Consider the following 144,179-nt stretch of genomic DNA (forward strand, 5'->3'; position numbering starts at 1 on the left):
GAGACAAAAGAGCGGACAAACAATTTAAGACACCCACCCCACTTCCAAGTTACTTATTCCTTTGGTCCTACTGTTAACATCTATAGTTAAAATAATGTCATTCAATGCCATGGTTAAAACCTGCGGTACAAAAGGGGGTGGTGATGGATGGAGCATCTGAACCAATCAAACACTCACACCCAGTCAAAAGATCTGGGTATGACCCATCACCGTTCTTTAGCCCACTCTGCCACCCCAGTTCAGACATGGCTATATGCAAATCAGTCTGACCCTGTGCCTCATGGGAACAGTCCAGCCCGAACTGCCAAGCCATGCCTTCCCTGGACCGGAAACAAGCTTGCGAGGACCGGTTTCTGGTATTAAAGCCGTCTTCAGCCCGGCTTGCTTGAATCCAGTTGCAAAGTGAGCAAGGGACTCACGTCTGAGCATACCCTGCCACACTTATGGCGGCCAAAAGCGGTACAAAAGGGGGTGGTGATGGACGGAGCATCTGAACCAATCAAACACTCACACCCAGTCAAAAGATCTGGGTTTGACCCATCACCGTTCTTTAGCCCACTCTGCCACCCCAGTTCAGACATGGCTATATGCAAATCAGTCTGACCCTGTGCCTCATGGGAACAGTCCAGCCCGAACTGCCAAGCCATGTCTTTCCTGGACCGGAATCAAGCATCCTAGGACCGGTTTCTGGCTATCAGCCGTCTTCAGCCAGGATAGCTTGACTCCAGTGGCTTAGTGAGCAAGGGACCCACATCTGGGCATACCCTTTCCACATAGGGTGATCAGCAAAACACACAAGATGATGGACGGAATGTTGCACAATGGCAAAACATTCACCCCCAGTCACATGGTTAAAACCTGAGCATACCTTTAGCAAATTATCTGCAACGTCTGCATCAGTGTTGATATTGCTGAATGCATAATTCATGAAAGACCAAGGGCCAGATGTAGATAAATACTATTTACCCATTATTAAATACCGAATTTTACGGATTCGGTATTTAAGAATAGGTAAATAGTATGTAGGTAATCTTTCAGTAAATTTTACCGAATCTGTAACAAATCGGTATTCCCCATTCATTCCTATGGGCGTGGAGGCCCATAGGAATGAATGAGAATTACTGATTCGGTAAACACCGAATCGGTAATAGGGGGGTAGACCTACCAGGGTGGCAGGGTGTCACATTGACACCCTGTTGCACCCCTGTATAGTGCATGGGTGCACATGTGGCACACATACATGCCCTAAGGGCATGTATGTCTGCCACATGGCACTGTTAAAAAAGCACAAAATTGCTTTTTTAACGGTTTTTGTTATTTACCACCAACTTGTAGTTGGTGGTAAATAACGAATCCTTACAAGTGAAAAGCGCTCACTTGAGTGCTTCCTACATTAAGGATTTGGTAATTTACCGAATATGTATTTAAGAATTCGGTAATTTACCGATTCTTTAAATTACCGATTCGGTAAATTACCAAATCCTTAAATTAGGCCCCTACATCCCAAATGCCTAATACCGGTCGGTAACGGCCAAAATTCGTATTAGGCTTCCTACATCTGGCCCCAAGTGCATGAACTGCAGGATGTTTTGACGCCAATGCAAACAATGCTTTGTACCAGAAAGAAATCGATGGAAACTGTTTGCAATTGGTACTATGTATATATAATGTGCAGGGTTTCAAAGTGTTTATTAGGAATTCAAGTTGCCATTGCTGAATGCCACAGTTAAAGACCAAGACTGCCCATAGTGATTCCACTTGATGCCTCTTCCTCTGACCACCCTACCTCTAATACTTCTCTATCTCACTTGTAGGTTCTTCACCATTAAAGCTTTTATATTTACCTATCTTTATCTTCCTCCTTCCTCTCTTTTCTGCCCCTCAGTCTCTTGCTCTGGGTCAAAGTCTGATAATGAAAGTTGGTCCCACTCCTTCAAAAAAACCGAGGTTCTATGCCACCTACTCAAGCATACTTTTTGCTGCTGGGCAAGCCACACTATGTCCAAGTACTTCAACTATCAACTGAAAACAATGTTATGGGTGCTTAGAAACAGTCTGATGCACTATTTAAGTAGCTTGATATTTAGGAGATTATATATGGCATTGGTGTTAGGGCAGTTCCAATTCAATTAATGATTAATAAAAACAATTCCAAAAAGTCTGTAATTCCGCACACTATTACCATTAGAAAGTAACTTACCATTGTTTTGAGGCATGTTTCTCAAAGGAAAAACAAAAAAGCAAGAAAATTATTACATGGCCCTTAAGGACTAAAATAAAGGGCAAACAGTAGCAGACGTGGACACACATTCTTGTACTTCCTTTGGATTCTCAGTATACAAATTGTGCAAATGTCTAGCAATAATAGCTACTCACAACCGATAAAAACATATATATTAAAACACAGATTTCAAAACATACAAATCAAAACATGTGTATCCGGACATACACCTCCCAAAGTATGTAAAAAGATTAAAGTGCTCTCAATGTTTCTACAGCTTTCAGCAGAGTGGTGTTTCAAATTACTGTATTCTCCTGCCACTTTAATCTTTTAAATGTAAATCAGATCTCAGTTCCATTAAAACAGGCATGGTAGTGATATGATGGGTCTCAGGCCAACCAAGACCTGCATTTCCAGACCCTAGCCTCACTGGAGAGATGTTGAGGCCGCCAAAGGGCATAGAGTGTATCTGGTGCTGTCTTGACTGATACCTTGCAGATCACAAGCACGTTTCAAAGCCCCACTAATTAGATGTTGACCCCTCCACCCCACCCCCCCATGTGCCAACAATGAATAAAGTGCTGTTTAGACTGTGGTGTTCAGGGTCACAGGCACATACCTCACTGAAAGGAAGTTAAACACCCCAATGTGCATACAGAGAATGAAATACTGCCTAGGTTGCTTTGTTGGAGGTCACAGGCACATTTCATAACCTGTTTAATTAATGCCCTCAAGAGTGCACGAGGTAAATAAAGTGATATCTAGATAGCTACATTGCAAATCATAGGTCCATCTCAGAAGACTCACTAAGAAGATAATTCCCCCCCCCCCATTGTGCATGCAGTAAATAGATCACAATCTAGACTGCTGCACTGCAGATCACAAACAGGAGCCTCACTAATAAAGGATTGTGCCCTCACCGCGGTATGCATGCAGAGAATAAGGAGCTTTCTAGAATGCTACACTGCAGATCACAGGGACATTTCATGATGCATTCACTTAACGCAATGATGACCATTGCAATACAGACGGTCACTTAAGATAACAAGCATTTGCAGTGCAATATGTCTCGCATTACTGAAAGCTTGAGCTATTGCTTTTGCAAACAATAATGCAACGCCAATAGCTCAAACTCTAAGTAATACGAGACCTATTGAATTGCAAATTCTTGTTTTTCTCTTGAAGGTTCACTATTCATCGACTGCTCAGAATGTTAGGCCTACCAAATGTAACACAGCAATCCCCACCATATCACTGTTGTAAGTCTCACCAAGTTTGTGAAGGTATGCATGCGTGTGTCTCTGCTTTTACCTAGTGACATGTTACATAAAAATAAACAAACAAATACTTGAATACCTGTGTTTCAAGCAGCATACTCTGTACATTTGTGTACAAAAAGGTGTATGTATTTCTTTCTGCTCACAATACAGGGTACATGGGGATTTCAATAGTATATTTGAGGGGTTTTATAACACCTATATACATAAGACATGTCTGCCTGTACAACCGAATGACAGCAGAACTGAGAAGATTTGACCACCTATAGGAGAAGCTACCCGTTTCTTAAGCTACCATCTTCAGATGCATAACACATCTGAAAATACATGTACAAATAGACATATACCTCAGTCAAGAGAGGATGCAGACCTTTAAACTTGATTGCAAGCACTTCCCATTTGAGTACAGAAAGAAGCCAGAGAAGTATAGAAAGAAGCAAGAGAAGTGCAGAAAATAACAAGAGAGTTGCATAGAGTAACACATGTGCAGATAGAGGCAAGAGAGGAGCAGAAAGAGGCAAGAGAGGCGCAGAAAGAATCAAGAGGGGTACAGAAGAAGGCAACAGGGGTACAGAAGAAGGCAACAGGGGTACAGAAGGAGGCAAAAGGGGGCTGCAGAAGGAGGCAAGAGGGGGGTTCAGAAGGAGGCAAGAGGGGGAGCAGACGGAGGCAAGAGAGGGATGCAGAAGGAGGCAAGGGGATGCTGAAGGAGGCAAGAGAACTGCAGAAGGAGGAAAGAGAACTGTAGAAGGAGGCAAGAGAACTGCAGAAAAAAGGCAAGAGAACTGCAGAAACAGGCAAGAAAGTTGCAGAAACAGGCAAATGAGGTGCAGAAAGGTGGAACTGGGATGCAGACCGAGGCAATAGGTGCAGAAATCTGCAACAGAGTTGCAGAAATTTGCAACTGAGGCGCAGAAAGATCCAACAGGGGTGCAGAAAGAACCAACAGGGTGCAGAAATGTGCAGAAAGTTGCAAGAGGGGTGCAGACATTTGCAGGAGGTGTGCAGAAGGAGGCAAGTGAGGTGTGCAGAAGGATGCAAGAGTGGGGTGAAGAAGGAAGCAAGAGGGGGTGAAGAAGGAGGCAAGAGGGGGTGCAGAAGGAGGCAAGAGAACTGCAGGAGGCAAGATTGAAATTCAAGAAATTACCAAAAAGTATTTGTTTATATCTTGGCCTTTTCTGTTGCATTGTTATACGTAGTTATATCATTGGGATTTATTTATTTTTCTCTTAAATAATTCTCCACGAGGACCATTATTCGGCAGAAAAGTCAGATGCTAATGAGCTGTTTTTGTTGCTAACAATTTGATGTCACACCCGGGAAATTACAGAACATTTATTCCTCTCAATAGTTTATACATTCTACAGTCTGTTTTTCATCTCCTAAGAAACCGAGGACCAGATTCTTAAAGGCTTATCGTCGGGACTCTATTCCGACGCCAAACCTATTTGGGGATTAACAATCCAACGCTAATTAGTATTATATTTGGTTTGTATGGAAAAGTAAAGCAAAGCACCATAAAACACTGCTTTGCATTTCTTCGTGTCAAGGGGACGTTATATGGGTGGCACAAGGGCGTTCCAATGCAACCACCCCATATTTTTATATGCTAAACTCTATCTACTAACATTAGTAGACAGGGTTTAGCACCAAAAATTAACGCAGCTAGAAAGCAGGCGTTAAAAGGAGAAATGTTTTCATTTCTCCTTTTTTTCCTACTTTGCATATGTGCTGCACTGTGCAGCACACATACAAACAAAGTAGGAAAAGGTTCTTAACCTCTCTAGTCATAGTATTTTGTACAGGAAGGGTACCCTCCCTATACAAATCCTATGGTAGACTCACGCACGCACCCTAGCGCTATGGCGCTAAGGTGTGCGCCTGGTGCACAGCAGTTGAAATCCGCGCCGGCGGTAGGGAGAGGGGAGGAGAGTGACATATCTCTGTGAATGTGGTGCTCTCCTGCTCTCTCCCTGTCACGCAATGCAGCATAGTATTTTTGCCTGAAAGTTTAGGTCACATGCTTTTTTGCACTTTGATGTTACAAATACACTAGAAATATGAATAAGACCTACCTCTATCTCTAGCCCTACCTGTTAGTCTACTGTCCATGGTCAAGGTTTGTTTAATGAGTCACCATAGTTCTCTTACAGCAAACATGCTTGATGCCAAAATATCTACACCCACTTGCAGGCATCCTTGCTGACTGAACCAGTTTACAGCTAATAATATTTTAGGAAATTATTTTATTAAGTAGATTGATGTATTTCCTGTTCCAGGCCTGTCTCCACGTCTGCCTTGTTACAAATAGACCGTAAGACTTATTTGGGACAATAGGGTTGATCTATTCTACATTTTGGTCTGGCTGAATCCCTTCTAAGCATTCAAAATGCTGACTCATATCATTTTACCATTGGTGGCAGGTGTTACCGATTGATCGTTTGTTTGTTTTTTCTACAGAGGCGTGATTACATCTTCCAATCTAACTTCAAAGTGTACTCCAGTCGTCGAATATGTTCATCCTCGTATAGCCTGCATTAGGTTCAGTGGTTAAGAATTCAATACACAGATTCTGAACATCCTATTTACACTCTCAGCTAAGACAACCAGATTCAACCTTTCTTTTCCCTTAAAGCTACCCAGGTGAATTACTGGTCGTATGTTAAAATGTTGCGGTAAACATTTTGCCTCGTCCAAAGCTATGATTCTGTGTACCGCTTCAAACGTCCATTCTGTTCATTGAACCTGTTCAACTACATTGGTTAAGTTAAGATGGTAAGCTTCATTCTGGCACCCACCTTGTCTGTAACAAGCCGGATCTTTGTAATTTAGTAGATTGCATACTCTCATATACACTTAGAGAAAAAAAACGTTGTCAATGTGGTTGGTTCACATGTACATAAACAATTTGCGTTTGGAAATGTAGTAAACTGCAAATATCCACCAAAATCAAATACAAATAATGGATTCTATTCAAATAGAGGCAGACAACTAGCCGTTGAGCCAAGATGACACATGTAACTTGCCCTTTTGCCCCACTGGCAACTGAGGACTAACAGGATTCAGGTCGTTGTAATAACGGAGGCACCCGGCCCCTCCACACACGCAGTCACTCACCCCGATGGCGGGACCGCCCGGGGGGGGATAAATAAACGGGCACGAGACCGCTCGGGGTCTTCTGCCCAGAAATATAGTGAGAGTTTGTGTGTCCTCATTGTGTGTATGTAGGCCCTAATCAGTGGCATAGGCATTCCCCTTGCCCCAGTGGCCTACGTCACCACACTGGCGACGAGGCGGGTCTATCCCACTCCTCGCCCTGCGGACACTCGCCAGCCCCTGTGCCCCGCTTCCTGCGCTTGAGCCACCGCCGAGACCGCGTTGCGGGTGCCTACCCCACTGAGCGCACCTCCTGGAAGGGCTCGCGACTGTCCGGCGCCCACGGAGAACGATTGGCGGCCCAGCGCCATGAGCAACACCCAGGTGAGGCCTTCCCTGTGCGGAGGCGGCCGCGGTGTGCGCCTCTCTTCCTGGCGTTTCACCGCCTCCGCCTGCTGGCCCGGGTGCTCACATTTCCTGGCCGCGTGCTACTGCATGTGATGCGGCCGACGCGCGGGACCTCGCACTAGGGTCCACTTGCTGTTGAGGCTTGCACGGAGGGGCTGTGTCGGCCCTCGCGAGCTGGGGCCAGTGCGATCTGAGCCCCCTCCGCTCCTCGTGTCTCGCTGCCCTCGACTTGGGCCTGCATCCTGCCCCCACCTCTGCTCCTCTCCTCTCGCTGGCCGGGACGTGGGCTCTGCACACAGCCCCCCCTTCACATCAGCTGGTGGCCTCTACGCCCTCATCAGGCCCCAACTCAGTACCTGCACCAGCAGTTGGGCGTGGCCTGCTCCTAGGCCCGGAGTGACACAACACTGCGCCCCACGTGCCCCCGGTGGACAGCCATTTTGTGTGGAGGGGAGTGAAAGGTGTCGAGGCAGCCACAGGGCACACTTACCTGCCAGGAGGGGCAGCCCATCATTGTGTGCACACGCACAGGACCTCCACTGCGCCACGCCACCAGCCGCACCTCGTGGCAATGAGTATTCCGGCTGCGCCGTTCAGCAAGGCGCGCCGGCTCCGCAACAGGCCGCGCCCCAGGTCAATGCTCCCGCTCCGGTTGTCCAGCAGGCTCCTGTTCCTCCCGGCTACAGCACTGCTGCCCCGCTAACGCCGTTCAGCGAGCTTTCGGACCCGTCTACCGCCGCGGCACGATGGCGCTCCTGGATCGGTCGCCTGGAACACTACTTCATTGGCGTCAGAGAGACGGATGGGAAAGTAAAGAGGTCACTCCTCATGTGCTATGGTGGAGCTGAACTTTATTACCTGTTTGAGACGCTGCCGGACAGGGGCAACGATGATGACTACGTCGGGGCGGTTGCTGCTCTAAATCGCCACTTTGATCCTCAGATCAACCCGGACTACGTGATCCTCAGATCAACCCGGACTACGAGAGGTTCAAACTTCGACAGGCGCGGCAAGGGTACACAGAGACGGTCGACGCCTACTACGCCCGCCTAAGGAAACTCGCAACCTCATGTGAACTGCCAGATCAGAGACTGGAAATTCGTGCCCAGCTCATTCAAGGCTGCAGGTCTGTTCAGCTCAGGCGTCTAATTCTCCGACAACCCCACATTTCTCTTGACGACTTACTGGTTCTCGCAAGATCTCATGAACTGTCCAGCGCGCGGGATGACGAGATGGAGGCGGCCCTGAATCATCCTGTAGCGGCGGCACGGACACCTGCAATCAAGGAGGAGAGGGTAGACGTGATCCGCAGACGGCCTCAACAGTCGAGGGGAGGTGCAAGGACTCCGCAGACCCCCGTATGCGGCAACTGTGGCATGGACCATCCTGCAGGGGGGAGATGTTCTGCGAAGGGGAAAACGTGCTCACAGTGCGGCAAACGTAACCACTTTGCGAAAGTGTGCCGAAGCAGTGGTGGACGACGCAACAATCCTGGCTCACGTGGACTCACGCAGGGAGTGCGTCAGCTGATGCTAGAGGATCCAGGACCCTGCAGTGACACGGCACGATCAGCTTTCAATCTCGAAGACGACGACGATGATGGGTTCTTCGTGTTGTTCGTCGGCAGGGAAGGCTCCATAAGGCGACTACCACCAATGTGCGACATCACTGTTGCAGGTTCCCCGGTGCATGCCCTGATAGATACAGGGGCTTTGGTCAATGTAGTGGACAGTATTCAGTACGACGAATTATCGCCTCGCACCCCCTCTTCTGCCGTCCAGAGCGAAGATATACACGTACGACAGCGATGAACCACTCCCTCTACGGGGAGTCATGGAGGTGGAAATAGCCAGCAATGGAACGACCCTGAAAACAAGATTCCACGTCACGGAAGGAAAGAGAGGGACTCTCCTCAGCTGTCATACAGCGGAAGACTTGAAGCTGGTATTCTTCGCGAACCAGGTACACGAGCTACATGCGGAGGAAATGCAGAAGGACTTCCCCATGCTCTTTCAGGGTCTCGGCTGCCTCAAGGGAAAGACTTTCAAGCTGCACGTGAACCACATGGTCAGGCCGACAGCATTGAGACATAGGAGAGTGCTATTCCACCTGCGGCTGCAGGTAGAGGAAGAACTTCGAAAGCTGGAAGAATTGGGGGTCATCGAGAAGGTGTCGGGCCCGACACAGTGGGTTTCGCCCCTCGTGGTTGCCCCAAAACCGAAGCAGCCAGGAGCCATCCGACTGTGCGTCGACATGCGCCTACCAAATAAGGCCGTTAAGCGAGAGCGCCATTTTACACCTACGATGGATGACATAGTCGCAGATTTGAATGGGGCCCGGTGGTTCACCAAGTTAGATCTCAACGCGGGATACAACCAACTGGAGCTCCACCCAGACAGCCGCAACATCACCACGTTTTCTACACACCTTTGTTTGCGCCGATACAAGAGGCTAAGCTTCGGCGTCTCCTCAGCAGCAGAGTTTTTCAAACGCCATAAGGGAGACGCTCTCTGGGCTATCTGGTGTAATCAACTTGAGTGATGACATTTTGGTATTCTCTAAGACCCTCGAAGACCTCCACATCCATCTCAGGGCCACTCTGCAGCGCCTGGCAGATCATGGGCTCACCCTGCACCGAGCAAAGTGTTCCTTTTACCAAGAGTCCGTAGACTTCTTTGGCTACATTTTCTCCAGGGACGGGCTACGCGTTGACCCAAGAAAGGCAGAAGCCATCCGCTCAGCACCAAGGCCGATAACAGCTACGGAGGTCCGAAGCTTCTTGGGGATGGAAACATACTGTGGCCGGTTCATCCCCAACCTCGCGTCCCTCTCCGAGCCCCTTCGGGTCCTGACCAAGGCAGGACAAGCATGGATGTGGTCAGCATAAGAAGATGTGGCATTTCAAGCGGGCAAAAGTGCCCTCATCGACGACAGGGTGATGGCGTACTTCCGCCCGAACAGGCGCACGAAGGTCATCGTTGACGCAAACCCTGTTGGCCTCTGAGCTGTTCTCATGCAGGAGACGGAATCTAGAGATTGGGTACTCACTGCGTACGGCAGCAGGGCGCCGACCGCCACGGAAATGCGTTATGCCCAGATTGAACGCGAGGCATTGGCGATAAAATGGGCATGCCAACACTTCCACCATTACCTCTATTGCCATGAATTCCGGGTAATCACAGACCACAAGCCACTCGTCCCGCTGTTCGCTGGAACCGCTAGACTTGCCCCTCCCCGGATCGAAAGGTGGGCCGTACAATTGCAGACTTATTGCTTTCAAGTACACTTCCGACCTGGAGCAGACAATCCGGCTGATTTCCTGTTGCGCCACCTCAACACAGCCCTACCAGCTCCCATGCAAGACGAGGTCGAGGAGGTCGAAGAGTTCGTGCAAATGATCTCGCAGGAGGCCTGTTCTGTTGCCCTCACGCTGGAAAGGATAGGAAAAGCCACGGAGACGAATGTCTCATGAAAGTAAAGAACACGCTGACCAATCGGAACTAGAAGCACTTCCTCGACGGCGTCAGTTCTCTCACAGCAACGGAGCAACTTTTTTGGCAACAAGTCTGGAGAGCTCAGAGCAAACTCAGCGAAGGCCCTCGCGGGGTGATACTACGGGGTACCTCACTCGTGATCCCAACAAGTCTGCAGATGGAGGTAATTCAGATAGCACATCAAGGTCACCAAGGTGCGTCCAAGACCAAAGCCCGACTAAGAAGCAAAGTGTGGTTTCCAGGGATGGATGCCATGGTGGAAGAGGTGGTGCGTAACTGCTACTCATGCACCATCAAGAGCAGTGATCCGGTGCCACACCCCGTAATTACGAAGAACCCTGCCTCGAGCCGAGGTCCAACCTGAGCATCGACTTCGGTTCGTTCCCGGATGGTCAGAGTACCCTCGTACTCATCGACTCACATTCACGATTTCCCATAATGGAAGTAGTACCCTCGACGGCGTTCCCACATGTCAAGACAGTCCTAGATCGAACATTCACTAAGAAGGGTCTGCCGGAACAGATCCGGTCGGTCAACGGGCCACCCTTCCAGGGCAGAGACTTTCGAGCCTATCTGGCGTCCTGTGGCATCCGGCACCGGAAAATTACCCCACAGTGGCCCCAGGCAAATGGGGAAGTGAAGCGGTTCATGCGCACGCTCCGGATCGGGGTAGAAAAGGGAGATGATGCCGAAGAGTGCCTCTCACAATTCCTTAGGGCCTACCGCCAGGCACCACATTGCACTACCCGGTGTGCCCCAGCAAACCTGCTGTTCAGAAAAGTCCCCAGAGACTGTGTGCCGGCGGACCCGTCCTGGAGTCCCCCCGGAACTCGACCAGAACACCACCCAGAACAGGAGGAAACTGACAAACGACAGAGCAAGCCAAGCTCGAAGAGCTCGACCCATGACCATTGTAGTTGGAGACAAAGTGATACTAAAAGACCGACATCCAAACTGGAAATACCGCACTGCCTACGAGTCGGAGGTATGGGAGGTAGTCAACATTCAGGGAACCATGGTGTTGGCGGCACGAGGCACCCGGGTGGTCACTCGGAACACGTCCTGGTTCAAGAGAGTCCTCAGAGAGCAGGGGTCAGCAGATCAGCAGGCCGAAGATATCGAACACGGAGAAGGACCAGCCTCCGCAGAGACTTCCAAGTGCCAAGGAGAAGAAAGGCCGACACAACCCGGGACCGAACCAGAGACAACCGGCAACAGGGGAAGCGCCGCGGAGAGTCAAAATATCCCTGCAGCACATCCCCAAGATGCGGAAGCAAGCGAGATACCCCGGAGCCAGAGGTATGGTCTCCGGCCGAACCCGACCCCCAGTCAAAGACTAAGAGACTATGCATGGCGCATGAAGAAGATCTAATGCTCACCCAAGCAGAGACTATGTGTCTGAAAGATTGGAGGGATGTAATAACGGAGCCACCCGGCCCTTCCACACACGCAGTCACGCACACACACACCCCGAGGGCGGGACCGCCCGAGGGGATAAATAAACGGGCACGAGACCGCTCGGGGTCTTCGGCCCAGAAATATAGTGAGAGTCTGTGTGTCCTCATTGTGTGTATGTAGGCCCTAATCAGTGGCATAGCGGTACACAAGGGGGTGGTGATGGACTGAGCATCTGAACCAATCAAACACTCACACCCAGTCAACAGATCTGCGTTTGATCCATCACCGTTCTTTAGCCCACTCTGCCACCCCAGTTCAGACATGGCCATATGCAAATCAGTCTGACCCTGTGCCTCATGGGAACAGTCCAGCCCGAACTGCCAAGCCATGCCTTCTCTGGACCGGAAACAAGCTACCGAGGACCGGTTTCTGGCATTTCAGCCGTCTTCAGCCCGGCTTGTTTGAATCCAGTGGCAAAGTGAGCAAGGGACTCACGTCTGAGCATACCCTGCCAACTTATGGCGAACAAAGCGGTACAAAAGGGGGGTGGTGATGGACTGAGCATCTGAACCAATCAAACATTGACACCCAGTCAACAGATCTGGGTTGAATCCATCACCGTTCTTTAGCCCACTCTGCCATCCCAATTCAGATATGGCCATATGCAAATCAGTCTGACCCTGTGCCTCATGGGAACAGTCCAGTCTGAACTGCCAAGCCATGCCTTCCCTGGACCGGCAACAAGCTACCGAGGACCGGTTTCTGGCATTTTAGCGGTCTTCAGCCCGGCTTGCTTGAATCCAGTGGCAAAGTGAGCAAGGGACTCACGTCTGAGCATACCCTGCAACATTTCATCATCTTGTGTGGTTTGCTGATCACCCTATGTGGGAAGGGTATGCCCAGACGTGGGTCCCTTGCTCACTAAGCCACTGGAGTCAAGCTATCCTGGCTGAAGACGGCTGATAGCCAGAAACCGGTCCTAGGATGCTTGATTCCGGTCCAGGAAAGACATGGCTTGGTAGTTCGGGCTGGACGGTTCCCATGAGGCACAGGGTCAAGACTGATTTGCATATGGCCATGTCTGAACTGGGGTGGCTTGGTGAGAACAATAACGATGGATTAAACCCAGATCTGTGACTGGGGGTGAATGTTTTGCCATTGTGCAACATTCCGTCCATCATCTTGTGTGTTTTGCTGATCACCCTATGTGGGAAGGGTATGCCCAGACGTGGGTCCCTTGCTCACTAAGCCACTGGAGTCAAGCTATCCTGGCTGAAGACGGCTGATAGCCAGAAACCGGTCCTAGGATGCTTGATTCCGGTCCAGGAAAGACATGGCTTGGCAGTTCGGGCTGGACTGTTCCCATGAGGCACAGGGTCAAGACTAATTTGCATATGGCCATGTCTGAACTGAGGAGGCTTGGTGAGCACAATAACGATGGATTAAACCCAGATCTGTGACTGGGGGTGAATGTTTTGCCATTGTGCAACATTCCGTCCATCATCTTGTGTGTTTTGGTGATCACCCTATGTGGGAAGGGTATGCCCAGACGTGGGTCCCTTACTCACTAAGCCACTTGAGTCAAGCTATCCTGGCTGAAGACGGCTGATAGCCAGAAACCTGTCCTAGGATGCTTGATTCCGTTCCAGGAAAGACATGGCTTGGCAGTTCGGGCTGGACTGTTCCCATGAGGCACAGGGTCAAGACTGATTTGCATATGGCCATGTCTGAACTGGGGTGGCTTGGTGAGCACAATAACTATGGATTAAACCCAGATCTGTGACTGGGGGTGAATGTTTTGCCATTGTGCAACATTCCGTCCATCATCTTGTGTGTTTTGCTGATCACCCTATGTGGGAAGGGTATGCCCAGCCGTGGGTCCCTTGCTCACTAAGCCACTGGAGTCAAGCTATCCTGGCTGAAGACGGCTGATAGCCAGAAACCGGTCCTAGGATGCTTGATTCCGGTCCAGGAAAGACATGGCTTGGCAGTTCGGGCTGGACTGTTCTCATGAGGCACAGGGTCAAGACTGATTTGCATATGGCCATGTCTGAACTGGGGTGGCTTGGTGAGCACAATAACGATGGATTAAACCCAGATCTGTGTCTGGGGGGTGAATGTTTTGCCATTGTGCAACATTCCGTCCATCATCTTGTGTGTTTTGCTAATCAGTGGCATAGGCATTCCCTTTGCCCTGGTGGCCTCCGTCACCACAGTCGTAATGGCCTGGGTTGTAATGGACTGCTTTCTTCATTGGGTAGTCCCTGACGTTTGACATCCCCTAACAAAGGCTTTCAGACGTGATACAATTATTACTCAGCCACTCACTCACTCACCCCTCAAACAAGTACTCACAGGATTATAAAGTTAAAAATGTTGATGCAGAGATAAATCAGCTAGACAGCTTGGTAATGTTTTTATTGTGGAAGAGGTAGACATAAAGAAACAAAAAATACATAGAAACATTAAAAGAAAAGAACAAAGGAATTTACATTTTGCAAATTTCAGTTTCTTTGCTTGTTGAGGGAAGCATGATTACTCTTCACTCTCTGTTTTCTAGGAGAAAATAAAATCAAGTTTATTAAAAGAGTTATGTGAAAGTTACATATAAATTGTTGCAATCTGCTGAATATATGATTACATTACTAAGCCATCTGATACTAAGAAACCAATAATAATAATATTATTATTAATAATAATAATAATAATAATAATAATAATAATAATAATAATAATAATTATTATTATTATTATTATTATTATTATTGTACCAAGACACAAGTCAAAAACCTCAAGTAGGGATAAATTAAGAGGGTACAGACAGTATAGGTGTGCAGATTATTTTTTCATTGTAATGAATGCCACCCCACTTTATCCATTTTTCTGATACTTTATGATTTCACAGTTTTAACTTAAATGTTAGAAGATAGATATTATCAAGTTCTCAGTAACTAATGCATCAGAACCCTCACATGACTAGCAATGAAAACTGACATTGCGAGGACGTGGCTTCCAACATATTTTAAAACTTTATAAATAAAATAAATAAATAAATTATTTAAGGACGACTTTTTGGGTATGCCAGAGTGCTTGACTCCAAGGTGGCCAAACACTTGTTAGGCTCTTTGTACCGGATAAACTATTTATTTACCAGCAGCTGGAGACAACAATTTGGAATCCTCTGATGGAGCGTGAGTCAATTATAGCCCGAGAGCCTGACCACAGAAAAAAGTATGGCGCAAACTGTGATGCGGCCCAGAATATCAGCCTGGAATGGACCCATGGGAGCCGACTGAGAGTGAATATAACTGTTTCTTGCATGCTGTATCATAGAGGCAGGAACAAGTGGTCCCAGGGCAAGAGCTGACATGGGTGGGATTGGCTTAATTGCAGCTCTGGTGACAGCCTGGCCTTTCGGAGGGACTGAGCTCACTTGAGGGAGAGCGGCTGAGGCAGCACAGGGCCTGCTCGAGGCATAGACCACTGACCGGCCGGGGGAGCTGGGCCCTACTCTCCACCCTACTGGTAGACCTGAATATCTGCTGCAGTGCCACCCAACCACCACTGAAGGCTGGTGTCTCCCTAGGAGGGGAATTTCTTCCCCTGTATTCTTCACCTCTACACCTGGTCTGCCCTCCCCCCAGGTAGATGACATTTATGTGGGAGCTCCACTACAGGCATGTTTTGGGTGTGACTGACCTCATGGTTGTGCTGAGGGTGGGCTGGCCGTTAGGTGGAGCAGTGCCGCAGTGCCTGATAAAGTGGAGCTGAGGCCTTAGGGTCCCTGGGGAGTGCCAGTAGAGGGGGAAGGGTCCCGCTCTCCATCCTAGCAGTAGAGGTTAACTATCTGTTGCAGCGGCGCCCTGCTTTTGGGGACTGGTGGCTCGTCAGGCTTCTTCCCTTACTTATTTATCATTACACATGGACTGCCAGATTGAGCGGGAGTTACTTATTTTAACGCTCTGCTTCTGACCTTTGGGGACAGAGGGCCTCAAAACAAAATATACACTGCGACCAGTGAACTAATGAGAAAGGTCCACTTTGTAGCAGAGGTTGCAGTCACATATTAAAGTAGTGGCTACAATCTGTGGCCCCTGCCTGGAGTGCTACTGGTAGTACTATTATAATCACGGAAGAGGTGTGGCGCCAACGGAAAAGGTGTGGCACCGCGGCTAGGGTGACTGACTCCGGAATCTGGGGATCATGGTTCGATCCCTGGCACCGGTGGCAGATTAGTCCAGCACCATGTGACTCTGGGCAATAGCTTGCTTAATCTTCCCTACAGCCCCCAGCGCCTAGAGACCCTTACATGTGATTGTGCGCTTTGCAAATGTGGATTATTAATCCAACAACAATGGCTAAAGGGGACCCAAAGCAAGCTAAACTTTTCTTCAACTTGCAGCGTATCACAGGGCCCAGTCACCAGATAAGGGCATTGTGCAGAACTAAGCGGTGCACGACTCAAAGTAGCCAGACACCAAGAACCTCCTCCTAAGTATGTAAAAAAAAGTCTCATGTATATGGTGACAAAAAGCTAGATACTTATCCAATAGGGTTCACAAATTAACAACGACCCTGAATAAGCATGAAAATGTATTTCAACTGCAAAATTCACATTTCTATCCTAGAGGATGAAATGGCTGACCAAAAGTAGAAGCTCTTAGACATGGCCAAAATCCTTTCCATAATTAATTCCAAGAATGAAGATTTGGAAGGTAGGTCCATGCACAATACTTTGTGCGTGGTGTGTATCCTGAATTCACAAATTTCGATAATATCCTTCTTAAATCCTTATTTGGGACTGAGCATCCTTTCCCTCTGTTCACTGTAGAGAGGGATGTACGTCATGGCAACGCGGGCTTTTACACCGCGCTGCCATTACGAAGCATCCATTACAACGCAAGTTGTTACAACGACTTGCGCTGCAGGCGCTGGATTTTGAAATAGTATGATTTACTATTCCAACTCCAGCCTACGCAACAGTAGGGAAGGTGTTGCAATAGTAAATCTACTATTCCTTAGTCTCTAGCGCCATCCAGCGCTAGTCGTTGTAACGACTTGCGTTGTAATGGCAGCGTCGTAATGGCAGCGTGGTGTAAAGCCCGCGTTGTCATGGCTGTCTCCTGTAGAGAGAAGGCACCAATACCTTGAGCTCACCCTCCACCCTCCTAACGCACCACCCGCCCTGAATATTGCCAGGCTTCTCAATTTTAAAGATTGGGATACTGTGCTGCAGCAGTTACAGGCAGGGGAGACCGGCATTAATCTTTGAGGGAATCTCTGTATGAATATTCCCAAACTTTTCAATTACAGTGCAAACGGAGTGGCATGTGTTTTTGTCAATGAAATGCAAGCTGCGCCAAGCAGGCATACCATAGGTTATGTTATGCACAGTGTGCCTGAAGTTTATGCATCGGGATAAACCACCACGTGTTCCCCAGCCTGTAAAGTGCCTCACAATTTGTGTAGCATATTCCTCTCAACTCCAAGAAAGACTCAGCCAAAAACCATGTTACATCTTAGTAGAACCTAAATGATGTGGAATGATGTGACTATGAGAATCGTTTTGCTTGCAGTCTGATTTGAGCGAATTGTGGAAATATGTTTCTGATGGATCCTTCTACCTGCAGATTCCTCATTTCTAGAACAATCTCCAAGCATCAGATTGGATCCAATTTCAGCCGCTCCAGCAGCAACCGAATCCTTTGTTCGCCAATACAGGGGATTTACCTTGCAACCCTTCTCCTAGTCTTCTTCCACCCCTGCACCTCAAGGAAAGCAGGCCTAGTTTGTCCCTCCAACCTCACACGGAGCCTCTGGTGGGGTGACCCATTGTCTTACACCCTAAATGGGCATTATTTTGGACCAGATCCTTCAAATTATAGAAAAATGCTACATCCATCCCTTCCGTTAGATTCCGCCCTCCACCCCACCCCCTTTAACAACGCCAGATCATTTAGCTATTTTGCAGCAGTGGGAGCTCTCCTTCTGAAGGGTGTGGTGGAGTTAGTGCCAGACATGGAAATAGATTGCTACACATATTACTTACTGGTCACCAAGAAGGACAGTGGCCTGCAACCCATTCTTCATCTCGGGAGCCTGAATGTCTTCCTCAAAAAGGGTAAGTTCAAGATGCTGACCCGGGCTCAAGACTACTGACATAGAGCTTGGAGACTGGATGGTGTCACTGGACTTGCCGGGTGGGCTCTTCCACATCCCTATCCTGCTGTCCATAAGAAGAAGCACTTGCGATTTGCAGTGGGTTCTATGTGGTACTACACTTTGGGTTGACATCGGCACCTCGAGTCTTCACCAAATCTCAACGGTGGCCCTTCCGATGACTCTAGTCCATAGTGTTGGTACTGAACACCACCATTCTCTGCTCCTTCCCTCCTTCCCTCCTTTACAGAGGATCTCAGACATCAAGGATATGATTCCATCTTTTCAGTCAGGTGCAAGAGTTCCAGTTCTGAGAGTCCTGAGAATCATAGATCTGCTGGCTTCCTGCATTCTCCTAGTCAGGGACTCATGTTCGTTCGCACATGAGGGCCATGCAGTGGTGCCTCCACAGCCAGTGACTACTGTACGGGGAGACTTGTCATATTCCATTGTGATATTTCCCCATGCTGTGGCGGATGTGGTTCGGTGGGGGAACGAGGCGAACCTGACAAACGGGATGGTCTTTCCTTCCCTTCCAGACGTGGCTACGGTAGTGATGGATGCTTCCTTGCTGGGGTAGGGAGCTGATCCGGAAAATCTAGAGATATGGGGCCTCTGGTCTCTGGAGGAGCAGGTCCTTCATATCGACCTGCTAGAATTGCCAGCAATTCGTCTGGCACTGAAAGTCTTCTACCTCGCCATCGTAGGCCGGTCCGTCGAGATCTTGACAGACAACCCAACTGCGATGTGGTATGTGAACAAGCAAGAGGGAGTAGGGGCTCATCTCCTTTGTCTGGAGGCTTTGAGACTGTGGTGTTGGGCACACGACAAGGGATCTAGCTCACCGCCAAAGACCTAGCGTGGTCTCTGAAGGTTAGAACCAACAGCTTGAGCCACTGTCCTCTTTCTGATCATGAATGACATCTTCTACTGGAGGTAGTCCTGGATATCTCCGCCCAGTCGCTCCCCCGCCATATACAGTTTTCTCATCAATAATTTCCTGCATATGTTACAGTAATATTATCAATGATGTCATAGAAGATTTTATAAGTGATATAGTATATAGGGTAATTAGCAGGGCATGTCGAGGGACTGAGTTGTAGTTGCCTTAGGGCACAAGTTATAGTTAGTTGAGATAGCTCTAACTGCTGAATTTCTGTGGTTTGTGTATGTAAAATCGGAACCGGACTATAACGGCTCTGGAACCCTTGTTTACTTTGGTGAAGTTCTAAGGTTTATATCATTTTATTTCCAAACTATAACGTCCCTGTAACCTTTTTTTCCAGCAAATTTCTACCTTTTTTATTGCTATTTCCTAACTATAACACCCCTGTAACTTTTGATTTTTTAGTGAATTTCACAGTTTTTTTTATGTACATTTTGCTGCGATTTGACTCATAAGTTCAATTTACTAATATACATTTTCACAAGTTTATAAATATATTTTATTCACAAATCCATTCTTAGTATATATTTTAAAACTAACATTTTAAAAATGAAGGTATGGTAACTTATGTAGTCTTTCTAGAAATTCAATGCACCCAGTCTTTCTATTTTTTTAATTCAGTTTATGGATCCGCAGATCCGTTGCAAATCCTTGGACAAATAAGTGTCTGCCAGTTTTATTACACAAATTCAGTACTAAAACAATAACAAATTTAATACAAACATATGCTATTGCAATTTCTATAAGTGGATCACTGCCTGTGTGTGGGTGGCTGTGTGAGTAACTTTGTGGGTGTGTGAGTGGCTATGTGGGTGTGTGACTGGCTGCGTGGGTGTGTGAGTAGGTGTGTAAGTGGGTGTGTAGGTATGTGAGTGGTTTTATGGGTCTGTTAGTGGGTGTGTGAGTGCATAAGTGGTTGTGTGTGTATATATAAGTAAGTGTGTGAGTGGCTTTGTGGGTCCGTGATAGGGTGTGTGAGTGGTTTTGTGGGTTGGTAAGTTGTTGACTTAGTGGGTGTGTGAGTGGATATGTGGGTGTATGAGTGTTCTGTGGGTATGTAAGTGGATGTGTGAGTAGGTGTATGAGTCTGAGTGGGTCTATGTGTCTTTTTTTAAATTGGGGTCTGAATCCACAGATCCACCCAAATCCACCTGGTTCTGTGAGGATCTGAATGGATCCGCTGATCCTTGCAGGGTCAAAAAACATTTTCAGTACATTTATTGCCCATGGGAATCTTGTCCAATGCACAAAATGGCAGCCGCACTTTCCTCTCACGTTCCAGCCAGTCAATCACGGCATTGGTGGATTCGCATCTCTCGATATACATTAATATTTTTACTTTAATGACTCTGAAACGACTGAACAGATTGACACCAAGTTATAAAACACTTTTTCTGGACCAAGATTTAGCTTTCTGGAAAATTTGGTGTTAATCATGTTAATGGTACGGGCTGTAGTAGTGTCTAAAATTACTGTGGGAAATTGCATGATTAAAACGATTTTGGGACCCCCCTTTTTCTCGGCTCCCTCTAGGCAGATCACCCCGAAACTCTTTAGACAGCAGCTGAAGTGACTGGCAAACTAGTTTTGAACACTTCGTGAAGATGTTTTTAGCAAATCAAAACATGCTTTTCCTATGGAAACTAGGTCTTAACTAAAACTACCTACTTGCAGTGAATCCCATGCGTAAAGACTTTTCTGTAGAAATGGAAAAATACTCTGGGGCAGATTTATGATAACTGGCGCATCCCCAGGGATGCGGCAGTTATTTTGCGCCGCTGCTCCGCCACCCATGGTGCGCCGCATTTACAATGCGGCGCACCATGGGGCAAAAACGGCACAGATGCGTGACGCATCTGTGCCGTAAAGGTGGCGCATTGCTGGAGTTGCGTCGCAAGCGCGACGCAGCTCCAGCAAGGCTCAGGGGTGCCCCCTCTGACCAATGTTGCGTCAAGACCTACGCCTGCTTCAAACAGGCGCAGGGTTTTGACGCAGCATTGGCCTGAAAGTGACTGAGTGAAATCTTATAGATTTCACTCAGCCACTTTTGCGAGGCGCACCAGACCCGGAACGCCCACCCTGCGCCGGTACGCCCACAAGTGGCGCAGGGCTTTACAACGTGACGCATCTGGCTAGATGCGTCACGTTGTAAATGGGTCGTAGGGATGCGCCACGTTTACGCCGCAGTTGCGTGACGCAAACGTGGCGCATTCCCAACATAAATCTGCCCCTCTGTCCCTTTCTGTCTCAGTGTGGATGGCAATGTGCTAATTTCATGCTTAAAAGCTTTGATAGAAAATCAGACATTTGAGGTGAGCAAATTCCGAGTGTCACTGGTATTGTAGGATGCACAAGCAGGAGCTGCTCTCTACCTAAACTTGGGAACTACCCAGAATTCACTGCGTCTTTTTTGCATAATTTATGCAGCACTCTATGCTTGAAAGGGTATTGGTTTGACTTATACTGAGGGCTCCCTTGTGTCTGGACTAAGCTAAACCTCTCTGAAGAGCTATAATAATAGTGAAACACGACAGGGAATGCCTTTATTCAGTCCAGTTTGGCTTTGCTTGGATGATATTTAACTAATCCAAAGCTGTAATACTTTGCTTGGAGTGGTAAAAGGCTTTTGTCATTTTAGAGCTCGGCCTCTAGGGCACTGTGCTAATCCTATGCTTAAAGACTTTGCTGTAGAAATTGTAAAATACTTTGTCCCTTTCTATCTCGACATGGTTTTCAGTGGGCTAATCCCATGCTTAAAAGATTTGAGGTGAGCAAATTCAGTGTGTCGCTGATGTTCTATAGAGGAACTGAACTCCACCTAAACTTGAGAGCTATCCAGAGTTCTCTGCTTCTTTTTTGCACAATCCATGCGGCATACTATGCCTGAAAGGGTATTATCCCTTTCCTCCTCCCCCTCTTTTCCTCTGTTCTCTCTTGTAACTTTCCTTCTCTCTCCCCTTTCCCCTCCCCCCAATTCCCCCTTCCCACACACAGGCAGCTGGATGACTGTCTTTTGTACTGATATTATTGTATTCAAATACTGATGTTTAAATTAAATTAATATTATGTGAGAATTCAGACAGATCTGGATTCTCAAAAAAAGCTATGCAATGGGATTTTGAAGGTGATTTTATCTCAACCTATACCCCCATGTTTTAACATGATAGTCCTGCAAACATCTTATCCTTATTTTGGCTCTTCATAAACTGGACGTCAAAGTTTTCAATTACGCTGATGATCTTCAGCTTATTTTTTATATCTCATCATCTTCTTCTTCTATTCTTAACTTTCAATCTGTTATGACCTTTATTAGTGACTGGATGAGCACGAACCATCTCAAGCTCAATCCAGATAAGACCGAGCTGGTCCTTACTGGTGGTGCTCCTAGTCCCTGGTCTTCTATTTTCTGGCCCCTTTCTCTTGGCTCTCCTCCCTCCCCTTCTCACACTGTTAAAAGTTTAGGCATCAAAGTCAGCAGTGACCTCTCTATGCATCAGCAAGTTAGTGCGGTGGTGTCCTTATGTTTTCTTAACTTGCATATCATACGCACGATATCCCGTTTTTTTTCTACTGAGGCGCTTAAATCGATCTTGCTAGCTATGGTTATCTCGCGTCTTGATTACGCGAATGCTCTGTATGTCGGTATACCCGCCTACGAGCTTCGCCGTCTTCAACTCATTCAAAATCAAGCCGCACGGCTAGTCTTTAAGCTTCCTAAATCTCATCACATTGCTCCCCTTCTTAAATCCCTCCACCTGTTACCCCTCACTGAACGTTCTTTGTTTAAGCTTGGCTGTTTGATCTTTAAGGCATTAGCTGGATCCGCCCCATCATTTGTGTCTATCAAACTTAAGCCTTACATTCCCAATCGTGATCTTCGTTCCTCCACTAAAACCTATTGCAGGTCCCCCGCTTTAAAAGGAAGAAACATGGTGGTAGGTGTTTTTCCTATTTGGCCCCTGTTTTTTGGAACTCCTTACCACTTACTACAAGAACCACAGCTTATTATATGGAGTTCCGCAAACTGCTGAAAAGCTCGCTGTTTTCACAAGCCTTTGCTGAGTGAGTATTTCTTCCTTTACATCTGTCCCTAGCGCCAAGAAACCGCCTGGTCATCGTGCGCTCAATAAATTCCTTTCAACTTCAACTATTTCCTACTGAGAAAGTGGGAACCGTATATATATATCGGGCAAATAATTTTTCACCCCATCTCACCTCGAAGGCTTTGGAAAAAATATAGGGAATCTGATGTGCTTCATGGACTCAAGAACATTGCTTGACGTCACTTAGGTGTGGACTGAGTCCAACGCCCTCTACTGGCGGCATTGCGGCTTTGAAGTTTGCCGGATCCAGTCTGATGCCTGGGGGTTGTTCTACAGGTGAGGAATATGCAGGTAGATAGAGTATCTACCAGTAATATTGTTACTGCAGGTAAGTAACTTTTTCTTTTCAAATTATTGAGAGGTCCCCATGATGGCGTAGCCAGTGGGCTTATAAGTGATGTCTGTGATTGAGAAGCAATTGAACTTGACTAAGATGGCACACATCTTTAGCCCACCTCCACTTCCATTCTACTGGCTCTGGCTGTCTGTCCTTTGGACCAATAAGCGCAGCAGGCATCCCCTCACTGGCTGGCATTCTGGTCTCCGTCAGGAGTAATTCCAGTGTGGGTTGAAATGTTGTCTGATCAGTGGATGTTTTTTACTTGTTTGTTTTAGTACTGTTGGTATGAGGTAATTCACTGGCTTGTTGGAGTGGCTATTGTGGGAGATGGGAGGGAAGAGGGACACAAACCTGCACAAGACATACAGAGGATAATACCTTCCGATGAGATAATCTGCACATTGATAATCATCAGGCTGACATACCAGACTATAATGGGACATCCTACTGATAGCACTATTCATTTTTGCCATGGACTTTTCTGAGGAAAAAGCCCCTGAAAAACACTACATTTACTAGCAAATCTAGACTGCCATATTAGTGACATTGCTATCCTACAGGAGACATACCTTGATGCAACTGGGATGTCCGCTTTGCATTAAAATGGTTCTGCCACAGATCACTAGTGGATTATTCCTTGTATGCTAGAGGAGCTGCTCTACGGGTTAATCAGGGTGTTGCATTACAGGTCCTCGATGAGGCAAATGACATACAGGGCTGTTACAATATAATTCAATCCTTGATAGTTGGAATGCAAATGACATTACTCAATTCCTGGGGCCCCAATATGGGTGATACCAACTTTCTGCGGCAAATGTAGGCCAAATGCTTGGCAGTATCTCCTCAAATGATATTGTGGGGAGGGTATTTTAGTTTGATACTGGCCCGACAAATTGATTTCTCGAATGCTGACACACATAAGAATCAACACTCAGGAATTTAATGGGAGATGACGGTCTAGGAGATACATGGAGGCATAGATTCCCTGACACAAAATAAGGCACACATATCTCCAGGGCACATGGGTCCTAGGCATGCCTGGACTTTTGAGTTTTACAAAAGGGGCTGGTGATGGACGGAGCATCTGAACCAATCAAACACTCACACCCAGTCAACAGATCTGGGTTTAATCCACAAGGGATATTCTTAGCTGGTCCACTAGGGTTGACCACCTTCCACGTACATTGTCTGGTGATTTGCCCGATATCCTGGTAATAGAGATCCCACACCCACACATAGAGCATTTACATGGCATCTGTCCCCTGCAACCCTATTGGACGATGTCTTCAGGGAAGAGATTAAGACATGAATGGAAGCATTCTTTCAACTAAATAAACACTCTGTGCCATCAACAGGCACACTATGAGAAGCTTTTAAAGCTTATATGTGGGGAATTTGTGTGGGCAAGCATAATGGGGTTCGCAGGGCTCTAATGGAATGACTAAAAACAGTTAGGAGCACTTGAAAATAAATATTCGCCAACAGATGGCCTGAGCGCTTGCTGGTGCTGGCCACACTTATGAATTTAATAATACTGCTGATCAAGTGGTGAAACACTTATACAAACTTGCCACGGCGCATAGATACAGCGAAGCAGAGAGGCCAGGGCAGGACCCCTGGCCTTCCTTATTCTTCCTTTAAAGTCTCTACAAGACATTACATTATTAGTGGAAACAATGCTCAGACCATCCTGGCTGACTTTGTCAGATATTATACTGAACTATACACATTCTGAGTGCAAGCCCCCGATGTATTATGCTGCCTATATTGACTATATAGCATTAGCCTGGCTGGAGGGCCCTCATAGGAAGCTTTTAGAGACACCTGTCACTTCAGATGAGATTACCTCTGTGAGTTCCAGTCTCCCCACATACACGACTCCTAGGAATTACAGGTTCCCAGTTGAATTCTATAAGTCATGCTCAAGGTTACTGGTGCCTAAACTGTTGCAAGTGTATAATGTGGCACTAGATAATGATATCCTCACTCAGGAAGACCATCCGCATTACACTCCTATAAGCAGACAAACCACCGGCACAATATGAATCTTACCGCCCACTTTTCCTTATTAATATGGATGGCAAACGTTTTTTTAATGCTCTAATGGGATTTGAGGGCCTGTGGTATCTCTCATGTGTATACCTTCCTGACAAAAGCAGAATTTTAAAACTCCTTGCATTATCCTTCTTAGGTCACCAACTCCTTCAGTACTGAAGGCTTTCAGTGTGACATTTCATGTCAGAATAAAAGTTCTACTAATTCTGGTGTCATGCAATTAGGGTTTGCTCATTTTTAATGTTGGCAGAATTACATCTTAGGTGAAACTGATAGAATAACCTTTGAAATGAAGGCAGACTTGAGTTGAGAAGAGCTTGCCTTCAGCTTAAAATATCTTACCTTGCTCCCAGCATCACGAGTCTTGGTTCTGAGTTTATTTACTTGGGATTCTGCAATATCGGCCCTTTCCTCAGCTTCTTCAAGCTCGTGTTGCACCTTCCTGAATCTGGTCAAATGTGCGTTGGCTTGTTCTTCCTAATACCACAAAATCAACAATACCAATGTACTTGCATTTTGAAAGGAAGGGAAACAGCAGTTACACCGCATGTGCTACAATGCATGCCATCACCCCGCATGCCGTTGCAACGCAAAAGGTGTGTAGCAGTGGGTAGAAGGTGTTGGATTTAACTCCAACACCTTCCTTACTGTTGCACACACTAGAGTTGGAACATTTAAAAAATGTATTTAAAGTAGAAACAATGGTTATGAGCACATATTTAATCCTGCACACACTTCTGCCTTTGCTTTGGTGAAGAGATCATTTTTGTACACATGGATTAGTTCTGATACTCTGACAGGATTCTCTATACAAATGTTCTCCTTTTCTTGATAATATTTTTACTTATAAAGTTTTGTATAGCAAGAACGTGACCCTTACGGGTATCAGAGCACTTCCCAATCTTGGGTAAGAGGGATACAGTATTGGGAAGCAAAACATTTGTTACATAATGATGCAAGGTGCGTGCAAGGCTCCTGTAGGTATCAGCACTCTTCATATAAGGGTAGGGGGATACAGTAATGGGTGAGGAACATTCAAAACATATGTATGTACAACGCATGCTAACAATTTTCTTCCCAGGTATATAACCATGTCTTAAGTCAATCAAGACAACCAAATAGAGGGCAGTAATGAATTTCTAGGAGCCAAGGCATATTAAGGCAGGAACTTGAGTAATAGGATTCTTTTCACTTCCTTTTTGGAGGAAGCTGTGGAGGAGATTGTATGGATTTTCAGAGGAAGAGAGTTCCAAATCTTTGGGGCAATGCTTGCGAAGGCTCTGTTACTGGATCACTTTTTGTGGAAAATCTGTGGTTTAAGGAGCATTGTACTTGCACTTCTTGATACTCTGCAGTCCCCTGATAGTTCTAGTTTTTGAGCCGAATTAATGGGGATCTTGGAATGAAGGGCTTTGTGCGTCATGCAGGAAATTTGTAACTGTATTCTTGCCTCGTATGGTAACCAGTTTAGGGATTTTAGGGCTGGGTGTAGGAAGGTGGATATCTGACTATGGTTACCCCACAAATTTTTGCCCGGTGTTTTGCTGGTTTTTGACTTAGTTGGCCTGGGTTCCTGCTATTCAGGACCCCAGGCTCTCTGCTCTCTCTGTTAAAATGGACTCCATGTACCCTAGGTGCATTTACCAATTGGTACTGGGCCACCTTATCAGTCCCTGTACAGTATACCGTAGGTATCCAGGGCATAGGTGTACCCAGGGCCTACCAGGGGCTGAAGCATGTATTATGCCACCCCTGGCTGGCCATCTAAACAGACACAACTGGCTGCACCACAGCTGGGGCGAGGTGGTGTAATCACCCTTTGCTTTAGATATAGTTCCCTATATCTAAACCTAAAATGGACACATATATTCCTATCAGTCACTCCTATGGAAGGCCTTATCAATCCTGAAGGCAGAGTGCTTGGTATTATGTGAGATGGTGCTCTGGCATGAGCTGAGCCCGTTTGCAGCTTGCAGAACCAAGTCCTAATAGCTGTTCCATGATAACGCTATACCATATACTCTTAAGTGCATTATAATCCTCGCGGTTAAATGCTAACTCTGGTATAACATTATCAAAACATGTCGAGTAAGGTGTCATACGAATTGGAATACTACCCCCTCGCCAATTCTGGCGACGGGGGTAGCATTCCACCCTTCTAGAGGGACACGACATGTATGTAACTGTGAACCCCGGTTAAAGTTAACTCGAGCCTCAGCATCACAAAATGGATGCTGCCACCACAGACACAAGTCTGACCTCCTGCTGCTGGGAGTCCTTCCAGCAAAGGAAGGCTCAGACAAAGGGTTTCCTGCCTTGGGAGGTGCTAGCACCACCCCAGACAGGATTTTGTGTATTAGGTAGGCCAGGGCTGAAAGGAATGAGACATGCCTGGGGCACAAAAGGTGCCCTGTGCATACACCGGTTCCAACCAGTTGCTGGGTCACTCCAGCCCCAGCTCTGGCGGAAACCGGACAAAGGATAGGGGGTGTAACCACCCCCCTTCCTAGTCCCACTCAGGGGAGGGACCTAGTCGTAGTGCAGCCCCCTTTAGCTGAAAAAAGGTAGGAGCTGGTCCCATTCCCAGTTAGATTAATCTTGACAACTTCCACGAAGAAACTCTTGACCTTCGACCTCCTGAACATCAGAAGACTGAAGAATCTCCCCTATGGTCAGGGAGCTTCGCAGGCACCATCAAGCTCCTGTGCGGTTTACTGCAAGTCCTTCCTTCCTGGAACCCGACGACCCAGCTCAACGAGATCCGGACCTCCAGACCCCTCTGACCTCTATCCACATCCACAGCACAGCTGGGACCCGTGGGTGCGACGAGTAACGTGGAGACGGCCATCTTGAAGAAACCTGCACAGCGCTTCCAGCACGACCACCGAGGGATCCTCGAGTGAGTGCACCGGGGTCTGAGAAGCCCCCACACCGACACAGCTCCTGCATCAAAGATCAGCCCCCCAGCCTCCACGAGATCTGCGTGGGGCCCTTTTGCCTGGTTGCTGCTTTTCCTGTTGTCTGGTCACTTGCCAGCTGGCTCGTGACCTCTGAGACGACGACCCGAAGATTTCAACACTGCTGGTCTGGTCCCCCAGACTGGCCCTTGCTTCCTTGTGAAAGAGAAGCACCCCGGACCCTCCTGGTCCGCACCAGACGCCATCTTTGTTCCACCGCGTGGCTTGCACTGGCCAAGCCCTGTTGACCAGATCGACGATCCAACACCGCCATCAGCAGCAGACTACTTGGGACAGCTCGTGCCTCCAGCCTGGTCGTGAAGAACAGCTCCTGGTCCGGGCAGCTACAGAGAGAAGCGACCCTTCCTTCACCTGAACGCGGCGACAGCATCTGGTTCCCTCCTGGTTCCAGCACCGTCACTGGCTAGTGACCGAGACTCTGTCCCCTTCCCTTTCAGGACTTCTCCTTCCTAGTTCCATCCTTGGAACCACCGGACTCCTCCATCTGGCTGCCTGCCAGCAACTCTTTGTTTCAGGCATCACCGGGATCAACGCAGCGAACCCGACACCACTTCAGCCCTATGCACCCGCAGCCTGTGGGTTAGGTAACTAAAGCTTCTAGGTGCTGAAGTCAGTGTTCACTATCCTAGTGTCCAGGTCCACTGTTGTTTTCCCTCCATCCAGCCGGGTTCGTCCGGAATCCGTAACTTTGTAAACTGTAGTATCCATAGACGTTGGTACGCATCCCGCGTGAGAGTTTCCACTCTGCACGTGAGTCCCGTGGGCCTCCTACTCCTTACTTACCTAGTTCGTAGCGTAGTCCCAGCGATCCTCCAGCCTCTTGATCTCCTTACAGTACTTTCCTTCCTCGCATTCCATTGTTTCTAGTATATGGTTTGTCGTGCCCCTAAGGCAACCGTGTAAATATTGTGCTAACTCGTATTTCCTTCTTAGTATTGTCATGTGCTTAGCCCTCTGATCTCATAAAGAGTTCAGAGGTGTTGTTATTAATAAATATATTGTTTATTTTCATATCAACCTTTGTGGTGTCCTTTCATCTGGTATTCAAGGGGTTATATTGTGGTAAAACAGCTGGCTTCACATGCCAAAAGAGTTTAGCCTAAGACTGCTTTGTCCATGATACCATTAGGATAGCTGGTCTATAAGGTTGACTTACAACCAATCACCATAAGGGTTGTTTGGACTGATACAAGGTGATCACTAGAACTAGTGAGCATCATATATCAGGTCAACTTCTCACATTGGTGTGCAGCGGTTGGGATTTGAGCTTGCTGTTGTTTTTACCAAATATAATCTTGAGATATCATTTGAAAGATCACATAAGGTACCATAGGTACATATAACAAGCTTAGAAATACTCTTGAGTTCTACTGAAGCAGCTGTTGTAGTAGAAAGGGCCTAGCACACCCTGACTACAACTCTTAGCAAGGGATCAGTAGGAAAACCCATAGTGTAGGTAGGTGCATCACTTACACCTCACTAGAAAGCATGTCTACCCATGGAGAGTATTCAGAGACTCCCCTAGTGGTTAGTGACCCTCCACAGGTCCTTTCCAGATATGCAGCTCTCAGTTTCCAGGAGATGAGACAATTGAGTACCTCCAGGAAATTGAAACAGGGTTCTAACCCTACCACTCCTTTTCTGTTAGGTCTCTTAGAGACATATGATGCTAGAAAAGCTTCTCATACAGATGGGAGCATGCCAGCCTTAGAAGGTACCCTTGGTGATCCTGACCTCCCTGAAACTGAGGAAGTAGAGGAGGAGGAGGATGAAGAGGATCTTTCTGGGGATGAGGCAGACAAAGGTCCTGAGCTAGTCAGCAGACTTACTAGGGCCAACTTAGACCTACATAGGGGAGGATATGGGGGACCCCCAGTACTGACCCTAAGCAGGCCTAACTTTGGAGTTAGAAGAGATAGGTCTCATTCTAGGGACTCCAATAGATCTGTGCACTCTCATGCCTCTTCCCAGAGGAGAATGACTTCTCCCCAGAGGAGAATGACTTCCCCTCAGAGGAGAGAGCATGAAGCAAGGATGAAACAGGCTAATCTGAGGATCCAGAGGGAAGAACTTGCCCTTGCTAGAGAGCAACAGTTGAGTGGGGTAGTCCCCACTGGTGGCAGCATTATCCCTAAAGATAAAGACAGGAGTTTTGATACTAGACACCTGAGTAAAATAGTGCCCCCCTTTAAACAAGGGGATGACATCCACAAATGGATGACTGCTTTGGAGAGGGCCTGCACTGTCCAGTACATCCCCCAGAGTCAGTGGGCAGCTATATTGTGGCTCTCCTTTGAAGGTAAAGGTAGAGATAAGCTCCTCACTACTAGAGCTGAGGATGCTAACAATTACCAAGTCCTGAAGAATACACTGATTGATGGGTTTGGCTTAACCACTGAACAGTACAGATTGATGTTCAGGGATACCCAGAAAACTCAGGCTCAAGATTGGACTGACTTTGTTGATTGTGCCACTAAGGCTCTGGACGGCTGGTTACTGGGAAGTAAGGTTACTGATTACAAAGGATTGTATAATCTAATTATGAGAGAGCAAGTCTTAAATAATTGTCAGAACCAGTTATTACACCAGCACCTGGTAGACTCTGATCTGACCTCTCCACAATAATTGGGTAAGAGGGCAGACAAATGGGTCAGAACCAGGATTAGGCCTAAGAACCAAGGTGGTGACCAAAAGAAGGAATCATCCAAGCCTCAAGAGAAGGGTGGGAATAAATCTACAGATCAAACCACATCAGGGCCCCAAAAATCCTCTGAGGGGGGTGGGTCCCAGAATCCTTCCAATACCCAGAAGAAACCTTATTGCTATAACTGCAAACAGGTAGGCCATTGGAAAACTGACAGCAGTTGCCCAAGGGCCAACAACAATAAGGAAAACATACCCCCAAGTAACACTCCCAAGCCTCCTGTTACTACTAGTAGTAATCCCCCAAGTGGTGGGAGTGCCCCCAAAAATGTGGGTGGATTTACTTTGGGAGTTCCTGGGGACTCTGGCCTAACCAGGTCCCCTAACTCAGATACTCTTGTCTGTGAGAATGGCATGGGGTTTGCCAACTTCACTGATTGTCCCAACACTTTGGGCAAATACAGACAGGAGCCCCTCATCAATGGACTGAAAGTTGAGGCCTATAGAGACACAGGGGCTAGTATCACCATGGTGACTGAGAGTCTAGTCCCCTCAAGGCAACTTATACCTGGTGCCACATACCAGGTGACAAACATTGATGGAGTGCAGAAAAATCATCCCATGGCAGTGGTAAATCTCAGCTGGGGAGGTGTCACTGGCCCCAAGAGAGTGGCAGTGTCATCAAACTTGCCTGTAGATTGCCTACTGGGGAATGATTTAGAGATCTCAGCCTGGGCTGAGGTAGAACAAGAGACCCATTCTAAAATGGTAAATCTTCCTGAACAGGTTGGGAGGGCTGTGCCAGTCTCAGCCCCATCTCAAGTAGATTCCCTCCCTGAAAAGGTTAGCAGGGCTGTGATGGTAACAGCCCATACCCAAACTGAGTCCCCTCCTGAAAAGGTTGGTGGGGTTGTGATGGCCACAGCCCAAACTCAGACTGATAATAGTGTTGTGAAGCCTGAAACTATGGATCACTCCACTCAAACAGAGAGCATTGAGGAGGAAGAGAAATCTCCCTCCCACCAGACTTTAGGAAAGGATCAGCCTCCTCAGGGAACTGATCTTACCCCTTGTGAAGGAACTGCCCCAGAGGTAGTCAGGCCTAGCCTGGCAGAACCTCTGATGTCAGTGGACCCTTCCAAGGTGGGACCCAGTCTGGAGCAGGTAACCTGCCCCTCTCGACCCTGCCTTGGTCAGCCCAGAGCTGCAGAGGTCAGGGAGGCCAGTGGAGGACCCCAAAGGGCTCCCTGTCCAAAAGAACTCCCCAATCAGCAGATTAAGGGCACTGAAGCTAGTAGTCCTAGCCAAGTGAAAATAAAACAAACTCCTGAGGGATCCCCTTAAAATTAGTTAGGGACCTCCCACAGATGGACACTGTTGGGCACAGCCAAACCTGGGACCTAAGGGCCCCAAACCTGACCTGTCCCTCCAGTAAACCAAAGAGAGGGACCAGCCTCCAGCTTTAGGTAGCCAGAGGTTGACCCTGAGAGCATACAGCAACTCAGTCCTGGAAAGAAAGGCATACATGGTGGATAGTGATTGGAGGAAGTTGAGCCCAACATTAGTGGAGCCTCACTTCAGTACGCCATCTCAGCACCAGCCTTTTACTTTGCCAAAACACACCACAGGTAGAGATTCCCTATGGTGGAGACCCTCAGATACCCTTAGGGTGAGGGGTTGCTTAGTGGACCATGAGATAGAGGGTAACCATGCCAGTGCATGCACCTCCTCATATGGCCACTCAGGCAATATAGGCTTACCTGGTCAAGGATAGCCTTATCTCCTTTCGTTTGGGGGGGGGGTTATGTAGGAAGGTGGATATCTGACTATGGTTACCCCCAACTTTTTGCCCGGTGTTTTGCTGGTTTTTGACTTAGTTGGCCTGGGATCCTGCTATTCAGGACCCCAGGCTCTCTGCTCTCTCTGTTAAAATGGACTCCATGTACCCTAGGTGCATTTACCAATTGGTACTGGGCCACCTTATCAGTCCCTGTACAGTATACCTTAGGTATCCAGGGCATAGGTGTACCCAGGGCCTACCAGGGGCTGAAGCATGTATTATGCCACCCCTGGCTGGCCATCTAAACAGACACAACTGGCTGCACGACAGCTGGGGCAAGGTGGTGTAATCACCCTTTGCTTTAGATATAGTTCCCTATATCTAAACCTAAAATGGACGCATATATTCCTATCAGTCACTCCTATGGAAGGCCTTATCAATCCTGAAGGCAGAGTGCTTGGAATTATGTGAGATGGTGCTCTGGCATGAGCTGAGCCCGTTTGCAGCTTGCGGAACCAAGTCCTAATAGCTGTTCCATGATAACGCTATACCATATACTCTTAAGTGCATTAGAATCCTCGCGGTTAAATGCTAACTCTGGTATAACATTATCAAAACATGTCGAGTAAGGTGTCATACGAATTGGAATACTACCCCCTCGCCAATTCTGGCGACGGGGGTAGCATTCCACCCTTCTAGAGGGACACGACATGTATGTAACTGTGAACCCCGGTTAAAGTTAACTCGAGCCTCAGCATCACAAAATGGATGCTGCCACCACAGACACAAGTCTGACCTCCTGCTGCTGGGAGTCCTTCCAGCGAGGGAGGCTCAGACAAAGGGTTTCCTGCCTTGGGAGGTGCTAGCACCACCCCAGACAGGATTTTGTGTATTAGGTAGGCCAGGGCTGAAAGGAATGAGACATGCCTGGGGCACACAAGGTGCCCTGTGCATACACCGGTTCCAACCAGTTGCTGGGTCACTCCAGCCCCAGCTCTGGCGGGAAACCGGACAAAGTATAGGGGGTGTAACCACCCCCCTTCCTGGTCCCACCCAGGGGAGGGACCTAGTCGTAGTGCAGCCCCCTTTAGCTGAAAAAAGGTAGGAGCTGGTCCCATTCCCAGTTAGATTAATCTTGACAACTTCCACGAAGAAACTCTTGACCTTCGACCTCCTGAACATCAGAAGACTGAAGAATCTCCCCTATGGTCAGGGAGTGACCATCCTGCTTCGCAGGCACCATCAAGCTCCTGTGCGGTTTGCTGCAAGTCCTTCCTTCCTGGAACCCGACGACCCAGCTCAACGAGATCCGGACCTCCAGACCCCTCTGACCTCTATCCACATACAAAGCACAGCTGGGACTCGTGGGTGCGACGAGTAACGTGGAGACGGCCACCTTGAAGAAACCTGCACAGCGCTTCCAGCACGACCACCGAGGGATCCTCGAGTGAGTCCCCTGGGGTCTGAGAAGCCCCCACACCGACACAGCTCCTGCATCAAAGATCAGCCCCCCAGCCTCCACGAGATCTGCGTGGGGCCCTTTTGCCTGGTTGCTGCTTTTCCTGTTGTCTGGTCACTTGCCGGCTGGCTCGTGACCTCTGAGACGACGACCCGAAGATTTCAACACTGCTGGTCTGGTCCCCCAGACTGGCCCTTGCTTCCTTGTGAAAGAGAAGCACCCCGGACCCTCCTGGTCCGCACCAGACGCCATCTTTGTTCCACCGCGTGGCTTACACTGGCCAAGGCCTGTTGACCAGATCGACGATCCAACACCGCCATCAGCAGCAGACTGCGTGGGACAGCTCGTGCCTCCAGCCTGGTCGTGAAGAACAGCTCCTGGTCCGCGCAGCTACAGAGAGAAGCGACCCTTCCTTCACCTGAACGCGGCGACAGCATCTGGTTCCCTCCTGGTTCCAGCACCGTCACTGGCTAGTGACCGAGACTCTGTCCCCTTCCCTTTCAGGACTTCTCCTTCCTAGTTCCATCCTTGGAACCACCGGACTCCTCCATCTGGCTGCCTGCCAGCAACTCTTTGTTTCAGGCATCACCGGGATCAACGCAGCAAACCCGACACCACTTCAGCCCTATGCACCCGCAGCCTGTGGGTTAGGTAACTAAAGCTTCTAGGTGCTGAAGTCAGTGTTCACTATCCTAGTGTCCAGGTCCACTGTTGTTTTCCCTCCATCCAGCCGGGTTCGTCCGGAATCCGTAACTTTGTAAACTGTAGTATCCATAGACGTTGGTACGCATCCCGCGTGAGAGTTTCCACTCTGCACGTGAGTCCCGTGGGCCTCCTACTCCTTACTTACCTAGTTCGTAGTGTAGTCCCAGCGATCCTCCAGCCTCTTGATCTCCTTACAGTACTTTCCTTCCTCGCATTCCATTGTTTCTAGTCTATGGTTTGTCGTGCCCCTAAGGCACACGTGTAAATATTGTGCTAACTCGTATTTCCTTCTTAGTATTGTCATGTGCTTAGCCCTCTGATCTCATAAAGAGTTCAGAGGTGTTGTTATTAATAAATATATTGTTTATTTTCATAACAACCTGTGTGGTGTCCTTTCATCTATTATTCAAGGGGTTATATTGTGGTAAAACAGCTGGCTTCACATGCCAAAAGAGTTTAGCCTAAGACTGCTTTGTCCATGCTACCATTAGGATAGCTGGTCTATTAGGTTGACTTACAACCAATCACCATAAGGGTTGTTTGGACTGATACAAGGTGATCACTAGAACTAGTGAGCATCATATATCAGGCCAACTTCTCACACTGGAGATCTGTGTTCTTTTCTTTTTGTCCCAGTAATCAATCTAGCTGCGGCATTAAGGGAAGCCCTTAGTGGGGCCAGGCTCTGTTTGTGGAGACAACATAACATAGTGTGTAACTACCATTATCTAGTCTTGGCAAAACTAGAGCTTATACTGCCAATTTGAAGTATTTCTGTGGAAGGAATGGTTTGAGATTCCTTAGTTTACTCATCTGGTGTTTAGCACCCTTGTTTGCATTGCTGATGTTGTTCTTCATATTCAAGTGCATGTCTAGCGTGAAACCAAGGGAATTATCTGATTCAATAATGTGGGGGGAACAGTTGAAGGCTGTTAAGTGTTTCATCCAAAGGTCAATCTAGGGAGTGTGATTCGTGGAGCGATAGAAGAAATTCAGTTTTGTATGTGTTGAGCAAGAGGTAGTTGTCAGTGAGTCAGTTTTGAGTGTTCATCAAGATTGAGTTAAGTGAGATGATGTCTTTTGGGGAGGTGATTTTCAGATGAGGTTGATTGACATCCGCCTACATATGAAAAGTAATGTTCGCAGAGTTCAAGGCATTTGCTAACGGTTCCAAGAGTAAATTGAGGAGTATTGGTGATAGGGCGGACCCCTGTGGAACCCCCATAGTTACTGTACAGGGCTGAGAAAGAATTTGATTCATCGTGATTCTTTGGGATCTGTTTTGAAGGAAGGAAGTGAACCAATTCAATACTAACCCATATAAGCCTGTGTTCTAGAGTAAATGGTAGTTTGATATGGTTCACAGGGTCGAAGGCAGAAGATAAGTCAAGGAGGATCAAAAAGCAAGATTTAATATGGTTTAGGAACTATAAAATGTCACCCATGATGTGCGTGAGTGCAGATTCGGTGCTGTGCCCTCTCCGGAAACCAGTTTGATGATGATCCAGAAATTGGAATTTCTCGATGTGTGAGCACAGTTGAATTATCACACATTTTTCAAGACGTTTCGCCAGAGTGGGGATGTTGGAAATGGGACAGAAGTTCTTCAGATCGGAACTGTCTGCGTTCGATTTTTTTAGAATGGGGGATACCTCTGCTGCTTTTAGACAGTCAGGGATTGTGCCTTGCACTAGTGAAGCATTGACGATCTTGCACTATAAGGGGTGGAGGCTTTTATTTCCTTGAAGAAGGGAGGTGGAAGAGGGTCGCTGAAGTGGTTAGAAGTGTTGATTGCAAGAAGAGTGTTGTAAATGTCACTTTCGCTGAGGTGAGTAAAGGTGTGCCAAGATGCATTGTTCTTGAGGCTTAAACTCGGGGGATGAGTGGCTCGTGGTAGGTAAGCGGGCCAAGGTTTCATACATTGGGAGAAGAGCCTTCTTTAATTCAATATCTATATTGATGCAATTTGTTTTCTTGGAGAAGAAGGCGGTTAAATTGTCACACGTAGGAGAGCCGTCACCAAGGTCATGGTGGTTGGGTGCCTTGACCGATTGTTGTTTAAGGAGTTCATAAAGTTTCTTAGGGCAGTTTGTAGCTTGATTAAGTTGGGATCTGAAGAAGTCTACTTCTGCAGACTTTATTTTTTTGTTGTAAGAATTCCTGATATCTCTAAGAATTTTTAAATGTTCGCTGGATGGTATGGATCTCCATGATCTTTCAGCCGCCCTCAGTTTATGACGTTCCGAGTTTAGGTTGGAGTTGAACCAAGGTTTGGAAATTTTGTGAGAGGCATTTTTATGTTGTAAAGGGGCTATAGCATCTATGACACCAGAGATTGAGGAATTGTAAAAATCTGTGAGGATATGAACATCCGTCAAGTCTGCTTGGGTAGACAAGGCATTTTTACAACAGGTAGCTAGTTCTTTAGTGTTTATATTTTGGAGGTTCCTTTTCCATTGCTTCATTTTCATGGGCTGGACCCCCCCTTTACCGACACCTTCCTGTTGATGAAAAAGAGGATGCAATAGTGGTCAGACCAATCGCATGGGGTAATGGAGTCCAGTGTGATGGTGTTACCTTTGGCTATGATGAGGTCCAGAATTTCACCCTTGTTGTGAGTTGAGCTATCACAGAATGGTGTCAGTTCTTGATCCAAAAGGAAGGATTTGAGACAATTCACTATGTGATCATTTGGGTTAGATCAGTTTAGGTTAAAGCCTCCCAGGAAGATTTGGGACACTAGAGGATCATAATTAGAAGAGATGATTTACATTAAGTGTTCAATGAAGGAAAGATTGTCTCCCTGGGGGGGGGGGGGAGGGGGGGATGTAAAATGTATGTAATTTGCAGACTGGGCTCGTTTTGCACGATATGGTGATGCATAGATATTCGCAGGAAATCAGAGCGGGGGTTCTGACTGTGAGACCGAGAGTGTGCTTCTGTGTATACAGGCTATTCCTCCACCCTGTTTCAAGGATCTGTCCATACAAATTATGTCATACCTAGGTGGGACTAGAAGGTCAAGGGTAGGGGAGGAAGACAATTTAACCAGGTTTCTGTGAGGTTAATGATATCCAGTTCGTTAGTCAGGATGAGATCATAGAGAACGGTGGTGTGTTTACTAGATGATCTGCAGTTGAGAAGTACGCATTTCAGTTGGTCAATCAATTGAGGAGTAGGAGTAGGAGTCTGGAGGATGTTAACCTGCTTGCGGTTTTTGCTATTTATAGCTTTGGGATTGTAGCCAGGTTCTCTGTCAGGGTTAGCGTGGATAGTTTGGATTTGACCTGGTAGGGACTTGTGAGAGACTAAAGGGAGGTACTAAAATACGTGTAGATCAAGGATCTCACTGGTCGAGAGATACTCCTAAAGTCTTCTGGGGCAAGAGGAGGCATTTGGGAGGGGTGAAGCATGAAAGGTGTTGGGAAAAGTATGTGTGACAGGTGCAGAAATTGTGTCAATAAGGACACTAGGTTGGGTCCTTAGCGTGCTAAGTGTTTTGAGTAAGGGGAGATGTTCGATAGTAATGGCCTTCAGTTCTCAGAGTTCTTCTGTGAGAAGACACAAGTGACACGAGATTTTATCTAGACGAGCTGCCCAGTCTGATTTTTGGTAGTTTAATAAGGGTTGTGTGGGTAGTTCCGGCGGGGGTGGTTCCTTGTGTGATCGTTGTGGCAGGATTGAGGAGGTTAGAGGGGGTGCATGAAGCAGTGCAGTCTTGTTGAATCTCTGTTAAGGAGGGGAGAAGAGCCGTTGGTAAATGGCGGGTGATAGGGGTTGTGTGTGGCAGATGGGATGAGAGCGAGGAAAGGATGAGTGGGTTAGGCGTGATAAGATCCAAGGAAGGTAGTTGCCTGGACATTGACTGGGTTGAAGGCGCGTTAGGGTAGATCAAGCAGGGAGGTTCACCATAGGAGGAAGGGGTTGGGGAGGCAGGAGAAGAATCAATCCTCAACCAAGGATCCAATTTGCATCCATGTGGAGCCCGGGGAAGTGTGAGAAGCTGAAGGTCCAGTAGTTGCTAGATTCATAGGTGATGTGGACTGTGTAGGTTCTGATGATACTAAGTCAGGGGACTGGATGGAACAGAGGTTGCTTCGAGAGTGAGGGGGGTTATGATCAGATACGGTCAGCTGAGGCTTGAGGAGGGATGTGAGAGTGATACAGTTTGTAAGATTATGTTTTAAGTGGGAAGGAGAAGACTTGGAATTAACAGCCATCTTGAGAGTAGGGAAGATATCCAAGCTTGAATTAGGATAATCCCGTTATTGTAAAGGGAAATGGTGGTGTTCGCACTGTAGAGTGAAGAAGGTGAGCTGTAAGTTTAAGGCTGTATTGTGTTTTCCTAGTACCTTTTATACGAAGCATTGAGTAGAAGATGGTACTCCATCGTGCCCATTTTCTGGTGCAGAAGATCTGGTCGTTAGTTAATTTCCCCTCTTTTGCACAGAAGTAAAAGTCAGAGATAAGAGTTTCAAGTCGGGTTTTTGGTAACCTATGTTTGTGCTTTATGGTCCGATTTTTTGAGAGGTTGGGAGGGTAGTTGATCGTGAAGGCATGGCGACCGGCTGGGACAAGCCCTGTATCCATTCTATGATGAGCCAAGGTGAAGCCTTATGAGTGGTGGAGCAGATTTAGGAGCACTCAAGCGCATTGACAGTGGAAGGTTGAGAGAAGGAGATCCTTAAGTGTGACATATGGAAAATATTTGAAGTTCAAGGCTGAGATAAGGTCAGGGAATTCCTTTTGAATATCTGCGTAGAAATGGGACTGGTCAGTGAAAAAAGTCGTGTGGAGATATTAGGTAGACTGTGACAACTAAAATTGCGCCTAGATGAGAATCATTAATGGGAGGTGGGCGGAAGCCGAGCTCCCCTCGAGTATAGCTACAAGTTAGTGGCAATAGGATGGTGGAACTGCAGAGGATGAAAAGGTGCTCTCTTTTTCAATAACATAGGATTAGCTAATACCAGATAGGATTAACGTGATGAGTATTAAATTGCAAGAGCCCAACTACGCAAGAGGAGAGGTAAAAACTATTTTTTTTAAATGAAAAAAGCGTTAGTGTTCCTTCAAGCTTCTGGTTTGTCCTATTCATATCAGTGAAGATACTGTACCAAAAGGCCGTTCTCCTAAATATTTACGGAGTGGTAGGTCAGAAAAGTTAAATCCTGTAATTCTAACAGGTTGTTATTGGAAAACTGTGGCCCTCCTATGTCTTGCTCATGACTTGTCAGGTGGTTAGATTGTTACCATGCCAATGGTCATATAGAATAATGAAAGCTATGGTGAACTTCTGGCTATTACACCATTCTATAATAATGAAATGTGTGATTGGATATATCCGCATAAAAGAGGAATTAGAAAAATACTGCCATATCTTACCGTTTCCTCGGCCTGTCTCTTGTAGGCTTTAACTTTCAACTGCAGTTTGTCTGCCAAGTCCTGCAGTCTCAGGACATTCTTCTTATCTTCCTCAGACTATAATTACAAAATGAGTTTGATTCATTAGTAACAGCCGTTATTTTCATTATCTGAATTGGTGAAATGGGAAACTCTTTACATTTGTAAGTTATTTTATTTTTTCATAATAAAATACTCCTCTGTTATGTTATTCAGTAATATGTAAGGTGAAAAACAGTATTGGAGTTCTGTTTATTTATGAATAACATTTTTATTCATGATGGTCTTTAGACCTGACAGCCTTGGGGTGGTCTTACCCCTAGCTTTTTTCCTCCCTCCTCCTCTTTTCTAACCTCGTTGGCGCTGGTATTCGGACTCTGTGCACTTTACCACTGCTTACCAGTGCCAACGTGTTTGTGCTCTCTCTCCAGAGTATGGTTTCTGCTTTAGCCATATGGTACCTGTAGCCTGCCTCTGATCACTTGACTACTTGTAGTTGGCAGTTGGGCTTTGTGCATTCCTCCTAGACAGCCACACACAATGCAAGCTTAGGTGTGTCTCAATGGGCCATCTGTGACTGGATGAGCGGGAGGAGCTGGGCACAGCCTCACTTCCACCTAAATAGGCTGTGTACTATCCTCCTATCCACACACAAAGGGCTGCATATCCCCCTGGTAGTGAGTTTGGAGCCAGGGCAGGAGAGGAAGATGTCAGTGCACTTCAAAGGAATGTCTTTGAAGTCTCCCCCTCTTCAAAGGCACAACTGGGTATAAGTACTGGATCTCAGACGCCACCACTTCGGTACACTTCTGGACCTGTGGATACTCTGCCAGGAAGAAGGACTGCTGTGCTGATGAAGGACTGCCACTGTGCTGGAATGCACTGTGCTGGACTCCTGCTTTGCTGTACAGCTCTTCTGCCTGCTGCCCTCTTGACTGGGTGAGAAGGACCCTTGACCCTCAAAGCCCAGAATGACTCCAAAGGTTAGTTGGTTGGCCTCCTGATCAGGGACATAACAGGCTTCCAACCCCTGCTCCTGGACTCTGACGTCTATAAGTCTGCCCCGCCATGGGGTACCACTCCAGTCCTGGACCCTTGGATGTGGGCCTATGGTGCTTGCCAGTGGAACTGACAACATCTCCGTTGCGTGACACATACCCGAGCAGAACCAGCGCATATCCTCGGCTGAGCAGCGCACCCCAGAGCAAATCATTGCATCGCTGCTGCGTTGCTTGGACCTGACTCAAATGACTTGCATCACTGCTGCAATCCGCATCTTGGGACCGAACACTTTGCAACTAGAATTTAGGTGCAGCGGGTCTGACTGGGTCCCTGTAACCGACCCACCTTGCATCGCGGTCGGCCTGAGCTTGTGCTTTTGTCCTGGTTTCGCGTGACCAGATATTCCCCATAGCTCTTTGTGCTTTTTGGCGTTTTTTTCACTATAAACTTTAGAAATCAATATCTCCGGTTCTATTTATTAGATTTTTGTTGTTTTGGTCTCTTTTGATTTATTGAAGTCAGATCCTTTTTTCTAACATGTGTGGGACCTTTTTGTGTGGTGTTTTCACAGTTTTACTGTTTGAAGTGTTACACAAATACTTTACAGATTGCTTCTACGTTAAGCCTGACTGCTCTGTGCCAAGCTGCGAGAGGATGAGCAAAGGTTAATTTAGGCTTTGTCTACTCCTTACCCTGACTAGGTTTGAGGTTGTTGCTTGACCAGAGCTTATTCTCTTGTCAACCAGTAACCAAATTTCTAACAGTGGTTAATTATACATACCTGATATGTTAGTTCCTTAAATCTCCTCTCGTACTTGCGGACACCTTTAATTGCTTCTGCCCCGCGTTTCTGTTCAGCTTCCAGCTCGTTCTTGAGTTCATGGACCTGAAAGTGGAATTAATATGGCTGTATTATTCTCTCACTGACCCCTGCCTCCATACCCTAACAATGTGAGCTCTGCTGTGTAACTCACTCTGCTCTCCAGTTTCTGGAGATGCTTCTTGCCACCCTTCATTGCGAGCTGCTCGGCCTCATCAAGGCGATGTTGCAGGTCCTTCACAGTCTGCTCCAGGTTCTTCTTCATTCTCTCAAGATGGGCACTTGTGTCTTGCTCCTTCTTGAGCTCCTCCGCCATCAAAGCAGCCTACATTGAAGCATACTTTTGTGCTTAGTATTGAAGAGGACATGTTTTTCTTCCAAGCACAATAATCTTTTTTAGTAAAAACACTTTGTACTTCACTAACACCCAAAATATTGTGGCAGGATAATGTATTTATCAAATTACTGCAGGTAAAGTCAGGTTTTAAAAGGTGTCTTGAATTAATTTTAAGTATAATCTTTCAAAACATTGTATTGATTTTGAGTGCTATTCAAAAGATATCCCTCCAAGCATAATTTGAACTTGGAGATTACACATTTTGGTTTGTGAGAGGAGCTCTTTGTGCTCCTCTTACAAAGATTTTGAGGTGGTGAGTGGTAATAAAATAAATCCAGTATGAGCAAAGGCTCTGTAGGCCACTGAGAGGGCCCTGATCTGGGTACAATACATTTATTTCGACCATATAGTATGCCAGCAGCAATCTAAACCTGTTGATGCTGAGCTATGGACAATAATGAGAGATGGGTATAATTTGTCACAATTGGAATTACATTCGCACAAGTCCAATTTTGGGAGTAGCATCTTGAAACTCACAGTAGAACATCTGTGCTGGTAAGCAGGAGCAGAGTTGAACTTAAAAAATGTGGTAATTATCCACAGATAGAGAAAATCAAGTACAACCAATGGGGGTTGTTGGGCTTTCTATGTATTTTTTTAAACTGCAAATTAAATAGCTGTCATCAGTGTACATGAATCTCCACCAGATATGGTGAAGGGCTTCTAAAGGTTTAAAATCATAGTTAAAAATGCAAGATTTGTGAGCGTTTGGGGCATGCCATTTAACTTATGTAGGAGTATTTCGAAAGGTGTCTGTGCAGCTTCTTGATGGCAGATCTGGAGGCTTGAAGCAAGAATGGGCTTCAGTGGTTTCAAAAGTGGCAGTCAGCAGCACCACTATAACCAAATAAATACCACCTTCATTATTTGCCTCCTAAAGCCATTCATATGCTACCTATACAACCATTATTACATATTCATTCCTGGACCAAAACACTTCTCTAATGGGTCAAGGATATTACTGGATTCTGCTGAAGTTACCAGCGTGTTACAAAGATTTACCCAGAAGTGGCATCTGGGAAATGGACCTGAAGTTAGAAAGTTGGTTAAAAAGGCTTTTTTCAGCAATGGTGTTCATCCGATAAGTTTCCTTTCCAGATGGTCTCGATTGATAATTAGAAGACAGCAGATTCATAAAAGTTACTTTCAATAGAGGTTTAAAGTATGAGAAAAAGGGAAAGATAAGAGGTAGTCTCTGAGATTCTAAATGTCAGAAGACAGAGGGAAATCCTCTGCTTAAGTATTCCTGCAGAGGTGTGTACCTTGATGTAAAAGATTGGATGACTCCACAAACGTCATCAAAAAGTAGTGACATCACTCCTACAATAGGCAGGATATGAAAATTCTCCAGTTCGCATTTTTGGGCCATAAGTATGCATTTGTTGAAATAGGCTTTTTAAAATTTGGTTAATATACTTTTAGCGGTGAAATGGCACCCACACACGTTGATTCGGATGGATAGAGCATACACCAGCGAACACATTTTCAAGTAACATACCTTTAAATTTTCATTGGAAAGCTAGAACATTGCAAGATGGCGGCCGCTTGATCCCGAGTGAGCGTCTCCCCTGTCTGCTCCTGATGGAGTAAGGGTGATTCTGAGAAAACTTAACGGTATAGGAGTGAGAATATTTGCGAGAGGTGAAGAATCCGGAAGAGCTATCGGACCGTGCAGTTACCTGAGAGGCTCATGTTGATTTTACGGCGGAATTTCAGCGTCTCGGTTCGGGCGGCTCGGCTGGCGGTAACCTTCCTCCGGAGTCAAGCGCACCTGTGGAGGGTGTGGTCTCCGAAGAATCTGTGCCCGAAGCAGGAAGCTGCCGTGCTCGGCAAATCTGGTGCCCGTATGTCTCCGCCGCGTAAGAACGGGAAGGTCCCTGCCGGCGCTATGGAGGAACAACCGGCTGCCGCTCGGAAAGGAGTGCCGGCGCCAGTCTTGAATCCAAAAAAGGAAAAGACTGGTAAAGCTGTGAGAACCGGCCCCAAGTTTTTACCGGTGAGTCTCAAGAAAAGCGCGATTAAAGGGAGAGGTATGGAGAAGACACAACCCCCAGAAAACAGGAGTGAGGACAGCAAAAATAAAGTTTTGGGGGCACAGGCACTAACTGTGGCCGGCGTCGGACGGGGGAGAGTGGCAATAATCCCCGGGATGTTTTCCCGGGAAGGGGCCCGGAAGCAAAAATCAGCACCAGAATGCTAAAGTAATCACTGGGGAGGCAGAAAATTGCAATAACGATGAGCAGCGCGTGTCAGAAAAAGGGAAGGGGGGCAAGCCCATATAGATGAGCAAAGTGGCTCACTGCAAGAAACGAGTGATACGGTGACCCTGGGATCGGGGCTAGAGATAAAACAGGGCACTGATGCTAATACGGACTCTCTATCATTAATGTTTGATGTGGTTGTGCCTGGTGGAAATCAAGGAATTATTAATGTCACCGAGAGCTTAACACAGATCCTCGACAGTGACCAGAGTGAAACTTCTAAGTTCTCCACTCCCTCTGGAGGAAAATTACATTCAGGACTTGCTGCGGGGTCTTATGAGGCTCAGGAAGGAGACAGTTTCTTTTCGGTCCCTGAAGACTCCGAGACCACCGCAGATTCTACTGACTCTGCTGAAGGGGATGCAATGTCTGGAGATGAAACCGGTAGTCCCCCAAATACCGGAGATACACTGAGGAGGGTGACTCCCCGACGTACTAAAGCAAGAAAAATCATTCAACAGGGAGGCAGGGCACTAGACAGTGATGGGTCTGAGGCTGGTAACAATAATCTTCAATGGGCCCATCTACATGCTACCACTTCTCTAGCCGGGGCAGATGGTCTGAGTGTTCAAGAAGAATTGGGAGGGGTGGTGGATACATCTCCCCCTAACTCTGTGATCTATGCTATGTTGAAGTCCATCCAAAGTGAAGCACGGCAAGAACATAAGCGAGCCCAGCTGGCCACCATGAAGATACAAGGGGCTATTCGCAAGAATACAAAGGCTTGCGCAGAGGTTATTGCCAGAACAACTGTCCTGGAAGAGCAGATAGTCGGGCTTGAAGCTGGATTACAGTGTGCGGAACAGAAGACCACTGCCAACGACGATAAACTAACAGATATAATGTGGAAGTTGGAAGATTCTGAGAATCGCTTACGCAGAAACAATTTAAGACTGTTAGGTATTGAAGAAAATGCGGAAGGACAGGACATTAGAGGCTTTGTATTGAATTTATTTAAGTCCGCATTTCCGGAGCCGTCACATTGGTGTTGGGAAACAGAAATTCTAAGAGTACATCGATTCCCTTTCATGTTAAAAAAGAACTCCGGCGCTGAATCTAAACCAAGGGCTATATTAATTTTTTTCGGTAACTTTCTGTTAAGGCAAGCTATTTTTGAAAAAGCCCGCCCGGACGCTAAGAGAAGTTCAGAGGGGCACTCGTTTTTTGTACGCCCTGATTTTTGCCACGTAACAGTGGAACGGAGATGACGACTCCGTACTCTGATTAGCCCTTTTCAAAAGAAGGGTTGCGAGGTTTATTTAATGAACCCCGCAAGGCTAAAGGTTATTTTTAGAGGCAAAACACGGGTTTTTCTTTCAGAAATTCAAGCTGAGGCATACCTGAATGAATTGCCTGATGGTTAATTTCGAATTTAAGCATACTTTCTCAATGCTGCATGCTCTATCTGCTCTATTTGAGATATAGGAGTTGTATATCTGTTTCCTATGTTTTCACTCTTTACTTTCTTTATCATATCTCAGTGGAGGTTATATGTTTTCTCAAACTCATGGTTTGATTTGTTACAGACAGGGGATGACCATGGGCACTTGGGAGGCGGGAGGCATCACACAGGTCCATGGACCCCTATTGCCTTTGTTGGGGGGTGGGTGGTCCTGGAGGGAGGGTTGGAGAGGGGAGGGAGGGGGGGGCACAGAGGGAAGGAAGACAGGAATGTACGTTTCGAGGTAATTTGATCAGCACTTCATTCAAGACTAGTTGGTTTAAATGTAGAAGGAAATATCCAGTATCATGGCTATACGAGTAGCATCTATTAATATATGTGGCCTGAATGATGCTAATAAGCGCAGGCGTATTAGCGAAGATCTTAAGTTTTTGAGGGCGGATATAATCTGCCTTCAAGAAACTCATATTGAGGCCAGCCGATATAAATGCATGGAAGTTGAGGGATTTCAGCTAGACTCATGGACTAAACTAGAAGCCAAGACCAAAGGGGTCGCCATTTTGGAAAAACGCGGGAGGGTAAATATTTTTCGGACAGCTGCAGATCTATATGGCCGCTGGGTTATAGTTCATGGCAAATTTTTAAATAAGGAATTAACTTTATGTTCAATATATGGGCCTGTGTTGGACGGTCCAGCAATCTATCAAATGCTGAGTCTAGAGCTGTTAGGCTGGCCTTCGCCATTGATAATTTGTGGCGACCTTAATATCAATATAGAATGTGACCTGATGAATCAAACTAGAGCAACCTATGTAGTGCGAAAATCTAGGGTGTACAGGGCCTTACGACATATGATGGACCTGCATGGGCTAATAGATGCCTCGGCGTATTTCAGATCTAAGGACCCTGGATTCACTTATTATTCCGCCCCACATAAAAGGTGCTCTAGATTAGACTATTTCCTTATTTCCCCTGCACTTACTGCGAAATCTAACATCTTTCGATACCCTAGAGTGATGTCGGATCATAATCCGCTTGTATTGGAGATTAGTGTGCAATGTAGGATGGATAAACCAGATGTTTGGATTTTTAATCGGGGTCTGTTAAGGGATAGCACCTATGTTGAAGGTATGGCCATTTGGATTATAAGATTTTCGGAGGAAAACTTGGGCAGTACGGGGATACAAAATGTGTGGGATACATTAAAGGCCGGGATAAGGGGTGAGACAACCCGCTTTGGCTGGGAGAGTCAAAAAAAGGAAAAAGCTGCACTAGTCAAGCTATATACTAAATTAGAGAAGGCCGAGGCTAATCTGGCTAGTGCACTTGCTCAGGAGGCAGACAGCGACTCGGCTCAAACTCAGATTGTCCTAGCTAAAGCAGCGATTATAGAAATATCCCAGAGAAAGGCGGCTAGTAAATTTATGGCCTGGAGGACAAAGATGTTTGAAAAAAGAGCTGGACATTTACTTGCCTCTAGAACTAGGGATAGAGAATTGGTAATGCAGATAAAAAATATTTATAATCCCGATGTTGGTCTTGTGTCTGAGGAAGATGCTATTGCTGTTGCATTCCAGAAATTTTATCAAAAATTATATAAAGAAGATATTTATGAAAATGAGGCAATACAGGAGGAAATTCGAGAGTACTTGAGAGAAATCGAGGTCGAGGCTTTGTCCGCCCAGGAGAGAGATATGTTAGATTGTGACATAGGGATGGAGGAACTTTGGCTTGCTATTGACTCTCTCCCGTCCGGCAAGGCTGTGGGCCCCGATTTCCTACCAGGGGAATTTTACAAATGTTTTCGCTCTTAGTTGTCACCAATTATGATAGAAATGTTTCAGAAGATTCAGAAAGGAGACTCCCCCCCCCCTGAATCGTGGAGAAGTGCTTGAATCGTGACATTTCTAAAGAAAGGCAAGGAACCCTCGGATACAGGGTCATACCGACCCATCACACTTATAAACAGTGACATAAAGATTTATGCTAAGATATTAGCAAATAGGCTTTCTGGTGTGATTAGAAAGTAGGTTGCACCTCAACAGCATGGGTTTGTTCCCGGACGGGAAACAATAGATCATATCCGGCGTACAATAATCCTGTTTGATTTTACTAAGGTTTCAGGAGACCCTATGGCGTTAATCCTACTGGATGCAGAAAAAGCCTTTGAAAGGGTCTCCTGGCCTTTTTTATGTGCTACTATGAAACATTACGGGGTGGGGGATAAATTCATAGGGGCAATAAAGAGCATGTATAATCAACCTAAAGCCCAGATCTCCGTTATGGGAATACAATCAGGCATAATTAACATCATGAGGGGTACAAGGCAGGGTTGTCCCTGCTCACCTTTATTATTTGCTATCTACATAGATCCTTTCATTAGAACACTTTTTTTAATAACTTGGTTCGACCAATTTGTGCAAAGGGGGGGGGGGGATACCAAAATTCTCGGGTATGCGGACGATCTAGCTATATTAACCAATTCCCCTCAGGTGGAGATCCAGACCCTTGCCTCACAGTTTGGGCCAATTTCTGGATATTTATTAAACGAGGCCAAGACTCAAATAATGCATAATGATAAAATTGTGTTGGCAGATTCTAGGGTGTTGCATCATGCGAAATACCTGGGGGTAGAGATCTGTGTTAATCCGGATCAGATAATACCGATCAATCTAAATCCATTATTAGACAAAATTGAAGCCGACGCCCGTCGAATTGAATAATCTCCAATTAACACTAATGGGCCGATGTAATGTGGTTAAAATGATATTCCTGCTTAAAATATTATATTATTTAAGATCCATCCCTTTATTTTTTGAGCAAATCTGGTTTATTAAATTGGATCAAATTATTTCCCGGTTTTTATGGGCAGGGAAACAGCCCAGACGGGCCATGAAATATATGACATTGCCTAGGGATAGAGGGGGATGGTCTGTACCAAACTTCCAGATTTATTTATTTTTTTGGTAGAGTTTTATATAGCGCAAACTTGACCCGAACCGAATCAGGTATCAGAGCGCTTTACATAGCACAAGTTACGTTTTTACATGAAAACACACACTTTTATTTTTAGGCACGGGGAGATTAAGTGATTTGCCCAGAATCACAGGAGGTTTGGCGTCGTTACCGAGACTCGAACCCAGATCCCCAGGTCCGAGGTCGAGCGCCTTAGCCGTTAGGCCAACTCCTCTCCCCTATTTATTATTGGGCAATTACCTTCAGGCACATTGCGGAACTTTTAGATTTTCAAGATCTAGAATGTATGGATATCTCTATCTTCTAATTCTGGGAGAGGAGGCGCGAGGGCTATTATTTACACATATTGATTTTGCTTATTTTAAACGGGTTAGGTTTAAGGTTTTGCTGGGGGCCTTTAAAGTCTGGTCCAGGATCCGGAAATTGTGCAACATTGGACGGCTTCATATTTACTCTCCCTTGGTGCGGAACACTCTCCTCCTTGATATTTTTCATGATGCATATTTTAGTGAATGGGTTTCACAAGGAATTACGGTAATTGGAGATATAGTCTCGCCTGCTGGCCTGCTGACATTTGATAGTATCAAACAAAAGTTTGGAGTTAACAATAGGCATTTTTTAAAGTTTTTACAGATTAGAGATTTTTTTTCTAGAAAAACGACTAATTGGTCTCAAATTCCGCTTATCGAGGCTGTAAAAATGGGGCAACCAACTATTTCTAAAATATATAAGATATTAAATGAGACTCTGAAGGATGACCTTGCTAAACATTTCAGTCGCTGGCAGACTGGTTTAAATGCTGGACAGGGGGTCTGTGAGGATTCTTTAGGTTATAGTCAAACAGCATCTATTTCAGCAAACATTCAGGTCCAGTTCTATAAGACTTGGTTTAATCTTTATATTACTCCACATCGTATTCAACAATGGGGAGGTACAGTTGGGGTTGATTGTCCCAGGTGTGGAGAATATGATGTCGATAGCATTCATATGTTTGCATCTTGTTCTTGTTTGACACCCTGTCCAATGGCCATTGAGAAGAGAAAACCCACACCCTGATTATTGGAGGGGGGTCCCCACAAGGAATAGGTATGACTGTTTGGACATGGTCGATTGACCAATAACGACAACAAACACCAAAATTACAAACCTAGGCATCCCAGTAGAAACCTGTAATAATTAAGAGCAGTTTGCCACTGCCAATATACCACCAGCAGGGAATACATCTGATCCCCCATCACGGAATATATTTTGTACCTCCATAACCCCGCAGAATTCCATCCAAATACACAGGGAGTTAGAACTTAGTATAGAGGGCGCTGAGAGCCTAATCCCTCAGTTAGCGGTAACAGAACCTAGCCGATATAAATCAAACCTAAAAATAACCTCCTGGAACATCGCAGGGCTGAGCAATAAAGCAAGGGCCCAGCCGTTCCTATCTTTTATGGCAAAACAGGACATAATATGTTTACAAGAATGTTGGGATCAGGAGGAGACCCATATCGAGGGCTTTAGCACCCACTATATCCCGGCTATACAGGGTAACAGAGGTAGAGGGTCGGGGGGTTTGTGTATCTTTACCTCCAATCTGTGTAATACAAAATTGTCTACATATGTGCCGAGTGGATCCAAAGTAGAGGTGGCTAGATCTTTGCAAGGACTTATGGTCAAAGCAAAGGGGTGGTCCCTTTTCGTGGTGAATATATACATAAATGTGCCAAAAGTAGAGCCCAAAGCCTTAATAGCGGAGCTTAATACAATGCTCATGATGGGTGGCCAGGACGCAGACTGTATCCTAGTAGTAGGCGATTATAATTGCCACCTATGCCCCTATAGCGCCACAAAAAATTGTGGAATTTATAACTTAAGAGGAGACCCCACCACACATTTCGAACATTCCATTATTGGGAACATGCTTAACCAATTAATGCATGATTGGGACATGGGGTTCACTAATGAACTTTGTGAGCCTTATGTGGCCTTCCAGACAACATTCTTTGGTCGGGGGTCAGGCACCACAATCGACTATATCCTAGTGACCAACAGGAACCAAGGTTGCCTGGGGGGTTTCAATACGGAAGATCTGGCACTAAGCGATCATTTCCCGATTAGTACTACAATCTCTATCGAGAAAGATGAGAGTCCCGAGTCAGGCATACCGAGTATCCTGCATGGTCACTCAGTGTCACTGGCAAGAAAGAATGGATATGCCATAAAGTGGGAAAAAATCGATGCTACAATCTTTCTGAAGGATCTCGTGCAGAAAGAATTGAAGCAATTTATGACCTGCCTAGAATTTAATACCACCCCTCAGTTAATTATAGCGGCGTATGGTAGTATAACTGCCACTATAAATGACAAATTAACAAAAAAACTAAAGAGAGGGATAGTAAAGAGAGAACATGGCTGGTTTAATTCCGCCTGCTCTAAAGCCCACAAAGACCTTTTACAGGCATTAAAGACACTTCCCAAGGACAATAGCGCTATTAAGCAAGCCAGACGAACCTACAAACAGACGCTATGCGACCGACAGGATGAACTCAAAAATCAGGCCTGGGAAGCCCTAGTAAAGGCAAGTTCCACAAGGGATAACACCTCTTTCTGGAAAGAGATTAACGCCCCCTTTTTCTCCTCGGATAATAAGGCCGATTCGATGGAGATAGCCATAATGGAAGACGCCTGGGTTGATTATTTTACCTCCTTATATAAAAAAGATGTAATAAACATGACTCCAGAACATAACATCTATAATAGGAAGGAACCACAGTCGGCGACGCAAGATAGCTTCCCTCTAAATATAGCTTTTACCCCTCCAGAGGTCGAATTAGCAATCTTACAGAGCGCAAATCTAAAAGCTCCCGGCCCAGATGGAGTCCCTATTGATTTATTCAAAGGCAATGTAGAGCTGTGGGCTCCATTATTAGCAAATGTAATAAATGCGTATAGCAAAATGGGATTTCCTGACTCATGGCACGAAGCCATAATTATTCCAATATTTAAAAAGGGGAACAGACAGGACCCAAAATGCTACCGCCCTATTTCCCTCCTAGATACACTGATGAAAGTGGCAGGTAGAATACTGCTAACCAAACTGCAAACCTGGTCTAAAAACAAAGGGATTCTATCAAAATTACAGTATGGATTTAAAACTGGAGTAGGCACTGTAGAGCAGGGTTTAAATCTGAACTTAATAATAAACAAGTATACTAGTAAGAAGAAAGGGAACCTCTTCCTAACCTTCGTCGACTTATCCTCGGCTTTTGATTGCCTTGACCATGCCTTCCTGTGGAAAACCCTGGTTAAGTTGGGAATAGATATAAACATTCTACACTTCATACAGGAATTATATAGAGATGCGGGCGCTGCGGTCAGATATGGTAAAAATGGTGAGCGAACTAAAAAATTCCCCATAGCGAAGGGTGTTCGACAGGGCTGCATCCTTGCGCCATTCCTTTTTAATTTATACATCAACGAGATAGCAGACTTTTTAAATGATCTTAAAGTTGATTACCCTAAAATAAATGGCACCCCAGTATCTTTATTATTGTATGCTGACGACGCTGTGATTATGGCCCGCACACAGCTAGGCCTCCAGAAAGCTATAACAGGTTTTTCATCCTTCATGACCACGAGAGGCTTAAAAATAAATGAGGGAAAAACATTTACAATGTCATGTTCCTTGAGGAAAAACATACCAGACTGTAAAACCTTCGTAAACAGCACTAAGATAGCGATGACCAAAACCTTTTCCTATCTAGGAATTATATTTAACAACAAGGGTACATGGTCATCAGCAATAACCTCTAGGAACCTAGCCTTTGCCCGTACAATAGGTGCTCTTAAACAATTTGCCAAGAGACTGGGCAGGAAACCTGTGAACATATTATTGAAGATATATGCTGCTAAATGCGTGTCTACCGCCGTATACGGGGCGGGCATATGGGGCATAGCAGATAGTACACAAATCCAAACAGTGGAAAATGCTTTCTTTAGATATCTACTTTCAGTTCCTCCCTCCACGTCTATTACTGTGTGCCATAATGAATTGGACAGAGTCCATATTATAGACCTGATAAAGATAGCACCAGTAATGTTGTGGTTCAAGATTTGGACATGTGAGGATACAGGGTTCAATAGGGAAGTAATTAAGGACTGTATAAACTATTCTGCGTCTACTAAACAGCCATGGCTAGCTTATGTGAAAAAGTTCTTGTTTTCTATTGGTAAACCAGATCTTTATCTAAACCCCATATCATGCTCTCAAATATCAAAAAAATCTTTAAAACTGGCATGTCTAGACTTACTGGAGGAACGAAGATGGTACTTAGACGGGCACAAATCTACCATAGTAGCCCATCGTAACATCTTACATGGTCCAGGTATTCACGCTTACTTAGCGCCAATCTATTCGTGTTATCACAGAATGCTCCTGACTCGAATGAGGACGGGTTCATTCTATAGGCTTGTATCTTTTCCTGTCACGAATGATTGGTCTGCAATTATGGAAAAATGCCCGTGTGATGACCAATCCAGACAGTCAAATTTACACTGTTTATTCTTTTGCAAGTATTATCAGTGGGGGAGAAAAAGATACTTGTTACCATTGCTAAAGTCATGGGGTGTAAGAACCTGTAAAACTGCATTGTTTAGATTATATATGATGCAAGATGAAGTTACCATAGTGACAGCGATAAAATTTCTGACTTTTACTGTAAAGTGCAGGGGGTCCATGGGAAATGTATAGGACTTTGTGGATATACATAAAATTGAAAATTCGTATTATAATGTTCCTTACAACACCAGATAATATGTACACAGTAGACTGTATGAACTCCAAGAGTCCTTCAAATGAATTTTACAAAATTTTTATATATGCAACTTAATGAATTGTATCTGTTTCATCTTGATGATATGTATTTTTGTAAGAAATTTGAAAATGAGAAAAGTTATTTATTCTGCTTTCGTTTGTATTTGTATGTCATGCTTTTATGGTTTTTTGTCAAAATACCGAATAAAGCTATTTTGAAATTGAAATTGAAAATTGACACCCTGTTTAAATAAGATCGAACAATACCTTGCGCAAATGTTAGAGCCAAGGGTTCCCTTGACCCCACAGGCTATAATGTTAGGTGTAGTAGATCAGAATTTGTCTGAACCTGAACGTAAATTCTTTTTTATAACTATGGCAATTCTGCGGCTCTTAATAGCCACTATATGGTTGGACTCAATCCCCCCGAATCCACATGGATGGTTGGCCAAATTGGTCAATGTTAGCAAGTGGGAAATGTTGGTATATAGGAAAAGGTGTCCTAGGGCTCGGAGGGAGAGAGAACGCATCTGGGAACCTCTGAATAAATGGATGTCTGTTGAGAATTGAGGCTTTCTCCTCTATGCAATCTGGGTAGTGTTATCGCTAGATATATTTTTATGTCTTCATAGGATTTCTTTTCCTTTCTTTTCTATTGCTGTTATATATAACTTGGTATTCTTCTTTCCTTTTCTCTTTGGTCCTCCCTCTTATGGGTGGTGGGTGGGAAACATCACTTACAACGCAACTTTTACCACGCAATGCCTTTACATCGCAGCTTTTACAACGCAAACCATTACAACGCATTGCGCTGGGGGGCGCTCTAGGATAGGGAATAAGTTTAATTTACTATCCAACACCTTCCCTAGTGTCCACGGGGACTGGAGTTGGAATAGTAAATTAAACTATTCACTATCCAGCACCCCAAAGCGCTATGCGTTGTAATGGTATGCGTTGTAAAAACCGCGTTGTAAAAGCATGCGTGGTAAAAGCATGCGTTGTAATGTCGTACATCCGTGGTGGGTGGGGGTGAAAATGATTAAAAAAAAGGGGATGTTAGACATGGTTAAAATGTACACTAATTGGAATTTTGTAAATGTATCAAGTATCATGTCTTATGTCTAATAAATACTTTTTTTAAAAAAAAGGAAAGCTAGAACATCTACCAATGTTAAGGCCTTTCTGGAATTTAGAGACTACCAAAGCGAGGGGGACAGTCTCTTCATTCTTTCAGGATTGGGTGAGTTTAGTAGTTTTAAGCAGAAGTTCAGTGAAGAAGTGCAAAGTTGGATAAATATCCAAGTTTGAACAAGTGGGAGGAAGTACTTTCCAGAACACAAGGAAAAGGATTAACAACTGGATATAGGATATGCCTAGCTGAGTTTGTGGTGGGGGCGGGGGGAGGGGTGCAAAGAGTTAATTAAGATGACAAGCTCCTGTTCTGACTAAAACTTCTGAACTGCTGGAAGTGAGACTTTGTCCAACCAGTGATCAGGGACATCTTAAGGATTTTTGGGGCCCTGGACTGAATGCAATTTGAGAGGCCCTGTTTGGAACAGCTTTGAATTTAGGATCCAATTTCAGCTCTTTGATGTCCTCTTTGGCCAGATCATTGACAGTGTTTAGGCACACTCCTCCAAAATCTAACAGTTTTTACATCTGATATTGAAGGAGAGTAGCGTGTTTTCAAAATTACAATACAGAAGCAGTTAACTAATCGTATTGCAAATAATCTTTGTGACCTTCCCCCTCCCATTTCTCATTAGTGAAGTCCTGTTTTGATCTAAAAGAAACGTTTTTTATGTATGTTCATCGTGTGAAAAACATGAACTTTACTCTGCAAAGTATCTGTAATAGACTCCAATATATCACACACATAAAAAAATAATTTAAAGGAAAACGGTATATAAAACAATCTGTTTAACGAGTATTCAAGCTCATCAGAGCGCAAGACTCTTCAGAACAGAGCTGGCTCTATCAGGGGCCCCCTGAAAGGCTGGGGCCATGGGCCAGGGCCCACTTTGCCCATGCCTTAAACAGTCTCTGCTAGTGAGTTAAACCCCCCATAATAAAACTGTGAACTGCATGTGACATTCGCCTCTGTGGTATCTACAAAAAAGAGCCAGGGACCAGAAACTGTAGACTATGAATTGATCCATAGCAATAAACTCTTGAAGGAAATATTTCACAAACCACCACTGTGTTAAGAACTATGCACTTATGTAATGATGTTAAGGTTGGGAACGGTGGGAACTCTACCACATTTAGCATTCTCTACCAGGATGGCAGAGGTTTTCAACCAAGTGGCAATATTGTCCAGATGGATGAACCACTCTTCTGGAAACCTCTGTTGGAATATGTGTTGTCTCCCTTGTCGTTAGGTGGTATTTCTAACACTAAATGTGAGCACTGAAAATACACTCACACAGAGGTGCATCTATTGTCATTGCCCAGATATCAGTTTCTCCTTGACAGACTTGGGAGAGGCGGAGGGTTTCTGGTATGTTAAGTTCTACCACCCTTTCCATGGTGGTCTGTCACTGAGAAAACTCCAACAAATATTGGTGGAACAGCGACTCTAGACATTAGACTGACCTGTAACCATTTCTAGTACCGGTTTTGCTACACATTAGCAGAGAAGATGGCAAACCTGAGGAAATTTCCAAGGGCGGGACTGCCACAGTCTGCCTAATACTACATACAGTGGCCTTGTTGCCAGAGGCACAGACCTTGAATCTGCCACTTTCACATATATTTGCTGTGACCAGCCTCCTTTCAATCAAGCCCATAATCTGGTGTGAGTCAGGTCTCAGTTATAAAAAGAACAGCAAGTTTATTGTTATGACTAAAATGAAGTATATGAGTTTTGGTTTTTCATAGTGATCAATGAATCATGTCATCTGCACAGGGTTGTAAAATACCATAAATGTGCTGTGGTAATAAAATGGGATTGTATTATCACAATATTGCCAGAGTGTGTGGTTTACCTCACCAACATATAACACATATATTGTTTTTAGGATATTTTAAACCACTAATAAAACATACTTAAATCTTTAGTTATCAAGTTCTTTAAGAAGAAACTTACATCAGTGATGGCCTTCTTGGCTTTTTCCTCAGCATTCCTGGCTTCCTGGACGGCTTCCTCTACTTCACTCTGGAGCTGTGAGCTGTCGCTCTCAAGCTTTTTCTTGGTGTTGATGAGACTTGTGTTCTAAAAATAAATTCAGTCATTAATTCAGTGTTTATCTTATATGACATGCAACTCCTTATGTTGATATATCATGTAAACAATGTAAAAAACATAAGCTATACCTGGGAGTGGAGAAGTTGTAAACGTTCGCTTGCATCAAGAAGTTCATGTTCTGCAACTTTGCGAGATCGTTCCGTCTGTTCCAGAGCAGCCCTCATCTCTTCAATTTCTGCTTGCTGCAGGTTGTTTCTGCGTTCAATGACAGCCACTTGTTCCTTTAGGTCCTGTTGTCCTCTAACAGCATCATCAAGATGAAGTTGGGCATCCTTCCAGAAAATATATTACACTTTAAACGAATTTCATATATTCTTGAGCCAAAGATGGATATGACAAGTTATCATTGGAAGTACGTAGAACTCAAAGATAGCAATTAATATCTTAGCTATGTGAAAGAAGCACTGTGTGGCAATAGAAATAATGATACACTGAAGGAGATCCACAATGTAACTTCCATAGTGTGTGAAACACCTCATTAACCTCTGTCACATGAAAGAACCCACAACCTACAGAAAAATCTACATACAAATGTACACAATTTTTAATTTACTCAAATTGAGACATCACTGACCATGTGCAATTGAAAAATTATATAAATATGTTCAAATGACGTATTACAGTTGAGCTCTAACTTCACAATACCTTTTGCTAGTCTACCACCCAGAATATTATCAACCTCTACTGAAACCCTTCTTTCTAACACTTATTGTGAATGTTCTGTCTCCAAATCCACTTCCCTTAGCAGACAACGGAACAGTTATGGTCCTTTGTTGATTAAGGGACACTTGCATCAATGTAATCATTTGCAATTACCAAATAGAGAATTTTAAGGATTCGCTCTTTGGTAATCGCAAATGCCTATGCATGAACGATTCACAAATATTTCTGCGAATCCTTAACATGACCTAATAGCGAATCGCAAATTGCGATTCACTATTAGGGAATGCATTCCCATTCATTCCTATGGCCCATAGGGCCATAGGAATGAATGGGAATGCATTCGCGATTTGAGATTAACAAATTGGTAATCACACATTGCTAATGCAATTGCAAGGGTGCTAGGGGGAAAATGATTCCCTTATTACCATCAACTTGAAGTTGATTTAGGGAATCGCAAATGGCGATTCCCTAAATGTATTAGCAAGTTAGGTAATCGCAAAAATTGCGATTACCTATTTTGTGAATGCATTGTCTTTTACTGCATCGGAAAAGGCATTTTACCCGTCACACACGGGCCGATTCTTGAATCGGCCCGTTTGGGACTGGTAAACTACTTGATGCAGGTGGCCCTAACTGCTTTGCTGAAGATAAGGGCAGAAAACCATTAATCTATCAACAGGTGACTGTAAATGTTAAAGCAGGAAACTAGCCTTCTTTGCAAGTGACCTGCATGAAACCAACACAATTGGGGGCCGTGTGCTTGCTAAAATACTTCCTACAGAATGGATTTAAATATTTCTTCTATCTACATGCTGGCAAAATATAACTTGTATCAAAGAGAGCAATACATGTTGACTGAGTGTACTTATGCAGCGTCTAGGTGCAGGTCTTAGGGTCACTACTGGTATAAACACATGGTCCAATTTGCGCAACTATTTTCCATGAGTGTGACTTAACAGCAATTAAGGAGTAAGTCACACATTTCAGAAGTAAACAACACCTACTCACAAAAAGTTGAAAATCCAGCCCCCCTTCCAATAAACTATAATGTGAATACTACTGAAGACTAATCTGTAGTTGAAAGCCTGATTAGTAACATATGTATTTTGCTGAAAATGTGTATAGTACAATAATGAAAAACTAAAGATGCAGAAATACAATGTGAGATAGTTCACCTTGAGTTGCCCCTGTACATTCCTCAGCTGCTTCTGCGATTCAGCAGCTTGGCGGTTGGCGTGACTGAGCTGAATCTCTATTTCATTCAGATCTCCTTCCATTTTCTTCTTCAGCCTCAGAGCATCATTCCTGCTTCTGATCTCAGAGTCCAGTGTACCCTGCAGAGAATCTACAGCTCTCTGGTTGTTCCTCTTCAACTGTTCAATCTCCTCATCTTTCTCTGCCACCTTCCTATCGACCTCGCCCTTGATCTGGTTCAGCTCAAGCTGAATTCGCAGGATCTTGGCCTCTTCATGTTCCAATGATCCCTTTTCGAACATGAAAATAAAAATTAGTGAAGGAAAGAAAATTTTAATATTTGTATTAAGCAGTAAGTCATTAACGTAGTTTGGTTACTGCCAAAATGATAGCCCTCACTCACTTCAGCTTCTTCTAGGGCTGCCTGGAATTCACTCTTTTCTTGTTCAACTTGCTTCTTGGATTTTTCCAATTCATGGATGCACTTTCCGGTTTCCCCAATTTGTTCAGTAAGATCTGAGATCTCCTCTACAAGAGAAATAGATTTAACAAGCATAGAGTGCTGATGCTTTAGTGTGTGCATTGTGCTTCATTGCCAAGAACGTCTTTTATGCAACCTATAAATGACAGCATTGTATGTACAATATGAGAAATCATTACTGGTTGGAAAGGTTAATGGTTTCTGTCTTCATGCCTAAAAGACATAGAAACATTTATTGACATAATGGGCTTGATTAACAGCTCCTTATTTTCAGTACGACTTCATTGCAGAAACTGCAGGCGGCCCAGAATGCAGCCGCAAGACTACTGTGTAACATCCCGGTATGGGAATCAGTAAACAAGCATTTACAATGCAAAGGTCTCGGCTTTGTTAAAGTTAGAGCTATTGGCATTGCAAAAGGCATTTTTTTCATTTTTTATTTTTTTTTAAACAGAAATAAATGGTATTGTCATTTACAATGGCAATAGGTGAGCATTAGAGTGTAGTAGAGAGTATTAGCGGACACAGAGCCACACACACAGAGAGCCACTTACACACACAGACAGAGCCACACACACACAGACAGAGCCACACACACAGACAGAGCCACACACAGAGCCACACACACACACAGCTCTCTGCTCAGTAACTCCCTAGGGAACAGAGGCACGAAAAACCGGATCACAAGCAGGGAACAGAGGCACAAGCAGGGAACAGAGGCACGAAAACCGGATCACAATCAGGGAACAGAGGCACGAAAACCGGGAACAGAGGCACGAAAACCGGGAACAGGCACAAAAATCGGATCACAAGCAGGGAACAGAGGCACAAGCAGGTAACAGAGGCACGAGCAGGTAACAGAGGCACGAGCAGGTTACAGAGACACAAGCAGGTAACAGAGGCACAAGCAGGTAACAGGCACAAGCAGGGGACAGAGACACAAGCAGGGAACAGAGGCACAAAAACCGGATCACAAGCAGGGAATAGAGGCACAAGCAGGGACCAGAGGCACAAGCAGGGAACAGAGGCACGAACAGGGAACAGAGGCAGAAGCAGGGAACAGAGGCACAAGCAGGGAACAGAGGCACAAGCAGGTAACAGAGGCACAAGCAGGGAACAGAGGCACAAACAGGTAACAGAGGCACAAGCAGGTAACAGAGACACAAGCAGGGAACAGAGGCACAAGCAGGGAACAGAGGTACGAACAGGGAACAGAGGCACAAGCAGGGAACAGAGGCACGAACAGGGAACAGAGGCACGAACAGGGAACAACAAGCGCTACACCGCGATAAGGAAATGGCAGGCAGAGTCTGGGGGAGGGGGCGGGGTGCAGCGCTGCTGAGGCCTCACCGCACCAGAGGGCCATTTCCACCTCAATACAGATACAAAATTGTCGGGCCTGATTGAGTCGGGCCTGATTGAATCGGACCTTCCCAGGAGGCCGTGTTACCCCTTCAAAACAATTTAGTTTAGTTTAACGTACTTCCACCGCTGTTTGGTTGTCATATTTTAGAGCTCCAGCACACAACACTAATCAGGTCGGGTGTCTAGCTCCAATCTCTCTCAACCCAATATCTGACACCATCCATAAGAGCACATTTGACTAGGCATCTTGTCCTCCTTGCTGGTCACAGAACTCTACAATCCCCACATTTTTGCGCCACAACTTAACCAGCCTGAACGCAGCTCCCCGACACAGGCTTTTTCTACATCTAAAGACTGCTCTCTGATATCTCAAAAGCAGCACACGGTTCAGTACTGTAAGAGTCTGGTCTTTCCAGGGGAAAGTCTTTCCCGAAACTCTCAGAGAGCAAAGACAATGCTAAACATTTAATGTCCAAAGCCGGCCCAGTACGGCTGGGCATTCCCTTCTGGGGAAGCGAGGCAGATGGTTCCTTCCGGGAGAGCAACAAGGGCAAGTGGGCGGACTTTTCCGGAGTGAACTATGTGTTTTTTTGCCAGTCACAGCAATATTTATGGAACAATACAGCCACCAGGCTCCTCCCATTACAATCCCTAAACATTTCAATCACTATAAACCAGGGTACCGAACGTCGTTCTATACCTCCACTTAATTGAAGTCGGTTCGTGTCGTCTGTCTAGTGAAATCTATTAGAGCCGTGAAGGAAGCAAAGCTGACCAGAGATTTACTATCTTCTGATTGAAGGTACCAGGACGAAGGCGGTCTCTTATTATTACTGAAAGTTGAGACAAGCCTAATTTTCCCTAGCCATTCATGCTGAAATAGGACGACCATCATGGCATTATTTATAGATTTACATATATTTCCTATAGATAACTGTATGCCCCTTCGGTAGCTATGTGCACCTCGGTGCTTCCACTTGTACTGAAGCCCTCCCTCCCCCCGATATAATAGCATAGATATTAATGACTAGCTGGTGCATCAGACTGTGGGGGTCATGAGGGCGGGTGTTCTTTGTTTTGTTTATTTATGGGTTTCTACATAGCGGGTACTTTACCCAGAGGTGTCAGGGCGCTTTGTTTCCCTCACTATAGCATCGCACACCTTGGAGGTGCAAGTGTGACTGATAAAGGTGTCGAGAGACCCGCAGTGCCTGCCTGTCCCTTCACGGAAGTGCCGGGTGAGCGCCTGGGAGAGGTTTCAAGACCCTCATGGCGCTACCTCAATCCCAGGCACCCCCCACCACCCCGGAGCGGCCAGTCCACCCGCCACTTAAAGTGCAATAAACGTGGTCCGGAGGTGTCTCTGTGTCTCCGGCCTGGTGCGGGGTGACAAGCCCATGATTCATGGGTGGGGTCTGTGCGAGCTGCCAGGACTGCGGGGAATGCGGCCAGGGAGACTGGCGGGGGGGGTCTGTGCGAGCTGCCAGGACTGCGGGGAATGCGGCCAGGAAGACGAACTAGGCCGGGGGGGGGGGTCTGTGCGAGCTGCCAGGACTGCGGGGAATGCGGCCAGGGAGACAGACTAGGGCAGGGGGGGGTCTGTGCGAGCTGCCAGGACTGCGGGGAATGCAGCCAGGGAGACCGACTAATCTCCGGCAACGAGGGGGCCGGAGAGCAAGCACAACAACGAGAGGGCCGAAGAGCAAGCACAAAAAGAGGCAAGAAAAGCGAGCACTCACCGGAGGACTCTGCAGCTTCTCGACTTCTTCCGGCAGCGGTCGGACAGAAATGGCGTCAGAAAAGCGCAGAAATTTTCGCATTCGGGGCGTGGTTTTTGCTGTTGAGTGACGGATGACGTCACGGAGTTAAAAACTGCAAAAAACACCCCCCCGAATCCGAAAGAGACGGGGCTTGAACGGAGTGACACCCCTCTCCTCCAATGGCTAGCCTCTGTTTAGGAAGCAAGCCAATGGAGGAGAGGGGCGGGTTCAAGCCCCCGTACTAAGAAACATAAAATCTCGCAAGCGAGACTGCGCAAGCGCAGCCTTCACTAGCCGAGACCTAAAAAGCATCTAATTAAACTTCACTGGCTCCCGGTAGAAACCAGAATACAATTCAAAGCATTGGTCATTACACATAGAGCAGAGCATAATAAAGGCCCCAAAAAAGTAATGAGCCTAGTCTCCCCCTACATTCCAAAGAGGCAGTTGCAATCTAATACGGAAGAACGCCTAAAACAGACTAGGGTGAGGAGGGAGAAATGGGGAGGAAGATCTTTTTCCAACTTAGCTCCAAAACTTTGGAATTCTTTGCCATTGGAATACAGACGGATAGACAGAGAACTACAGTTCCGTCAGGAGATCAAGACCTGGTTGTTTATACAATATCTTTAAGGCATGGACTGTCCATACTTAGCACCTGACCGCTCAGCGCTGGGAAGCCCCAGGGCAACCATGCGCTTTACAAGTCCCTATAATGATAATAATAATAATAATAATTGCATTGTCTTATCTTTATAATCATCAGAATTAGAATAATTTAAACTGCCATTATACAGAATGGAGAATCTTACGTTGCAGGTTCTTGTTTTCACGTTTCAGGGTTTCAAGGTGATCCAGAGACTCTTCATAGGCATTCTTCATTTTAAACACCTCAGTACTCAAGGACCGGGTATCCTTTAGCGCTGCTTCTAATTCAGCCTGACCTTCCTCATACTTCTGTTTCCAGTCTGCTAGGACCTGGTAAAATAAGTTTTATAGTGTATATCACAAATCTGAATTGCAAGTGACCCTTAAGGCTTTCTCTGAAGGTTTGTGTCAGATGTTACCTTATCAAAGTTCCTCTGTTTCTTGTCGAGAGCTGCGGCAGCACCGTTGGCTCTCTCAACATCAACCATGAGGTCCTCCACTTCAGCCTGCAGTCTCTGCTTGGTCTTATCTAGAGAGGCGCACTTGGAGTTCACAGCCTCAACCTGCTCCTCTGCATCCTGTAGTCTCTGAGCAAGCTTCTTCCTGTAGTTTTGAAAGAAAACAAGAATATTGTAGATCATAAAAAACTGTCAATCACATTCTTTAACCTTCTTGCTGAAATGAACATACTTGGCCTCTTCCAGTTCCTCTGTGCGCTGAATGGCATCAGTTTCATACTTGGTCCTCCATTGGGCGACTTCCCCATTGGCTTTGGACAGAGCGCGCTGGAGCTCAGCCTTGGCTTCCTGTTCCTCCTCATATTGTTCACGGAGCAGATCACAGTCATGTCGAGCAGATTGCAAGGCATGTGCCAGGGCGTTCTTTGCCTTTAATCAGATAAAAATGGTAAACACACATTCACACATACCCCAGTTCAGTCAACACTGTCAAATAGCCTCCCAATTTGACCTAGTGGTCTTCCAGAAGGTAACATGAATGCTTTGAGGATGGTTCTTGCCTGCAAACCTGCCTTTGCAAACCACAGGGTTTGCACACACAAACCTCTTCAGTACATCCCCAGATCTAGCCTGCAAAGCCAGACTGGGGAAGTAATGTGTCCAGATTCTATTTCTTCTTAGTGGGTATATTATGCCGGTTCGATTTAGAAATCAAGTCATCTTGAGGTTCTTCAAGTTATCATCAACCCAAGTGCTACCCTTTATATTGTAATAGGGAGTCTGGATAAGTAAGATACTAAGCAAAGATATGTTCCCAAGACATCAGTTTTAAATGGCTGTCAGGGGCATTTGTCCCATTAGTACAGCACAAGCTGTAGTTTACGCTCCACTAGAGGAGGACCTCTCACATGATTAAAAGATCCCTTCCAGAGAGGCACTGATCTCTCTTATTCAGTGAAGCCACTAGAGTTGCAGCTCTACTGAAGCCACTGAACTTTGCCAAAAACAAAGTGCGTTGGGGTCATTATTTGATTTAACAGCCCTGTCATGCACGGCTGTCGTAGACAGGGAAGTCTAAAGATGATTGCCCCACCCTAAATTGGACAAGGTAACTGTCACTATGACCTGGCGGTCCGGAGTTAGATGTGCTGCCAAGTCAGAGGTTCATGCTAATCGAAACCGCTGTGGCTCTGCTGGTGTAAACCTGGAGCTTCTAAAACCTCTAAATGAGGTGGGGAAACTACATGTTTTGCAGTGCAGGAGATCTGCAGATTTACGGCGGGCCTCCTACACTTGTGATTGTGCAGAACATCTAATAGTGATCCACAGTGAGGTGTTTCAAGAAAATTCCTAGGGAACCCTTGTTTGTGTAGCAATGGTCCCTATTCTGTTTCCAGGTACCAGTATATCTGAAAGCTTACCCACACTGAACTGCAAATGAGCCTCAATACCACGCTTAGCTCTGTTTTGATCCTGGACTTAGGCATCGATTCTGTTCACATGTGTTTCTGTAATCTATGGCATCCTCTAAGACTTACTGGGTAACATTGCTCTCTTTCTGACAAGACCACAGACACCCAAATATGCAAAACTAATCCACAAGTAGTAGTTGTCTATCCCTAGCGTTCAATTTGGGCTGCCCTTCTGGCACATCTGAAGTAAAGGGATTTCACTATTCGAACATTAAATAAACTTCATAAACTGTTATTGTGAAAATGACCAATTACAATTGTGTGCTGCATATGTTTCCAGCTGTTTTGAATAACTCATCCTGGAAGCTTGGAAATTGATGAACCAACTCTAACCTGGAACTCAGGTTTGAGGATGAAGGGAGAGTGATGCACCATTTTTAAACATTAGCATCTTGTACGTATATCCCATCTCAGACCTATAGACAGCAGTTCAAGATCAAATCTTTGCTTTTACACTTCTGGAATGCTCAAAAGGGTGTAGGTTTAAGATGAATCTAAGAGTGTCTGCTGCTCTCTGTTTTTAGGTTTCCTATTAAGCACCCTGCCAGAATGTAAGATTTGTAAGGATGTGCTGTGCTGTTTTTGACAGTTATGCCCAATTGTGGCCAAGTGAATGTGTTTGTGATATGTAAGATGTTAACTATAGCAGGAATATTTCCATGAAACACATTTAATAATAAAGTCGGAAAGTAAGATACCTTTGTCTCTTCTTCCAGCTGCCTCTTCAGTTCTTCTGTCTGCTGAGTAAAGGCTTGCTTGCCTCTTGTGAGCTGAGAGACCAAAGATTCTTTTTCTTCCACTTGGCGTGAGAGTTCACCTTTTACCAAAAATAGTTAACCATGTAAGTAACTTTATAGTGCATTTGAATATTTGACTGAGTATAAACAGTAAATTAATGTATAGCCTTAGTAATAAAATGGCCTCCGGAATGTTGTGTTTAATATGTGTGAGAGACCTTTAGATAGGAAATCTGTAGTGTGACAGAAAATCAACTTTTGCCCAATTAGCATCAGTACTGTTACATATACCCTTACCCCATTATGTACTCTCATTCTTGAAATAGAACAACAATAGCTTGTAGGTCAGACTATTAAAAGCAAAAATATTGTCTAGCTTATAAAAATCATTTTTAAAAGTATTGCTCTGTTGAGTTACTATTATTACCGTCAGTGTGGTGCAATTTATGCAGATAATATGTAGAATTCACTATTTTTCTAAGACAATAGTTCTGCCTTTATATTTTGGTACCATGCCCATTAATATTTATGAAATACTCATATGTAAACCTGTAGTAGGTGCATGCTACTCATCTGTTGATTAATTAGGTAAGGAATTTACACTGTGCATTCTGTGGACCAAATCAACTCCTGTCATTGTGAGGTACTTGGGTGTGTCAACCTTGCATGTCTTGTGCATAGAATATTTATAACCTACTGGGACCTTTCAGGATTTTTGATTATTTTCAGTCTTAATTCCACAACTGCACCTATAGAGTGTACATGCACTTGTGGCCATTTTCTGATGGGAATAATGTTGATTGATAGTAGAGTGGCACATTTTGGTTTATATATGGAACCTGTTACAAAGGTCGGGCATGTGTCCCTTGTTGAATGCTAGTCAGACAATGCTTTACTTGACTGTGGTCCAGTGGCTAGTCTTTAGTGTCACTTGTGGTTAAAGACGGGGTTTTTACTCTAAACTGAGTGACTCTGCACAGCTCTGAATTGTTCCTAGTAAGTACAATCTTGGTGTAAATACGAACATGTGTGTGCTGTACTTGAACAAACTGGAATCTCCTACACAAGTTATAACTGAAATTCCTACCGTTTTCTGTCTGAAAGCGTGCCTTCTGTGTAGTGAGGTCATTATTAAGACGCTGATTCTCATCATTTTTGGCCTTAATCTCGCTGAGCTGATCCTCAAGTACACGGCTCACCTTCTCCAGGTTTGCCTTTAGAATAAGAGGATTTGAATTAGAAATCTTTAGAGAACAATTAGAAGATTGCTTGTCATTGGCTTACCTTGGATTTGGATACATTCTCCATGTTGCTTGCAAGGTCATCTATTTCCATTTTGTATTCACTCTTTTCTTTCTCCAGTTTTTGTTTGACCCGCTGCAGATTGTCGATCTGTTCCCCAAGTTCTGCAACACTGTCTGCATGCTTCTTACGAAGGGCAGAAGCAGTAGCTTCATGCTGAAGAGTGGACTCTTCCAGGTCTCGCCTTAGTTTCTGGAACTCTGCTTCGCGCTTCTTGTTCATCTCAATCTGGGCTGAAGTGGCTCCACCAGCTTCTTCCAGTCTTTCACTGATTTCTTCAAGTTCCCTGGAGAGATCAGCCCTTTGTTTCTCAACCTTGGCTCGAGCTGCACGCTCAGCTTCAATTTCCTCCTCCAGCTCTTCAATGCGTGCCTGATGAATGAAATATCACATTCTAAGAATGACATTCTAATGATAACAGTCCCCCCTGCTGTTATACTAACTACACTAACTAAGCTGATAATTGATACATTAAAGTCAGTACCTGGAATTCTTTGATTTTTTTCTGCAGCTGGGCTGCCAGAGATTGTTCATCTTCAATCTTGCTCTGAACTTGGCCTAATTCAAAGTCTTTCCTAAATTTCACAAACAAATGCATGTTACTAAATGTAAGGTTCTTGTCTGCATGTCATGCTGACCTGCTTCAGAGTTGCTAGTTTAGCCATATTAAAACTTTAATACGAATTACACAATAAAAAGTTACAATAGACAAATTCATACATAAATCAAATGTCCCTGATTTTCTTTATAAATAACAAATTCTATTAAAAAATAATTTTATGCGAGAAAAGGTTGAATACAGAGAAGAGAAAAAACAGAAATTGTTGTCAATATCAACCTTCACAATATTACTATCCTTTGACAGTGATGTCTATCTTTGTATTAAGAATTTTGCAGTAAAGGAATTTACCACAAATGTTATTAGAAAGCTATGAAAATCATGTAGTTCATTCTTGTTCTAATCCCCATTCTTACAAATTTCCTGCATTTGAATTCAAACATTGAAACTATATAGCTTTATATCCCCCTAACATGTACTTACTTCTTCAGTTTTTCATCACGTACTTACTTCTTCAGTTTTTCATCGCTTTGCTGTTTATCATTCTCAAGATCCATCACAGTTTCCTGGGACAGCTTCAGGTCACCTTCAAGCTTCCTCTTGGCCCTCTCAAGGTCCATGCGAAGTTTCTTCTCTTGTTCCAAAGATCCTTCAAGCTGAGTATTTAAATTCATATCTTAAATGCCATGATGATCAATAGGGTTCAGTTTTTCATGAACATTATTACAGTCATTTTTGACAAAGTGTTGGCATACTGCTATATTGGCCAAAAGTACATTGTTTACTATTTTGGCAGACGTGCTTTTGAAAAATGTAGTTGTTTTCATCTTCATGGGTTCTCACAGAAAAAGTTTGTGTAATCCAATGTTTTGCGCTCTATTTTTAAATCTGCTTATTAATATCTGTGATATCGGGCATATCTGGAATGCAGTAATCCCATGTACACTGATTGAGCAGGCTTAATATTGTGTGAATGTGACAAGTTTAGCTCTTTTATGTGATGTCAGGATGCATAATAACTTGAGCCCTGTCAGAAATAGACTATTATTGGTTAAAATGTTTCACCCAGGAGATTATAAAGGCATTGCTAAATCACACAAAATGAGAGAAACTATTTGTTAGATTTGTGCAAGGTGGTAGAGGTTTTTTTTCTATTTGGGTGGATGTGTGCATGTGTGTAAGCATGAACACAGATGATTTAGCTCAATCGCTGTAAAAATATTGGATTTTTCTAAAATATCCATTGTTGAAGATTTTAGCATAGCATAGGCCAAAATTAGACTGCATCTTATTTAATGGTAAATTGAAATAATGGCTTCAGGTTTCCCTGGTGTCAGACTTTCCCTACCTGTCATGGATTCAATAATACTTTGCTCATATAGAGTAATTTCATACTGGAGCATGAAATTAGGTGGTAATAAGTTACCCAGAGGTATTGTACAACTGAAAGATATTTTTACCTAACTACAGAGAAAGGTGTTTATTTTCATTATATATCATTATTAATGTAAAGTCTGTTTAATAAATAAATTATTTATGAAGCTTGTAAAGGATTACATTTGATTCATTCTCAGGACCAATTAAATAATTGAATACTTCTCACAGCAGAACCTTCAAGTGTACAGAGCTGTATGGGTCCTGCTATATACTATACTAAAATATGATTGTTTCTTATCAGTTAGCACTAAGTCAGATGCTCTTTCGACCTCGAAAGAGGTGCCCACTTTGAGAGAAATCCTTCTTTTAGTGCCTTACAAGTTTTTAGAACCAATTCAACCATGTGTGAGCACGTGATCTTCTGTTCACCATATTTTAAGCAATATGTGCAGGTTTCACACACTATTTGATCCTCTCTGCCATCAAGGATTGACCCGCTTTCCAATACAAAGCTCACCAGCGCCTCTCATTGAGTAGGTGTGGAAAGATAACAGAATAGAAGTCTCCTAGACCCTTGTTTGCCTTAATTTCATGCTGCTCCTTTCATGGCCAGTGAGACTAGGAGTAGTAAGGACAGTAGCAGGAGTACCAAAGGACAACACGGAAAAACTAAAGCTGCTTCTTCTGGCTCCCTATATTTGGAATCTATATGTAGGAGTTTTAACTATATTTTATCCTAAAAATACAATGTCAGAAAAGGAGTTGTTTTGAGCTTAGCTAGTTCTCCCTGAAATAATATGTGGGCTGCTGCACAAATAGACTCTCTCAATGTTGCACAAGTGGTATAAAAGCATTTGTAGAATTATGTGTCTTTTATGTTACTTAAGGTAGTACATGTGACAATGTGACAGAATCCTATGGCAAATAGTGGTAAATAGTATTAAAGAACGTCTTTGTAAAGGACTGCATGCCATAAACTAATGTGAAACTTCAACCTAAGGTTTCCTTTCATGCTCTCTGAAACACTTCCCTTTTAAATGTATACTTACATCATCCACTTGCTGTTCCAGCTTGGTTTTGGCTTTGGTCAGAGTGCTGACTTTATCCTCCTCTGCCTGTAGGTCATCCAGGGTTTGCTGATGGGCCTCCTGGAAAGATTTCTTCTCTTTTGAAACTTTTGCAATGTTTTCATCAAGTACAGCCATTTCTTCTGTGAGATTCTTCACCTAAAACATTCAGATGAATCCAAATAATTTAGGATGCAGTTACTTTATATATTTTTGTTAATTTAAACAATAAGGGTACATTTACCTTATTTTCTGTGGCATGCTTTTCCTTCTCTACTTTGGCGAGAGTCAGCTCAAGGTCATCAATATCTTTCTTGAGCTCAGAGCATTCATCCTCCAGTTTCCTCTTCTTTGCTGTCAACTCTGCATTACTTTCCTCCTCATCTTCAAGTCTTTCTGTCAGCTCTTTCACTTTAGCTTCCATTTGGATCTTATTTTTAATGAGACCTTCGCATCTTTCTTCTGCATCTGCCATGTTTTCACTTTCCTAATAGAATATTGAATACAAAATGTGTTTAATATTTATATTTGTAAAAGTATAGTTAGTTGTCTTTGATTTATGAACTGTTACCTACCGCTTGAACCTGTAATGCAAGATCATTCTTCTCCTGAAGAAGAACAACCATTTTCTCCTCCAGTTCCCTCTTCCTTGCTTCAGATTTTACCAGCGCTTCCTTTGTCTTTTCAAACTCTTCTTTCATGTTTGCCATTTCCTTTTCTGTCTCAGCGCTCTGCAGAAGTGGCTTTATCTTAAAGTAAAGCTTCATCCATGGCCAGGTTTTGACATTCATGAATGACCTGATATTGTACTGGATGGTCATAATGGATTCTCTGTTCAGGGTAAAAACAAGAAATATATTATGAAAGGTTCAGTTTGAGTCATTATTATTATAGATTTTAGTGAATTGTGAATCTTAATAAATACCTTCTTTCCATCATCTTCCTAAATTCTACTCTCATGAGGAATCCCCTGCAGGCAGCCTGGGTTCGGGTGATAAGCTCTGCTAGCTTTTCATCTCTCATCTCTTCTAGGGTACCTAGGAGGCCGGCTTTGAAGAACACCTTCAATGAAGAAGTGGATGATGAACACTTACTGGCATTCTTAATGTTCCTTATTTTATTAATTAAATATATATATATATTATTTCCTACCTTTGTGTGGCCAAACTTGTACTGAGTATGGTCAACATCAATGGAACCTAACAGTTTCTCACTCGCCTTCTTGCTGTCAATGAAGGCCCCGTCAGGGATAGCACTGGCATTTAGCACTTTGTACCTTAAATAAATTATGATGAAACTTAGTTTTACGGTCAGTTCACAAATGAAAAATGTGTTGCTACATTGTTTTACTTAACATATTACTGAGATTAATGCTACTGTGGTATAATACAATTTTATGTAACTGATGTATAGGATAACGTTAATACATGATTTAAAATCTAAAGAATATAATGAAAGATAAGAAATTCACAAACAGTGAAACCTTGCTTTTTTGCAGCTTTAGTGTAAAATCATGTTTTATCTAAAGACAGGGTATATTGAACTATATTTCACACAGGTGTTACTTGCAATCTTTTTACCTCTGCTTAAAGTCGCCATAGAGGATCCTGCTTGGAAATCCCTTTCTACAAATTCTGATGCCTTCTAACACACCATTACATCTCAACTGATGGATCAGCAGATGATTGTCCATTACACCTACAGACAGAGAGTAGAGACCATATCAGTTCATGTAACACTCTCATGCAACACTGTGATACTCCAACACTGTATGAATGGGTAATCATCAAAATAACACTCTACCTGGAGTCCAGCTGCTGGTTGATACGGATCACCATCCACAAGAAGAGTTTCTCATAGACCGACTTAGAGAGTGCGCCAATGGAGTTATAGACCTGATGGAGGAAAAATTACCTATGTGACCTTGAAACAATGTACTCAATAAAATATTTGCTGATATTTTTCTTCATAAAAAGCAATCAGTATTCTTGATAAACACATGCAAAAAAAACATATTTACCTGATTAACCGTCTGCCCCTTGGTGACAAATTCATTGCCGACCTTGACTCTTGGGTAGCACAGTGCTTTGAGCAAATCCGCTGAATTCAAACCCATCAGGTAAGCAATTTTGTCAGCAACTAAAGGTAGAACAGATGAGTATTATATTTCTGCTCTGTATATTTCAAATTTTCTATGTCACTTTTGCTACTTTTATTTTATGTCGACCTTTTAAACTGTTTCACATAATAATTGATATGATTTTCAGCTACACATATTATCTCTCATTCCACTTAAATCTGTTCTTTTAATTTGGTTCTTCACTTCCGTTACATTCCTGCTTCCTTATAGTCAATAAGATTCTGTGACATTAATGTGTCCGTGGCCCTGTATGTGTAGTAGCTGCATCTGTGTTATTACACTGGTTAAGTGCATATTTTTTAATTAAATCATCTATAGGAGCTTTTCCGCACTTTTAATATGACATTTTCATTGGGTGGGTATGTTTAGTGAGTCAAGCAAACAAACTTTATTTGCATGTTAAACACACACATATAAGTAAATATATAGTTCAAAGTCAATTCATGAAAATTTAGAGAATGAAATTAATTAAAGATTAAAAATATAAAACTATAAATATTACCTCTAAAACAAATCTCTGCATTATTTAATAATTGGAGATGCTGACAGGTTGCTCTACATTGTACATTATTACTTTTTTTAAATATGAAATATAAAAACTTTTTATTGAAGACTACATAGTAATAAGAAAAAAATTAAATGTAGGAAGAATTCAGTGCATACCACATGACAAATTTGAGACGACAGAGAATGTTGATAGCCAAAAGGAAAACAAAGTAGATAATCAATCGTCTCTGACCGGAATATAATATAAACAGTAATGACCTATCCCATCTACCAAACACTGTTAAAAAGCCATTTCCATGTCCAGCTTCAGGGAAATTCATTATTTCAAAGCTGGTTTCATGATTTCAGTATTTTTCCTCCTGAGGTGATTACTCACTATATACCATGCTTTCACTGCCTTATAATCTTGTGCAAGTATTAAAGATGGATTGTCAAATAGATGGCAAAAGCCTATTCTACTTAAGGTTTCTGCTACATCAACCAACCAGAGAATATTATACGCTTTTTCTAGGCTTAGGCAGTTCTTTTGGATGACATGATTAAGGGTTTTCTCTGGATTACTCTATACTGAAACCACAAAGCCAAAGGTGCCAATTTAATGTGATCTTCCATGTTGCAGAGACCTAATTCCTCATGGTCAATATCTGAAGAGGATATCTAACTCCCTCTTGGTTCTCCTCTATTAATAAATGGGTACAGTTTGCAAATCTCCACACCCCAGTGTCATAGGCTACAGTTGGAACACACTGTCATTTATAGATCTCAAAATGTGGGATAAGGCCCATATGCTCAGAAAGGCGTGGTAGACTAAGGGCCGAATTACGAGTTTGGCGGTCCATCGGACTGCTGAACCGGTGGTGGCCGTCCCTGGACTCCCAGATTGGCGGTCCAACCGTCACATTACAACTACGGCTTTGAGACCACCACAGGACCGCTGCAACCATCTGGGAATCCTAATCCCGCTGGGTTGGTGTGGTGAGGAATCTATTGGGTCCTACAGGGCCCCCTATATTCTCTGTACACGTGGGGTGCATGCAGGGGTGAACATGTTGTGTCCTCATGTATTTTTGCACCCCCTGTTCTTGCAAGGACAGAAATGCACAACATTATGCATTTTCTATCTGTGCAGGAACGGGCTGTGGCGCTCCTATGGCGGAGCCTTTCTAAGGCTCGCCTATGAGCCATAGAAAGGCACCGCTGCAGGATCGCCTGCCAGGATTACAACTCGTAATCCGGTGGGCGGACTGACTAAAGGTTTGGAGTCTTGGAGCGGGGAGCTGGTGTGGCAGCCCACTCCAAGCCTGCCAAACTCGTAATCAGGCCCTTAATTACTTGCATATGTGTCTGATGGACTTTAGCTAGGTAATGGTGATGTGAGTAGCCCATGACTCTGATGAATCACAACAAATGGCTAAATATGAAAAATTATTAACAACATTTGAATGGCTGGAACCATGAATGATGGCTGAAATACTTTTTCGTTTGTGGCCAGACCTAAATGTGTGACTTCCCAAAATTCTTCAAGAGATCTAAACTGGACATGAATTCCACAAATGCGTCGACCAACGAATGTAAAGCATTAGGTGTTAATGCTATGAACACAGCCTCATCTGCATGCAGCAGAGGCAGTGGTGATATGTTATTGGCAATGGAGAAATCACACAAGGAATTTGCCAAGGACAGGGTAAGATTGTTAATATATCAAATAAATATCAATGAGGAGAGCACACAGCCCTAGTATCCCCCTCTACCTAATGAAAAAGGCTCTGTGAGCTTCCCTCAGGCCCCATATCTAAACGTTGCTATGAAGTTTGCATGGACCAAGTGCAAAAAATGAACCAATGTATGGTCAAAGCCCCATTTCAGTAAGATCTGACACAGTTTAGAGTGTTTAACTGATTCAAAGGCTGTCAACAAATCCATGAAAGCTCGGTACAGTGGACAGCTCTTGTCAATGGTATATTTGCCCAAAATAAGGTGGAGTTTAAGGCACTGCTCAACTGTATAAAGTCACTTCCTAAATCTGTATTGAGCGGGATGAAAAATCTTATTACTACGAGCCAAGGCACACACCCAATTGAAAATTGATTATCTTGACTGTGGTATCAATGAGTGATAGCAGGCCGTAGCACTTGGGATTTCCTGATTAGATTACCTTTTTCTAAATCTGGTATTATTATCGATAAAGAACAACAGCTTGGAGGGTTATTGCTAACCAGGTTATTGTAAGCGCTGGTCAATAAGGGAGCGCAAAATTCCACATTACACTTCTTTAAATCTTTCGGCAGTCGATCCGGTCCTGGAACCTTATGGACTGGTCTAAGTTTGATGCCTTCCTTAACCTCCTCTAATTTTAAGTACAACTTAAATGGATGAGATATCCTAAGTTCTGACAGGATAGCTCATGATCCACCCTCCATCGTACTATAAACATCTGAGAAATGTTTAGCCCACGCTTCAATGTTTATATGACAGCTAATTAGGATTTCTTGACAAAAGCCTAGCTTACACATCTTGGCAATAGTCTAAAATTCCTGTGAATCCCTTACTTCATCCACTGCTACCAATTGCTCTCCATTTTCTACATTAACCTCTTGCCTCCTATTAACCAATATTACCTTATAAAATCAATGCGCATGTGCCTCCTCAGCAGGAACCGTGGGAAATGCCATTAAGGCTCAATTGCCTATTTGCTCTCATGCATTTAGAATCATACCATTTTTGGGCGGGTGAGTATGTTAATATTGTGCAAACTAAGGGCACAGTAGACCAGATGTACTAATTGCTGGTCGTAAAAATCTAGTCACAATCTGCAACCAGTATTTTTGCAACCGGGAAATAATTTAATGATCGATCTATGTACTAATAGGCCCACTTGTTACAATCCAAATCAGAGTTGATCGGATGTTTTAGTAAGGTAGGCAATTTACTCCAATTGGTGGCCATCAAAGGTATGGTAGTCTAGTAGGGTGAGCAGACCATCATGTCCGTGATTGCATTTCAATGAGAGGCAGTTTTTTTTCAATGCAACCTGTTTTCATTAAAGGAAACAGCTGCATTTAAAAAGAAAATATTTCGCTTTTGAAAAGTTTGCTTGATAGTTTCCAGAGGTCCACAGGACCACTCCCTACTGCCCAACAAAATATATTTTTAATTCCTGTCAGCAAATGCATTACCACCCCAATTTGGAAGCCAACAATTCTTCGGTGTTACTACAGACACAAAACATTGGTACGTCACACAACGATTTGGTACTTGGAAGAAACACCTACAACAAGTGCCTTTCAAATACCAATTGAGTATGGGTTCGCAATCCCATTTTAAGAATCAGTAAAAGTTTACAGATTATTAAAATGGAATTAGTACATTTAAACAAGCACTGACAAAGGCAATAATTCTCGCCTTTAAAATGTGTGTGCCAAACTGTTGGCTTTGCCAACATTTGTCTATAAAGTATTGTTTAAAAACAGTAAAAGCAAAGAAACCTTTCAAAATTCTGAAAGAAAGGCAAGTAATTGTCTTATGATATCTCAAAACTGTACATTGAATTTAATGTTTTAATTTTTTTAAATGGCATGGCCTATGTTTCAAATACTTTTTGCTCAGGATACTTTTAACAGAATTTAAAAAGAGTAAGGAATTATGGGCCAGATAAACGACCGGGGCATTGAGCGACTCGCAAATTGCGCGCAATTGTGAGTCGCTAAATGCCATGTGCAATAGAGTTAAAGACACTGTTTGCGATTCCCAATGGGGTTACACGTTGCATGCCTCATCAATATTCATGAGGCACTCGCAATTTGCAACCCCATTAGGAATGGCTTGCCCTCCCATGTATGGTGGCCTGCTTGGCTCAGCAGACCTCCATGTCTGGGACTGCTTTTCAATAAAGCAGGATAATTGCGAGTCACATAGCCTATTTAGCGAGTCGCAAGTAAATTGTGACTCGCTAAATAGGGTTTGTTCATGGCCCTATTCGTTTTTAAGAATCAATCATTTTTATCGTGTGGTAGCAAGATCACAAATACACAGCTTAGCTGCCTACATCAGGGTGCCGGTAGAGCTAAAACTGAAGAGAATTACACGGGTCGCTAACCTGTTTGTGCATGCAAAAATGGGTCGTACATCTGGCCCCTTGAGAATGTAAAGGGAAACGCTTGTCAAGGCCGAATTTACTATGCACAAGATTCAGCCATTTTCTTGTCTGCAGTGGCACTGGGAGCAGAATTAGGGGCCTCCAGGAGATGTGTCCTGCTAAGTACACCTTCTGCTTCAGACACCTGCTGACTGGGGGCTGCAAAGAGCATGTCCTTCAGTGCTTTCATGCAATATGTAGGAGATAAAATAAAAGAAATCCTTAAAGTCTGCTATTCAGCTACACCCCAGGAAAAATATTCTTCTTTTTGTGCTTTTACCGACAATCTGGGAGGGGTGAGGAGAATCACTGTGCAAGAGGTTGTGAGGAATGAAGTAGCACAAGAGGGAGAGAGCTAGTAAATACATGCACTGTCATGGGGTGTTGAAATTTAAAGGGAAAAGGTAGCTCGTTATATGTGAGAAGTTGCAGGATACACGTCATCCAGTCCAAAGGATCACAAAGAGGCCATGCTCCACAGGGAGAAAATACGCAAGAAGAAGAAGAAAAACCATTGAGGAAGAAACAAGCAGATGAGAGTGACACTGAAGCTGATGAATGGTGGGAAATGGGCACGCTGTAGGCCCACTGTATGCTCACCCCCTGTCTGGTTCGACCTAAAAAGCATTTTTAACGTCGCAAACCCTGAATTGGGGTTTTTACAACAATAACAATTATTTGTACATCGGGCCCAGAACGCGTGAACGCGTAATGTTGTAGCAGGTTACCCTTTAAGCCTAGGGTAAAATTAGTGTATTTCTGCAGCTCACACTGATCTTAAGTTATGCAGTTGTTTCTCCTTACCCCTCTAATTATTACCTTTTTTCAGTAAGGCCAGTTTTACTTTGAATAATGAGATTAATCCTCTTAAAATTAATGCATTTTTAAAGTCTGATGCTAATATCTAAGATAAGGGTTATAGCATGCCCTACCTTCTGTGCCATCGGGCTCGGCCTGCTCCTCACGCTGTTTCTGCTTGAACTTCATGTTTCCATGGTGCATGACTGCTCCTGTCAGCTTGTAGATGGCGATCTTCTCATCTTGGTTGAACCCCAGGATATCAATGGCACTCTGTCATGAAACAAGGGGGATCCTTTTATGAATGGGAGAATCTACCTAATTGAATGACCATGTATGGTAACTTTTACACCCCTTTCTTGTAGCAGGTTTGTGTGAGTAGGCGTGGAAGCCCCAGTTCATTGTCACTTACATCTGTAGCCAGAAGTTCTTCTTCGTCATCGATGCTCTTCACGGCAATCTCACCCTGGCTGACGGTTGGGTAGTCATATGGGTTTGTGGTGATGAGCAGCATTTCTGTTGAAGAGAAAAAAATAGAATGCATTAAATAATGCAGTAAGACACTAGGCAAACGCCTAAATAACTACCTTTTCATGAATTCCATTTGTTTGCTGTACTTTTATCAAAAACTCTTGCAGGTATCAATGTGTGCTGCATTTCCATTATAAAAATGGAAAATATGTCAATAATGACAGCAATGCTAATTAATCCGTTTACATTTTGATCTTGTTAGTGAAAGCCACCAATGCAGAATTTAAATTTCTGTCCACATGTTTTATGTAATATCAATTCTGTAATATTTTGCCTCCTAGACAATTTGTTTAAATCATATTAATCATTCACTAAGTTTCAAATTTTTCTCTCTGTGACTTACATTAGCAAACAGGACTCAGTGAACCACAATGTTTTTTTGTTGACGCTACTAAAATATCATGTTTTAACACATACTTCTATTGAGTGCAGATAAAGGGAGATTTGAACCATTTTAGATACTAACCAACCAGCTCTGGCTTCTTATTGGTCATGATCTGGTAGAATATGTGGTAGCTCCTCTCTGCTGACAGCTGGAATGTGACTCTGGACTTTTCCAGCAGGTCTGTAATACAAACATAATTTATGATAAATTGCTCAATATATATCTTTTTCGTTTGGGATATGTGTGTGTGTGTGTGTATATATATATATGTATAGGTGTATATATATGTCTGTCTTACATGTTTCAATATCTGCGGAAGCCAGTTTTCCTGTGGTTCCAAAGTGAATTCTGATAAATTTACCCTAAAAGGAAATAGAGGGTAGAATGAATTCAGGTGTTTGTTAAGAGACAGCAAATGGTTCTTCAAAACCGTGAATTGGAAGTAATTGGAAGTCTTACAAAACGGGATGAGTTGTCATTCCTCACAGTCTTGGCGTTACCAAAGGCTTCCAGCAGAGGGTTAGCCTGGATGATTTGATCTTCGAGAGTTCCCTATTGGAGAACCAAGGTTTCATCATCAATTAAGTTGTCTGACATACATATAGTGCGTGGTGTTAAAATGAATTGAACAGAGAAACAAACCTGCATCTTGTTGCCTGTGCCGGCGGCTTCTTTTTTCTTGTCACCACCACCAACAGCAATTGTTGCAAAGTACTGGATGACACGCTTGGTGTTCACAGTCTTTCCTGCACCAGATTCTCCGCTGTAGAGAAATAGGAAATTCAGAACAATTCATTCAAGTGCCTCGGCCACATAAAGCTAGTGATGTAAATTAAGCACATCAATGTTCTACTAATGATGTATTACTTACGTGATCAGGACAGACTGATTTTCACGATCTGTTCAAGGAACGTCAGAAAAGATTGTGTTAAGAATTGCTATATTTGAGTAACAATGATAACTGTTAAATCAAGTAAACCATTACCTGTCAACATGAACTGATAGGCGTTATCAGAGATGGAGAAGATGTGAGGTGGGGCTTCCTGGCGCTTCTTGCCTCTGTAGGCAGCCACTACCTCGGGGTTGTACACTGGCAGCCACTTGTAGGGGTTCACAGTGGCACAGAAAAGTCCAGAGTACGTCTGAAATTAAAGAAAGGGATTTTAATTAAATGTAGAAATATCTGGCTGGCCAAAGCAAAACAATTTAAGGCATCCATCTATTTTCAACTTCGTCAGTGAATTGTACGTTTTTTTTATAATACACTTTACAAACACCGGCTCCCACTGTGCATGGTCTTTGATAGTGTACAGCGGGCTTGGCCACAGCCACCTCACCTGGCACGTGTGCCCTATCCCTCCTCTTACTTTGTTCTCTTCCTCTCTATCTCTCTTTGTCTCCCCGAGCCACCCGTTTTCTGTATTTTTTACCGCCTTAAAAATTATTAATTGAATCCAGTGCGCAATTTATTCCCAAAATGAAAATCAAATCCACTACTTGAAATTGCGACTTACTCTGTTCGCATTTTATTCTTGTGGTACTTGAGTTTTTCCACATCACTGGGTGCCCCTTAGCACTCCACTGGGGTGGAACACCTGGGGTCTGCCCATTACTGTGTATTCCCCCCCCCCCACAGCTCAAAAGTCCTGAATCAAACTTGACTTATGTATTCAAAATGGCAAAAAAATATCTCCAGAGACCTTCACCAGCTAATGTGAAAAAACCAAAATGTGATTGACAAGAGGCTCAAATCAAAAGAGCACAGAAATAAAAAAAAGTGTTAAACTTTCCAGCCAGCTCTGCACCATTTTTACAGGCTTATACCTCCAAAAATACGAAAGGGAATGATACTACACCAAAGGAAGCACTTTCTGAGTAGGGTTGTAGATTCAGGTTAAGTCTGATGTAAATCTCTTAAGCACTATTGACCGTACACACAAGCAGAACTTTTCCCCTGCAAGGATCTGCATGAAAATTGTCATGCAGGGACTCACCAGACTACGCATGCAATGGCCAAAAACGATGCATATATGTCTATGGGGTTAAAAGCTATCAGCATCTCAAAAAATGCCTTTTCAATGGAAAACTGTCCTGAACCATAACTACAAAGTGGTGACTGCCACGCTGTTATAACCACAGGTTTTAATCTACGCAAATCATTTTGGGTGCTTCTCTGCATTGTGGAAATAGGTTATCTTTTGTATTGTGATAGACCCTAAACGTGGCATCCATCACTGCCCAGATATGTGGATCTTTCCATTTTGGGCTGAGTTTGCTGGTTTGCTTTGGGAGCACAGGTTTAGTCTCTTGAATTGGTGGAGCAGAGTGGTGATGCACAAAAGGATGTCTGGCAGTGGCGGCTGATACAAGTAAAAAGTGGTGAGTGGGTGGAGGGAGCGCAGTTGGAGCACGGGAGGGGAGCACAGGGGTGGTGGTTAAACATAAATAAATAAAATACTTCCCTGATGCTGCCGGCCCCCTTGCATCTCTGCTCTCCTGCTCACAGTAGTCCCTGGGAAACATCACAGGCTCCCCATCCAATCCAGATGCTGCTCTCACGCTATACCTAGCATGAGAGGAGCAAGAGGATTTGGCCTGAGTGGGCTGGTTTGATGCTCGCTCAGGCACTGAGAGTCTGTGATGTTTCTCCACCCGGCTGCGGAATAGAGCTGGGTTGGAGAAACCTAAGTGCACATGTCTGTTTGGCCAGCCTAAGACGGCCGGCCAAACAGACAAGTGCACTTGGAGCAGTGCGCACCACTCCTCCCAGTCTCCCAGTGACAATCAGGATGGCCCAGCCCCGCACTTGAATCGGCATACCAAGCATAGCAAGGAAAACTTAAATGATAATAACATGCTTTGTTATCGTTTTATTATTCCTTAAGCTGAAAGCAGTGGGGTGTCGCTCCTCCACCATAACGGAGGAGCCACCGCAGTGTCTGGCCTTCTTAAGCTCCAACTAACCTGCTTGCCCTCTGAGTGCTTTCTTACCTCCTACCATGTTTGCCGCATTCTCCTAGGTTTGTTAAACTGTAGCTTTGCACAAGCTATTGTATAGTATCATTCAGTATATAGTACCCATATAATCAATATTTGTATGTGTGTTGGTTAGTGTAAAGTTGGGCACTGATTTATTCATTGGGAGTGGACTAGGGACAGCTTTGTCTGTTTCTGCAGTCTATTATACACTCACAGATAAACGCATCATAGCCTTAGTGATACTAACTATAGAAAGGGGCTTTTGGTATGTCATCTTCAGCCATTTGCCTATCAGAGTGTCATTCTCACTTTGCTTCAGTCAAAAAGACAGTATGTGTAGAGTTGAAGGCTGGTCCTGAACCCTTCATCTACTAGGCAATGGCAGTCACATTTTGTATGAGTGCAACGAATAGCCATTCTGTGTTTGGCTTGTGAGACAGTGTGAGTTAAGGTATAATGTTTGTTTATATTAGTCTGCACATAGGCAGGGGTAAGTATCAATAGGGGAAGTAGTACATTCTCTGAAGACATCTCGTCTCCCCCTCCCCAGCACAAACACACCCAGGCAAAGAATAGGGCATTTCACAACACCGCCACACCCCTGGCCCAGCCTTCCTGAAGGATGTGGGATAGTGTCGATAAATAAATATCACAAACTACAGGAGCAGAATTTCCAGCACCTACTGGGTTATCCAATGCATTGCAAGTCCTTCATTTATCTCTGTGATGTGTTGCACAAGTTGGAGACTTGTGAGTGCAACCGCTTTACTGATGGCGGCCCTGTTAAAGTCAGGCACCAATGAAGAGCTATTATTAGGCCAATCTCTTCCGCACAGCCAATGCCCAGGTCTGCTCTGACATTTCTAATGCTGCATTATTAAAACAGTACTTAAATAAATACTTGATAGTATACCTGCACCAGTGCTGTTAGGTATACATGTGTGTCTTTATGTATGTAATTATAAATGTATTGGTGTCTGTGTATGTCAAATTTGTTGTGATTTGAGGATACCTGCAAGTTTTTGCTATGCATCTGCACTTCGACTTGGGGTGTGTGTGTGTGTGTGTGTGTGCACGTGACTGTGTGTACTCATACCTGTGTGTGCCTGTGTATGCATGGATGCCTGCATATTGTAACTTTGTGTGTATGCACTAGACCTGTGCCAGGTCTGTTGAGTTTATCAATGCTTATTGTTGCTATCTGCGGCCCTATTTTCATTACCAGAACCATTGTTTTGCACAGGCTCCTGTTCTGGGCAGGCATCATGCGTACTGGGACTCGGTGGTTGGTGGTTGGGATTGGTCAGAGGTCCAATCTCTGTATTTAGCCTCTGCTTGGGGCAGGCATCATGCCTACTGGGTCTCTGTGGTTGGTGGTTGGTGGTTGGGATTGGTCAGAGGTCCACTCTCAGTATTTAGCCTCTGCTTGGGGCAAGCATCATACATACTGGGACTCAGTAGTTGGTGGTTGGGATTGGTCAGAGGTCCACTCTCTGTATTTAGCTTCTGCTTGGGGCAGGCATCATGCCTACTGGGATTCTGTGGTTAGTGGGTGGGATTGGTCAAAGGTCCACTCTCTGTATTTAGCCTCTGCTTGGGACAGGCATCATACCTTTGTGACTCAGTGGTTGGTGGTTGGGATTGGTCGCAGAGGTCCACTCTCTGTATTTATCTTCTGCTTGGGGAAGGCATCATACCTACTGGGACTCGGTGGTTGGTGGTTGGGATTGGTCAGAGAGGTCTACTCTGTATTTAGCCTCTGCTTGGGGTAGGCATCATACCTACTGTGACTCGGTGGTTGGGATTGGTCACAGAGGTCTACACTCTGTATTTAGCCTCTGCTTGGGGTAGGCATCATACCTACTGGGACTCGGTGGTTAGTGGTTGGGATTGGTCAGAGGTCCACTCTCTCTATTTAGCCTCTGCTTGGGGCAAGCATCATACATACTGGGACTCAGTGGTTGGGATTGGTCAGAGGTCCATTCTCTGTATTTAGCTTTTGCTTCTGGTACTAATGGTGGGTATTTTCCCTCCAGTGAAGTCCTGTACATAAATAAGAGTGTGATATTCTGTGCTTGGCTTCAAAGAATGTATGGGACATACTCTTTTACATAAAGCTTTGTTTGCGTATATGTCTTCTGTAAATACTAACAACATGCTCTGCAATTTGAAGCTATTTTGTGTGTTGCTACTGTTCAGTAAGCTAATTTATGTAAACTATATCCCCTCTGGTTAAACACAAGCTTAACCTGTGGCGAGCAAATGGCTGCTCCATTTAGTTTGTTTAGCTAAATGGTCTGATTTAAGAGGGGACCACCGGCACGCCTCTTGTTAAAGAGTGCGATAAGTATCAATGATGTACATTTCAGACACGGCCGCTGCTCATAGGTTTGCTTTTCGGGTGGAAAGCACAGGCTGCGCTCATTGGCTCTACATTTCAGACATGGTAGATGCTGATAGGTTTGCTTTTCGGGTGGTAAGGCACAGGCTGCGCTCATTGGCTGGACATTCTTTGGGGATGTTCTGGGATATGTCTATTGACCTTTCAAACTTCTCCATTCTTACTTACGTAGATCATCCAGGCTGCATACCGCTCGGCAAGGTTAAACAGCACAGAGGCTTCATTCAGATGGGTCATTATGACCATGTCTTCAATCTTGTCGTACTTGGGAGGATTCTGAGGGTAGACTTGGGTGTCTTTGACTGTTACAGTCTAGAAAGAAAGAAAGACAGGCAAAGATGAAGTTGGAGTTGAGCAGAGATGTCTGGCTGCATTCTGTGCTAGGCTTGTTTACGCCGTTGTTGGTATAAGATTATTTTTACCCTTCCATCATCGGTCTTCACGGTGACTTTGCCACCCTCGCGGGCTGTGATGGTTCCTTTGACGAAGAGCTCTTTATCGTCATCTACGAAGCAGGTGTTCTTGGCATCAAATGGCCTGTTTTGGGCTTCCAACCTTTCCTTTTCAGACTTACGCAAGTACTGCGCAGCCTCCCCAAACACCGCCATTTCTGAGTCCGACGACATGACTGCCGACAGTTACTAGGGTAAAAAAAACAAGTTGGTTATAAAGAATACATTTTACTTCTGCAAACATACCTCTGCATATCTTTAAATTTGGTGAATGGGATATAGGATTGGCCTTACAACCTTTGCTAATTATGTATATTGGATGGAGCTCGAAATATCAACAATATCCTATCCCAGATCAATTGGGCAGCTCAGTGCAAGGTGGTACTTCTGGGTTGGTGGTTGAGTCGGACTCTGCTCAGGTAAAGGTAAATGCTTGTTGTCATTTTCAGTCTGTTCAGAGGCCTGTGTGGTATGAGCTCATGGTTTCTGTCCACTTCACTGGGGGTAGGAGCAGTGCTTTAAATGGGCCGGGACTCACCGGTACTGAGTACCGGCACTTCTCAGATTTATCACTCTCAGTACCAGCACTTCTCTACTGCCGTAGAGTGTACCGGTACTCATGAAAAGTAAGGCTCATTGCCTATGCTGGTGAGCCGGAGTGGAACGTGTGTCTGGCAGCCAAGGCGACACTTCCCCAGCCCCCCATCTGAGCCCCTGCTGAGCTATTCAGCAGGGCTCATTTGAATAATGTCCGGGTGCTCCCAATCACGCTGTGCTTGACAGAGCAAGGTCTGTTCAGGCCCTGTGCTGTCAATCACAGTCACACTATCCTGCGCATTTGTGCAAACAAGTGTCAGATGACAGAGGTTTCCGAGGGAGTTGTAAAAAAGAGCATGATACATCGAGTCACAACTTTCATGGAGAACCTGCTGAGGCACTGAACGTTGTATTGATAGTGTAAATGTTATGGATGGATGAGTGAACAAGGGTGGATGTATTGATGGATGGATGAATGAATAGATGGATGGATGAGTGAGTGAAAGCATGGATGGCTGGATGAAAGAGGGTGGATTATTGAATAAAAGGGCGGATGATGGGTGGATAAGCGAAAGATTGGATGGATGAATGAAAGTGAGGGAGGATAGATGAAAGGGTGGATGATAGATGAGTGAAAGGAGGGATTGAGTGAAAGGGTGAATGGAATGAAAGGGTGGATGGAATAAAGGAGTGAAAGGGTTGATGGATAGATGAGTGAAAGGATGAATAAATAAGCGAAAGCATGGATAAAGAGATGGATGAGTGAAAGGATGAATGGATAGGTTTGGAGATGGATGAATGGATGGCTAGGTTTGAATATGAAGGGTGGACAGACGCAATGGTGAAAACCATCGTTCCCTCTAGGGCGCGCGCGCACCTCCACTCACGTGGAGAGCGCACACAGGACTTCGCGCGAGGGAGTCGCGCCGCCGGCCGCTTTAAAGAAGCGAGCGGCGTGAACATGAGGCACTTTTCCTTGCGGTGGCGGCGGAGCGGTCGTGGGGAGTGCTGGTAAGGAGGCAGGGGGCTGGTGGGGATTGTGGCTATGTGGGAGCGCCGGGCAGACTGTGGCCTTTTGTTTAAGTATTGCTGTTAATCAGAGCCCCTTCACAGGCTCCGATTAACAACAATACTTAAACAAAAGGCCACAGTCTGCCCCGCGCTTTACTAACAAAAGCGTAGTCAGTTTTCAAACACAGCGCGTACTTTAGCACACCCTGTGTTTGGAAACTGTCTCTAAGCTTTTGTTAGTAAAGCGCGAGGCAGACTGTGGCCTTTTGTTTAAGTATTGTTGTTAATTGGAGCCCTGAAGGGGCTCTGATTAACAGCAATACTTAAACAAAAGGCCACAGTGGGCAGTCAGAGGGGCGGGCCGCAGGGGGCACAGCGGCTGGGGAAACGAGCGGAACAGAAGGCAAAAGGGGCACAAAAACAAGGAAAATACGAGTGGCGCAGGAGGGCACAAAAAACTAGTGGAACACAGGGCAAAATGACACAAAGAACGAGCGGAACAGAGGACAGAAAGGAACAAAAAACGAATGGAAAGAAAGGAACAAAAACAAGTGGAACAGAGGGCAGAAGGGCACAAAAACGAGTGGAACAGAGGGCAGAAGGGCACAAAAAACGAGTGGAACAGAGGGCAGAAAGGAACAAAAAACGAGTGGAACAGAGGGCAGAAAGGCACAAAAAACGAGTGGAACAGAGGGCAGAAGGGCACAAAACACTAGGGGAAAACGAAATGGAACAGAGGGCAGAAAGGCACCAAATACGAGTGGAACAGAGGGCAGAAGGGCACAGAACGAGTAGAACAGAGGGCTAAAAGGCACAAAAAACGAGTGGAACAGAGGGCAGAAGGGCACAAAAAACGAGTGGCACAAAGGGCAAAAAGGAATAAAAAACGAGTGGAACAGAGGGCAGAAAGACACAAAAAACAAGTGGAACAAAGGGCACAAAAAACGAGGGGAAGACGAGTGGAACAGAGGGCTAAAAGGCACAAAAAACGAGTGGAACAGAGGGCAGAAGGGCACAAAAAACGAGTGGAACAGAGGGCAGAAGGGCACAAAAAACTAGTGGACAGAGGGCAGATGGGCACAAAAAATGAGGGGAAAACGAAGTGGAAAAGAGGGCAGAAAGGCACAAAAAACGAGTGGAACAGAGGGCAGAAGGGCACAAAAACTAGGTGAAAACGAAATGGAACAGAGGGCAGAAAGGCACCAAATACGAGTGGAACCGAGGGCAGATGTGGCTTTTTTTGCCACTGGATTCTAGCAAGCCGGGCTGAAGACGACTGGAATGCCAGAAACCGGTCCTCGGAAGCTTGTTTCCGGTCCAGGGAAGGCATGGCTTGGCAGTTCGGGCTGGACTGTTCCCATGAGGCACAGGGTCAGACTGATTTGCATACAGCCATGTCTGAACTGGGGTGGCAGAGTGAGCTAAAGAACGGTGATGGATCAAACCCAGATCTTTTGACTGGGTGTGAGTGTTTGATTGGTTCAGATGCTCCGTCCATCACCACCCCCTTTTGTACCACTTTGGCCGCCATAAGTGTGACAGGGTATGCTCAGACGTGAGTCCCTTGCTCACTTTGCCACTGGATTCAAGCAAGCCAGACTGAAGACGGCTGGAATGCCAGAAACCGGTCCTCGGAAGCTTGTTTCCGGTCCAGGGAAGGCATGGCTTGGCAGTTCGGGCTGGACTGTTCCCATGAGGCACAGGGTCAGACTGATTTGCATACAGCCATGTCTGAACTGGGGTGGCAGAGTGGGCTAAAGAACGGTGATGAATCAAACCCAGATCTTTTGACTGGGTGTGAGTGTTTGATTGGTTCAGATGCTCCGTCCATCACCACCCCCTTTTGTACCGCTTTGGCCGCCATAAGTGTGGCAGGGTATGCTCAGACGTGAGTCCCTTGCTCACTTTGCCACTGGATTCAAGCAAGCCGGGCTGATGACGGCTGGAATGCCAGAAACCGGTCCTCGGAAGCTTGTTTCCGGTCCAGGGAAGGCATGGCTTGGCAGTTCGGGCTGGACTGTTCCCATGAGGCACAGGGTCAGACTGATTTGCATACAGCCATGTCTGAACTGGGGTGGCAGAGTGGACTAAAGAACGGTGATGGATCAAACCCAGATCTTTTGACTGGGTGTGAGTGTTTGATTGGTTCAGATGCTCCGTCCATCACCACCCCCTTTTGTACCGCTTTGGCCGCCATAAGTGTGGCAGGGTATGCTCAGACGTGAGTCCCTTGCTCACTTTGCCACTGGATTCAAGCAAGCCAGGCTGAAGACGGCTGGAATGCCAGAAACCGGTCCTCGGAAGCTTGTTTCCGGTCCAGGGAAGGCATGGCTTGGCAGTTCAGGCTGGACTGTTCCCATGAGGCACAGGGTCAGACTGATTTGCATACAGCTATGTCTGAACTGGGGTGGCAGAGTGGGCTAAAGAACGGTGATGGATCAAACCCAGATCTTTTGACTGGGTATGAGTGTTTGATTGGTTCAGATGCTCCGTCCATCACCACCCCCTTTTGTACCGCTTTGGCCGCCATAAGTGTGGCAGGGTACGCTCAGACGTGAGTCCCTTGCTCACTTTGCCACTGGATTCAAGCAAGCCGGGCTGAAGACGGCTGGAATGCCAGAAACCGGTCCTCGGAAACTTGTTTCCGGTCCAGGGAAGGCATGGCTTGGCAGTTCGGGCTGGACTGTTCCCATGAGGCACAGGGTCAGACTGATTTGCATACAACCATGTCTGAACTGGGGTGGCAGAGTGGGCTAAAGAACGGTGATGGATCAAACCCAGATCTTTTGACTGGGTGTGAGTGTTTGATTGGTTCAGATGATCCGTCCATCACCACCCCCTTTTGTACCGCTTTGGCCGCCATAAGTGTGGCAGGGTATGCTCAGACGTGAGTCCCTTGCTCACTTTGCCACTGGATTCAAGCAAGCCGGGCTGAAGACGGCTGGAATGCCAGAAACCGGTCCTCGGAAGCTTGTTTCCGGTCCAGGGAAGGCATGGCTTGGCAGTTCGGGCTGGACTGTTCCCATGAGGCACAGGGTCAGACTGATTTGCATACAGCCATGTCTGAACTGGGGTGGCAGAGTGGGCTAAAGAATGGTGATGGATCAAACCCAGATCTTTTGACTGGGTGTGAGTGTTTGATTGGTTCAGATGCTCCGTCCATCACCACCCCCTTTTGTACCGCTTTGGCCGCCATAAGTGTGGCAGGGTATGCTCAGACGTGAGTCCCTTGCTCACTTTGCCACTGGATTCAAGCAAGCCGGGCTGAAGACGGCTGGAATGCCAGAAACTGGTCCTCGGAAGCTTGTTTCCGGTCCAAGGAAGGCATGGCTTGGCAGTTCGGGCTGGACTGTTCCCAAGAGGCACAGGGTCAGACTGATTTGCATACAGCCATGTCTGAACTGGGGTGGCAGAGTAGGCTAAAGAACGGTGATGGATCAAACCCAGATCTTTTGACTGGGTCTGAGTGTTTGATTGGTTCAGATGCTCCGTCCATCACCACCCCCTTTTGTACCGCTTTGGCCGCCATAAGTGTGGCAGGGTATGCTCAGACGTGAGTCCCTTGCTCACTTTCCCACTGGATTCAAGCAAGCCGGGCTGAAGATAGCTGGAATGCCAGAAACCGGTCTTCGGAAGCTTGTTTCCGGTCCAGGGAAGGCATGGCTTGGCAGTTCGGGCTGGACTGTTCCCATGAGGCACAGGGTCAGACTGATTTGCATACAGCCATGTCTGAACTGGGGTGGCAGAGTGGGCTAAAGAACGGTGATGGATCAAACCCAGATCTTTTGACTGGGTGTGAGTGTTTGATTGGTTCAGATGCTCCGTCCATCACCACCCCCTTTTGTTCCGCTTTGGCCGCCATAAGTGTGGCAGGGTATGCTCAGACGTGAGTCCCTTGCTCACTTTGCCACTGGATTCAAGCGAGCCGGGCTGAAGACGGCTGGAATGCCAGAAACCGGTCCTCGGAAGCTTGTTTCCGGTCCAGGGAAAGCATGGCTTGGCAGTTCGGGCTCGACTGTTCCCATGAGGCACAGGGTCAGACTGATTTGCATACAGCCATGTCTGAACTGGGGTGGCAGAGTGGGCTAAAGAACGGTGATGGATCAAACCCAGATCTTTTGACTGGGTGTGAGTGTTTGATTGGTTCAGATGCTCCGTCCATCACCACCCCCTTTTGTACCGCTTTGGCCGCCATAAGTGTGGCAGGGTATGCTCAGACGTGAGTCCCTTGCTCACTTTGCCACTGGATTCAAGCAAGCCGGGCTGAAGATAGCTGGAATGCCAGAAACCGGTCCTCGGAAACTTGTTTCCGGTCCAGGGAAGGCATGGCTTGGCAGTTCGGGCTGGACTGTTCCCATGAGGCACAGGGTCAGACTGATTTGCATACAACCATGTCTGAACTGGGGTGGCAGAGTGGGCTAAAGAACGGTGATGGATCAAACCCAGATCTTTTGACTGGGTGTGAGTGTTTGATTGGTTCAGATGATCCGTCCATCACCACCCCCTTTTGTACCGCTTTGGCCGCCATAAGTGTGGCAGGGTATGCTCAGACGTGAGTCCCTTGCTCACTTTGCCACTGGATTCAAGCAAGCCGGGCTGAAGACGGCTGGAATGCCAGAAACCGGTCCTCGGAAGCTTGTTTCCGGTCCAGGGAAGGCATGGCTTGGCAGTTCGGGCTGGACTGTTCCCATGAGGCACAGGGTCAGACTGATTTGCATACAGCCATGTCTGAACTGGGGTGGCAGAGTGGGCTAAAGAATGGTGATGGATCAAACCCAGATCTTTTGACTGGGTGTGAGTGTTTGATTGGTTCAGATGCTCCGTCCATCACCACCCCCTTTTGTACCGCTTTGGCCGCCATAAGTGTGGCAGGGTATGCTCAGACGTGAGTCCCTTGCTCACTTTGCCACTGGATTCAAGCAAGCCGGGCTGAAGACGGCTGGAATGCCAGAAACTGGTCCTCGGAAGCTTGTTTCCGGTCCAGGGAAGGCATGGCTTGGCAGTTCGGGCTGGACTGTTCCCAAGAGGCACAGGGTCAGACTGATTTGCATACAGCCATGTCTGAACTGGGGTGGCAGAGTAGGCTAAAGAACGGTGATGGATCAAACCCAGATCTTTTGACTGGGTCTGAGTGTTTGATTGGTTCAGATGCTCCGTCCATCACCACCCCCTTTTGTACCGCTTTGGCCGCCATAAGTGTGGCAGGGTATGCTCAGACGTGAGTCCCTTGCTCACTTTGCCACTGGATTCAAGCAAGCCGGGCTGAAGATAGCTGGAATGCCAGAAACCGGTCCTCGGAAGCTTGTTTCCGGTCCAGGGAAGGCATGGCTTGGCAGTTCGGGCTGGACTGTTCCCATGAGGCACAGGGTCAGACTGATTTGCATACAGCCATGTCTGAACTGGGGTGGCAGAGTGGGCTAAAGAACGGTGATGGATCAAACCCAGATCTTTTGACTGGGTGTGAGTGTTTGATTGGTTCAGATGCTCCGTCCATCACCACCCCCTTTTGTTCCGCTTTGGCCGCCATAAGTGTGGCAGGGTATGCTCAGACGTGAGTCCCTTGCTCACTTTGCCACTGGATTCAAGCAAGCCGGGCTGAAGACGGCTGGAATGCCAGAAACCGGTCCTCGGAAGCTTGTTTCCGGTCCAGGGAAAGCATGGCTTGGCAGTTCGGGCTCGACTGTTCCCATGAGGCACAGGGTCAGACTGATTTGCATACAGCCATGTCTGAACTGGGGTGGCAGAGTGGGCTAAAGAACGGTGATGGATCAAACCCAGATCTTTTGACTGGGTGTGAGTGTTTGATTGGTTCAGATGCTCCGTCCATCACCAACCCCTTTTGTACCACTTTGGCCGCCATAAGTGTGGCAGGGTATGCTCAGACGTGAGTCCCTTGCTCACTTTGCCACTGGATTCAAGCAAGCCAGGCTGAAGACGGCTGGAATGCCAGAAACCGGTCCTCGGAAGCTTGTTTCCGGTCCAGGGAAGGCATGGCTTGGCAGTTCGGGCTGGACTGTTCCCATGAGGCACAGGGTCAGACTGATTTGCATACAGCCATGTCTGAACTGGGGTGGCAGAGTGGGCTAAAGAACGGTGATGGATCAAACCCAGATCTTTTGACTGGGTGTGAGTGTTTGATTGGTTCAGATGCTCCGTCCATCACCACCCCCTTTTGTACCGCTTTGGCCGCCATAAGTGTGGCAGGGTATGCTCAGATGTGAGTCCCTTGCTCACTTTGCCACTGGATTCAAGCAAGCCAGGCTGAAGACGGCTGGAATGCCAGAAACCGGTCCTCGGAAGCTTGTTTCCGGTCCAGGGAAGGCATGGCTTGGCAGTTCGGGCTGGACTGTTCCCATGAGGCACAGGGTCAGACTGATTTGCATACAGCCATGTCTGAACTGGGGTGGCAGAGTGGGCTAAAGAACGGTGATGGATCAAACCCAGATCTTTTGACTGGGTGTGAGTGTTTGATTGGTTCAGATGCTCCGTCCATCACCACCCCCTTTTGTACCGCTTTGGCCGCCATAAGTGTGGCAGGGTATGCTCAGACGTGAGTCCCTTGCTCACTTTGACACTGGATTCAAGCAAGCCAGGCTGAAGACGGCTGGAATGCCAGAAACTGGTCCTCTGAAGCTTGTTTCCGGTCCAGGGAAGGCATGGCTTGGCAGTTCGGGCTGGACTGTTCCCATGAGGCACAGGGTCAGACTGATGTGCATACAGCCATGTCTGAACTGGGGTGGCAGAGTGGGCTAAAGAACGTGATGGATCAAACCCAGATCTTTTGACTGGGTGTGAGTGTTTGATTGGTTCAGATGCTCCGTACATCACCACCCCCTTTTGTACCACTTTGGCCGCCATAAGTCTGGCAGGATATGCTCAGACGTGAGTCCCTTGCTCACTTTGCCACTGGATGCAAGCAAGCTGGGCTGAAGACGGCTGGAATGCCAGAAACCGGTTCTCGGAAGCTTGTTTCCGGTCCAGGGAAGGCATGGCTTGGCAGTTCGGGCTGGACTGTTCCCATGAGGCACAGGGTCAGACTGATTTGCATACAGCCATGTCTGAACTGGGGTGGCAGAGTGGGCTAAAGAACGGTGATGGATCAAACCCAGATCTTTTGACTGGGTGTCAGTGTTTGATTGGTTCAGATGCTCCGTCCATCACCACCCCCTTTTGTACCGCTTTGGCCGCCATAAGTGTGGCAGGGTATGCTCAGACGTGAGTCCCTTGCTCACTTTGCCACTGGATTCAAGCAAGCCGGCTGAAGCCGGCTGGAATGCCAGAAACCGGTCCTCGGAAGCTTGTTTCCGGTCCAGGGAAGGCATGGCTTGGCAGTTCGGGCTGGACTGTTCCCATGAGGCACAGGGTCAGACTGATTTGCATACTGCCATGTCTGAACTGGGGTGGCAGAGTGGGCTAAAGAACGGTGATGGATCAAACCCAGATCTTTTGACTGGGTGTGAGTGTTTGATTGGTTCAGATGCTCCGTCCATCACCACCCCCTTTTGTACCGCTTTGGCCGCCATAAGTGTGGCAGGGTATGCTCAGACGTGAGTCCCTTGCTCACTTTGCCACTGGATTCAAGCAAGCCGGGCTGAAGACGGCTGGAATGCCAGAAACCGGTCCTCGGAAGCTTGTTTCCGGTCCAGGGAAGGCATGGCTTGGCAGTTCGGGCTGGACTGTTCCCATGAGGACAGGGTCAGACTGATTTGCATACAGCCATGTCTGATCTGGGGTGGCAGAGTGGGCTAAAGAACGGTGATGGATCAAACCCAGATCTTTTGACTGGGTGTGAGTGTTTGATTGGTTCAGATGCTCCGTCCATCACCACCCCCTTTTGTACCGCTTTGGCCGCCATAAGTGTGGCAGGGTATGCTCAGACGTGAGTCCCTTGCTCACTTTGCCACTGGATTCAAGCAAGCCGGGCTGAAGACGGCTGGAATGCCAGAAACCGGTCCTCGGAAGCTTGTTTCCGGTCCAGGGAAGGCATGGCTTGGCAGTTCGGGCTGGACTATTCACATGAGGCACAGGGTCAGACTGATTTGCATACAGCCATGTCTGAACTGGGGTGGCAGAGTGGGCTAAAGAACGGTGATGGATCAAACCCAGATCTTTTGACTGGGTGTGAGTGTTTGATTGGTTCAGATGCTCCGTCCATCACCACCCCCTTTTGTACCGCTTTGGCCGCCATAAGTGTGGCAGGGTATGCTCAGACGTGAGTCCCTTGCTCACTTTGACACTGGATTCAAGCAAGCCAGGCTGAAGACGGCTGGAATGCCAGAAACTGGTCCTCTGAAGCTTGTTTCCGGTCCAGGGAAGGCATGGCTTGGCAGTTCGGGCTGGACTGTTCCCATGAGGCACAGGGTCAGACTGATGTGCATACAGCCATGTCTGAACTGGGGTGGCAGAGTGGGCTAAAGAACGTGATGGATCAAACCCAGATCTTTTGACTGGGTGTGAGTGTTTGATTGGTTCAGATGCTCCGTACATCACCACCCCCTTTTGTACCACTTTGGCCGCCATAAGTCTGGCAGGATATGCTCAGACGTGAGTCCCTTGCTCACTTTGCCACTGGATGCAAGCAAGCTGGGCTGAAGACGGCTGGAATGCCAGAAACCGGTTCTCGGAAGCTTGTTTCCGGTCCAGGGAAGGCATGGCTTGGCAGTTCGGGCTGGACTGTTCCCATGAGGCACAGGGTCAGACTGATTTGCATACAGCCATGTCTGAACTGGGGTGGCAGAGTGGGCTAAAGAACGGTGATGGATCAAACCCAGATCTTTTGACTGGGTGTCAGTGTTTGATTGGTTCAGATGCTCCGTCCATCACCACCCCCTTTTGTACCGCTTTGGCCGCCATAAGTGTGGCAGGGTATGCTCAGACGTGAGTCCCTTGCTCACTTTGCCACTGGATTCAAGCAAGCCGGCTGAAGCCGGCTGGAATGCCAGAAACCGGTCCTCGGAAGCTTGTTTCCGGTCCAGGGAAGGCATGGCTTGGCAGTTCGGGCTGGACTGTTCCCATGAGGCACAGTGTCAGACTGATTTGCATACTGCCATGTCTGAACTGGGGTGGCAGAGTGGGCTAAAGAACGGTGATGGATCAAACCCAGATCTTTTGACTGGGTGTGAGTGTTTGATTGGTTCAGATGCTCCGTCCATCACCACCCCCTTTTGTACCGCTTTGGCCGCCATAAGTGTGGCAGGGTATGCTCAGACGTGAGTCCCTTGCTCACTTTGCCACTGGATTCAAGCAAGCCGGGCTGAAGACGGCTGGAATGCCAGAAACCGGTCCTCGGAAGCTTGTTTCCGGTCCAGGGAAGGCATGGCTTGGCAGTTCGGGCTGGACTGTTCCCATGAGGACAGGGTCAGACTGATTTGCATACAGCCATGTCTGATCTGGGGTGGCAGAGTGGGCTAAAGAACGGTGATGGATCAAACCCAGATCTTTTGACTGGGTGTGAGTGTTTGATTGGTTCAGATACTGCGTCCATCACCACCCTCTTTTGTACCGCTTCGCCGCCGTAAGTGTGGCAGGGTATGCTCAGACGTGAGTCCCTTGCTCACTTTGCCACTGGATTTAAGCAAGCCGGGCTGAAGACGGCTGGAATGCCAGAAACCGGTCCTCGGAAGCTTGTTTCCGGTCCAGGGAAGGCATGGCTTGGCAGTTCGGGCTGGACTGTTCCCATGAGGCACAGGGTCAGACTGATTTGCATACAGCTATGTCTGAACTGGGGTGGCATAGTGGGCTAAAGAACGGTGATGGATCAAACCCAGATCTTTTGACTGGGTGTGAGTGTTTGATTGGTTCAGATGCTCCGTTCATCACCACCCCCTTTTGTACCACAGAGGGCAGAAGGGCACAAAAAACGAGTGGAACAGAGGGCAGAAGGGCACAAAAAACGAGGGAAAAACGAGTGGAACAGAGGGCACAAAGGCACAAAGAACTAGTGGCACAGAGGGCAGACGAGCACAATAAACTAATGGCACAGAGGCAAAATACAGAATACGGGAAATATAGGGGCAGCTAAGAACAGAAGGCAGAACGAGCAGAGAGGCACGGGGGCAGCGAGGGGAACAGAAGGGAAAATGGGGCAGAGACACGGGCAGCGAGGGGTACAGAAGGAAAGACCGGGCAGAGAGAGCACGGGGACAGCGAGGGGAACAGAGGGATGAAAAAGGGGCACGGACCACGTACAGGCAGCGGGGAAGACAGACAACAGCAGTCACAGACACAACAATGAAAATACAAGCAATACAATAAATTTGAAAACTGCCCTTAAGACCCTTATTGTGGCGCTGTATGTGTGAAAATGCACCATCTTTACGTTTTGAGTGCCATTTGGTGCCGCAGACACGCGCGGTTTCGTTCCTGGCACACATAGTCATGGTTGCAATGCACAGAGACCCTCCACTGCCGCACACAGAGGAAAATAATTAGAGGGAACATTGGTGAAAACTGAATGATGAATAAAAGACAGAATAGACAACGGAATGTAACGGTTAAACAGTGGACATCAGCAGGTAAAGGGTAGGATGAATGGATAGATCTATGGAAGAGACAAGAGATATCTTCTGAGGAGGGTCATGATGATTTGCTTAATTTGCTTGGTGCCATAAGAACTTTGGTGCAACGTGAGGGTATTTTCAGTTTCTTCCTACTCATGTGCTGAAAAATATATGGTTTTGTGCCAAACAACAGCAATTAACAGTATGGCATTAAGAAGGTGCATCTATTGCAAAAAAAGTAAATGTTAACATATAGCATTTCTCTTTCATTTTGTGTAATGAGTTAACTCGCTTTGTTTATGTAAACACATTTCTCATGTGTTTTGGTGTGTGCTGCAACTAATATAGAAGTCATGAACAGCCGCGGTTGGTAGTGGGAGTACCTGCCGGGCGGTGAGGTGGGGAGGGGGAGGGGCAGGGTGGGGGGTAGTAATCTATGGATTACAGAGCTTTACAGGTAAGTGAACATAATAATAAATACAATTTATTTTGTTGCATGCACTGCATCCCCAAATGCGATGCAGTGCGCGGAACTAAATTTTTAAAATGTATTAATATGTTTACTTGCCTGTAAAGCTCCGTAATCCATAGATTACTACCCCCACCCTGCCCCTCCCCCTCCCCACGTCACCGCCCGGCAGGTACTCCCACTACCGACCACGGCTGGTCATGAAGTATCATCATGTCTTGCCTTAAGCCCCGCTCCCTCTCAACACCTCTAGTTCATTTTAATGAGTACCTGCACTTATTTTTGTCCCATTTAAAGCGCTGGGTAGGGGTCCAATTCACCAAAGCCACCCCACAATTCCCTCTGATTGGACCCCTGTGGTAGTCAGTGCAGAGAGGCCAGCATTGATGTAGCTGGAGACTGAATGGGCCTCTGCAGAGCAATCATCACCTTTGCTGTGCTGCAGCATGCGTGAAGCCTGCTGTGCTTGAAAGACCTGATGCGTTTCCAGCTCTCTCCGCCCTGCACCTTGCACCATACTGAAAGCTCACACTGTCCCAGAAAAGGTTCAGTCCTTACAGTGTGTTGACTCAGTGGCGGCTGGTGAACTTTGATAAAGGTTGGCCCTTATTGTAACTATCCAGCACACTAAGCAAACTAATCTTCCAAGGAAATCAGACTAAAATGTGCATCAGCTGCAAGAATCTTTAAATAAATGGACTACAAACTATAGATTGTAGAGGGAGTTTAATTAATTTGGATATACGCTCTCAAAGTAACTCCTGTAATTTTGCAAAACATAAATACCATTTTCGGTCTTGTTGGCCACCTATATGTAACTAATTTTTTTCTGTCACCCCGCTCCTACCAGGTGGATTATCATACATTCAATACATTGAAAGGGGCTGAATTAGAAAAAAACACAGATGTCAGAATCTCAGCTATAGAACGCAGACCCATCCCTCAGTTGAATGTTGCACATTAAACATTTGTTCACTTCATTCCTTAATTTATACATGCATTTTGTAAGGTAATGTACTGTGCCTGGTCGTTGACTCTTCAGTGGTGTCCTGCAACAAGGTGGTGTGTGCCATATATTTTATGGTAAGTGCCTCTAGGCAGAGAAGTGCTGCTGGCGACCCCGCAGACACCATGTGATCTTGTAGACTATACATAAAATGCACCTGTCTCCAATTTTCATCCCCTTTATTGATAACCTTCACAGTATCAAGTCAAATGCAGCTTTGCAGAATGTCACATTGAAGCTGGGTCTATGCCCCAGGAGGTGCCCGGTTACCCCATGGACTACAGAGGCTGATGCCCACCGTGCTGAGGAGTTCCATGAAGGGCTTGGCGGGTGTCCTTGGCAGCCCCTCCCAGAAGGCGTTCATCATCTGGGACCAGATGGTCCTAGAGGATCACGCGTCATTGACTGATAGATATCGCATTTTGATCTCCCAGGTGATGGAGCAGGGCCGCGCGGCGCGTGCTGTTGGTGGCAGTCACCCCCCCTGCCTGGTTCCAGGCTGGAGTACTGAGTGACTGGGGAATGATCTCCCACTACAGGCGAGTGTCAGTGCAGCCTCCGCCTGGATGGGGCTGATGCCCCAGTGCAGAGCTACAACAATTCTAAGGGAGTCCCCCAAGAGACGTTTTAAGGCATGGCCAAAGTGGGCCCAGGCCACAACCCCAGTCTTCCACGGGCCCCCCTGGAAGAGCTAGCGCCATTCTGCAGTGTCTTGCCCTGATGACCTTAAATCATTCTTAAACATATTGTTTTAAGTACGATGATCCTTTAATTTAGTTATAATGTGGGTGGTGTATGGGAGGCTATTACAGACATTTTGCAGAGAAATGTTTACGTATTTCCACCCCATGCAACAGCTGATTCTTTTCTTTTAGATCATAAGAGGACCTCACATGTGAGAAATTGGAGGGGGGTCACAGAGATTATTTGCAATAATATTAGTAAGCTGATTATGTATTATAAAATTGAAAAAACACATGCCACTACCCATGAATATTAGATGTTAAACTAAATTATAATTTGGACCAGTGTCCCACAGGGGGCATAAAAGAGCTGAAATGGGATCATAAATTCAATGCTGATCCGAGCAAGACCCCCCAAAATACTTTGGCCCAGGGCCCCCCAAATTGTTGAGATGTCCCTGCGTCCCCTCGATGTGTTTCACTGCTGGGGGTGGGGGGGGGAGGGGAGTCTGGAAGATGCAGAGAAGGCTCTCCCCCCGGGGCATCTGTTCTAAGGAAGAGTGTCTTTAAGCGCATTCTGTTAAATATGGGTCAGCGGCACCGCAAAGACTGACCCCCGCCCAAGAGTTACACCAATCTGCCTCACGATGTAGAGAATCCCAACTGAGGCCATTAAAGTCTCAAAGTTACGGCCCCATGAAAGTCGGCCAGGTTCCATAAATAAATAGTTAACGACCCACGAGCAGCTATTTAACTAGCAGTGGCATCTAAGCGCTGTAATAAAACCCTCTTAATAAGGCGAGAGTCGCCTTCAGCCCCCTGGAGGGATGACTGCCGATCCAGCCTCAGAGACCTAACTGGGAAGCAAATGACAATTTGTCTCACACTCAACAGGGGCCAGGAAGGGGTTAATCTCAGTCCAGGCTCCTGGAAGGTGCACTACAGTATCTTGTTAGAAGGGACTTTGTGCCCCTCCCTGGTTTGACCGTATTATTCCTACTTCATCTGAAGCTCTTGAGAAATGTGACATTCCAGTGGGAGGAAACAAGGAATAACCTTTACTTTCATACGGACGTTTTTTTTTCAATTAAAATAAACACGGATTTTCTGATTCGTGTCATACAGAGTTGTTGAATTTTTGAGATTCTGAAGGTGTTCCGGGTGGGTCTTAGAAGTTGGCCTCTTAATATGTGTTATTTGCGTTTCCTGGATGCGCATTTGGTACATGCATAGCAGTTTAGTGACATCATTACTCTAAAGTAATTGTAGAGTATATTCTTCCCGCTCCATTACTCTAAAGTATATTCTTCACTTTGCAGCTCTCCCACGAGTTCAAAAAGCGATGAAACGTATCCACTGATCTCACAACTAGTCGTGGGTGTCTTCTGTTTTGTCCAAGAGTGCACTATAAAGGTGATAGTGTGCTGCCCAGTTTTTCTCGACCAAACTTCTTTCCAACCCCCATTTTTTTTCTGCTATTAAAGTCTAAACGTCAGAGGTTTGGAAATAGTGGAGTTTTGTGGGAGTGACTACATCCCAGACCCATGGGAATGGCCTCTCGGCCAGAAGCGCAGGAAGCCTGGACTTGGAGTGCAAACTGCGTCCTAATCATTGTGGGTGCTTCTTTCAAATGACGGAAGGCGAGGCTACGAAGATCTTTTCTTGGTGGGAACATTGGCACGTTATCTGTCGCTCCTCACACCATGGATGGGAGGCCTCACCTGAGTCTGAAGGCTCTGTCGGTGGTACCCTGTTTATTTACGGTGAAGCGTCCGGGGGGGGGGGGGGGGCAGCATCCTGGGCCGGGAGTGCAGCATCCTGGGGAGAGGGGGGGGGGAGTGCACCCGCACACAGGCTCAGAGAGGCTTCTCTCCCTCCAGCCTCGCTCACTTCTACGCGCTTCTGTTGGATTAGGATTTATGCAGCTCAGCACGGAATACCCCGTGCAAAGGACTACAAGGGGTTGTGTAAACCTGTTGATTCATGCTTTAATGTCCCCCTCAGTGGACTCGAGTCTTACCTCCCAATGCCTTTAGCTTCAGAAACCAAAACCTTCACCGAGCCCCTGCAAAAAAAGCACAGCACATAAGTCATTCCGATCAAACATCACATCAGTTTGCTTTTTTGCAACTTAAGCTACGTGCACGCATTGACACTTTAAGTTACGAATGCTTCATTTTTGTCACAATGCTTAGTTTTGCTCGGACTCGGTGTGAGGGGGAAAGGGTGCCTGAGGGCATGAAGGGAGTTCTTGAGGGGTACCTTTGCTGCACACCCTCAAACGAGCTGTAAAACGACTTAAATGTGCGCCCAGAGCTGCTGCACTTACCGTAAAGTCTGAAGCTGCAGCAGTGGGACGCCATCCCTTCTTATATACAGGCCCATCTGCTGATTCAGCACGGGTGACCTTCTACTGGTGGAAATCAGAAACCGAATGCGACAAAATCAAATGTACACTTAATTCTATAAATAACGGCAGCAATTAAACATGATCGTGGATGCCAAGTGGCGGCGGTTATAATATAGATAGAACATTAGTGATGCCGGAGCTATGTGTGCACGTATGGAGCTCAGGAGCCTGCCTATGCCAGGAATCTGAGGCGTCTACAGCATCCCTCTAAATGCAGCTGATGGAGGAGGCGAGCCACCCAAGACCGCTGCTGTGCGCTCGAGAAAAACTATGGCTTAATTTGAAAACAAAAAAAAAGTAAATGCCAGTGTTCTAATCGGGTGGCCACTGCAGCTTGCACTACCCCTCGCCCCTGGCAGCGCTGCTAATGACATTACCTGCACACCTACTAACCAGCACTGCTACGAGTGCGACAATTCAGACTATTTCAGGCCCCAGAGCTTTAAAACGGCAGGTATTAGTGTTTTTAATTCATACTGAATAAATAAACAATTGTTGTTCTGCTCATCTCTGAATTATACAAACAGGGGCACCATGAGGCAGCTGTCATAAGTGCTTGTGTCTACAATTAAGTGTCTGTGCCAACAATTAAGCACCGGAAAGCGCTGGCGCAAATTAAGCACTCTATTGGGAAACAAATCCATCCAAGCAATATTAAATGAACCCTTTAATAAGGTTTTGATTTCTTCCCGCCGAAACCAGAAGCACAGCTTTCCTCTGTGACCGTCCTGATCTCATCAGAAGCGGTCGCTCCTCACGCTGCTCCCTGCTGCTCTACTTGCTGCTTGGTATCGTAACGCCAGACTGCCAGATTGATATTTGCTAGCTGCTTGGTATCGTAGCGCCAGACTGCCAGATTGAAATTTGCTAGCTCGCATTGCTCCCATAATTAGGAGTGCCTGATTGCTCATAATATTTGTATCATAGCGCTACACTGCGAAAGAGCGCTTTCACGATCATTGTATTGTACTGTGCTGCCTTTGCCTCATTAAATCACTTGTTCCTGATTGTGCCGGTGCCATTGCCAATTTGATCGCGTTCATTAAGGTTGTGCCACAATCCTCTTTCGCTTTTGGCTTGCTGCCATTTTGTTGTTTGTTGTCGTGCCTCCCTGCGCGGCTCTCCACCCCACTCCCGCCTCCCAGCTGCTCCTCCCTCGCCCCTCCCCCCTCCACTACCCACTTATGACAGATGCTTTTGCGTGCAGCGTTCACGCGCAGCGGTCACGCCCCATGCGCGCCGAAGGTGCGCCAAAGGTAAGCCCGTCTACGCCCATCCGCGCCTGGACCGCACCCAGCGCCAGACCCCCTGGCACCCGCAAAAACCATTCCGGCAGCATAACATACGACTCCGCAACCCTCTCAGCCCTTAACCCCGGCCGCCCACCAAAATGCTTCCAAGCAGCCCCAGGACACACCCATGGACCCTTCGCATGCCACTCCTGCAAATTCGATTGCACCAGGACCCACGCCAAAACCACAATCTCCAAACAGAGCTCCGACACTAACCACCTAAAGTGCATCCTGCGTAACACCCGCTCGGTACACAGACACGCCATTGAACTTTGGAACCTACTCGACACCACATCGCCGGACGTCGCCTTCCTCACAGACACCTGGATGAACGCCTCGTCAGCTCCCGACATCGCCATAGCCATCCCGGACGGCTACAAAATCATCCGAAAGGACCGCACCAACCAAACAGGAGGAGGAATCGCCATTGTCCATAAGAACACCATCCGCATCACGACCAGTTCCGACGATAACCTCACTACCGCCGAACACCTTCACTTCCAGATCCACACCGACCCCAAGGCCACACTCAGAGGCACCCTCATCTACAGACCACCAGGACCCCGCACACAATTCAGCGAAGACATCGCTGACTTCATCAGCCCGCATGCCCTCCCCTCCGAGAACTACATTCTACTGGGAGACCTTAACTTCCACCTGGAAAAGAACAACGACAGCAACACCACCACCCTCCTGGACAACCTAGCCAACCTCGGACTCGAACAACTCGTCAATACCCCCACCCACTATGCCAGACACACGCTCGACCCAATCTTCACCTCCAGCAAGCACATCTCCTTCGATCACACCACAGCTCTCCGTTGGACGGACCACAGCTGCGTTCACTTCAACTACAAAAAAACCACGACCCACAACCCCCCACAACCTATTCCCCGAAGAAACTGGAACAAAATTACCACCGACCAGCTCTTCACATCGCTTCACCAAAACCCTCCTGCCAAATTATTGGACCCAAACCAAGCTGCCACCAACCTCACACAATGGCTCACCCACAGCGCCGACGAACTAGCACCCTTGAAAAACCATCAAATCAAGCAAGGTAGCAAAAAAGCCCCCTGGTTCAACGATGACCGTAAGAAATCCAAGAAGTTCTTTCGTACCCTCGAGAAAGCCTGGAGAAAAAACCCAACCACGGACAACCTTGCCACCTTCAAGAACGCCACCCGCAAACACCACCAACTGATCCGATCCACCAAGAAATCAGCATTCAAAGATCGACTTGATAACAACGCCCAAAACAGCAAGGAACTATTCAACATCGTCAAAGAATTCACCAACCCCACCGCCGGCACCAACGACATCACTCCCTCCCAACACCTCTGCGACTCCCTTTCCTCATTCTTCCACAACAAAATCATCGACATACATAACAGCTTTGAAAACCAGTCCGAAGACCAGCCCACTCCACCCACCTCCGAACCAAAACCGCACTCTAACAACCTTAGCGCCTGGAACCCAATCACCACAGAAGACACCATCCGCCTGATGAACTCCATCCATTCAGGATCGCCAACCGACCCATGCCCCCACCACATTTTCAACAAAGAAGACTCCATTATCGCACCCCATCTCCGCGACGTCATCAACTGCTCCTTCAACTCCGCCACCTTCCCGGAAAGCTGGAAACATGCCGAACTCAGCGCCCTTCTGAAGAAACCCACAGCAGACCCCACTGAACTTAAGAACTACCGTCCCATCTCGCTCCTTCCATTTCCTGCCAAAGTCATCGAGAAAGCCGTCAATAATCAGCTTGCCGCCTTCCTTGAATCCAACAAATCTCTCGACCCCTCACAGTCCGGCTTCCGAGCCAAACACAGCACTGAACCCGCCCTCATCGCAGCAACAGACGACATTCGAACTCTACTGGACAACGGAGAAACAGCTGCCCTCATCCTACTTGACCTCTCCGCAGCCTTCGACACAGTCTCTCATAGCACCCTCATACAACGCCTCAACAACGTCGGAATACAAGGAAAAGCATTAGACTGGATCATCTCGTTCCTCGCCGGAAGTACACAAAGAGTCCACCTCCCCCCTTTCAAATCAGAGGCCACCGAAGTCATCTGCGGCGTACCACAAGGATCATCACTCAGTCCCACCCTCTTGTATACATGAGTCCCCTCGCATCCATCGCGCGCCAACACAACCTCAACATCATCTCCTATGCAGACGACACCCAGCTGATCCTCTCACTCACCAAAGACCCAAACACCGCCAAAACCAACTTACACGAAGGAATGAAAGAAGTAGCCGAGTGGATGAAGAACAGCCGTTTAAAACTAAACTCGGACAAAACGGAAGTCCTCATTCTAGGCTCATCCCCCTCTGCCTGGGACGACTCATGGTGGCCACCGGCCCTGGGAACCGCACCCATACCTACAGATCACGCACGTAACCTGGGCTTCATCCTGGACTCCTCCCTCTCGATGACCAGACAAGTCAACGCCGTCTCATCATCATGTTTCAACATCCTACGCATGCTCAAAAAAATCTTCCGCTGGATCCCCACCGAAACAAGAAAGACGGTCACCCACGCACTGGTCACAAGCCGCCTGGATTACGGAAATACTCTTTACGCCGGAACCACAGCCAAACTACAGAAAAAACTCCAACGCATCCAAAACGCCTCAGCCAGACTCATACTGGACATCCCCCGTCTAGCTCACATTTCCAATCACCTGAAAGACCTCCACTGGCTCCCCATCAACAAAAGAATAATGTTCCGTCTCCTCACCCACGCACACAAAGCCCTCTACGACTTAGGACCCGAATGCCTCAACACGCAACTGTCCTTCTATACCCTCACCCGCCACCTACGATCGTCCAACCAAGCCCTCGCCGATATTCCGCGCATCCATAAATCCACCATGGGGGGTAGATCCTTCTCCTACTTAGCGGCCAAAACCTGGAATTCTCTCCCTACCCACCTCCGCCTTACACAAAACCACCTCTCCTTCAGAAAGCAACTAAAAACTTGGATATTCGATAAGTAAAGCACCCCCCCTCCCTCAAGCGCCTTGAGACCCTCTGGGTGAGTAGTGCGCTATACAAATTTCTGAACTTGAACTTGAACTCTGTTTGAATCTTCGGTCTCGGTGAGTAGTGCGCTATACAAATTTCTGAACTTGAACTTGAACTCTGTTTGAATCTTCGGTCAGGGTGAATGTGGGGGAGCTGGAAAGTCTTTTTCTAGGACCCCTCGTATGTTCTCATCCCAGCTTTCCCTATCACTTCTCCTGGATTGTCCTACCAGCACTCTCATCAGTTCTTTTCCCCCTGATTGGGATAAAAATATGGGTTTAAAACACCTGCAGAGTTCCTTGTGTGTCTAGCAGTTTTCAGTGAACAGTAACAATGTCAAGATACCTTTGGTGATTGATGTTCCTAAGGGAGAGAGTTTGGGTGTTTTGTCTTGTGGCAGTTTTGGCTCACCATAAAGTAGTGCAAAGGGTTAATATGTCTGTTGCAAAGAACATGTACCATGCAGATCCCAAAACTTATTTATATGTGGGTAGCTCAGCGATCCAGTGCTTTTTCCATAGAGGTCCTATTTTTACTTTCAGTTCATAAATTGACTATCCTAATATAGCACACTAATCTATAAACTGCCATTAACCCTTTCGGTGCGTTGGACGGCCAGGGTGGTCGTGTGCGGAGGACGGCCGGGGGTCGTCCGAACCACGCCCACCCATTATTTCACCGCACCACGGCGGAATTGGGCCGCGGTCAACGGGTTTAAGAGCTGCTGATAGTATAGCTTAGAACTTTGGCCTTATTTATGAGGCCTTACGCCGGCGTTGCATCACTTTTTCGTGACACTGGTGGCATAATCAATGCGAGAAAAACTAAGACGTGTAAAGGGTCTAAGGGAATGTTTTAAGACCTGGCGTGGATATACTCCCCAGTTACAAGTTAGATACAAACCACAGGATCCACGGTCTATTCATAAAGACATACTAAATTTCTATGTGTTGAAGCCACATGAGACCTAAAGAACCCGTAACCTCTAACCTATACACCTCTTGTAGGCTAAAAAGAAATATCCTTTAAAAGAATGGATTCCCATCACTCCCCATTGATGACATGCTTCATCGTCTGGGTCTCCTCCTTGTAACACACTAGTGTCACTAAGTGCTACAACCCTTTCAAAAGGAAAGGGGAGCTCACAGATGTATGCTATTCAGATGGTAGCGATAAAACACACTGTGGTTGATCCTACAGATGTGAACAATCAATACGTGTAGGGGTGATGAGTGCAGTGAAAAATAATGAAAGACCGTGAGTTAAAATTGAACAGTGAGAGGAGAAACCTTTCATTAACATCTCTCAAAGCTAAAGCTTAAAAACAGTGCAAATGACAGTTTCAACAAATGACTGTCTGTGAATAGAAAATAGGGGTCAACAAGTTTCAGCAAAAAAGGATATATTCATCCTATGCCTTCTTCAAGACCACAAAAATGTTGCTACTGCAATAGTGAAAAACCAAATATAAATAAGAAAAGGTTGGAACAGAAACAACCTAGTCACCTGTGTTCAGGGATTAGCAAGTCCTCTGCAAGTGACGGAATACTGTTAGAATCTGTAAAAGAGTGAAAGAACGATCCAATTGTAAAGGTTGACACAACTTACAATGGGATTCATGAGCTCAAGACACTGAAACATTAGATAGTGACATATTTCATCATCATCTATGATAATTCATAATTGCATGTTTTTGATGCTTACCCGTGTTACACAAGGAAAATAGCTCACCTTACCTGGCCACGGCTCAGGAAAAAACAGGCACTACTCTATGAGAGAACATAGGAAAGAACACAAAATGTTCATGGTAACCTTATTCCCTCTTTACCCTCATTTATTTCATGTTTAAAACGACAACTGGACCCAGGACTAAAAACTAAAAATGCTGACTTATACACTGGTCTGTTGAATTCTACCATGATATATACTCGGGTTAAAGCTATTTCTATATGAGAGTATGCACGCATACTCTCCAGTGCTAAGTCTGTACTGCAACACACTTTTTATGAATAGGGGGTACCATTCCACTACTCTCTTTCTCTATATTAATAGTATGGTCATTGTACTAGCAGCCTCCGCATGTATACTCATATTCTCGGTTAGTTTTTAACACCTGTTAACACATGGGCTTACTGGCCTGATATGACATGCTTGATTACTGTGCCTCAAAGTATGGGCCTGTATGTTTATTGATAAACTGTGTGATTACTTAAAATCTTTACAGTGTAAAATACAATGAATTACAATAAAATGCAGTAAAATGCCCCCCCCCCCTTCTAGGCCAAAACCAAATAAAACCATTAGTGCAACTATATAGTTACAAGACTGACATATTCACTACTATTGTCCAATCAGGGTTCTTTTAAAAGAATGAGAATTATGAATTAGCGGAGAGGCAATATGAAGACCACACGGCCCAAGCCCTCTCTCGTGTATTACTTCAAACAATTACCACAGGCTACCGATCTGATCATGCTCATCCACGACAGAACAGAGCTCATACCCTATAAAACAGAGCTGTACATTCACCGGATGCGTTCCTATGTGTCCGGAAGACGAGTCATCTATTTTGGTGCCCGATTACAGAGCTGTGCTGAATACGCTGTTACAACGTTTCAGATCAAACTGATTAGGAGCTGGGAAATCCCGGGATACCACCCTCGAAACAAAAGACGCGGAAGTGGCTTTTCGTTAACCCCTTGGCTGCGGCGGTAATTCAGCCGCGGCGCTGGGGAGTAGGGGGGGCCGCGTGGCGCCGCCATGCTCATGGCGGAACCACTCCGTCACGAGCCACGTGCGCGCTGTGCTTGTGACGGTGTGGTTCCGTCACGTCCCCGCCCGCTCAATAGAATGATCAGCGCAGGCGCAGAATTGATGCCGCGCAGGCGCGGCGGCCGGGCCATGACGGAACCACTCCGTCATTAGCACAGCGCGTCCGTGGCTGGTGACGGAGTGGTTCCGTCACCAGCATGCAAAGGGTTAATAACTACGCTAATGCACGAGTCCAGTTCCCACGTACAAACTCAAATTTAAACGGAGAAACGCAGAAAACACGCCGTGTCTGCACACAAATGCTGCTTGCTCACCTGTCCGTCGGTACCTCTGGTGGTTCATTAAGCCATCTGGGGAGCTACCGAACGTAGGGAGACACCATCTTTAAAAGAACCGCAGTCTTAGTGCGTCACACGCAGTGTTTGGGCCCGCCCAAGTCATATGACTTGCCCAAAACTAGCGCGCTAGGAATCATGGGAATTGTAGTTCCTAAATTCGGGGTGATGAATGAAACGGGGAGAAAGACTCCTAAACTGCTCTTATTATTTCCACAATTTGTATTTGGCCATAAATATCAAGGACACCAGATGTTATTATGTCTAAATTTACAAAATTTTCTTGTTGTCAAATAGCAATGCGAAATACCTTCGTCTGGCTTAATTTATTCTGTATTTAGAAATACAAGTGCTCTGCCAATCTCTGGAGCTCAACAAACATCTGCTGAATAACCACAGTTAATTCAGGTGCGCAATCACTCATTTATACAGGGGATGTCTCTACATAGCCTCCATACCGGAACTGAGCCGTATGATCATATCTTTACAGCTGTAGTATATGTGGTTACAGCAGTCATTGCAGTTGCTATTTCTCTGCATACCATGTAGTTGAGACATGGTTAGATGATATATGCCTAATTGTGCAAAACCCTTACTTTTTATTAATAGTACCACGTCTATGCCTATAAATGTGACTCAATCAATCAATCAATCAATACATTTGTAGAGCGCGCAACTCACCCGTGAGGGTCTCAAGGCGCTGAGGAGAAGGGGGGGTGCTGCTACTGCTCGAATAGCCAGGTCTTGAGGTGTTTCCTGAAGGTGAGATGGTCCTGGGTCAGTTGTAAGTGTGCGGGGAGGGAGTTCCATGTCTTCGCTGCAAGGTAGGAGAACGATCTTTCTCCCGAGGTTGTTCTGCGAATCCGTGGGACGGTGGCGAGGGCGAGGCTGGAGGAGCGGAGTTGGCGCGTGGGGGTGTGGAAAGAAATGCGGTTGTTGACGTATTCGGGGCCCCTGTTGTGCAGCGCTTTGTGTGCGTGGGTGAGCAGCCTGAACGTGATCTCTTGCTGACTGGGAGCCAGTGCAGGTTTCTCAGGTGGGCGGATATGTCGCTGTGGCGGGGGATGTCGAGGATGAGTCGTGCGGAGGCGTTCTGTATGCGCTGAAGGCGTTTCTGAAATTTGGCTGTGGTTCCTGCGTATAGGGCGTTCCCGTAGTCCAGTCGGCTGGTGACGAGGGCCTGGGTGACCGTCTTTCTGGTTTCGGTGGGGATCCACCGGAAGATCTTTCTGAGCATGCGCAGGGTGTTGAAACACGAGGACGAGACTGCGTTGACCTGCTTGGTCACCGGGAGAGAGGAGTCGAGGATGAATCCCAGGTTGCCTGCGTGGTCAGTGGGTGTCGGTGCGGTGCCCAGCGACGTGGGCCTCCAGGAGTCGTCACACGCGGAAGGGGATTGTCCGAGGATGAGGACCTCGGTCTTGTCTGAGTTGAGCTTCAGGCGGCTGTGCCTCATCCATTCCGCAACCTCTTTCATTCCGTCCTGGGAGTTGGCTTTGGCGGTGAGAGTGTCTTTGGTGAGGGAGAGTATGAGTTGGGTGTCGTCGGCATAGATGATGTTGATGTTGTTTTTGTGGGCGATGGTGGCGAGGGGGCTCATGTAGATATTGAAGAGAGTTGGGCTGAGTGAGGAGCCCTGGGGTACGCCGCAGATGATCTTGGTGGCCTCGGAGCAGAAGGGAGGGAGGCGGACTCTCTGGGTTCTGTCGGAGAGGAACAATGTGATCCAGTCCAGAGCCTTTCCTTGGATCCCAGTGTTGTAGAGGCGGGTTATTAGGGTACGGTGGCAGACGGTGTCGTAGGCCGCCGAGAGGTCCAGGAGGATGAGAGCGGCCGTCTCTCCGTTGTCCATCAGGGTCCTAATGTCATCGGTGGCTGCGATGAGGGCGCTCTCGGTGCTGTGGTTGGCTCTAAATGTTGACTGGGATGGGTCGAGCAAGCTGTTTTCTTAGAGGAATGCAGTCAGCTGTTTATTGACGGTCTTCTCGATGACTTTAACCGGGAAGGGGAGAAGAGAGATGGGGCGGAAGTTCTTGAGGTCTTTGGGGTCCGCTGTTGTTTTTTTCAGAAGGGCGTTGATTTCTGCGTGTTTCCAGCTTCCCGGGAAGGTGGCTGATGTGATGGAGCTGTTAATGACGTACCGGAGGTGGGGTGCGATGATGGTGTCGACTTTGTTAAAGATATGATGAGAGCATAGTTCGGAGGGGGAGCCGGAGTGGATGGTGTTCATGATACGGGTGGTGTCTTCAGTGCTGACGGGGGTCCATGCGCTGAGGCGTGTGGTGGGGGTCGTTGGTTTGGTGGTTGGAGGCGGAGTCTGGGGTCCGAAGCTGTCGTGTATATCTGCGATCTTGCTGTGGAAGAATGTGGCGAGGGAGTTGCAGAGGTCTTGCGACGGTGTGATGTCGTTGTTGCTGGCTTTAGGGTTGGAGAGCTCTTTGACGATGCTGAAGAGTTCCTTGCTGTTGTGGGCGTTGTTGTCCAGACGCTCTATGAATGATGTCCTTTTGGTGGTGCGGATCATCTGGTGGTATTCGCGGGTGGCGTTCTTGAGGGCTGTCATGTATTCTGATGTCCGTTTGTGGCGCCAAGCTTTTTCGAGGGTTGGACATGATTTCTTTGCGATTTTGAGGGCGTCTGTGAACCAGGGTTTTTTTCTGTTGCTCGTCTTGCCTGGGGGTTTCTTCAGAGGAGCGAGGTCGTCGGCGCAGTTGGTGATCCACTGTGCGAGATTGTGTGCTGCGTCGTTGGCGTCGGGGGTGTTGAAAGGTGGGTTCTGGCTCAGTGATGTGGTCAGCTGACTGAGGGAAGTGTGCAATATTTATGCACAGTTTGATGACACAGGTTACCTGAAATGGACCATGTTCACTAAGGCTCTTTTCGGGTGTGACGCTAGACATTATTAGATACACACCTCTTACATATAGACACCCATGAAGACTGGTTTTATCAGGCATCTTCCTGGAAAACGGGTCCTCATCACTCGTATGGATGTATCTCATGGCTAAAAGAAATGTATAGCCCCTTTCTCTGATATGGTTATATCTCATGGCCCAAAAATATGTATAGCCCCTCTCCTCATATCAAGCAAAATAACGCATATGGCTGTAAAACCTCGGGTTCAGATTACAGTGCAATCCATGGTATTGCATCGTTCAACCCTAATTTGGCACTCTGTAATTTATAAACCCATTTTGTTCTCTAACAAATAGGAACCTGGAGATATATGTAATGTGTTCGGGAATGAATGGTTGTTCCAAAACAGTCCACCTAAAGTCATCAGGTCGGTGGTTTGCTTCAAGGAAATGTCTCGTCAGTCTTGTCGCTTGTTTCTTACATCTCACCATACTCTTGTGTTCCAAGATCCTCAACTTGATCCTGCGAGTGGTCATGCCCACATATTGTAAGTTACATGGACATGTGATGAGATAAATAAGTTTATCACTATTACAGTCGGTAACCTTATTTTGTACCCACTGTCTATTAGTCCCTATGTCCACAGATTTGGATTGTTGTGTTTGGGGACAGGCTGCACAGGACCCTCAGCGAAAGTGGCCCCGAACAGCAGGTAGGTCCCAGAGGGCCCGTACACCTCGTGGGGGTATGGTTTTGGGTCTGGTATGGATTAGTTGGTCCCAAATATTTGTGCTCCTTTTAAAAGAGAAGAGAGGGGGTGGGATTTGTTTGTTACCAATGTTTAGTATGCACCAATGTTTACGTACACTCTTTTGGATGTTGTTAGACATGGTGCTAAAAGTGTTGACAAAGGTAAGCATAGTAGTTTCGTTTCAAAAGCTTTTATTCGGGTTGTCATAACAATCCATGTAAGCACAGACAAGAATTAAAACAGCAAATTACGATAATAATTAATCACAATAGCACATAACAACTGGCGACGTGTTACACATATGTACAAATTAAGTCCCTTAAAAAGGATACTTACATTTCTTGTGCAAAAGGTATGTCCATAAAGTGCAAAAGTGCTACATATTATTCAGAGATATAAGGCCTTAATACACTGTAATAGAAATGTACCATCAATATATAAAATCAGGTTGCCAAATAAACAATTAAAACAAACAACTGTATACAGATATAAATATTAAAACCCTTCTAAGAAGGGAAGAATATGCCAGCATGGTAAATGTATAGTTTATGTGTTTCAACTATATACTGATTGCCAAGTTAAACAATAATAGATTTCCTGGCGTTAAAAACAGACATCTGGATTTTCTAGGCGCATAATTAATTTAATTGCAAATTTTGTGGATTGAGCGTTAAATTTTATAAAAATTGGTTAAAGATAAAAAAGCCTTAAGAAATCGTAAAATTTACAAAACAGTAAAAAATCGCAGCTGCTTTGTCGTGGGATTCGATCACAGGGGCAAACAGAGTTTGAGCCAGTTCGCATAACAGGAAATGCCACCAGATGATGTACAGTACCCAATGTAAGACGCGTTAAAACAAATCGATGTGAATTATGTGTAACCATAGACAAGTAAGACTGGAAGCCTTTATTTAAATCAAGCTCTTGATAAAAAACAACCATTGATAGCGTCCTAAACTGCCTTACTCTGTTCTCTCTCTTGTATAATAGAAATTTCTCCTTTAATTCCTTCTTGGAGATAGAGGTGGCAAAGTCTGGGTTTAACAGAATGTCGTTGTTAAATAAAATACGGTACCAATGGTGAATATATTTCAACCATGGTATATGGAGAAAGTAATCAAGTTTTAGACAATCTCTTATTATTTGTTGTGTTAACAACGTTTCTGGTTTTGCCCAAATGGATCGCCATAATGTTAGCATAGTCAATTCTGGTCTGGGTCCTGATAGGTCCAACAGGGCCACTCTATTGTTATTCATGTCCCGTTTGAGTGAGCGGTGCACACGTTTTTTGGGATATTTCCTAGCACACAGTTGGGATGACAGTGTAATTGCATGATTCACAAATCTCTCCTTGGTCGAACAGTTTCTCCGGACCCGAAGAAATTGTCCAAATGGTAAATTGTCACAAAGTGACTTTGGATGATGGCTGTCGTAGCACAGTAACGAGTTTCTGGCCATCGGCTTTCTGTTTAACTTTATCTCGACGCCTGATGTTGTAGCTACGATTAATAGATCCAAAAAGGCTAATTTGTTTTTATCCTATTCCACCATGAATTTAAGAAATTCATTCCTGCTGTTGAGCCATGTTTGGAATAGTCCGATAGACTCTGTATTGCCTCGCCAAATCACAAGGACATCGTCCATATAGCGCTTCCATAGACGTATTGAGGACCGGAAGGGGTTAGTCTGTGCCAACACATGTTCCTGCTCGAATCCATGAACATACCATTTAGCCAGAATGGGAGCGAAAACGCTTCCCATGCTGGTAACGGAGACTTGTAAATAAATAGTATCTTCAAACTTAAAAAAGTTCTCCTTCATTGCAAGTTGGGCGCAGGCCATGATAAACTGCACCGGGGTGATGGAGTCCAAATCTCTCTCAGTCAGTAATAATGCAATGGCACCAAGCGTCTCATCCTGAGAAATTGAAGTATAGAGAGACTCTACATTGAATGAAACTAAAACATCAGTTTCCATGTCGAAATTCACCTGTGGCAATAAGCGCGACACTTCCTTTGTGTGTTGCAAAAATGTGGGCATTTCATTGACCATCGGTCTCAGGAAATGATCCACAAAAGTAGACAGAGGTTCCAGAACTGAGCCCAGTCCAGAAATAATAGGTCGCCTAGTCAGTGGCCTTTGTGGTTTATGCACCTTGGGTAGTACATAAAAATAGGGCATAACTGGATGTTCAGTTTGTAAAAAGGCTGCCTCCTGGGTGGTTATCCAACCTTCATTCACTGCTTCTTCTACCATGTTTGAGATGGTGTTTTTTATTTTCTCAGTCGGATCGACTTTTAATGGGCGATAGGTCTTCTGTCACCTAGTTGTTGTAAGCATTCTGTGCGATAGGTGTCAGTGTCAAGCACAACGATTGCACCGCCTTTATCCGCTGGTTTGATTGTAATCCGGTCGTCTGTAGTGAGCTTCCATAATGTCATCTGTTCCTGCTTGGGAAGGTTGCAGCAAGGATTGTTCTCTCTTTTGCAGAGTGCCGTTAAATCTTCACTCATTACTTTTTCGAAGGTTAAAACTTGTGCTGGTATTAGATGAGCTGGTAGATTGAAGGTTGAGTGTTTCTTTAAACCAGTATTCATGTCACCTGCATCTGAGAGCTCTTGTTGTTCTTTCTTAAAGAAAAAGTGTAAACGGATTTTGCGAAAGAATTTAGCAAGTTCGCATTGGGTCTGAAAGGGATCGCCTCTAAAAGTATAGACAAACCCTAAGCCTCTATTCAGAACTAGTTGTTCATCCGTAGATATTGATCGAGAGCTCAAATTTACCACTAGTCCGTCTCTTCGCTGGTCCCTGCTTGTAGTGGGGTTTTCTTCTTGCTGCTGTGCAGACTCCTAGGAGACGGAGGGGGGCTCCAATGTACTTGGGCCTGTTGGTTTTGCTGTCTTCCTCTGTAGCGCCCTCGGCCAAACCCTAAAAAAATGCTGGTTATTGAAATTAGTAGGAAATTGTGCCTGTGGAAATGGTCCCATGGGTGGTTGGAAAGGAGGGGCAGCAAAGCCCTACGGATTGTGTTGCCACCATGGTTGGTACTGGTTCGGCAGTCCTCCCCTCCACTTAGTTTGATAGTTTCTCCCACGACCTCTGTTCTGTTGGCCACTTCTTGTTGAGGAATCGGAGTCACTTGATCCTTCCTCCGAACTAGATGTTCCATAGGAGGAGCCATGTTCCCGTCTTTTACTATTGAATTCAGGGGGAATATAATTATCACTTGTATACGGATACACCCTCTCATGAGTGAACCGTGCCAAGTCTTTCTTAAATTTCTCAATCTTGGCAAATAAGATCGTATCCTTGAATTCTTTATTAGTTTTATTCGATTCCTCCTGGTTCTTTTTTAAAGAGGTAGCTGTAATGGTAGCCTTAATCTGTAATTCCAAAAGTTGAATCTCAATAAGAATGGCTTTTCCTCCAAGACAAAACGTTTCTGAAAGACTGGTCATTAATAGCGCGGTGCTGTACGCGTGACTGGTTAATTCTAATCATCAGAACAGCGAAAAATGTGGCTGACACCATTCTTATGTGCGGCTTCTTGTTGGGAAATCTTCCAGATTTCATTATAGGAAGCGTAAATGCTTGCATATATGAAACGTTTTTGACGTTGTTTCCTAGGTCCTAGTAAAAAGTCCCTAAGATCCATGTCTTGTGAGAGTAAAGATAAGTGTTGTTTCACTTCTGCAAATTTTGAGGTTTCTAGCCATTCTAGGCACAACTTCCCAAGACTATTGGATGTCACTACCCCTGGATGTTCTCTCTGTACATAACCTGGATCTGGCCTATGCATACTGAGTCCGTCAGTGATGTGCAGGAACCGTTTATGACATGTATTAGTGTCTAAGGGCCAAACCACCCACTCCTTCCGATGTGGGTCTGATCTATTGTACTTTAGTACGTCAACAATTGTTGCCCCTTCCCTTGAAGAAGAATTCTGCCACCCCTGTGATAGTGTAGTAAACTTTGGAGTGTTCAGGTCCTTTATCTTGGCTATTCCAAGACAGGATGTCTGTTGCACAGTATCATTTAAAAAGATCACCTGCTGTGGAATGAGGCATGCTCTAAATAGTGCCTCTGTACCCTGGACTTGCCAGTTCCTTGAACCCCAAATCGATTTAGAGTCAATTTCGTCTTTCCATTGGTTGAAACCCTGTACAGACAATTGGGCTAAAAAGGAAGCAGAGTAAATCTGTTTGGTGTTTGTCAACATAATTTTCAGTGCTGATTTTGGTACAACCTTATAATAAAATGAGTCTGGATCTGTGGTGTTGAACCCTGAAAAGTATGCACATTCCTGTCCAAACATTTGATAACTACTTTTTGGTGGTGTTGGGCAATTTTCCCACTGATCGTACTCAAATATACTCCTAGGTGAAGTGGATTTGTGCAGGAAATGATTACCAAAATGTTGATAACAGTACAATTTGTCATAGTTTGAAGAACCCTCTAACATTTCATTATTAGAAAATGCAGCAGTTTTCTCTAAACTAGACAACATATTATTTACTGTTTCAGTGTCCCACTCATCAGAGAATGTACTGGAGGTAATGAAATCACTTAATGAGATTTTAAATACATGATTAATTTTTAAAAGTCTGGTCGGTCCGAATATGTTGAAATCATACTAAAGTCAATACTAAGCCTAACCAGAAAAGAAAAAAACAATATCCCAGAAATTACCCAGAGTTCAATCCAAGGTGAGACCAAATATGTCTTTTGAAGAAAGAGAAGAAAGTTCTGTAGTAGGGGATCTCTGTGTATAGTCATAATCTAGTGAATAGTCCCGCCCATGTGCGTGGACCCCGGAGCAATCAAAAATAATCTCTTAGAGTGTTGAAAAATGCAGAAATGCACAGACACTTAAGAGAGAATTTAAAGACAGATAATGCAGCCTAAAAAGGCTACACTGTCCAGTACTTCAACTAGAAATTCCACCAAAAAAATCCACAAAACAGCACAGCCTGTACAGATTTCCCTTGCTTAAACAGCAAAAACCCTCTGAAATGATAGAGAGGAGGACCTGGACAGACAAGCCCCAAAGGCTGCCATTATGTGGCTCAGAACAGGATACTGTGCCTTTAAGAGAACTTTCCAGAACTTCACAGTATCCCAGAATGCACTGCAGGTCCCAGTTACTTTCAGTTCTTTTTTCCGGCTCCTGCAAGCAGGACCCTGGAGCATTGAGCTCTCCCTTTTTAAGGGTTTATTAGTGTTTTTTCACTGCAAATTCGATTTGAGTACTTTCAAAGTACTTTAGGGCTTTTCTTCTTGGTGTTTGCACTCTTTTTATGTCAAATATGCCTTCTTTATTCGACAAATGCCCTGAGTGCTCCAGGAAGATGGCTAAGTAGACCCTCATGAGGTGTGTATCCTCTGCCTGCCCTCTTCCCATGTTCCAGAGGAGTGTGAGATCTTAAAGGCTTCTCTGGCAGGACCCTGAAGGACAGGATGACAGACTTCAGGGCCTCGAGGAAAGGAGGCTGAAGGCTCAAGGTGGGTCTGGTGGGGCTTCCTCTGCCCATGCTGAGGCCTCTGGGGGGCTCCCCAGGGGCAGGAAGTCCAGCAAACGTCCAAAGTCTCCGTCTGGGTCGGTGGCTCCGACCACGACGTCGAGAGGAAGGTCCATGGTCAGTTCCCGGTCTCCCCAGGGCTCTGGGTCGAGAAAACGTCGCCCGTCGACGTCGAGGAGCTTACACAGGCCGCCGTCGAACCCAGTGACGATTTCGTCGTCGTCGACGTCGAGGGAACGACGTCGACGGGCCCGGCGTCGGCGCTCGCCGTCGAGGCGACACCGCCGTTCGCTGTCAGGGACGAGGACATCGTCGTCGTCGAGGATATCCTCGTCGTCGAGGCCGCCGTCGAAGCGGAAGAGATCGCCGTCGAGGCAGAAGAGGTCTCCGGCGATGGAGAAGTCGACGTCGAGGCGATCGAAGTCGCCATCGAGGCGGTCGAAGAGATCGCCGTCGAGGCGGTCGAAGAGGTCGACGTCGAGGCGGTCGAGGTCGCCGTCGAGGCGCAAGCGATCGCCGTCGAGGCATAAAGGATCATCGTCGATATGGTCAGGATCGACGTCGAGGCATAGAAGCCGGTCGACGCCGAAACATGGAAAACGGTCTACGCCGAAGGGGCGCTCGACGTCGAGGGAGCTATGCTCGACGTCTGGACACCGGTCTTCGAAGTCGAGGGGTCGTCCGGACAGGCCAAGGACTGTGGGGGGCTCCCCTCAGTCTGGGAAGGATGGTTGGTCACCGGGATCGGTGTACTCGGAGGTGTATACCCCGAAGAAGTCTATTACACCTCCCCCTCCTTTACCTAGAGGTCCTCCTCCGAGGGCTTCAACCCCTCCTCCGTTGCCTCCTCTACCTCCTCTTCCATCAGGACCACGGGCCCCTGTGCCTGTCACGCCTCCTCCGGTTCCACCGAGGTCGGTGTCATTGCCCAGGCTTCCGACGCCTCCAAAGAAGACTCCTAAGTCAAAGGATCTTCCTAAGCCCAAGACGTCCGTCCCGGGGAAACCGGCAGAACGTCCCAGACCCAGGAGATCGAGGTCTCGCTCCAGGAGGAGAGATAGATCTAGGAGCAGACACAGGTCCTCCACTAGATCCAGACATCGCCATAGGAGGCATAGGTCCAGGTCCCGTTCAACCTCTAGGACCCGTTCATATTCTCCTACGTTGTCGGATTCACCGGAGACTAGGGTGTCTCCGATCGATGACATTGGCACGTTCCAGGAGGTTCTCCTGAGGGGGGCTGCGAAGTTGGGTATCACGGTGACGGCTCCTACACCTACGACGTCCGTGATATTCGAGACTTTGCACAAAAAGCACCTGTCTCGCCCTCTACTGCCTTTTGTGCCAGGACTGGTTGAGCCTGCAGAACAGCTCTTCCTTACGCCAGCGGTGGTGAAAGCCGCTCCCTCCAGACTTCTCAAGAAGTACAGGGCTCCTGACTCGGACCCTGCCTTCCTACGGATGGATCCAGTGCCCGATTCGGTGATTGTGACGGCGGCTAGGAAACTGCATACTACCTCCCCGTCCTCCACTGTGCCTCCGGATATGGAGAGCCGCTGGATTGATTCGGCTGGACGGAAGGCGTGTGGGACTTCTTCCACGACTATGAAGGCGTCCAGCGACTCAACGTTACTGGGTCGGTACGACCGAGCGCTGTGGGATTCCATGGAGCAGTTCGCGGACCTTGTTCCGCGTGACAGGAAGGAGGACTTCATGGAAATTGTCAAGGAGGGGATGCTGGTCTCGAACCAGGCCATCAGCGCCGCGGCGGATATCTCCCTGTTGGCGGCACATGTATACTGCCACGGTATTAATCAGCGACGCCATGCTTGGCTCCGGCTTACGTCTCTCAAGCCTGAGGCGCAGCAGCAAGTGGCTAATCTGCCGTTTTCCGGTGGGACCTTATTCGGGAAACATGCAGATGATGAAATGGCCAGGGTGAAGGCTGAGGCTGAAACCCTGACGGCTGTGGGCTTGGAGAAGCCCAAAGACAAGAAACCCTACCGCCAGTTCCAACGACGGTTTGGCTCGCAGGGGAAGGGAAGAGGACAGTCTTCTGGTCCACAGCAGCAGCAACAACAGCAGCAATTCAGAAGACCCTTCCAAAAATGTCAGAGGGGTAGAGGTGGACAGCAGTCCTCTACCACGAACAAGGGCCCGGCCGGGTCTCGACCCTGAGCGGTTACTTCCCCTTCATCCGTTACCCGCTCCGGTGGGGGGAAGCGTTCAATTTTTTCTGGCAGAGTGGAGAAAAATTACTCAGGACAAGTGGGCGCTGAATATTGTTTGCAATGGATACAGTCTTCGGTTCACCAGCCCGCCTCCATCGATCCCTCCGGTCAGCTCGCAGTATCAACTGCGCGAGCTCCAGGCGGAGGCCGACATCCTGTTAAGGAAAAGAGCGATAGAAGACGTACCTCTGTCTCAAAGAGGAAGAGGTCTTTACTCTCGGTTCTTTCTGGTCCGCAAGAAGGACAAGAACGAGTGCAGGCCCATTCTGGACTTGCGACAGGCAAACAAGTGGATTCGCAGAGAAAAGTTTCGCATGCTGTCGTTGCATCAGATTTATCCTCAGCTGCAACAAGGGGATTGGCTTTGCGCCATAGACCTACAGGATGCATACTTCCATGTGCCCATTGCACACAAACACAGGAAGTTCCTGCGCTTTCAAGTCGGCACCAATCACTATTAGTACACGGTACTTCCGTTCGGGCTGAAGTCTACGCCCAGGACATTCTCAAAGTGCATGGCAGTGGTAGCGGCACACCTGCGGAAGAACAAGGTGTTTGCCTACCCGTACCTGGACGATTGGTTGATCAAGGCCTCTTCCTTCTCGGAAGCTCAAGCGCACTTCCGGAAGACGTGCGTTCTCTTGAACAAGCTGGGGCTGCACATCAACATGTCCAAGTCTGTCCCGACTCCGGTCCAGTGCATCCAGTACCTGGGAGCCTCCATCAATACGCTGTCAGCAAGCGTGTCTCCTTCGGAAGAGCGACGTTTATCACTCCTTCAGAAGGCTCAGGCTCTCATGTCCACTCCATCTACGACGGTGAGGACGGTGTCTTCCCTGCTGGGCTCGATGGCATCTTGTATCTTCCTGACACCACATGCGCGGCTGCACATGAGGCCGCTGCAGGAGTGCTTGGAGGATCAGTGGGACCAGAGGAGAGGATCTTGGGACGACAAGATACGACTGTCTCTACCTGATCTTCAGTCTCTGAAGTGGTGGTGTTCAGCGGAGAATCTCCTCAGAGGGGTTCCCTTCCACAAGGACATTCCCACTCAGACTATCGTGACGGATGCGTCTCTCCAGGGCTGGGGAGCGTATTCGGGAGACCTACAGATTCAAGGGACGTGGTCCCCGACGGAGTCCACGTACCACATCAATTTCCTGGAACTCAGGGCTGTTCACTTGGCACTGAAGGCCTTTCATCCGTCCTTTCAGACCAACTCTCTGCTTGTACAGACGGACAACACGACTACGATGTATTACCTCAACAAGCAGGGGGGCTCAAGATCCCGCACTCTGTCGCAGGAGGCGCAGGCGATCTGGCACTGGCTTCTGGCCCGAGGACTGACGATAACGGCCACCCATCTGCCAGGTGTGCAGAATGTTCAGGCAGACGAACTGAGCAGACTGATTCAGGAAAACCACGAATGGGTCATAAACGACGAAGTACTAGGAGAAGTCTTCGCATGGTGGGGAACTCCAGACGTAGATCTGTTCGCCACCGCCGAAAACAGCAAATGCAGAGACTTCGCCTCCAGGTACTACCAGCCGGGGACGCTGGGGAACCCGTTATGGATCAACTGGTCGAACAGCTTTCTGTACGCTTTTCCACCCATTCCCCTGATTCCGACGGTTCTCATCAAGCTGTCCCAGTCCAGGGCGCGGATGATTCTGATTGCCCCGGAATGGCCCAGACAGTGGTGGTTCACGGACCTGCTTCACCGGTCTCTTCTTCCTCACATGAAGCTGCCGTGCAGGCCGGACCTTCTCACGAAGTTCGGGGGGCGGATGTTGCACCCCAACCTCTCGTCTTTGAGTTTGGCGGCATGGCTCCTGAAATAGTGCAATATGGCCATCTGAATCTCCCAGAGGATTGTATGGACATACTGAAGGAGTCCAAGCGACCTTCCACTAGGACTTCGTATGCTTACAAGTGGAAGAGGTTTTGCATCTGGTGCAAGTCTAAGAACTATGACCCTACGACATGCAAGGAGGATGTCATTCTTCCATATCTACTACATCTGGCGCGGTCTGGCCTTAATGTTCATTCCATTAAGGTTCATCTGGCTGCTCTGACTGCCTACAGGAAATGCCCTTCACAGACTTCCTTCTTCCAGATCCCTGTGATCAAAGATTTTCTGGAAGGCTTGAAGAAAGTATTCCCTCCTGTCAGGCTTCCTTCGCCTTCGTGGGACTTGAATGTGGTGCTGTCCAGATTGATGAAGGAGCCTTTTGAACCCATTCATAAGGCTTCGTTGCAGCACCTGTCCTGGAAGGCGGCGTTCCTTGTGGCCATTACATCGGCCCGCAGGGTGAGTGAAATTCAGGCGTTGTGTTGCCAAGAACCTTATACTGTATTTCATGCTGCTAAGGTTGTTATGCGTACTCACCCTAAGTTTCTTCCAAAGGTTATTTCTCATTTTCATATCAACCAGACTATAACTTTACCTACGTTCTTTCAGAATCCTTCATCTCCAGCGGAAAGGTCTTTACATTCCCTGGATGTGAGGAGGGTGCTGAAGTTTTATCTGGATAAGACCAAAGATATTCGTAGGTCAGACCAATTGTTCATCAATTATGGATCAGTCAGGACAGGTCTTGCTACCTCTAAACAGTCCATCTCGAGGTGGATTGTGTCCTGCATACAATTGTGTTACTACAAAGCTAATAAGACCTTAGGGGGCAAACCTAAGGCTCATTCCACCAGGGGCAAAGCTGCCACGACAGCTATGCTTCGTAATGTTCCCATTGCAGAGATCTGCAAGGCGGCCACTTGGAAGTCGGTCCATACCTTTGCTAAGCATTACTGCCTGGACGCTGATGCCAGGGCAGACGCTCAGGTTGGGCAGGCTTCGCTGCGGAATCTGTTCGCACAATAGTGGCGTTATTTCTTCTTTCTCCACCGCCGCTTGGTGTTGGGATGGGCTTGTCATTCTATTCACTAGATTATGACTATACACAGAGATCCCCTACTACAGAAGGAGTAGTTTCTGTCCTGTAGCTCCAGTTCTGTAGTAGGGGTATCTCTGTTATAGTCATAAGCGCCCGCCCTCCTCCCCGGTGGAGAGAGGTATTCATGTACGGAATGCTACAGGTCTGGCGTGTTACGCCTTCAAAAAGAACTGAAAGTAACTGGGACCTGCAGTGCATTCTGGGATACTGTGAAGTTCTGGAAAGTTCTCTTAAAGGCACAGTATCCTGTTCTGAGCCACATAATGGCAGCCTATGAGGCTTGTCTGTCCAGGTCCTCCTTTCTATCATTCCAGAGGGTTTTTGCTGTTTAAGCAAGATAAATCTGTACAGGCTGTGCTGTTTTGTGGATTTTTTTGGTGGAATTTCTAGTTGAAGTACTGGACAGTGAAGCCTTTTTAGGCTGCATTATCTGTCTTTAAATTCTCTCTTAAGTGTCTGTGCATTTCTGCATTTTTCGACACTCTAAGAGATTATTTTTGATTGCTCCGGGGTCCACGCACATGGGCGGGACTATTCACTAGATTATGACTATAACAGAGATACCCCTACTACAGAACTGGAGCTACAGGACAGAAACTACTCCTTCTTTAGTTCTTGCTTGAATGGTGTTTTGGGTGGCGGTGTTTCCGGCTCACTTGGATCCAGAGAAAATGTATCAAAGTTAATGAAATAGCCAGAAGCTGTTCGATCAGTTGTTGGAATTGCGTCGGGATTGGTTGAAATGTTATTTTCCTCTTGACGAGGCATGTTGATGTAGATGTCTGTATTCGGTCTAATTGCACCATGTGAATTTTTCAGATTTTCCTTTTCATTTTGAATGTCTGGTTCAAGTGGAACAAGTTTCATAGCATTGCTGCTTAGTCCTTCAATCCTTACAGATTGCTCCTCAAACGTGATGAGTCTTTCTGTGTGAACTTCTTGGATTGTAGATAGAGGCAGACGTCTGCTACAGCGGAGTCCACTTGGCCTACTGTTTAGTATCGGCCACATAGTGTGGTTTGATTAAGTGAATTGAGACAAATCTTTTTTCCAGTAAGAGGCGAGAGCAGCACAGTGCTTGTTCCATGTAGTGTATGGACTGGTTCAGGTTTTCTGTAAGGGGGTCCAAATTCCTTTTTGTCCGCAATTTTCTCTCTGACCAGATCCCCGACTTCTGGGATCCGGACTGGTCTTGCCGCGACTATCTTGACTTTTTCAGTGGTGGTCTGCTTTAGATGGACATTGCTTTGTTTTGCCCTGGATTCATTTAGATCTTGTAAAACAGTCAAACGATCATGGATATCAAATGGTTTTTCATCCGCCACTGCACCTTCACAATCAAGATCAGGTACCCACATTTGTGTTCCAAAGAGGACCTCATATGGAGTGACACCCCCCAGAGAGCTTCTTGGATGGTTGTTTAAAGCCTGCTGTACCCCATATAGGTGTGTGACCCAAATACCGCCGTTGCCTAATACCCTAGCTGTTAAAGATTGCTTTAAGTCCAATTTTTTATTCTCCTTAACCGAATCTCCCTCAGGATGGTATGGAGATGAGAACCGCAATGCTACACCCATTCATTCCATGGCCTCTTTGTAAGCCAGAGAGCTAAACGCAGTCTGAGTGTAACGTGCTGACTGCGTATGTACTGATAAAGACTGGCAAATCTTTTATAACAGTTCAAGTGTCAGCAGAACGCTGAGGACATACCCATAGGAATCTTGAGCATGAATCCACTCCTACCATGATATACTGTAGTGTAGTTCCTATATTCCCAATAGGCTCTGCGCATTGGAATAATATATCCTATAGATGTGACATGACATGACTGAGGTCAGTATGTCTCTATTGAATATACTAAACTTAATTGTGAGTGCCAGCTAGCTCAGATGTCACTAGAAACTTTCTCGAATACACAAGAAGGGATTAGTTTCCGAAAACCGCATAAACATGACAACTTTGTTTCCCTAGGACTGGAACAAATATCTTCAGAGTCGTGGAAACAATAGATAACTATTTTACTCAGACAATCGTGCATGCTTCGTTTCTACAGAGTTGCAGAGAAATAGTGGGACGGGCGTTTTCCATAAAAGGTTTATTGAACAGTCTTCTTTCTCATGCAAGAGAGGTGAACTGCTACAATCGTTAGACAGAATGCAAAGTATGTGTACAGTGAGAATAGTATTATGAAATAATACTGTAATAACATTGTCTAGTGCTATGACATATAAAAATACATACATAAATAACACATGCTGAAATGCTCAACTGGTGCTTCTAAAATATGCCTACCCCAATGTACCTAACCTAGATCTAGTTCTAGGGAAGAAGTAAGTGTGGTCTTTAGCATAGGTTTTAGTTCTGCCAGGAATTGCCAAAGGTTTCTCTAGGTTCTAATCAGCTCCATACCTTTAGAATGAACGAGGTTGGGATCTTTGTCTTAGACTCGATTTCCCAAAACCCCGCAAGGGGGGTCAGAAACACTGGAGCTGGATTCTCGGCAGAGGAGGACAGCTTCTGATCAGTGCATCAGCTGGAGAGTCGGCTTCCTTCGGCACTTGCTGTAGCGAGCTGCGTTGGGCAAGTGGGTAGTCAAACTGAACCGAACCACACCCTGCTTTGCTATAGCAAGTGAAGGTATATTTATACCTTGAAGGTGCTTAGGAATGCCAGCTTTGACGTAAAGTCGGGCATATGAACGTCATGGATGAACCCCTAAGGAATAGTTGTTCATGCATAATAAAAGAGTTTCATGGAGAAATCAATATCCAGGCTAGGGGAAGTCCCTTCTCCTTAAGAGTCTAGTTTTCCAAGAAATAGTTGTGACATTGATGAACGGATGGAAGTAGCCATGCCTGTATTTGGGTAGCATGGGCTAAGCCAAAATAAGGGCTTGTTTTCTATGCCTATTTAAGGGTAACGCAAATTGTACCCATATAAGGGCATGAATTGGGAAAATTCATTCGGAATCTAAAACGCCATACAACACCCACTCCACTTTCTTAAGTACGACATTACTAAGTTCTAACACATAAAACATATCTAAACATGATGTGTTAAAAGCCACCCAAAACACATACAAATGCAATGGTACTGGTTGTACACAAAAGCGCATTGGTGCTGTACGCATATAAAGCAATGCTGTCTGAATGAATCATTAAAATACATTTATGAAATGGCTCGTAAATACAAAAGAAAAAGGACTGAAACTGTTTCATGTCAGATTACATAAAACTGTTTGTGTTTGTGGACAAGGTCAAATATTGTCTCTGGAACTTTTTCAAATAATTCTTGTTCTCTATGAATAGTTCTAGTTCTAGCAGATTACTTTTGCCAAAAAAGAAAAAATACAAATTTGGAGAAAAAAAATTATTAATCATAGGAAAAGAGTCCCAAAGTTAGAATTTTGTTTTTGAAAAAATGAAGGACGAATTCAAAGTCTCTCAGAACACTATGTGCCAAATCAAAAGTCAGTGTTAAGGTTTGGAGAAAACATCAAATCTTCTAAGTCTGTAAAAAAGTCGTCTACCATTGTAGGGCAAAGTTGGATTACCTCGTTTAGAAGATTAACCGCACATAGATGTGAAGCATCGCCGTCAGCATTGGTCGCATTAGCAATGTTCGTAGTGGATGGTACCTGTGTGCCTGTTTCCTCTCGTACCTCAACCTTCAGCATTTTGCGTCTGTGAGATCTCAATGAATGCCGTCATCAGAATTGGTAGCCGCTGGGGACAACACTGCGCATGGGCCGTTATCGGTTTAAGCAAAGTATCAACATCCGTTTGCATGACTGATGGAAGTGTGAGACATGAGTCCCACACGCAATCTTCTCCGCATAGCAGGCAGCGTAGAACAGGTAAGATGCACTCTTGACAAATTGGTCTGAATGACAGAAACCATGTGGTATTTAATTCTCGTAGATGAGGTAGTCCCAAAATTTGGACGATGCGCTCACGAATCTTCATTGCCAGTAGAGATGTCTCCATGGAGAACTGGGTGTCGCTGGTGAATTGGCTTGCCATATCGCTGCAGTAGGAGCAAAAATAGAATCCCTGCAGTGAGTCCCAAAATGAGAGGCAGTCCACCAAACACAGAGTGCACGAAGTTTGGAAATATTCCTAGGACTGCTTCAAAAGGTGCTAACAGTCCAGAAAATACGGTCTTAAATACATGTACAATACCACTCGTATCAGACATGTTTAAGATACAACATAACATTTCTGAGAAATGTACAGGGCAGTTTGTAGTTAAGAGGGCATGTATCTCTGCAGAAGTCCTTGCAACTTGCAGATCATAGGTTTCTATGGCCGAGGTCAGTGGCACAGTTTTTTGCAAAAGAATGGCTTTCATTTTGCTTAACGTATCAATTCGTATAGAAGAGACAGTTACTAGATATGGTAAACCTGGCAACATGCCACAGCAGCTGTGATCGTTCAACATGAGGTAACTTCCGTTGGAAAGTTGTCCAAAAATTTGATCAATCACTGCAGCCGGAGAACCTTGCAGGTGGCAGGATAAGTTGTTAGAGGAACCGTCGCAGGCCCCGTGTAAATTAATACCCTGACAAAGGAGAGAACCGCTTAGTGCGGTTTCACAATTTTTACCACTAAGAAACACTTCTCTTCCCCCACTCCAACATCTGTGTGTGTACGGTAATTCCCAGGATGTCTTGATGTATTCTTTACCCAAACTTAATATGTGCCTGCTGGTATATGTTTTAGGCAATACTGAAAATGGAAAATTGTAACAGGCAGAGTGATTGTTCCATGTATAATCCATTCAGTGGCTGGCTTTTTAGGGACTGTAAATGGCATTCTTTCCAGTTTTTCAATGCTCAGCACCGTATAGTCTGCTCCCCTTTGTGCCAATTTGATCTGTTTATCAGTGAGATTGAATTCTGAAAACAGTGACGTAGTATTGATTAAATGCCAAGGCACATAGCCTGAACGTAGGTTTTGCAACATCCAGCCCCATAGCATGATAGAACGTAGTTGCGACTGACCATGTTGCAATATGACCAAGTCCTGTTCCATGATGTCTATGGCAGAAGACAGTATGCTGTCCAAAGAATATATCCTGGACGACAGAGTTGTTAACCCATTGTCAACCACAGAGAGTTTTCTCTAAATGAATACGATCAATTTCACGTATTCTTTCTACAGTCTCTGCTTGTGTAATCTTCCATGGTTCATGATAAGCAGCATAGACACCGGCATATATAAAACGTTTATGATGGGTTCTTGGTCCTAGCAAGAATTCCCTAAGATCAGCGCCATCTTTAAGTAAAGATAAGTGTTGTTTTACATCCTTGAGTGTAAATCTATGTAACCATTCAAGGCATAGTTTCCCTACACTGTATGTTGTTACTATTCCTGGATGCTGTCTTTGAACATATCTTGGGTCTGGCCTAGTGAATGTGAAACCCTGTGTTTTGTTCAGGAATCTATATTGACAGTTGTATGTGTCTGTGGGCCAGATTAACCATTTTTTCTAAACTGGATCTGTTCTGTTGTGATGCAAATTAGTATGTACGTCGACCTCCCTCTCTGAAGTGTTACTATCAGGTGTAGATGTAGGTATGGACGGATTATTCAGGTCTTTTATCTTGGCTAACCCAAGACAAGACGTCTGTTGACAGTGTCATTAAAAACCATAGTTTGCTCAGGGATGATACAGGCTCTGAACATAGCTTCTATCCCCTGTACATGCCAATCTTTTGTGCCCCAGACAATTTTCGTGTCAATGTTGTATTTCCAAAAGTCGAAACCTAGTTCAGACAATTGAGCATAAAAGGCTGCAGAATAAATCTGTTTGGTATTTGTCAACATACTTTTCATGCATGTTTTGTTTACATTCTTAAAGTAAAATGATTCAGCATTGGATACATTGAACCCTGAAAAAATATTCAAATTTTCTAGCAATTGTTTTTGAGCTACCCTTTCGTGGCATAGGACAATGTTCCTATTGGTTATACATTAATACATTTCTAGGACTTGCTGATTTGTGCAAGAAGTGATAACCATAATGATTATAACAATACATTTGTTCATAGTCTGATGAAGCTTCTAAATATTCATGATTTGTGAATACTGCAGTCATTTCTAAGTCTGCCATCATATTATTAACAGTCTCGAAGTCCCAATCATCAGAAAAGGTACTCTATGAAACAAAGTCACTTAATGAAATCTTGAATTGGTGTGGAATCTTCAACAGTTCTGACGGGCCAAAAATGTCACAGTCAGTTCTGTCCCAAGCTATACCCCCAGGTATAGGAACGGCTGTGATGTTCACTGTTGACAAGTCTCGTTGTTCACGATGGGATGATTTGTGTGGCTTGAGTAGTAAGTTAATGTTGTTACTTGCTGTGTCCTTTTTGACATATCTTCCATTTATCAGCATTCCCAAAGTTATTACCAGAGTCAACCAAATTAGAAGAAAAAGCACACCCAACACAATCCAAAGTTCAATTCAAGGTGAAAACAGATAAGTCTTTTCCAGGTGATGAAAAAGGTCTGTTGCTTGTTCTTTGGAAGTTCTTTGTGCTGCCGTCATTTCAGGTTCACTGGGACCCTCAGAAAATGTATCAAAGTTAATGAAATAGCCAGAGGCAGTTCTGTCAAGTGTAGGGATTGCATCAGGATTCGTTGAAATCGATGGAACCCCACGATCACTTGTTACATTTGTGTAGTCAGGTCTACTGTATTGTAGACAGGCGTTTCTTGACGAACTATTATTTGGGTTTCAAGAGGTACAAGTTCCATAGATTTGTTGCTTAGTCTTTCATTTCGCACTGTAGTTTCTTCAAAGGTGATGAGTCTCTCAGTTTGAAACTCTTGTATAGTAGCTAGATTAGGGCATCTGCTACATTGGCGGAGTCCACTTGGGCTACTGCTTATGATCAGCCACATGATGTGGTTTGACCAGGTCGATTGACACAAACTGTTATGTTATCGTCCTCAGGATCAGTTTGTTGAATAGTACGCCCACCTCTAGATCGAATCAACGCCTGAATAGCCGTTACGGCACAGAGCATTGAGAGGATCAAGCGAGGGGAAAAAATAAGGAACAGATCAGGGAAGGAAAGGAAGGGGACAGCAGGGAGGGAGATCTGTAATGCTTAGATCAAAAGGGAGAGAGAGGACTAGATAAGCTAGGCCGGATCCCCAGGGTTATGTATTTATATCAATAAGGGCTAGCTAGTTTAGTAGGATATGGGAGACTCAGTTAGGTACGTCAAGGAGCAACATAAAGTGAGGAAAGACGTTGTTTTCCTCATAAAGCCCTCACCCACCGACCTAGTCGGTGGCATGCTTCATCATCGGGCCCACCACAGTGGCACCGAATGTGCCCCGGGTGTGCTTCAACGCCAGGAGACTGCGGAGCTGGTATGTTGCTGAGTGTGCAGTGAAAAAGGGTGAGAAGGTGTAGTTTAAAAGCTATGCAGGAGGTCCCAGCACCCGAGGGTTGCTTATCTTTAATGAACTGGGCCTCTGCTAGCAGATAAAAGGCAAGGAGACGTGTTGGAGTGCTAATTATGACCTCCAGCGTCTAGTGCGGTCTACATGTTTCAGCCAGTGCCTTGTTAATTTGAAGCTGGCTTTCCTCAGGACCATTTACTATGTGAAAGAGTGCAAAATAAACTTAATTTAAGTGTTGTGTTGTTTTTTTCGCTATGTGTGGCGCTCGCTAAGGCGCTGTAGCTGTTAGAGGGGATTCCCTCAAGCTTGACTACATATAACACATAGGACAGGGACAAGACGTACAAGGTAGAGTCATATCAGTATGGTAATTAGTTGTACCACAATGTTGCCGACTTATTAGGTGGTGTACGACCTATAAACGGCTATGGTGAGCTCATGGCACGTGCATGAGGCTGGTGAGGATTTTAGCAAAAACCGGAGGTGTTTTTGTGGTGGACTAAAAGAGCGTATTTACAAGGTGAGGTACAGGTAAGTATGGTAATAGGTCCTCACTCTGTTTTAACTTGTAAAAAGCTTCATGGGTCGCCTGGCAGAGAAAGAGACCCTGTAGGTATAAAGGTATATTCAACATATGTCCAACCTGTAGGGAGAGAAAGGTATTGGCTTACCCTGTAGTAGCTGTAGCGGTTCTGTTTTACTCACGAGATTTTCGGTCTGGTTCCTCCTTGGACCTATTCGTCCTTCCGCGGCGCCCGGTATGAGGGGAAAGGGGCGTCCGGTCTCTTATTTGTACTGCCCAGTTGAATAGTTTCACCTGCGTGTAGTAGAAACAGAGGGAGGGGTGCGCGCTGATAGCCAAGTCATTGCAGGCAGTGCGCGCAAGCGCTATGGAGTAGTGTGCCTTCTCTCGCATGCGCCGGCAATGAGCGCATGCGTTTTGAGCGCGAGCTGATGGACTGTCATTATGGGCCTTGTGCGCATGCGCTACGGAGTGGAGCACCTTCTCGCGCATGCGCTGGGGATAAGCACATGCGTGTTGCTTTAGCGCATGCGCCGGAGAGTGGCGCATGCGTGTGAGTGCCCAGTGAAGTCTAATTGAAGACTAGGGTGTGGGCATTGGTTGCGTGATGCACGGCCTGGAACCCGAATGTAAAGGCCAGGCTGGGTGATCAAGGGGGAAAAGAGAGATTAAAAGAGATTAAAAGTGACGGTGACTGGTTGGTACACCACAGTATGAGTCGGGGGCCCGTCAGGATGGAGAGGAGAACGGGTGGACACGCTCATACTAGGGTACCCTGGCACTTATATCACTGAATAGTGGACTACTACGCACATGATGCAGGGGTTACACAGCTAGGGAATTCCAAGGTATGGCATCGTTGAGGCCATTGGTATGTGTGGATAAACGGTATATCCATCGTTGTTCTTTTTGGAGGAGGAGTCTCTCGTTGGTGGTATTGTCAAATTTTTATATGACAGTCCAGGAGAAGTCATTGGGGGTGTGGTTGTGGGTAAGAAAGTGGTCTGTAAGCTTGCTGATACTTTTACCACATCTTATCGTGCTCCTGTGTTCCGTCATTCTTGTTCGGACTTTCCTGGTGGTCATGCCAATGTATCTTAGGCCACATCGGCAGGTTATCAGGTATACCAAGTTTGTAGAGTTGCAGTTTGTGAACTGTCGTTGTGTCCAGACCTTGCCTGGTTCTAGGTCCAGGGTTTTGGAGGGGGACGTCAGGTGGCACACGCTGCAGTTGTTGCAGGGTTGGTGGCCTGTGACTTTGGGTAGTCCCCAAATGTTGATTAAGGTGTTGTCACTGGCATTATTCTTGGGCAGGGGTCTGGTTTTGACTAGTTGGTCTTTGAGATTGGTTGCTCTTTTGTAGGCAAAGCACGGTTTTTCCCATTTCCTGGTGCCAGAATTAATGATTTTCCAGTTTCGTTGTATGATGTTGGCTACCTGGTTGCTCGCCGTGTTGTAGGTGGTTACGCAAGTTAGAGGCGGTTCTTCCTGTTGTTTTTCAATGGTTTCCAAAAGTGCTTCTCTGTTCTGATTTCTTGCCCTTTTGCAGGTTTTGTTTATTATCCTAGGTGGATAGCCGCGTTCTTTTAGTTTGTCTGTTAAGTCGTTTGCTTGCGACTTATAATCCTGGATGTTACTGCAGTTGCGTCTAATGCGTAGGAATTGTCCGTAAGGTAAATTTTCCCTTAGGTGTCTGGGATGGAAGCTGTCAAACCTTAATAAGGAGTTCCTTGCTGTGGGTTTGTAGAAGGTGGTTGTCACGAGGCCTCCGTTTTGTGGTTTGATGTTCAGGTCAAGGAAAGCTAGTTCAGTAGAGCTGCTAGTGCTGGTGAAACGTAAGAAGGGATCTTGGTTGTTGATCCAGAGCATGAAGTTATCCAGTTGTTCTTGGTTGCCTTCCCATATCAGGAGTACGTCGTCGATATAGCGTCGCCACATTTTTATGTTGGCCAAGAACGGATTGGTGGATTGTTGTATGTAGGTGGTCTCAAAATGTGCCACATACAGTCCTGCCACGCTGGGGGCAAAGACGCTGCCCATGGAAGTTCCATTGGTCTGCAGGTAGTAGGTTCCTTCATATTCAAAGTAGTTCTCTTTGAGGGCCAGCGTCGCGCAGTCTAAGATAAAGCTGCGGGGGGGTGTTGTATTCCCAGGGGTTTGCCATGAGGACATCATGCAGTACCTTCAGTGTTGCATCCTGTGGCAGGCTGGTGTAAAGGCTCTCAATGTCTAATCCTACCAGTAGTTCAGAGCTGGGGTTGAAGGTGATGTCTTGGATTACATTTAGGAGGTGTTTGGTGTCCTTGATGTAGGAAGGAGCTTTTTGAACCAAAGGATTGAGAAAGAAATCACAAAACCGTGATAGGGGTTCAAGTAGTGACTTGATTCCAGATACGATGGGTCTACCGGGTGGAGGGGTGATGCCCTTGTGTATTTTGGGGACTATATAGAAATACGGAGTTTTTGTATCTCTCGGGCACAGGTAGTCTGCCTCTTGTTTGGAGATGTTCTCATTGTCTTTAGCATTTGTGACCAGAAGGTTAATGGTCTGCTGTAGTTGTTCAGTTGGGTCCCTGTTGAGGCGTTTGTAATTTCTGGTGTCACCGAGGAGTCTCTTGCATTCCTGATCATAGTCACTTTTGTTCATAAGAACTATGCCACCACCCTTGTCCGCAGGTTTTATGACAAGGGTGGGGTCGTTTTGTAAGCGTTGGATGGTAGTCCTGTCTTTGTTGGAGAAGTTGTTGAAGGTCTCCTTGTGTTGAAGATTCTCCACTTCTGTGTATACTGCCTGTTCAAATGTCAGGATTTCTACCGGTATACTTCCCGGTGGGGGGGTGAAAGTGGATTTCAGTCTGAGGCCTGTTTCATTAGGGGCTTCTTCCCTATTGTTGGTGAAACTGTCTTGCTTCTCAAAAAATGCTTTTAATTTTAGTTTCCTGAAAAACTCAGCAAGTTCCACATGAAGTTTGAAGCTGTCCAATCTAGTAGTAGGGACAAATGAGAGGCCTTTATTGAGCACTTCCATTTCTTCTGTGGTTAGTTGAGTGTCAGACAGGTTGAATACAAGTGGGCGTGGGGGTACTATTTGCTTGTTCCCGGTTGTTCCTTTGTTTTGTTTCTGGTGTTCGAACTCACTGGTTCCTCTACCGGTGCCCATTGGACATGTCCCGGGTTCCGCCTCTTGCCCCGCCCTCGTCTGCCCTGGGATAAAAAAGGGTATAGTTGATTCTGATTTCCCTGGAAGAAGGGCATATCAACAACCAAGATCCCTTCTTACGTTTCACCAGCACTAGCAGCTCTACTGAACTAGCTTTCCTTGACCTGAACATCAAACCACAAAACGGAGGCCTCGTGACAACCACCTTCTACAAACCCACAGCAAGGAACTCCTTATTAAGGTTTGACAGCTTCCATCCCAGACACCTAAGGGAAAATTTACCTTACGGACAATTCCTACGCATTAGACGCAACTGCAGTAACATCCAGGATTATAAGTCGCAAGCAAACGACTTAACAGACAAACTAAAAGAACGCGGCTATCCACCTAGGATAATAAACAAAACCTGCAAAAGGGCAAGAAATCAGAACAGAGAAGCACTTTTGGAAACTATTGAAAAACAACAGGAAGAACCGCCTCTAACTTGCGTAACCACCTACAACACGGCGAGCAACCAGGTAGCCAACATCATACAACGAAACGGGAAAATCATTAATTCTGGCACCAGGAAATGGGAAAAAACGCGCTTTGCCTACAAAAGAGCAACCAATCTCAAAGACCAACTAGTCAAAACCAGACCCCTGCCCAAGAATAATGCCAGTAACAACACCTTAATCAACATTTGGGGACTACCCAAAGTCACAGGCCACCAACCCTGCAACAACTGCAGCGTGTGCCACCTGACGTCCCCCTCCAAAACCCTGGACCTAGAACCAGGCAAGGTCTGGACACAACGACAGTTCACAAACTGCAACTCTACAAACTTGGTATACCTGATAACCTGCCGATGTGGCCTAAGATACATTGGCATGACCACCAGGAAAGTCCGAACAAGAATGACGGAACACAGGAGCACGATAAGATGTGGTAAAAGTATCAGCAAGCTTACAGACCACTTTCTTACCCACAACCACACCCCCAATGACTTCTCCTGGACTGTCATAGAAAAATTTGACAATACCACCAACGAGAGACTCCTCCTCCAAAAGGAACAACGATGGATATACCGTTTATCCACACATACCAATGGCCTCTACGATGCCATACCTTGGAATTCCCTAGCTGTGTAACCCCTGCATCATGTGCGTAGTAGTCCACTATTCAGTGATATAAGTGCCAGGTTACCCTAGTATGAGCGTGTCCACCCGTTCTCCTCTCCATCCTGACGGGCCCCCTGCATATGTGTTATATGTAGTCAAGCTTGAGGGAATCCCCTCTAACAGCTACAGCGCCTTAGCGAGCGCCACACATAGCGAAAAAAACAACACAACACTTAAATTAAGTTTATTTTGCACTCTTTCACATAGTAAATGGTCCTGAGGAAAGCCAGCTTCAAATTAACAAGGCACTGGCTGAAACATGTAGACCGCACTAGACGCTGGAGGTCATAATTAGCACTCCAACACGTCTCCTTGCCTTTTATCTGCTAGCAGAGGCCCAGTTCATTAAAGATAAGCAACCCTAGGGTGCTGGGACCTCCTGCATAGCTTTTAAACTACACCTTCTCACCCTTTTTCACTGCACACTCAGCAACATACCAGCTCCGCAGTCTCCTGGCGTTGAAGCACACCCGGGGCACATTCCGTGCCACTGTGGTGGGCCCGATGATGAAGCATGCCACCGACTAGGTCGGTGGGTGAGGGCTTTATGAGGAAAACAAAGCAACAAGTCAACTTTCGGGTGCACAAAGGGAAGAAACCGGGGGTGTCTGCCATACAAACAGTAAAAAGGTGTATTCTTGGTTGAACTGTGTGTGGCGTTGTTGTAAGCCACTTCCGCCAACCATAGATAGTCTACCCAGTTCTCCTTACTGTTATCCACATAGCACCTCAAATACTGCTTAAGGGTCTGGTTCAACCGCTCGGTTTGGCCGCCAGTTTGCGGGTGAAAACTCGTGGAAAGGGCCGTGTCAATATGCAATGAAGAACACCATTTCCTCCAAAACTGGGCAGTAAACTGTGAGCCTCTGTCCGAGACTATAACACTCGGCAATCCATGTAACCGCACCACGTTGACCATGAGAAGATTCGCCAATTGACCTGCCGAAGGCACCTGCTTGCATGCCACGAAATGCCCCATTTTTGAAAGGTAGTCAACCACCACCATTATTGCCGTACATCCCCGGTCAACAGGAAGACCCACAATGAAGTCCACCGATATCCGATCCCAAGGGATCGAGGGCGTAGGGAGCGGCTGCAGCAAGCCTTGCGGCCGCGAGTGGTCAGATTTCATGCTTGCACATTGCGCACAGGCGGACAACCATCGCACAACATCAGGTCTCACCGAAGGCCACCAGAACTGCCGCAGTATCCGCTCCAGGGTTTTGGCACGCCCCAGGTGACCTGCACACGGCGACTCATGGCACCAAACGTAGACTTGTTTCCTTAAGGCCAACGTAGGCACCAACAACCTATTACGACACAACGGCAGGCCCTCATGCACCTTCCATTCCGGGTGTCTACCAAGCCATGTCCTCCAAACGAAGGAGTCCACTCCCTTCTTGACATCCCTCAGGAATGTATCCGGCTGCATAGCACATACCACTCTGTCTGGCTCCACAATACTAGCTTTGTTCCTCTCCCCACACGGGGCGACCGTAGACTGGCGAGTGAGAGCGTCCGCCTTCCGATTGTCCGCCCCGGGGCGAAACGTGATAACAAAATTGAAGCCAGAGAAAAACATCATCCACCTGAGCTGTCTAGGCGTGAGATGACGTGCTGCAGACATGAACTGTAAGTTCCTATCGTCAGAGTAGACCGTTAACACATGGCGAGCCCCCATGAGGAAATGCCGCCATTCCTGAAATGAGTCCCTAATGGCCTGCAGCTCTTTCTCGGCAATGTGATAATTCTTTTCGGCCGGGTTCAGTTTGCGTGACATGTATGCCACAGGGTGTAGCTGTCCAGTCTCCGCATGGCGCTGAGACAGGATTGCCCCGATCGCAACATCCGAGGCATCCGCCTCCACAACATAAGGCTTATCAGGATCCGGATGGGCCAACACCGGAGCTGACACAAAAGCGTCTTTAAGAGCAGTAAATGCAGCATGAGCTTCATCAGACCACACAAAGGTGCTCGCTTTCCTCAACAGCTGTGTGATAGGCGCCACCAACCGGGAAAACTGATTGATGAAACGCCTATAAAAATTGGCAAATCCGATGAAGCATTGTACATCACGAACAGTACATGGAACAGGCCAGTCCCGCACAGCTGCCACCTTCCGTTCCGCCATCTCTTGGCCATCAGGACTCAGCATCACCCCCAAGAATTCGACAGTACGGACATGAAAGTCACATTTACTGAGTTTGCAGTAAAGATTGTTAGCCTGCAAAATGGTAAGTACATCGGCCACATGCTGCCTGTGCATCTCCTCCGAGTCCGAGTACACCAGGATATCATCTATGTAGACGATCACATATCTATCTAAGATGTCACGAAAAACGTAATTGAGAAAAAATTGAAAGGCCGCTGGGGCGTTACAGAGGCCGAAGGGCTCTGTACTCGAATAGCCCATATCGAGTCTTAAAAGCGGTCTTCCATTCATCCCCGCTACGCATGCGGACCAAATGGTATGCCCCTTTTAGATCAAGTTTCGTGAACACAGTAGCTCTTTTCACCTGCTCCAACAAAACACTGATCAAAGGTAGAGGATACCTGTTCTTTACAATAATGGCATTCAGTGCCCTGGAGTCCACACATGCGCGTAGCTCGCCATTTGCCTTAGGTATGAAGAAAAGTGGCGAGGCCGCCGGAGATTTAGACGGACGTATAAAGCCCAGCCCCAACAGTTTGTCCAAGTACTCACGAAGGTGTAAGTTCTCTGGCTCAGTAAGGGCGTAGATCCGCCCACTTGGGATCGCAGCTCCTGGGACCAGATCGATCTGGCAGTCGTACTGCCTATGAGGAGGGAGCTCCTCAGCGTGTACCTCATTGAACACCTTGCAAAAGGATCGATACACGGCAGGAAGTTGAACACTTTTTTTCTGCGGCGTGGCAATACATGACCCACCAGACAAGGCTTGGGCAGGTTTCATAGCCCCCACATGACAATGTTTCATACAATAGTCTGAACCCTTATGAACTGTTCGGGTGTCCCAATTAATACTAGGGTTATGTTTCTCCAACCAAGGTAAACCAAGAATCAAACCATATTGCGGAGCCTTAATCACGCTAAATGTGAGAAACTCTGAGTGTGTGTCTCCTAGTAACACCTCTATTTCTTCTGTGTCATAGCTTATAGGACCCATACTAAGCTTCCTCCCATCCACCGCATACACTTCTTCAGGCCTCTCTTTCTGTACTAGAGTTATTCCCAAACGTTGGGCCTCCTGTATATCTATGAACATACCCGTTGCCCCTGAGTCAACCATGGCTGACGTGGCTACAGATTTACCGGCAAGCAGCAAAACAATGGAGACAAACAGATGATTCGTTACCCTATTTTGTGCGCCACATAATGAAGGGACATATACAGGATTCCAAGAAACCCCTTCCCGTTTCCCAGAGTCAATCAGTTTTCCGTCACCTTGTCTGCATCAGTGGAAGCCACTCGATTACCTCGAAAATGATTTGTTTTGGGTTTCACAGGGCATTCCCTCACATAGTGGCCCTTTTTACCACAATATAAACAAAGGCCCTGTTTGCGCCTTGCTTCTCTCTCAGCAGGTGTCAAAGCTGTTCTCACCGCCCCTATCTCCATAGGCTCAGAAGTGGAAGCCGGACTATCTTCCTTGGCGACATGTGTCTCAACCGCTGGTTTCCTACGGTTCTCCCCTTTCCCCCAGTCTATGATCTAACCGAAGGGCCAAATTAATCAAACCTTCACAGGTCGCGGGTTGAGGGTCTATTTGCGCTATAACATCCTTAAGTTCATCACTCAACCCTTGGTGAAACAAAGACGCCTGTTTATTCTCTGGCCAGGTGGTTTCTGCCACTAAACGCCTGAAAGTATTTAAGTACACAACCAGATCATTTTTACCTTGTCGTGAACCCAACAATTCCCTATCTGCTGTGTAAGAATCAGCCCTTCTATCAAACACGCGAAGGAATTCAGTTTGGAAGGCTTCCCAATCATGCAATAAAGGATTATTGCGCTGAACCAATGGGACAGCCCATTGAGCTGCGTTGCCCGCCAAATACGAGATTAGAAAGGCCACTTTTGCCTGATTAGTAGGCAATGCTTTAGGTTTACATGAAAAATGTAGAGCTACCTGAGTGAGGAACACCTGAACCATGTCAGTATCACCATAAAATCGTTCTGGAGATGCTAATGGAATAGATACAGGCATCTCTAATACCACCGGCTGTGGCGGAGGAGCAGCTCCCGCATCGAATGGATTGCGCTGGATGCCATCCAGACGGGCCCTCAGGTCCGCAGTCTCCAACCTAGACGCAGATACATCCAACTGTAAGCTACCCAGAGCCTCTATCACATCTTCCAATGTGGCCATACTTGCACAACCCGACCAGGAGGACTAATATTTGTAGGTCGGGAATTCTGTTATGTTATCGTCCTCAGGATCGGTTTGTTGAATAGTACGCCCACCTCTAGATCAAATCAACGCCTGAATAGCCGTTACGGCACAGAGCATTGAGAGGATCAAGCGAGGGGAAAAAAGAAGGAACAGATCAGGGAAGGAAAGGAAGGGGACAGCAGGGAGGGAGATCTGTAAGACATAAACAGAGCATATGTATAAGATACTGTTTGCACCAGAACTAAGATCACTTTTACAACCACCGTATAGGAGATATACCTGGAAAGGAAAATATAACTCTTGTAGATGTGCAGAGGTATCTGGCAGCTTAGAATTGTTGCGGTGTAACTGGAGCAAATACAAAAATAACATAGGACAGGTATGATACAAATGTCTAATCCTTCCTGAGGCTCGCTATACCATGTCACATAGATATGAGAACCTACCTATGTATCCCTCTATATATACATCACAGGGAATGAGTGTAACCATACACCTTCAGAATCCCTGTTAAATAGAAGGTTAAATACAATAATTAACACCTGAATCACAATGTTGCATGCACACTGCCACCTCTTAATATCGCATTTAGTTCAAAGGAAAAACAAACACTGGAATCCGCTGGACTCTAGTTAACTCAGATAATGCTCCTTATCTGGTTTTAGTTCATGATCCAAAAGTGTATATCCACAAAAAAAACACACGGGGTCATGCGATCCCCATACACCAGTAACCTAACGCAAAAACCACTCCGTTGGTCGAAAATACCAACCGGGCCAATCCACTGGAAAGAAGTCACAACACAATGTCACGGTAACCGCCGTTACCGAGCAGCTCACGAAACACAAGACTCAAGATACACAGCGATCCCGCTGCGAAGCACTGTGGTGCGAGGCACCCTTACCCCACCAGGCACTACGAACACTGAATCAGCTCAGTCCAAAACTCTGGAGGAATTCCCGACACTTGCCTCAGCCGCCGGCTTCCTTTAATGTCTTCCCGTGTAATCGCGGTGACCGCAAAGGATCACGGGAACGGTAGTTTCCGCCCAAAGCGTGCCGGGAATCGAAGTTTGTTCCAATTGCGATCATGACACAAACCTGTTCTCCTTTTTTCCAGCCAGAGGCGGCAGTAATACTGTTCTTGATCCGTAGATAGCTAGGAGAGGTACTGGTTGTCTGTAAGAAGGCCCAAATTCCTTCTTGTCCACGATCTTCTCTCTGACTAGATCCCCAAGCTTAGGAATCCAGACAGGCCTTGCTGGGACGGTAGTTTTTTCTTCAGTGTTGGTTGGCTTCAGGAACACGTTACTTTGTTTAGTTCTTATTTCATTAAAGTCCTGTAAAACAGCCAAACGTTCTTTTGGATCAAAAGGTTATTGGTCTACGGTTGAAGTCTGACAATCGAGGTCCGCTACTAACATTCTGGTCCCAAAAAGGACTTCGTATGGAGTGATTCTCCCCAGAGAACTTCTTGGCAGATTGTTAAGACTTCGTTGGACACTTATTAGATGTTTGACCCACCCGTCACCTGAACCTAATACCCTAGCTGTTATAGATTGCTTTTTCTCTCTACAACCGAATTTCCCTCAGGATGGAATAGACTAGAGTACCGCAATGCAACGCCCAATTTGGCCATCGCCTCCTTGTAAGCCCGAGAGCTAAACGCAGGACCCTGGTCAGAATGTAGCGTGCCGACTGCGTATGTGCCGATAAAGACTCGCAAATCTTTTATAACAGTTTGAGCGTCAGCCGAGCGCTGAGACCACATCCAAACGAATCTTGAGCACGAATCTACTGCGACCATAATATATTTATAGTTACCATCCCTCTGTAAGGGGCCGCAGTGATCCAGGTAAACGCAAAAAGGTTTGTCTGAAATTAACAGGGGCGTCTGCGCAGGACGTTTCACAGTAGAGATTTTAATCTTTTAGCATATTTCACATTCCAAAACATAGTTTCTGGTTTGTTTCCTCATGCACGGCCACCAGTATCTTTGTTTTAATAATGACACTGTGGTGGAAACACCTGCATGAGCAGTGGCGAGCCCTTCATGTGCTGCTAAAATTAGTCCTAATCTATGTTCCATGTTTGGAATTACTCTATCCCTTTAAAAGCGTCCGTATTTGCGGGGCGACTAATTCACAAATATTAACCATTCCTTATATGTTCAAGCATGCTCCCGTAATGGTAAGGTTATGATGTTATTGGACCATATCATCTCCCAAGCCCTGTGGGAATGAGCGACTCCGTCGACCTATTCACGCTAATTCACCCTTCAGCGAGTCGACTTGTGAAGCTGCGCTAACATGCTAATGCATATTGTTCAGCTAGCCCTTCTGCCGACATAGCGCTGTTATGTCCCTCATTCTGCAGGCACTCGCTGAAGGGTGAATTAGCGTAAATAAGTCGCCCCGCAAATACGGACGCTTTTAAAGATGGTTCCTAATCAGCTAGCTGTCACAAATATAGATTACTTGGTGACAACCAAACTAAATTGCTTGGCTGCATTTTGAATTGTGAAAATATTTGGTATTGATTGGTTGTTCGCACTTAGACAGATCACTGCAGTTCATGGGATGTGTATTTTCTTAGTGTAAATATACTTTTTATTTCCCTCCGCCAGAGCGGTGCTCCATGTACCTGAGCTGAAGCCAGGTGAGGTGGGGCTTTTCCTTCCTGCCAAAAAGGTGAGTGAGCAGGACGAGATTTTGACAAGCCTAGACTGTCAGTATTGGCTTTTTAATTTATCAGCCAAAGAAAAGAACTGTATCAATTTTACAATTCAGGCATATAATAATGATGCCATATGTGTTTCTTTTTCTTTTGTATGTATCTGATTTTTCCACCTGGGATGATTGTACCAATGAAGTCAGGAAGATGGTACCAAATCACACTTAAGGAGATATCTATAAATTTTTCTTCTTATAAGCAGTAGCATTTAATGGTCCTGAAGAAGCAGCAGGAGACCCCTTGGCTCCAACAGTCTGCAGAAACATGTCGACCTAAGATACTCCACTGTAGTTATTTGTTTGTACTACTAGTGCACTGATTTTAGATTTTGGGGCTGAAGGGGTACAGAATAAATGGTTTTTCCCTTATCACTACCCAATCTTAACAGTTACCTCTTTTGTTCATTTATTCATTTTTTTTCTGCACTGCTATTCAGTCACCTTGACACATAGACACGCCTTCCTTCTATGTTTGATATAGATTAGGCTTACAACATCTGCCAATCTATAGTGGACACTTGATTCTCCAAAGTGTGATGGTACCCAAATGATGAAGGGCGGTCTAGTGAGTGACTGATGGGAACTCATACACTTAGATGATGTTCCATGGATAGATTTTTCTATCATTTAGATTTTTCTATCACTTATTTACATTCAGATACATACTTAAGACACATACTCTCTTTAAGACTCACTACTATCTTCTGTTGGTGTAAATGATGTTGTTGGGGGTCATAGCAGTTTTGGGTCTGTAAACTTCCCCTAGGACCCTCTACTCCCAGTGTGTTTGTTGTTTGTCATAATGCGCTTACCCTTTGCGAGGGCTCTCTCTTTTGCTACTGCAGTTTGAACCGCTGTCAGAATTTTTTCTGTTGAAGTGAATTTCATTTCTGCTTGTGTGTACAAGTGAGATTTGTAAGCTATTGATACTTTTTCACCTTCTTTAAAAGTTAAGTACGTGAATCCGCATTGTCCTGGAATGATTCTGATCACTAAGTTGCGTACGTTTACACGTGTTTGCAAATATTTAGTTGCTAACATGTCTGTTTGCAGTGAACGCAAAATTTCTGTGTATTTTTGTGTCCAATTAACTGTTTTGAAATCAGGTTTGTTTAATTCGTAGAGAGATTTAACCCTTTCTGCGTAGTTTAGAATGCAAGTTTTTCTGAAATTCAGGAAACCTAGAATCAACTGTAGGGTTTTCAGTGTTTTTGAAGGTTGGAGCAGCGCACATTTCTCTAGAAAGTTTGCTGCCAGGCTTTTGCCTTCACTTAAAAGTTCATATCCTAGAAAGAGGACGTTTAAATGGGCAATTCTAGATTTTTTTAAATGGAATTTGTACCCTTCAGAGGCGAATCCCAATATAATTGTGATCACCCTGTTCAAGTGCCTATCCAAGTCATCGTCTGTCAGATAGATGTCATCGACATATGACAATGCTTCATCATCATAAGTTTGTAGTAACTCTGTTACCTTCTTGAGAATATACCAGGACTATTCTTGAATCCCTGAGGGTGACGACAGAAGTGATGCTGTGTCCCCATAATTGAGAAAGCGGTCAAATACCTACTTTCTGGTGCAATGTTTTGACAGAAGAAACCGTTAAAAATATCTAAAGTTGTTTTATATTTTTTACGCACAATGTTATTCATTAATGCTGCACTG

The 144,179-nt window shown here is 45.8% G+C and overlaps 1 protein-coding gene across 1 annotated transcript; it reads right to left on the bottom strand.

The window, feature by feature from the left end:
* Nucleotides 1-14,286: 14,286 nt before the first annotated feature.
* LOC144785328 (myosin-4-like) lies at nucleotides 14,287-101,056 on the bottom strand. The gene is made up of 37 exons (XM_078664295.1): nucleotides 101,011-101,056; nucleotides 84,756-84,974; nucleotides 84,502-84,645; nucleotides 79,939-80,095; nucleotides 79,825-79,852; nucleotides 79,596-79,716; nucleotides 79,413-79,505; nucleotides 79,252-79,315; nucleotides 79,035-79,133; nucleotides 78,450-78,553; nucleotides 78,172-78,310; nucleotides 72,478-72,596; nucleotides 72,261-72,352; nucleotides 72,205-72,224; nucleotides 72,038-72,155; nucleotides 71,610-71,733; nucleotides 71,383-71,519; nucleotides 71,033-71,288; nucleotides 70,702-70,944; nucleotides 70,440-70,616; nucleotides 68,524-68,669; nucleotides 67,939-68,029; nucleotides 67,437-67,826; nucleotides 67,240-67,366; nucleotides 66,114-66,232; nucleotides 64,176-64,372; nucleotides 63,905-64,088; nucleotides 63,650-63,815; nucleotides 59,635-59,759; nucleotides 59,213-59,521; nucleotides 57,443-57,646; nucleotides 57,216-57,341; nucleotides 42,442-42,612; nucleotides 42,249-42,353; nucleotides 40,448-40,543; nucleotides 25,840-25,974; nucleotides 14,287-14,450 (listed from the first exon to the last, which is right to left on the bottom strand). Exons 2-37 carry the CDS (start codon nucleotides 84,957-84,959, stop codon nucleotides 14,430-14,432), a joined length of 5,151 nt encoding a protein of 1,716 aa, XP_078520421.1. The 5' UTR covers nucleotides 84,960-84,974; nucleotides 101,011-101,056; the 3' UTR covers nucleotides 14,287-14,429.
* Between the last annotated feature and the right edge of the window lie 43,123 nt (nucleotides 101,057-144,179).

The sequence above is a fragment of the Lissotriton helveticus genome, chromosome 10, assembly GCF_964261635.1.
Source record: "Lissotriton helveticus chromosome 10, aLisHel1.1, whole genome shotgun sequence".
Taxonomy (NCBI): Eukaryota; Metazoa; Chordata; class Amphibia; order Caudata; family Salamandridae; genus Lissotriton; species Lissotriton helveticus.

Excerpts from the sequence above, each read along its gene's own strand:
- LOC144785328 (XM_078664295.1), bottom strand. The coding sequence starts at position 84,959 with ATGTCGTCGGACTCAGAAATGGCGGTGTTTGGGGAGGCTGCGCAGTAC. Across the intron at positions 72,225-72,260 it reads AACCAGCAGCTGGACTCCAG|TGTTGGAGTATCACAGTGTT; the intron begins GTAGAGTGTTAT and ends CCATTCATACAG. Across the intron at positions 57,342-57,442 it reads TACAACTTCTCCACTCCCAG|AACACAAGTCTCATCAACAC; the intron begins GTATAGCTTATG and ends ATTTATTTTTAG.